At 38.9% G+C, this 144,179-nt stretch overlaps 5 protein-coding genes and 1 pseudogene across 9 annotated transcripts in view; 3 read left to right on the top strand and 3 right to left on the bottom strand.

Annotated features, from left to right (window-relative positions):
- Positions 1–11,402, top strand: part of igfn1.4 (immunoglobulin like and fibronectin type III domain containing 1, tandem duplicate 4) — a 13,252-nt gene extending 1,850 nt beyond the window's left edge. Inside the window, exons 4-21 of the mRNA XM_087800604.1 lie at positions 666–765; positions 854–932; positions 1,012–1,204; positions 1,283–1,396; positions 2,882–3,050; positions 3,136–3,408; positions 3,499–3,725; positions 5,205–5,318; positions 5,658–5,799; positions 5,884–6,177; positions 6,286–6,588; positions 7,811–7,990; positions 8,078–8,206; positions 8,280–8,359; positions 8,535–8,727; positions 9,720–10,016; positions 10,947–11,276; positions 11,351–11,402. Coding sequence (XP_087656730.1) covers positions 666–765; positions 854–932; positions 1,012–1,204; positions 1,283–1,396; positions 2,882–3,050; positions 3,136–3,408; positions 3,499–3,725; positions 5,205–5,318; positions 5,658–5,799; positions 5,884–6,177; positions 6,286–6,588; positions 7,811–7,990; positions 8,078–8,206; positions 8,280–8,359; positions 8,535–8,727; positions 9,720–10,016; positions 10,947–11,276; positions 11,351–11,355 — 3,222 coding nt within the window. The 3' untranslated portion in view covers positions 11,356–11,402. The remainder of the gene's footprint in view (positions 1–665; positions 766–853; positions 933–1,011; positions 1,205–1,282; positions 1,397–2,881; positions 3,051–3,135; positions 3,409–3,498; positions 3,726–5,204; positions 5,319–5,657; positions 5,800–5,883; positions 6,178–6,285; positions 6,589–7,810; positions 7,991–8,077; positions 8,207–8,279; positions 8,360–8,534; positions 8,728–9,719; positions 10,017–10,946; positions 11,277–11,350) is intronic.
- A 1,797-nt stretch (positions 11,403–13,199) lies between these two features.
- On the top strand, positions 13,200–29,997 carry LOC148071271 (immunoglobulin-like and fibronectin type III domain-containing protein 1). Its single transcript, XM_087800603.1, has 24 exons — positions 13,200–13,534; positions 15,851–15,905; positions 19,990–20,112; positions 20,188–20,327; positions 21,581–21,680; positions 21,749–21,775; positions 22,001–22,040; positions 22,107–22,302; positions 22,792–22,905; positions 22,979–23,141; positions 23,213–23,485; positions 23,559–23,879; positions 24,464–24,588; positions 24,677–24,818; positions 24,874–25,167; positions 25,235–25,534; positions 26,239–26,415; positions 26,496–26,624; positions 26,697–27,005; positions 27,093–27,178; positions 27,250–27,442; positions 28,751–29,047; positions 29,100–29,426; positions 29,500–29,997. The coding sequence occupies exons 2-24, from the start codon at positions 15,872–15,874 to the stop codon at positions 29,502–29,504; spliced, it is 3,915 nt and encodes a 1,304-aa protein (XP_087656729.1). The 5' UTR covers positions 13,200–13,534; positions 15,851–15,871; the 3' UTR covers positions 29,505–29,997.
- A 1,676-nt stretch (positions 29,998–31,673) lies between these two features.
- LOC148071270 (protein phosphatase 1 regulatory subunit 12B-like) lies at positions 31,674–36,611 on the top strand. Its single transcript, XM_087800929.1, has 7 exons — positions 31,674–31,912; positions 33,476–33,492; positions 33,554–33,692; positions 34,755–34,856; positions 34,928–34,960; positions 35,025–35,075; positions 36,221–36,611. The coding sequence occupies exons 1-7, from the start codon at positions 31,811–31,813 to the stop codon at positions 36,305–36,307; spliced, it is 531 nt and encodes a 176-aa protein (XP_087657055.1). The 5' UTR covers positions 31,674–31,810; the 3' UTR covers positions 36,308–36,611.
- Positions 36,612–39,782: 3,171 nt separating this feature from the next.
- On the bottom strand, positions 39,783–63,123 carry LOC148071269 (synaptotagmin-2-like). 2 transcript variants are annotated; one of them, XM_087800679.1, is made up of 9 exons: positions 62,991–63,123; positions 57,151–57,376; positions 55,722–55,882; positions 53,339–53,470; positions 45,205–45,372; positions 44,717–44,887; positions 44,539–44,656; positions 44,291–44,424; positions 39,783–42,874 (listed from the first exon to the last, which is right to left on the bottom strand). In XM_087800679.1, the coding sequence occupies exons 2-9, from the start codon at positions 57,350–57,352 to the stop codon at positions 42,659–42,661; spliced, it is 1,302 nt and encodes a 433-aa protein (XP_087656805.1). In that variant the 5' UTR covers positions 57,353–57,376; positions 62,991–63,123; the 3' UTR covers positions 39,783–42,658. The 2 variants fall into 2 exon arrangements, with proteins under 2 accessions (XP_087656805.1, XP_087656806.1); XM_087800680.1 differs by having other exon boundaries at positions 39,784–42,874; positions 44,717–44,884.
- Positions 63,124–85,212: 22,089 nt separating this feature from the next.
- Positions 85,213–94,702, bottom strand: LOC148071268 (myosin-binding protein H-like; annotated as a pseudogene). Its single transcript, XR_015712928.1, has 11 exons — positions 94,444–94,702; positions 93,477–93,563; positions 93,227–93,361; positions 92,032–92,199; positions 89,788–89,876; positions 88,563–88,758; positions 88,350–88,489; positions 87,918–88,290; positions 86,695–86,881; positions 86,572–86,625; positions 85,213–85,505 (listed from the first exon to the last, which is right to left on the bottom strand). The product of XR_015712928.1 is annotated as a myosin-binding protein H-like (transcript).
- A 1,191-nt stretch (positions 94,703–95,893) lies between these two features.
- nav1b (neuron navigator 1b) lies at positions 95,894–143,890 on the bottom strand. Of its 3 annotated transcripts, none has more exons than XM_087801544.1 (30): positions 143,232–143,890; positions 142,931–143,013; positions 129,849–129,951; positions 127,554–127,901; positions 116,375–116,525; positions 114,514–114,814; positions 111,760–112,501; positions 110,699–111,091; positions 109,870–109,911; positions 109,630–109,784; positions 109,033–109,206; positions 107,971–108,020; positions 107,773–107,796; positions 107,342–107,419; positions 106,241–106,348; positions 105,386–105,497; positions 105,103–105,233; positions 104,588–104,763; positions 103,986–104,142; positions 103,687–103,873; positions 103,514–103,611; positions 102,704–102,799; positions 102,399–102,567; positions 101,729–101,964; positions 101,500–101,654; positions 101,356–101,427; positions 100,231–100,427; positions 100,036–100,154; positions 99,225–99,422; positions 95,894–99,162 (listed from the first exon to the last, which is right to left on the bottom strand). In XM_087801544.1, the coding sequence occupies exons 1-30, from the start codon at positions 143,873–143,875 to the stop codon at positions 99,085–99,087; spliced, it is 5,577 nt and encodes a 1,858-aa protein (XP_087657670.1). In that variant the 5' UTR covers positions 143,876–143,890; the 3' UTR covers positions 95,894–99,084. The 3 variants fall into 3 exon arrangements, with proteins under 3 accessions (XP_087657670.1, XP_087657671.1, XP_087657672.1); XM_087801545.1 differs by having other exon boundaries at positions 106,265–106,348; XM_087801546.1 differs by lacking the exons at positions 142,931–143,013; positions 143,232–143,890 and adding an exon at positions 135,156–136,223 and having other exon boundaries at positions 106,265–106,348.
- Positions 143,891–144,179: the final 289 nt, after the last annotated feature.

The following is a 144,179-nucleotide window of genomic DNA, read 5'->3' as shown; positions in this document are numbered from 1 at the left end:
ACAAGATGTTAGAACTATGCCTAAATATTTAGTATGATATTGTACTTATATTTTCCACCAGGTGTTTTCTGTTCTTTGTTTGAACAAGTATGTGCAAACATAATTTAGAAAGTAACAGAAATGAATCACCATATCCACTATGCGCTGTCCTAAGATTCTTCTCCTTAACGCATCGTACAGAAGTTTTGTCGGCAAAAACATTCGTTTTTAATGCGAACTAACAGAACAGCTTCCATATCACATCAGCAGCTGGATGTTCGATTTGCTCCAGTGAACATGTACACATTTTCTCTTTTTCAAAAGATCACAGTTTCATTTCAAACACGAGATTGACACAGTTGTTGGTACTCTAAATGGTAAATGGGTTTTACTTATATAGGGCTTTTCTATGCTTATTCAGCAGCCAAAGGGCTTTAAACTAAGTGACGCATTCACACATTAACATGTGGAACTCAGCTGAGATAGATAGATGTATCTGATAGATAGAAATAAATGATTGAGCGAGAGAAAAGCTATGAAAAGAATTAAACTTATGGGACAGTTGTGTCTTCTGGCTTTGAATGTGTTTCTAGAGAACACTGTCACTAAGTATTTAATGGTGTCCCCATAATTAGCGTTTTCTCATCAACATTACGGATTCATTTTTTTTCCTCTATGCCCTGTAGATGCCAAACGTGCAGCCAGATCAAGCGGATACCTACAAATGCTTTGCTGTGAATGAGTTTGGTCAAGCCATGGTCACCGTCGTTCTCAATGTGATCGAAGGTAAAAACTAATAATTAGCTGTAAAAACAGCGAAGAAGGAAGAATTTCTGTTGTCTGACTACGTCCAATAAAATGAGTTGTGTTCCAGTTGGTTTCAAAAAATCGAAAGCTGATCCCAGGCCTGAAGACTGTGAAGGCAAGATGATATCGCTGCCGAAAAGAAAAAGGTTTGTCTGAATTTATCAGTGACAGAAATAAAATATCCTCATGACCTTTAAATAAGTCTCCCCTCCATCTCGTTTTTAGCAAAATTCGTCCTAAAGCAGAGCCAGTTGAGAGAAAGGAAGGAGAAATCGATCCCAAATTCTGGGAGTTGCTAATAAGTGCAAATAAGAATGACTATGAAGGCATCTGTGCAGAGTTTGGAATCACAGACTTCCGTTGGATGCTGAAGAAGCTAAATGAGATGAAGAAAGAGCGAGAGGAGGAACAAGCCCAGGTTTGTTGTATTTGTATAGAAAGCGAATCGTTTGATTAGAAATAAGTTCACTTGTACATGTTCTTTTGAAAAATACAGTTTGTCAGCAACCTGAGCAATCTGAAGCCCATCAAAGTCAATGCAGATAACACGGCGTCGTTTGAGTTGGATATGGACATGCTCGAGCCCAGCAGCAGAATATTCATCTACAAGGTTAGTAGCAAGGATTTGATCAGAGCACACATGGTATATTTGAGGTCCATAAAACAATTTAAATGTTTTATTATATTAACAAACATCCGATGAAAAGCATCCCTACCACTCATTACAGGAGTAGTTAATCAGACATGAAGAAATAAAAAGTATCACCACAAATAAAACAATACATTTTTTTTCACTTCCTGCAACCATAATTAACATCAACAGAAAATAAATAAAATCTGAGGTATATTACGTCTCAAAATATGCAAAAAAATAAACTGCCAATATTGTTGGTTACCGAAGCATCTCTTTTAAAATCTTTGGGAATAGCTTCTCCAATATATAGGAAGATCAACTGTTCTTCAACAAACATAATAGCATTTCCTCGTTCTGCCTGTTTAATCTGGAATTATCATTTTGTAAAGATATTGTGGATGTAAACAAGAGGGAAATATTACTAATAAAAAATCTTTAAAATCCACTGTCAGGTTATCCTACTTGACACTTACAAAAATAAGATCTGTTTTAAAGTCACATGCTTTAATTGTAAGTAATTATCTTCCCCTACAGGTGCTCCTTTGCTATTTTGGAGACTTTTCAATTCCCATTCACTGGAATTCCATGAATTTAGAATCTCCCTCTGGTGGTGCTCCTTTGCCATTTTACTGTGTGGGTTTGAATGTGCTTATTAAGTCTGAAGGCTGTTAGTTTTGTTGGATCCCTGTCACTCTAGTCGACAAGGGTTCCATGTCCAGTCACTGGCCCCCCCTGAGGTCTTTCAGCACCTTCTCTTTTCCGGCTGTCGATCAGAGATGTTCGGATCTGACTTTAATGACCAAGTTGTCGGGTTAGGAATCTGACTTTTTACTCAAACAAAGAAATAAATAGAAAAGAGATTTGGTTTCAAGTCACATGTTTTCCCTGCAATTAAGAAAGAAGTCACAGAGTTTACATGTCTGTCTGAATTTCGTCTGAAGCAGTGAGATGCATGGATGCCGTTATACCTTATAATTATCTTACTTCAGAGATTACCACCAAACTTGAATGAGTTATTATCGCCCACGGTCAGGTTAGCTGTTCCCTCCTTCAGAGATTATACCTGGCACAAAGTAATCTGTACTTCCCACACAAGCAGTGATGAAAACACCAGCAGTGACAAAATCATAATAAAATAAGTGATTGGTAAGTACTATATAGTTTTAGCTCATCACTTTCCCCGTCATCCACAGTAAAAAGATTTTCCTTGGAAGATTGAAAGAAAGAGTGTTCAAATTGGCCTTTTTGATTAAAGATAGTACAAAACTATTGATTTTAAGATTTTTTTATACATCGTATTCTTTTTGAAGAACATAAGAGTGCCGTTGTATCATTATAACATTGATATTGTTTATTACCCAATTTGACCGTTAATCAACATTGAAGGACGAAGCAGTTCAAGTGTGAGTGTCTCCACTGACTGTAAATAAATGTTGTCATTTTCTCTCATCTTCTCCAAAGGATGGTGAAATGGTTCCATACACGAAGGAACTGGGCGAGAAGATGAGACACAGCTTAGTCCAAGTGGGCAGAAAATACATTTTCAGTTTGAGAGATCTGATGCCAGATGATGCTGGGCTTTACCAAGTGGATGTAGAAGATGTGAACATGTTTTCCACCGAATTTAAAAGTGGGTTCAAAGCATGAATCATGATTATATACTCTCTGTACAAATCCTGTCATCATACGCGTTTGGATTTAATCTTCTCTTTCAGTTCCCGTGGTGGAATTCCTTGTGAAGATTCAGGAAGTGAAAGCTACAGAAAGAGAAGATGCCGTTTTTGAGTGTGTGCTGTCGAACCCTTTTTCTAAGATCAATTGGTTTGGGAAAAATCTCCCTCTGGAGCAAGGGGAAAAATACGAAATTGAGGTTTCAGAGGACAAGCTCATCCACAGGCTGGTGGTGAAAGACTGCATGATCGTGGACAAGGGGATTTACTCGTGTTGTGCTGGGATCAAATCATGCAACGCCTGGCTGTTGGTTGAAGGCAGGTTCCTCAACAGAAATCATTAACACATTACACGTATCTGAATTTACAGGTATCTGAAAAATATTACTTTTCTATTTGTCTTTTTAGCTGAGAAGGGAGCAACAGCTGGAAAGAAGTCCGCCAGGAAGACGACACGGGCAGGAGGCTCTGGGGAGGACCTGATGAAGATCGCCCAGGAGCAGCAGCAGAAATTAGAAAAAAAGAGAGAGGAGGTTCAAGAAAAGATTAAAGTGGCCAAAGAAGCCGCTGCAGCCGAGGCTGCCGCCAATCCTCCAGTGACTAAGACTGGAGGAAAAGCCTCTTCTGGAGGAAAAGCCTCTTCTGAAGGAAAAGCCTCTGATGAAGGTATAAAGATGTCTTAACAACCAATAGAACAGCCTGTTCTTTCCAACATGGCACCATAAAAGCAAAACAATGTTAAATACAATGTTACATTTTCTGTAAAGATGGTTTAATTTAAACTTGTTCCGTGTAGTAGAAATCGCTTGTTGTTTTCATATGAAGTACTCTTTGCAAGTTACCAGTAAGTTGAAACAAGAAACTGACACAAAATATAAGTTCTTATGTAAAAAAATTAAAAAGGCAAGCAGAGAATTGTCGTTACGACTCTAGGGGGGGCCAAAGACTTTTTTAAATCGAATGCCTCTAACAGAGAGGACAGCCCTTTTATTTATATCAGAGACTTTATATGAATATACTTGTTAATTATAAAGTAAACACACAATGTAAGAGTTCATGCCAATGTGGTAAGGACAAAAAACAGTTGCAACAAATTAAGTGATATGTAGTAAACTATTGTTTATCTATAATCCTACTAGAGAAGACAAGCATATTTGATGTGTTCTTTTTTCCTACAGGAAGTGGTAACCAGGTCTCCGATTCAACTGGTGGGGATATTGGTAAGGCTCATGAACACACATTCTGAAAAGAAATGATTAAATAACTTGACAATCTGATCATAATTGAGACATATCAACACCATCTGAAAAGATTCATCTCTTTCGTATTGTTCTACATTCCATTCACTGATTGTCTGACATGTTGCTAGCTTAAATGTTTTTGCTTGTCTTGCGTCTGCTTTCGGCTACACGACCACAGTTAGAGTAGAAAGATGGTTAACTACTATTTATATCAGATTTGTTATCTCAAAAAGTCATCGGGCAAACTAGTTTAAATGAAGGTGAGGTAATAAAGATATGGTAAGATATGAAGATATGATAAGAAATAATTTGCAAGACTTTTTATTACAAATGAAATGGTCAAAAGTTCTAAACCGGTTGGTACATTTAGATAAAGAACATCCATATTTAACATCTAGGGGTGACTGACGAGATAATCGCCATGGAGTTGTTGACACAATTAGTTACATCATTTGTTATTGTTGCTAGGAAGGTCAGCTGACGGAGCTAGCAGTGCCAGTGAGCTAAAACAGACGCTGGCTGTTCCAGGTGGTGGTATGATTTTGTTTTAAATCATATAATTTTTCTATACTAAAAAGTTTTTCCCCCCCATGTATTAATGGTCCCCAACGTAATATGATCAAATATAATGTAGGTTAACCACAATATTCGAGCGTCTTGTTTAAGTCTTGTGCTTCTAACTGTGCTTATTTGTTCATTCATTATTTTGTTTGGTTGTCTAATAAACCATAAAATGTTTGTTTTTTTTAAATATGCTTTACATTAAAGAAAACTGGAGGATGTTTATCAATGGATTCTTCGTTTGTTTTCTTTCAGAGGACGCACACTGAGTGCATTAAAAGCTAATTGGTTGTACTTGTATGTTCCCCAGAGCCAGGAATTGAGAGTGGACTCTCAGATGTATACGCATCTCGTGGGAAATCAACTGAGTTACTTGTGAAAATGAACTTGGACTGTGATGGTGTTTGGTTTAAAGATGAAGAGCAGGTAAAGCCTGAAAACTTTCTATTTACAGAGCTTGTCTGGTTCTGATCTACCTTGTTAAAATGGTATTCTTTCATACTGCTGCAGACAATGACATGTCAACATCAATTAAAATCATCCTCTTTTGGATAAGCTTAGAATTATAAAAGGTAAATTCAAACACTTCTAGTGTAAAATAATATAGTTTGGAGAGATTGTATCACTCAAACCCGTCCAAGGTAAATTATTATGTCATGATAAGATTAACTAAGCTTGTCTCCGATCCTCGAACACTGACAATAGTTGGGATGATCACGCTTGGGCTTTAACCACTTAAAGAACCCTTCATTTCTCGTTTCCTAGATGAAATCTGGTTGTGGCATCAACCTAAGCAAAGATGGAAAATGTCACAAGCTGTTAATCCAAAATGCTCAAGATGACAACAACGGACTCTATCGCTTCGAATCGGGTTCCTGTCGCACACAAGGCAAAATCATAGTTGGAGGTATGACCACATATCACGATCGCGGACAAATATCGTTACCCTTACCTGCCGTGACTGAAACCGAACGTTGAAAATGTGTTACAGATATTCCTGAATTTGACCCCGAAGATCTCCACAAGTTCAGCAGGCCGGTGATCGTGAAAGTCGGCCAGACCGCCACTTTCAAGATGCCCTTCCCTCTCCAGGACTCCATGGTGGTGACGTGGTTTAATAAAGGCTTGGAGCTCAAGGATGGAGGAAGCGTCAAGACTGTGAGAGAGCCCAACCACAGCCGGCTGCTGCTCAAAGACTGTCTGCGTACAGACACGGGGGAAATAAAAATACAACTCAGAAACCCATTTGGGATGGTGGAGGCCGTCACTCAGCTTATTGTGCTCGGTAGGCAAAACCAAAGCAATCAGGGGGAAATTGAGAATCACGGCGAGCTAGAAATGTGAGATAAATGCATTATTGATAATTCTTAAACTGAATTGTTTTCCCACACAGATCGCCCGGGGCCCCCGACGGGTCCGGTGGAGGTCGTTGAAACGACATCATCTTTAATTGAGATTAAATGGAGCCCGCCCACTGACGATGGCGGCACTGCAGTCACTAACTACATTATAGAACGTCAGCAGGCGGGACAGTGTCTGTGGAGCAAGCTCGGGGACATCTTGGCTGAAAAGTTGACCTTCAGAGATAGGAACGTGACTCATGGCAAGAAGTACAACTATCGTATCTATGCAGAAAACTCAGAGGGCCTTAGCAACTGCCTGGAAACTGCTGACAGCATCATGGCTGGAATAATGAGTGAGTAAAAATCCTTAGGCTCGAAGAAGAGGCGGCCAGCAGCTAACTCTTAGATAACACACAAGATATCTAAGCTAATCTTGACGACTCGAGGGTACAACACTTTTTCAACATCCTTGTTAATGGTTTTAGTTTTACTGAATTGAAAAAATCATTTTGCCCGCTAGAAATACCTTTGTCTTTCAGGAAGAGCCTAGAGTACTTATCTTTTGACTGGGCTACTGATGTCACAATCACATTCAGATCACAAAGACTCCCACAAATGAGTCACAATTCACTGATTGTTAAATGATTTGCAGTATGGCTAAAACTATTATTCATGTAACTTTAACAGCAAATAATCTTAATGCCTAAAAAAGAGAAATCATTGAGGGATCTTTTGAACATAAGTTAATTTGTGTAAAAAAAAAAAAAGTAGTTTTATTGTTATTAAATTGATTTGACTCTTTATAAAATATCCATATCTTCCCTGGGCCTTCATCTACTCCGAATATTGAGCGATTAATCGACAAAATAATCAGTGGAATACTAAAATATTTTACTAAAAGTTTGCTGCATCTTCATAATTATTTAGAAATTATGTGGTAGATCTAATATTTGCATGTCTGCAGTAGTGAGTACGACCCAAATGCACCTAAATAGTTATAGATTATGATCGTAATATGTGGAATACACATCAAAAGTTTTGTTTAAAAATCAAAATTATGTTGTGATGTCATCACTAGAACTAACCTGAATTTGATGATACATCTAAAAGATGCTCATCTGGAAAATTAGGATCTAAAACTTCAGTAATAGATTAACTCGTTCCATATTGTTTCACACCTGATGAAAAGGCAATAATATATTCAAGAGAATAGTTCTCCGGGAACTATCAAAACACTAAGGAGTAGGAGATAAAAAGTTTAATATAGGCCACTAAATGTGCCAGTTAATCTGGAAATTATAGTTGACATAATGCTGTTCTTTTTTCTGTTGACCCATAAATCAAACTTCCTCAAATGAAACTTCAATGGGACTTTGTGTAGAGCTGTCTTATAGGTAGTAATCAATAGGTAGGTGACAAATGTAGACCTTTTACCACTACGAATTCGCCCCTTGATATGACCTTTGTAATACGATATGAACCATATTTATGGAAGTTCGTACTGACACGCTGCTGTAGTATAATAATGCATAGATGTTGTCCTGCTGTTAACATGATTCATTATTCATCTTGCAGTCCTCTCAGGACCTCCTGGCACCCCAAAAATTGAAAGTACCTCTAAAACTTGCATCATCCTAACTTGGACCCCACCGGTCGATGACAGAGGCGTGCCGGTCATTGGTTACCAAGTAGAGAAGCGCAAGAAGGACACGAACGAGTGGATTGCCTTGAACGCCATCAATGAACCCATCGAAAGTTTGTGCACTAGAAATCAATGCGGTCCAAACATTGAGGTGGTTATCAACAACTACTGAATCTCACCAATGTGTGTTGTCATCTTAGACGAGAGATACGCAGTTAAAGATGTCACTGAGGGGGCAGAATACCAGTTCAGGGTTTCAGCCATCAACGAGTCCGGTGCAGGAGACGCGAGTCCTCCTAGTGAAATGGCGTGTGCAAAGAATCCCAACAGTAAGTTCTCTGCTTCTAAGCCTAAGTGGAGAGGCTGTGTTTCTAATCTCTGCCACTTCAACTTTCCCATCAGTGAGACCTTGTTTCAAAAACCCAGAGGACTTCATTGTTGTCAGAGCTGGGAATTCCATACGTGTCAAAATGTGCTATGAGGTAGGAAAAACAATCAGACGCTGATGTAATAAATATTTAATCTCTCAACCTGATGACTGCTCAGATGCTCATATTTCATTCAACTTTGCCAGTCGTGTCACATTCTAGAATCATTCACAATACGGCGAGGCAATTGTTCGTGACTAACTTGTTTTTCTGACTCCAATATCTCCAGGCTGAGCCTCCACCCACCATCAGTTGGCTGAAGGATGACGAGCCCATATCCCCCTGGGTACAAGTCATCAATTCAGAAGGATTGTCTCAGTTGGTTATTCCCTCCTCCAAACGCTCCGACTCGGCCGTCTACACCATCGTGGCGAAAAACTCTGTTGGTGAGACTTCCTTCGATGTGGAGGTCAGAGTCACAGGTATGTAAAGATAGACTAGCATCTGCTCAATGACCTGTAAATGACCCGTGATTAGCAACCTGCTAATTTACAAGCAGGACCTTCTGTTCGCATCTAAACTACTTAAGAGATATGCAAATTAGATCATTTTACAGATTAGCTATGAGTCGATCCCTTAGGTAACTCCAATTAACAGTAGAGATAATCGTTTTGCTCGACGAGCTGCTAATGAGGTTAAAACGACACCAAAGAGAAAGACAACATTGTTTCATCTTAGATAACACATATAATAGCAGCATTGCACTAGCAGTATTTACTCACTTGTGTGTCCAAGGATGAAGTTAAACATGGAACACTGTCTGAGCGACTCATAGCCACATTGTAAAGCAAGCAGTAGCAATAGTCTTTTCTTTTTAAATAATGTTGGGAATTATTGCCAATTTTGCCTACTTAGGAAGCGACACCAACGTACTCAGATAAATGTTATTCAACCATTCTTTAAGTCTCACCATGAATGATAACTGTCATCAGAGTTATTCAATTCACTTCATAAATTAATAGATGTAAAACATTTATATTAACCGGTTGGGATTACAAGACAGATTTCAGAGGCTCTAGAGTCCTTGTCGCCCCCAAAAAAATGTTTGTGATGCAGAGCAGTCTGGACTGGACATATATTTTCATGAAAAACTGTATTTTTGTATTCATTTTTTAAATGTATTTAATCAGACAGACCATTTGAGAAACAATGCTCGATTACGCCAAAGCAAATAAATATGCGACTTTATTAATACATTTATTTTGTAATGTCCCTTGTGTTTATATAATGTTAAAGCTCAGAGGGTTCCTGCTTAATGGTCGAAGACCAATTAAATCATTAGACCAGTTAATCTTGCGCACCAAGAAATCCAACATTATCCTATTGTCATCAATGAGCAGTGATCCGAACAATAAGGTGTATTTCCTCTTTTTAAATCCATCCAAAGTTGACTCTCTACCTACTATGTCAACAGACGAGCCCAAAAGCCCAGGACCGGTGGAACTGGAGCAGACGGTGCATGGTAGGGTGGTCATTTCCTGGGCTCCATCTCCAGACCAGGAACTCGACGACAGAATGTATTACTTGGTCTCACAATACGAGTCTAACACAAGAGTGTGGAAGACTGTGGCCGATCGCCTCTTCTGCAACAAGTACACTGCCGTTAACATTCAGGACGGATTGGAGTACCATTTCCGGGTGTATGCCAAGAACGACATGGGGCTGTCAGATCCATCCAAATCGCCCACGTGGGGCTCCAACAGCAACAGAGGTGGGCTACTCGGATTTGCAGTAGAGTCATGTTTAATGAGCCAAAATACCATTCAGTTTAACATCCGCGCAACAGTTTGTAGAGATGGAGGTCAGAATGTAGCTTTTGTTGAAATGCTAAATAGCGATTTGGAAAATAACACGTTTTGTTCTGGCTTCGTAAGTGAATTGTGCAAAAAAAAGTTGTAGATGCATTTGACCCTGCACTTAAGACAGTTGTACTATGAAAATACCCTTCGAGGAAAACGTAGGCGTTACATTCGTCCACCCCGTGTGTGAGGAGATGCATAACAAGGGTGAAAGTTTCTGACTCCAATACAAAAGGTGAAATCCTTCTCAAATAATAAAAAGGTTGCCAGCTCACGAAGATGAGAATATAAATGACAGATTACAGGTCGGAACCCACCACGATATTCAGGTCAGGTTTAATTTTTTTGTAACTGTATAATTGGTGGTATTTGTGTGGGCAATTTGTGTGAGCTACTGTGGTTTGATCAGGTGACCTGCTAGTGTTTAACAGCTTGTTATGAAACTCGACGCGGACAATATCAAATGGGTTTAATATATTTCGGTCACTCAAACACCGCAGATGTTGCCAGTTTTACGGTGCCCGAGAAAGCTCACAAAAAAACACAACAGCTGCAAAGGCCTAAACACAACAAAATTAAGCCACGATGCAACTCCAGAAGCCACAAGGAAGTAGACTTTGAGTTCCGAAACTCAAACTCCTATCGTACCGGGTGGCGAAATAACATTTGAAAATAGAGTAGAAAAATGTAGGATTTATGATGAATTGAAGATTTTAATTAATTGATTAAGGTTGGGTAAAATCCTCCGCTATTTTTGTACAGTTCCATATACACTAGCCATTGTGCGATTTAACCGCAATTGTAGTCATTTGACAAATAGAGTAACAGTTTCCTGCCTTCAGTTCCCCTCATGACAAACGGAATCTGCTCCTCCTCCGACATCCGCTTTGAACGGCCTCCGTCGATTCTGGTCCCGCTGAAGTTCCAGACACCACCAAAAGGTTACCAAGTCTACATGACGTGTGCCGTAAGGGGATGTCCCATACCATCCGTGTACTGGTACCTCGACGGCATCTGCATCAACGACGACAAAAACTATTACTTCACCAACTCGTTCGGTGTGTGCTCCATGTACATACTCAGAGTACGGTCAAAGGACAGCGGCCATTATAAAGTGGTGGCAATCAACTCCTTCGGACAAGCGCAATGCTCAACCGAACTCATTGTAAAAGGTAAGTCTGCTCCTTCAAGGTTTTTAGTATTTTAGCAACTATAGCTCTTGCTAATTCTGATGTGTCTTTTCCAGAATGAACTGCAAATTGCTCCCCCCTACCCCAAAAAAATGGAATAGAAATGAGAATCTTCATACTAATTCTCGCATGCATCTCATCTAAAAAACACATAAGTGTGTAAGGTTCAGATTAATTTTGATGTTTATCTGTGAGTATTTTAATAAAAATTATGTCCTTGCTTAATTCAAAAATCTTTTTTTCGGGGGGGATTTTTCTATTTTTCACACCGACTCCAGCCACAGTGGAAGATCGAATATGTCAAACATGAATTCAGTAGCACATGGTGGTAATTTTGGAGGTCACGACACTTTGTACATCAGATTACTACCTCCCATGAACGTGTATAAACTTTTATGGCCATTCCGTATATATCCATTTAAGCTCCCTATTAAATAGGGCACATGATCCTAAAGGTTACAAATCTTGAATGACATGTTTTTAATGGTAACGATTGAATAACCATGACAGGGGGGAGGCCTTCGGTCGAACCTTAGCATCCAAATACATGCTAGGTCTGGATACAAAAAAAAGTACACAAGTAATTAAAAAGAATCAATTGACTTGTCGCATCAACTGCCCTTTACGAAAACATCTTTCAATGCTAAACAATAGTATTTTGTTTCTTCTGAAAATTTCAAAACAAGAGATTAAGAATAGACAAACAAGTTCATGTGGAAGGTCACACACAGCCACACAGCCTGCCACCTCCTTATCATCATACCCATCAGCCACAGCTCGCTCACACACACCGCTCTGCTCGTCAGTTAACGTGTGCGAGTCGGCCAACAGTCTTGTGTCGGTCACTCTGGAACGTCCAAGCTAATCCGAGTGTTCAAGGGCAGGATAGCTGGAGGGCCATTACCATTTTTTCAATTCTGCATGACTGAGGTAGTGTGTAAGATAGTATCTTTAGAGGTATGGACCAGCACTGGCTGCAAATGTGCTCACAACACAACAGGGTATGATTTACAGAGAGTTTTTAGGGGTTTCTAGGGAAGAAAAGCAACAACGGTGTTTCAATGTAGTCATTATTGTACAGTGATTCGCCCAAATACATTTAAAAAAATTGAAAAATTGGTGAATCTATGGTCGCAATTTGCAGATGGATCAATCATTAAAATGGGTTTTTATGTCTAAACTGTTATTTAAGAAACGTTTTAAATGTCTGACAAGTAGTTCCTTGAGTCAAATAAAAACACCACACAATGAAGCTATTGTGTGGTGTTTTATCTCAACCACACATAACTCATTATTCTGTTCACTCCCTGTACAAACCATAGAGTATTAACACAACTTTAGTCACTGGATAAATGTGACACATCCATTTTATCGTGACTCGTAAATTAATCTTCTGTTGAGATCCTACACATTAGGATTTGCTAAAATAATAAAATAGGACGAAAACAAAAACAGAAGTGAGTCACTCTTTCCGACCCCCGTGTTCTTTCGGGGCTATAATCATCTGAAGTCACTGTTCAGATTAGTCATGGCTGTTTAACGTCTGACAATATTAGCACGGAAAGCCACTCACTTCTCAACACTGGCAATCCCACTTCGAAAGCTTTGCCAAACCTTCCAGTGTGACTAAGCCAACACCCTGGATTATGCTGTAAGGAAAACCAACAGCTAATCGTTACAGAAAGTTCCTCAGTATAATCCAGGTATTATTTTACCAAATAAAATAGATCGTGTTAGTATCCGATGACTAGTAAAATACACAGTAGACCGACCTTGTGACTGGTGCTTCTGCCACTCACAGATGTTTGTGTTTGTTTGACCTTTTTGGATATTTATTCGAAATATAAATGCTGTCCTTGGTTAAAACTAAAGTATAACAACTGAATCCTGTGATGGGGGAGCGAGGGGGGTCTATTGGGAATGACATCCGTCGACCATCCGTTAAGGTGTAAATCCCTTGACCGTGTCCGATACCAGATTGAATGAACAGTCATGATGTATTTCCAGTGGCTCCCGCTAAGTTATCGCTTTCACATGGAAGACATACAAGAAACCCGCCTCCACACACACTTTAGGAAGTGGTGTAATGCCCGTTTTTAACAACCACATTTCAGCCATGTAAGGTTCCGATGCTCTTGGAAATTTTATTAGCCAGGAAAAGGAGGTTCGCAACTTCACAGGATACAGCTGGAGAGATGCGCACGGGTTAACGAAGGATATCTGAACACAGGCTCATAACAGTAAGTCCATTTTCATTATCCGAGTCATTTATTTTAAAAAAGTGTTGATTTTTTTTTTTCCAGTTGAGATAAAAACATATTTATGGTAAACCATCTGGCATAAATGATAAATGATATGGATAAATCATTATTAATCAGGTTGAAAACATCTAAAATTCTAAACTTAATACATGAATTCATACATTTTAATACATTTTTCTCTTAATCACAATTGTAATGTTTAATTCATTGTAAGACGTTGATTTGTTTTGGTTCAATGTAAACATTAACAACATTAATTAGGAATTGTATCAAATTATAACAACCCATATTTCTGTTTTATGACCACAACAGTAGATAGTCGTTTTTTTCCTATACTTGATCACAATTATGAGGCTTTAAAACAGTGCATGAAGGACTTTTATTCATTTATTTTTTTAATGAATTCAAAGTCTATTTATTCTGGTTCACTACAAATCAACATTTGACTTAGATTTTTATCTATATTTTGGAAGGGGACTCAATATCTATTCCATATTTTTGAAGAAATACATTCTTACAAGTTATATATGAATTTATTGTCGTTTTCAATAAGATAATCCAAACAAATCACTTGACAAAAACATCAACACAGAAGGTATTTTCTTGATTTCTTTTCTTTGCCACATAATTTATGACCATTGTTTATCTTTGAGAAGCTATGAGGTTATTTTATTTAAAAATGCTTTTTAAAAGACAACTTAACTGCCCATTAAAAACAACGACAGCATAAATTAGTCAAATCACAAAAGACTTGAGGCTCTAGTGTTTAATTTCTGTTGCATATAAATTGTGTTTTATAGCCGTTCACCTTGTTCTCAAAATATTATTAGCAACTCTTAATGCATCACTGTGAGTCCAAGTTCAACTGTTATCTGACTCAACTAGATTTAGAATCACTCGATCAAAAGGTCATGATAGTGACAGATTAAGAAGGTCAAAATAGTTAATAACTGACCCTTGGAGACCAATAATGAGGAAAAATACATTCATTATTTCGATTTTTTTTTTTAAGCTCCTTACAACGATATAATAAGCTGTTATTTAATAAAGTAAACCCTATTTAGTGTTAATCACTCGTGAATCATCAAGGTGACATATCCATGTTTGAATTCCAGACATTTACATTTAGCATTGAACCTCCAGACGGTTGCCTTCTAAGTTTGGATCTTCAGCAGTTAAACTGCTGGCGCAGCTATTTGACTCCACTAGAACTTGGTCAGTGTCGCCCGGTAGGTGGGATTTCACATTCCTCATTTACTGTGTCCCGGCATGTCTCCCGGCGTCTGCACAGGGTCTTCACGTCACCTCTCTTGACGGGCTGATGTCACATTGCTGTCCAAGCGACACTCGAGCACAGGAGAACCTCCTTTGCTTCTTTTGGCCCATGACCCCATTTTTATTGGTCGGGTCATCACTTCTCCTGACCTTCATGGTAACAGAATCGTGGTATAGTCATGTGACCGTGTCCTTATTGCTTATAATGATGCACAGTGATGTGTCTCTAGTTCTCAAATTTAAAATGAATTCAGGTTTATTCGAACATGTAACTCTCGTCTACAAAACAAGTAAAACAAATAAAAATATTTTAATTTTTTTCTCTCACACTTCCATTTTAAATCTTCTTTGGGTTTTTAATGATCAAGCATTTTCGATCAAGCTTAATTTTTTATAACGTTAACTATTTAATTTTAATGTTTTTAAAGTAATGTTTTATCAGATGTTCTTTTTATGGTCAACTATAGCATACTTTCTGTTATTAAAAACAATTATGTTTTTCCTGAATGATTTAAGATATATGGGGGGAACATTTTTTAAATGTTAATTAACATTTTTTAATACATAACCTTTATGGTAAAGTATATAATACTTGCTGTTAATGTGAAAATTTATATTTTTCCTGCATTATTTTATTTAAGAATATGGTTAAAAAAAACGAATAAAAAAAACGTTAAGTGTTGAGGGGATAAAATGTCAAACAACATTAACAGATAAATTATTTATTATCATTATTTATTTAATCAACATAATGGCACCAGTAGTTACATAAACAGTACACAGACAGAGAAGCAACACACATTTTGGTTCCTTTCTGGAAGCAGATAATAAAAACAATAATCTAACACCAACATTGGTATGAACTAGCATAGCCTCCAGTTAGCATTAAGAACTTTCCAGCATCAAAATTCAATGTTTTACATTAAAATCCTTCCATAAATCACCATACCTCCGCAGAAAGTATTTTGGTACTAATTGATATTAAAAGCGTAACATATGCTTTCATTGGTTTGATTTCAGCTTCAGAACACAAACGCAACCATGGTGCTAGCGCCCGGTGCTAAACAACCTGCAGGTAAGTCACATCTGCTGGACCGGTTATCTTCATCAAGCACATCCCAAGAAATTAAAAAACTAAAACTTTCCTACAAAGATCATTAAAGAAAACTCCTGACTGTTATTTACTACATGAGATGGAGGCAGATTACCATAGTAACATATCATACCATTTTTTTAAAACCCAAATCTAATCAGCTGTCAATTGGTGTCAGAACACAGCAGTGCTTTCATTTGTATTGGCGAGATGGTGAGACCACCAACATCTCAGTTTGATGAATATTTAGTGTCAGGCCTTCAATTAGAACAGACCTGCTGAAAAAACCAGACAGCCACGATCATCTTTTGCCAGCTAAAGTGAGGAAGGGGGGAAATATGTTTCATGAATGTCATTGTACTTCAGAGAGACTCTTCTTGCTTCATCGTTTTTGACAGTTGGTTTTTGTCAGTTGGTTTTTGTCAGTTGGTTTTTGTCAGTTTTTTTTTTTTTTTTTTTTTAATAGTTTTTCACATTTTAATTCATCCACCTGTTCTGTCCTCGTCCTAACCAACATCCTTACATGGAAATATCACCATTCTCACCTCAACACCAGCTTGACTGCATCTGTGAGACCCTCATGAGTGAAACATCACACTGAAATTGTTTAATTCTTGTTTCAAATAAAACATTTTTAATTTCAGTAAAATCTCATTAATTATTTCGAGATATTGAATGACAAAAATGATCTTTAAGAGAGAGTAAAACAAAATCTTCTGACAGTTTCTGAAAAACAAAGCTATGAAGACATTACAAGACATTTTTCGGAGTTAAGTAGAATGTTTTTTTTTACCTCATTGGCAGATGTTTTTTCTTTTTTCAATCTTTAAGGCGTCTTTCTTTTCTTAATATCTCAAAATGTGATTTGCCAAGTTAATGTAGTTCATCATTAAGTCTAATAAGATGGTTATTTTACTTAAAATTAGGGCATAAACAGAAAATTGAATAAAATATATTTTAAATAGAGTTCCATTCAAATACAATATATATAAATTAAATCATAATCATCATAAAAAAAATATATACTGTATATAATTTACTTTTTTTTTTCTTTTTAAGGGTTCTTATTTTTACTCTTTAACTTTATGCCGTCTTTTTTTTGACGGCCCCACAAACCTAGTCTAAGGACTGTATTGAGTTGCTCAACAACCATACATCTCTAAAATATATATACACAAGAACAAACATGTCGCATCATCAGGCGTAGACGAGGTAATGCATTTATTGGAGAGTTTTTCGGGGAGCATCGCTTGACCTCAATTCTCAACAGTCAAAGTAGGCTAAAGTCAACCTTGTTTACATTCTCGACTCAGATGACTCCTCTTCTGAACACTTTTTGTGGATTCTGGCTATGAATGTCTATTTCAAATGGAGGCACCTTTTCTTGCTCCTTTGTTTTGCTCTCCCGCAGGAATACAAACAGAGTTTATCTTCCAGTGAAAACGTGTACTTCTGCAACAAAACCAATCCAAGTCTCTGAAAGTTAACAATACATAACAAATAGGAAATGCTCGGATTAGGAAATGTTACATTTTGAGGCTCAAAGTGAACAAAACTCCAACGACCAGGCCAGGGCCCGGGACCAGTCCAGGCCACACAGGAATAATAAAATAATTTTATTTGTGTCATTTTAAATATTACTGTCTGAAAGGGGTTTTACTTTAAAAACATATTTCTTCCCATTTATCCGAAGGAAAATTTGTCTGTGTCTCTTGATAAATCAAAACACATGAGTCAATAATGTTTACTAAATTAAAAAAAATACAGTAAACTGACAACTTTGTCTGACAAAAGCTCTATATATGAGAACCTTGTTGCAAAGGGAAAAAAATCCCAAAAGCTCCTAATGATTCAGTGTTATAAATTAATTTATTTCTCTTTTTTTAAATTTGGCAATACCATTGTATTTTTGCAGCTTTAATGTCCGTCTATTAAAATGAATAAAGGCATAGGCCATTAAACTTTATCTCTAAGCAGAATATCTTTTTTTAACCAGGTTATGTTGACAGTTGGACAAAGAACAGATCGTTTAATTGTACCTGCCTGACCAACTTTACTTTTCTTTTTCAATGGCTGGTGCAATTCTGGATAACTACTGCCCCCTGCTGTCAAATAATAATAAATCACTGATGAATTTTTTTTTTTTTTTTTTTTAAACTCACCCTCATATCGACCAAGGATTGGGATTATTTTCCTAGTTATCTGTTCCTCATTAGAGTTATAGAAATGAATGTCTATTTTATTGTAGCGACTGATGCTCAGTTGTCTTCGTCTTCATCGTTGTCCAAAAAGACACTTAAAAACATCCAAAAACATCCATACTGTTTGTCTGTAACGTCCATCTTGAATTGAAGCCTTGAGATGAGAAATTGTTCAGGTAAAAATTAAACGAGTCTATATTTTACGCTTGTTAATAGCAAAGGCTTAAAAGCTGACATGCTACAAAGACAAAAAACACTGGTTAAATATTGCCAAAGCGCTCAAAAACGAGTGAAATTTGAATTTTAAGTGAACTTTCCGTTACATGATCAAAAACTATATCTTGGAAAGTGTCTAATTATAAATAAAACAAATTAAAAAGTAACATGTGGATTATTCTGGGTGGAAGAAAGCTGTTGGCTGTAGAAAATAAATAATTCAGTTGATAACTTTAAATCAAACTAGGCAGGATTTGAATTAATCCCTCAAATATAACTTAATAAAAAACTCCTCATGAGGAATAGTAGTGGACATTCAAAGTTAAGTGACAAAGACAGGCTGAGGCCTAAAGGACTTCCCATCAAGGGCACCTTAAGCAGGGAGGAGACTCTTAGGGAACATCCAGGTCTTAAAACTCAAAGTTACAGATGCCAGCAAACCCTTTAAGCAAAGAATTTAACCTCAAACAAGTCTTGACGCTGCACTGTGGGGTCTCTCTCATTGCAACGACTGTCCATTAATTTCATCATTTTGGTCTTGTGTGCTTCAGAAGAGATGTTTCGGCATCACTTTTATTCAAACGATCGCGGCTGTTGAAAGCAGGGAGAGGAAATCTCACTCGCTCCTTTGACATGTGTGTCTCTCTGCTGCGTTGGATGGAAAATGAACCCTTAGAATTCTGGCTTGATCATCTTCGTCTGTCAACGGCAGCACAAGTACACACGCACACTTTTTTTAATTCACTGCTAATCATACCCGGTTGTTGTGAATGAGGCAGTGAGTCATGAAGTTATGTTGGGTTCCTGGAGCAGCTGACGGAAGAGTGACTCATCTCAGTCCAAGTCTTATAAATAAAGTCTGTTTGTCTCTATGTGAACATCAACACAACAGGATCAGTCAAGGGGTTCATCGTTGGAGTCAGATGTTAATATAGGCTGACATTAGACATTTTTTGGTGAGTTTTATGCTGTATTTTTACAGCACTTTACGTCAAATACAAGTAGCTTGACTTTAATTGATAAAACATTTAGACAGAGGAAGAATAATTATAGTAAACACTGCTCCCTACTGTACAATCCATGAACTGCAATTGGATCTTATTCCATAACTGCTGTTCAAGCATTATTGGAGATACTTGTTTGATTTGTTCATTTTTAAGTCTCTTTCACGCTTAAATATGTATATTTAATTATCATATTAAGGACACTTTTGTTCATCCCGTCTTCCTACAGCAGTATGTTATTCCGCCCATTGGGAAATTTGAACTGCCAACACCTGGTCCAATCCTAACAACAAAACATCACTTAACTACACACAGAGGGGTGATACAAGTTTGATTTGTTCTTTCTAATAACCCCATATGTGAAACAAGAGGAAGAAATGCATCAGTCAAATGTCAGTTTTAAGCGATTTATGTGCAAAATTAAAAAAAAATAACTTGAATAGTGATTTAGTAATGTTGTGGATGGACAGCAACATTTCTTAGCATGCTGGTGCGTTCTCTGGGTTTCTAGCGGAGCAGAATATTTCTTATTAAAATCATTTTTCATGAAAGCCACTCTTGTGACAACATTACATTACAAATACGTGTGAGGGCCTCTTAAGCCTCGCCCTGACTGACAGTAATAACTGTTTATGTTTCCACCAGTGGCCATCAAGAAGCGCTCCAGGATTCCTGGGGTTGTAATCACTCAGTATGTTGAGCGACTTCCTCTTGGAAAATCTACTCCCGACTTTACCAGGAAGCCGATGGGCACGACCGTCCAAACGGGTCAGTGAATGAACCGTCAGAAGCATGTCAAGATGATAAATACGCTCAAATGCACTCTTGTGTTTTTTTTCTTAGGTAAAAAAGGGATCTTTAAAGCGGCGGCGAGTGGCGTGCCGGCACCCACCTTGACATGGGAGCGTACCAAAGGAGATATGAAGGACCCAGAGAAGTACGTTACAAGATATGATCAGCGGAACCAGGAGTATATTCTCGAGGTGAGAAAATATTGGAACGTTGCAATAAGTGCACACTTTCCTTTTAATGACCAAAGATAAGCCTTTTTTTAAAAAAAAGATATCACACCTGGAATATAAAACCCTTTTTTAAATTATTTAATTTACCTGAAATTGGACAGATACACTGAGATATAATGAATAAACTGAAAACAGTTTTTCATTTGTTAAAATGCCCTCAATTATTTAATACATTTTCAAATTTGAAACCCTTTATAATTTTTTTTAACCCTTGTGTTATGTCTGGGTCCAAAACATGTTAAATGTGTTGCTTATAACTACTTGTTAAAATCTATACCGGAATTTTAAGATGCTTATGTTAAAGGTGTCAGAAAATTGTGACTGCAATGCTATAAAGCCATTTCACTGCATGGTTAAATCTTTTTTCTTTTTTTTTTAAATAATATAACTATTTTGTGTAGATAAAAATTAAGTTTAAAGTAAGCTGTGCAGGATGGGATCCAAGATAATTCTAGTTCCTCTGGATTTTAAAGAAAGTGCCAATGTGTACGTTGCTTAAAGGAGGAGAGAGAAGAAAAGTTGTGCCCCTGCAACATAACAAATATGGCCACCTGAGTCAGTTTTGTTTACTGTAATTTTCTTAACAGAATATTTATATTTTAATATGATGACGAAGTGGCTCTAATAAAACTATTTGGCCGTTCTGTAATCATAAAGAAATGACAAATTAATTTAGTATATTTGTTTAGTATACAAGTAAATAATATTTCGGCATGTATTTGTGATCAACAGTTTTAGGATGAAATGTCCATTTTTCTTGTCCTTCAAAATAAAATTAGGGGAGATTTTTCTTTGTGGTTGACCGTCCCAAACACGTACAGTATGTGTTGTCAAAAGTGTACAGAGTTGACCCCCACAGTGAGCCTAACCATTTTCACAGCATTCCTGATGGGATTTTCACTCAATATTAAATTGCAGTGCATACTATAGGACAGAGTACTGACTTTGTATGAGCAGGCTGGCACTGGCTAGGAAGTCCTAAACTCACTTGGATTGGCACTCATGCTCTTGTTGGCTAACAGGATGAGATTTAACAGTATTTTTAGCAACAGCATATCCGTCACTGGAAAGGGACTGATGGCTAAGCTATTATCTACGAAAAAAGATCTGGAGGACATCCTAACAACACTTCTCAGCAACTGAAAGTTTCACCAACTGTAATAATCACATTAAACATCAACTATATTATCAATAAAAGAATGTCAATTAAACAGATTCTAAATGTTAAAATGGAAGACGCCGACACCTACAAATGCAACGCAACCAACGACTTTGGAATCGCAGAGAGCACCATGGTTCTGAAGGTCGTAGAAGGTGAGCGACACACGGAAACTATTTGAATGGTAATTCATGTTGACTGGTTCTTCTCCATCTCACTTTAGCTGGTTTCAAGCCAAAGAAACAAGACGGTAGGAGAATTACTTTTATTAATGAACTAAACTAAAATAGCTTAATTATATTGAGATATTGGCTTATTTTTTTAACCCCAAGATCATATTTAGCAGATAAATGTATAATGTCACCAACAACAGATTTAAGAAGTACAATCTAGAATAATTTTGAATTACAACCCTAGAAGTTTAAACACATTTTTATTTCACGTTTTTCTTAATCAAAAAATAAATCCTGTACAGATAATGGAACGCAAGACTTCAGAAAGATGCTCAAGAAAACGTGAGTTCTTCCCAATCATCCGTCCGTATCACGCCTGTGATAAATACATTTTTGTCGATGCTTCAGTGTAGTTGTGACCAGAAAAAAACAACTTCCACCCAAGAAGGAGGGAGAGATCGACCCAAAACTCTGGGAGCTGCTGGTCTGTGCTCGGAAGAAGGACTACGAGAGAATCTGTTTGGACTTCGGGGTCACTGACTTCCGCTGGATGTTGAAAAGGCTGAATCAGATGAAAAAAGAGAAGGAAGAGGAACAGGCGAAGGTTCGTTTGACTCTAGTGAGACTTTCAAGGAGCCTTGGGATGGAACCGATGAGGTATCATGAATCAAACAGCACGGTTCCCGGTTTCATTGAATTATTAGATCAAAAAAGAATATTTAAAAAAAAGCAGAGTGACATCTAGTGGTCTTTCAAAATGCAGACACTGTATCATGATACCTCATCAGCTGTTTCATGAAGCCTAATGAACCCATCACAAGTTGAAATTGACAAGATTAATATAAACCAAATCAAAATGTGTTGCCTTGGCGATCAGATTAAAGTTCTAGTATATATTGCTTAAAACATTGTGATCAAGCTTAATTTTGAAATCAAATTTCAATGAAAGAGATCGGAGAGGGCATGACAAATCGATTAATTAAAAAATATATTGATTTTATTTTGCCAAAAATGGAAAATTAGCCTGCAACAACCATGGCATAAAAATAGTCCCAAAGAAGTAGCATCATGTGTTATCTTTATTTTTTTTCAGGTTGTTGAAAAAGTGGGAAATTTGAAACAAATTGAAATCAAGCCGAATGGAAACGCAGAGTTTAGTTTAGACATGACTCTACGGGATCCCAACAGCGAAATCCGGTTGTATAAGGTAAGTTTCAGTTGAAATTTCAAGCAATTTGGTACAAACCAAAAACCAACCAAAATGTCTTTTTAAAAAAAAGGACGGCAACCTGGTTAACTTTGGTACAGATGCAAATTCAAGGCCACACCTTCAGAAAACTGGGTCAAAGTATCTATTCACCTTCAAAGACCCTCAGCCAGAAGACGTCGGACTTTACCAGCTTGATGTTGACGATGCCAACATCATCACCACGGAACTGACACGTACCACCTCTTTTCTTGTTTAAAACCGTTCTCATTAAAGCAGGTTAACTACACACACTCCCTTCTTTCAGTGCCCAAAGTTGACTTCTCCTCAAAGATAAAGGACGCAACCTCGGTCGAAGGCCAAGACGCTGTGTTTCAGTGCCAGTTGTCGGCACCGCAGAACGGAATTACTTGGGCGACAGAAGAAACGTCACTCGAGGACGGAGAGAAATATCAGATCACCGTCTCCGAGGACAAACTTACTCACACTCTGACTGTGAAAGACTGCGCGAAAACAGACAACGGAAAATATTTTGCCATTGTTGGGGTCACAAGGAGCTCAGCCGCTCTCACAGTAAAAGGTAGGACCTCTTTTCCATGTATGATTAAGGTTGATGGTTTCACAGCTCAGTGGTTTCTAAACACACTTTTCAGCTGACCCCGATGGTCTCAAGCGTAAAGATACCAAAACTGTGAATAAGGAAAAAGCCAAGGAACAAGGAGAACTAGGGGAAGTCGGGAGAGCTGGAGCGGAAAAAGAGCCAGCACTGGGAAGTGAAAAAGATCATGGAAAAGATTATGGAGGAGATCAAGGGAAAGATGGAAGCGATGGTAAAAGTGGGGGGACTGATGGAGAAGAAGGTGATAAAAAGGGAGAGGATATCAGGGAAGGCGATGGTGAAAAAAACAAAAACGATGAAGATAAGAAACAGCAGAGGTCACGAGCAGGAGCAACGGTTCCTGATATCAAGACAGGTAAATCCAGCTTTTTCTTTATAGTGATGAATAATCAAACATATACAACAACTATATTGATATTAGCTCTTTACATTTTTTTGCTCTGTTCCAATTAATCTCACACTGGAAACTTGGGAACAAGTACTTTATTGATGATGGAAATTAAGGCAACTGCCGTCTCAGAATAATTGTTGTAAAGCAGTTTGGGGTTCATGTGGACACTCCTCGTGGGAAGGCTAAGATGTGTGAGTGTGTGTGTGCTGAGTTATTGTTGTGAGTCCCGAGAACAGTACGTTTATGCAACTGTTGCGAATGTGTGTCTCCTTAAAGAAAAACTGCAATTACATTTAACTTGAAATAAACACTCGAGGTCACTTTTGTGAAACCTTTTTGGGGATGTTTTGCATTAAAGTTGGACGGAAAGTGAGAAAGTGGGATCTATGAATTGTTAAATTCCAATCTCCATATTCAAACATGTTGTACGCTCCGCTATTTTTCCCCACTCAGCTCACTGATCATGCAGAAATGTATCCAACATCTCGTATTGAAAAGTTCTCCATGATTGATTTGTTAACCTCATTTTCACACCCTTTATGTCGCAGGACGTGGTGTTCTGTTTGTCAGCGGGCTGTCGGACACGGCGGGTAACGTTGGTGAGCGGGTCGAGCTTTCTTGCAAATTGAGCAATGAGACTTCAGAGGGACGCTGGTATAAAGGCGATAGGCTCGTAAGTTACCACGGAGAAAATCCTGAGGCACTTTGGATTTGATTAGATTTGGAGAAGCAGTTTGTTTTGTCGCTCATGTTTTCTTAAGCTCAAAGAAGAAGACGGCGTGAGAATTATCAAGGATGGAGCCAATCACCGGTTGATCTTCGACAGCTGTAACAAAGACGATTCTGCCGTGTACCGCTTTGAAGCCGATGGCAGGAAATCAGAGGCGACGCTCCGTATTCAAGGTGAGGTTTTTGTTCAAATATAATGTTCTTTCTTCTGAGACTTTTCATCATACAGATCCACCAAAGATTGACGCCGATGTGCTCAAAGAGTTCACCAAGCCAGTCATTGTTAAAGCTGGAGAAATTGCCGAGTGGAAGCTGCCGATGTCGGGCGGAGAGCCAATGAACGTGCACTGGTACAAAGGCGACAATGAGCTTCTGCCTGGCCTCAACGTGAGGATTGAAACATCAGAGTCGAGGAGCAAACTGCGCCTTTCCAGGTGCCAGAGGAGGGATTCCGGCCAGGTCAAAATTAAGATTAAAAATGAATTTGGCACAATTGAAGCATTTTCTGAGCTGATTGTCTTGGGTGAGTCCCGTCGCATTATCTCCACGTCCCTTCACTGGATTAACCAATCAAAACAATCCATGTCTAGATAAACCCACTCCACCACAAGGACCCGTGGACGTCATTGAGAGTGCTCTGACATCAGTCGAGTTCAAATGGAGACCGCCGAAAGACACCGGCGGAAGTCCCGTTACTAGCTATATCATCGAAAGGCAACAAGTGGGCCGCAATAAATGGTCCCCTCTTGGAGAGATTCCAGGCAGCAATACTAGTTACAGGGATTCAGGAGTGGACCCGGGACGGAGGTATACTTATCGGATTAGAGCCAAGAATGCAGAGGGAGTGAGCGAGTTCCTACAGACCGAAGATATACCAGCTGGTGTTTTACGTAAGTTTGAAAACACGTCTGATAATTAGACTACAATTTAACAATTCCTTTTACTAAAAAAAAAGTTCTGGTGTTGTTGTTAGGAATTACATTACCGTATTTTCCGCACTATAAGGCGCATTTTAAGGCCTTTACATTTCTCAATAAACTACAGTGCGTCTTATAATCCGAAGCGCCTTATATATGAACATTACCTGGTGTGTGACTTGTTTACAAACACTTTCATGACTCTGCACAAAATCACTCTGCTGCCGCTCAACCAGTCATACCTGTGCGTTCAACATGTCATACACGCGCGCTCTAGCTGTCATACATGCGCTCAACTTCTCTGCTGCGCACTCAACATTTGTCTGCTCACAACCCCAGTCTCAAGCGCTGCTGCTTGAAGCCTTTAAAACATCATTTGAACATGGTTACCATGGGAGTGAAAAGACTTTTCAGAACGTTTAATAAAGTTTGACTTTATCTGACTGTTTTGTTGACATTCACATAAGCACAGCTTTATCTAGTGGATGCATAATGCAACCCCAGTCAAACGTTTGACTGTATCTTTTATTCAATGCGCCTTATAATCCGGTGCGCCCCATTTATAAAAACAGTTATAAAATAGGCGATTCATTGAAGTTGCGCCTTATAATCCAGTGCGCCTAATGCCTAGTGCCGAAAATACGGTAATTAAAAAACTTACATCCTCTTGCCAACAGGTTATCCAAGTGCACCAGCACCCCCCAAGTTAGCGGGTGCATTTAAGGACTGCATCAACCTCACTTGGTGCGCCCCCTGTGACAACGGGGGAAGCAAAATAGTCGGATACAACCTGGAGAAGAAAAAGAAAGGCACAAACTACTGGAGTCTTGTAAACCAAGGAGGACCGATAGCAGGTGTGTGACTAAATTTAGAGTCTACCGTAGAGAATTTGATGATGATGTGATGCATGCCTTTCTAATTCTTTGAACTTCAGATACTAAGTATGCCGTGAAGGACGTGTTTGAAGGGGCGGCATATGAATTCAGGATTTCTGCCATTAATCTTTCCGGTGCAGGAGATCTCAGTAGTCCCTGTGATACCATTATCGCAAGAAACCCCATGAGTACGCATGTGTGAATAGTTCATAAACCTCTTTGTCAGCCGTCTATTAACAACACATCTTCCTTTGCCAAAGAACCACCGGGCAAAGTCACCGACCTGAAGTTGACCGACTCAACTTACACAACTTTCTCACTGGCCTGGACTAAGCCAAAGGAAATCAAAGGGGTGGAGGATGAAGCTCAAGGGTACTTTGTGGAGATCAGGCCAATAGAAATCCTGGACTGGACCCGTTGTAACACCATCCCAGTTATCAGGACCACCTACAATGTGATTGGCCTAAAGGCAATGGCCACTTACTGGGTGAGGGTGATAGCGAACAATTACGGAGGCGACAGCTTACCTCAGAGCTTTGATAATTACTTCATTGCGATGCCGCCCCCTGGTGAGAACCTCCACAATTAAAACGAAAAATTGTTTTCTAGTTTTGGTGCTTGAATCTAGTATTAAAACAATTTTTTTTTACTTTCAGTAAAGCCAAGGTTTAAGGACCGCAACATGAAATCGTTTGTGGTGGTGAAATCGGGAAACACTGTTCGTCTCGGCGTCAACTTTGAGGTATCGTCCCAGTTGTCGTCACCTTCGTCTGCATTTATCCTCACACATCACTTTAACTTTAACACCGACAGGCGTCTCCTCTGCCGGACGTGATCTGGTTGAAGGACGGACTTCCGCTGCTCAAACATGTGATGATCACAAACTCCGATAAAGGATCTCAGCTCTTCATTGCCACTTCTGAGCGATCTGATAGTGGAATCTACACCATCACTGTGAAGAACCTTGTTGGCCAGGAGAGTTTCAATGTTGAAGTCAGAGTTACAGGTGCCAAGTGAATTTTAACAAGCATTTGAAGTTTCATTAGAGAAACACAGATTTACTTTCTTGAGTCATCTGTACTCCAAATCTTCCTATAGCCACACTGAACTCCATTTCCTGCAGAGTTCATTGAAATCTGTTTATCCAAGTTAACAACTAACTAAACAAATTTAGTTAAAAAAGAAAATGTATAGGCGAGTACATGAAAAGCCTTGGAGCTCTTTAGTTCCAGAATTAATAACTAAAAAATGTGAAAAACTGTGAAGGTCGATATCTATCCCAGTGTTCCCCAACAGTTTTGAGTCACGAAACATGTTTTACATTACAAATAAACACAAGGCACACAACCAAAACAAATAATTTTACAAGTAATGTATATATTGATAAAAATATAATTCTAAATTACAACGAATTAAGATGAAGCCACTAGTTGGTTATTTATTATGCAAGCTGCATTTAGTTCACATTGCTTACCAAAAATTTTAAGCATAACTTAAGTTTTCAATTATCTCTACATCCATTTCCATCTCCCGTTCTTATCCAAAAAGGTTTCACAGTTTGCGGATTCAACGACGACAAAGTGTGATGAAGGAAGTTTAGATCTTTAGACTAGACGAACTAGATCGAAGCTCACGTCTGCTGCAGGGGTTTTGTGTTGTTGACCTGCCCGACAACACAACACAATAGACACTGGTGCTCCACTTCCAATACACAGCGCTTTCTCACTTTGGAAGTCGTTATCAAAAGTTAGCGTGGCATCGACCAAAATGCTTTGGTAGTACGAAATACTACTTTCCATTGCGAATTTCTGTACCAAAGCGTGAAAAGTGTTAATTTTCTCTGGATATAATTGAGTTGATCTTATAAAGTTGGTATCAGAAAAAAATAAGTTTACCACCAGTTTTAAAATGAAGATATAGGTATTAAAACCATTATCAAACATTTTTTGATTAACAGTCATTAAAGTCCTATCTGCAGCACACAGAAAGATATACATACAAAATCGGCGCCATGACAATAGGCTCTTAGTGTCCCAATTGGGGCAAATATAACAATTTTCCAAAGGCACATCAGATTATACCTGGAAACTTGTGTACCGAGGCAAAATATTTGGGAATCACTTATGTATCAAGTTCCTTATTCCATGATTTGATAGAAAAACAGTCTGAGGCTCTTAAAATTAGCCTTAAGCGGCCAGAACAAAAATGTTTTTCTTGAAAAGCAGATTGCAGCCATTACACAACCTAAATTTCTTGAAGTTAAACTTATACTATGTGTAGATTAGGCAGAAAAGTCAACATCTTCTCTGTACAGACGACCCAAAGCCTCCGGGTCCCGTGGAGCTGCATCAGAACACACCGGGCACAGTCACCATCTCCTGGGCTCCATCTCCAGACGAGAAGAGAGACGACAGACTCCACTATATGATCTGCAAAAAAGACTCCTTCAAGCCCACGTGGAGGAAAGAGGCCGACAACTTATTCAACAACAAATACACCATTGTCAACATCGTGCCGGGGCGGGATTACTACTTCAGGGTGTTTTCTAAGAACGACATGGGGCCGTCGGCGCCTGTTGAATCTCCAGCGTTCACGACTCCGAAGGAAAAAGGTGACGGTAAAATACGCTCTCTACCTGCACAAATAACTCTTATTCCTTACAGGAAAGTTTACAGTGACGAGACCCAAGGTAAGGTCCGTAGACTTGACTTCACCTCCATCGTTCATTCTTCCTCTGAGGAAGCGCACGCCGCCTCAAGGCTACGAGTGCTGCATCAGCTGCGCCGTTAAAGGAGATCCGGTGCCACGTGTGACCTGGTACCGCAACAACATCAGCCTCAACACGGACACCAACTACCACGTCACCAACGTGTGCGGGGTCTGTTCCCTGCTCATCCTAAGAGTGGCTCCCAGAGAAGAAGGGGAGTTCAAGGTGGTCCTGGAGAACAGGCTGGGGACGGCAGAGTACTCCATGTACTTGAATGTCAGAGGTACAACCTCTTTTAAATATCTGACATTATGGATCTTGAATGTGTTCAAAATAACTTTTTGCTTTTTTTTCAGAGTGAAGATGGTCGAAAATATGACAGTGAACAATCAATTATAAGTATCAAAACAAGGGAAATATGTTGAATTAAAGCCTCGTCGTGTCGCAGATTGTAATGAAATGTGCAAGAACTACCTGAATTAATAAAGATGTGTTGATACAAGTGAGTTTGACTCCAAAATTAACAGAACAGCACAGCTTGGTGGCGAAACAGCGCATTACAACAAGATCATTCAAAGAATACATAAACGCCTCAACTATTTATGTGAGACTCAATATTCCATATTTAAAGCATATGTGAAATGTCAACATCTCGTAAACGTCCCAGAAATAACTCTTGTGCAATATATACTGAAGTGACGTCACAAACCTGATGCAACACATTTTCGGAGCCATTAACGACAATTTTGTATATTATAAATGTGACTTACCATTGAAGTCAACTCGTCGTCTGAATTTCATTTATTTGAAAAAAAAAACTTCCAATCAATAAATTATTATTAAAAAAAACTCTGATTCATATCTGATTGTGAAGAGGTCAGTTGCAGGTTTTCTCCAGACGGTGGCGCTTGATCCCTGCTACCATCAATAAAAGAGCCACAGAGGGCCTTGTGTGTGAATGATTAAGGTAAATTAAAACAGCCCTGCCTGGCTCCAGAGGACTTTGAGTAGAAAAGATAGATCCTGGTCTGATTCATGCTCCTGGCGTGAATTATGGTCTGTAATGTGCCAACGGCTCTGAAAATCACAGCGATTGCTTTGATGATTGTTGCTGTTTTGCAACAGAAACATGTGTTTTTGTTCTTCAACATCTGTGTCAAGCGTTTTGGAGTGAAATGTCGAGATGACTTTATCTTTAAAGGTCATTAAAGAAAAGGTTATCGATCTATAAAATACTGCGTCAATCAGAGTTGTTCACATGGTGGAGAGTCGCCCCTACATTAAGGTTACCTCAAAAAAAAGTTATATATTGTAAAAACTAAAAATAGGTTTCTATAATGACTCTCTTTTCTTCAAAAAAACAACATTTTTCTTTTGACTTTGAGCCTCCAAAGAAGGTCATCATCTGTGTTTATCTGTCCGTCTGTTGGAAAAGTAATAAGTAATAAATAAATAAACAGATGAATCTACTTGATTACAATTTTTTTTGCAATGTTGACAAAAAAGTCAATACCAGTTCAATGCACTGCACAACACATTTCTCCTCACGTTAACAATGTACTATTGGATGTTGCAGGGGTGACTGTCGGAACAATACTGCCACCTGCTGTCAAATTTAACAGATAGCAATCAATACAATTGTAATGCTCGCAAAGGTTAATCGCAATAATATCTTTAAAAACAATGAATGAAACTGATATTCAGTTGTAAAAAAAAAATTATTAAAAACACACCTTTTTGACTGAGCTGCTTTGCAGATGTCTGAGTGTTTTTTTTATGTAACAACAAGGTTTATCCACAATTATTTTAAAAGAATATATATATATGTATATTGACATTCATTTTATAAAACTAAAATTACAATACAAATAAAGTGTATTTTTTTATTATTATGTTTTTATTTGTTTGTTTTTTTGTTTTTAGTCTTACTTATAATGTTAAGTGTCTTCTGATAACTTTGTTATGATAAGACACTTAACATAAAATTGAATTGAATTGAATTCCCTTTGGTCTCTATAATAAAGTATACATTTTAAAAAGTATATAATATTATTATTATTATATTTCAAAAATAATTTGAATATATCCCTACATTATCTCGAAGTTTTTTTTCGCTAATATTTTACTATTTACATTATCATTATGACCACAAACAACACGAAGTTTAAAAGTTTAAAATCTCTTACTTAGGCTTTTCCTTGATTTTCTGGAACTCCTGTTGTGTTATCAGTTTTATCTTGCCCTTTAAAGTATATACTTTATTGAGTATTGTTTTGATTGTTTAAGCGCTTTGTGACCCTGGTCTGGAAACGCACTATACAAATAAAAATTACTTACTTACTTCACAAACTCATATCAGTTTTTAGCATGATTGGTCGAAGCTGTACGACTGTGTAACTCTTGAGAACCTACAAACAATACTGCTGTCAGCTCCTTCTGTCCACACACACACACACACACACACACGCACACACACACACACACACTAGAGCCCGCCCACTCCCATGTCTCTCTTCTCCAGCAGACCCACTTGCTGCTCCCCCCTCATCAACATCTTCATGTGAAAAAACTCTGAAACTCTCACTTCCCGTTCATGTAGCCAGTTTTTTTGTTTTGTTTTCCGAGCGAGGCGTCAGTGCAGCTGCATGTCTCCAGAAGTTCACGGAGATGTCATCTCAACTCTCTCTCAAGGATCTCCCGCGCATCAGAAAGTCTCAGTCGGACTCTTCGTCTCCATCGTCCACCGTCGCCGCCTCCAGAAGCCTGAGGGTAAGAGCTGCCTTGTGTCTGCCTGATGGGGGTTCTGTTCCGAGGGAGGAGGTTCAGGTCATGATGGACCGTCACGAGTCACACAACTTGAAGACAATATGTTTTTAAAAAATTAGCTCAATTTTGGGGGTAAACAGAAGTCAAAGATCCAGACAAAACAACATTTTAATTCAATGTTTTTGGTCACTCTTCTCACGCATTAGTGTGGACACCGTTACAGGCGGTGTTGACTGATGTTCATTTTCAGTTGCTTATCATGACCTTCTCCCGAAACTAGTGGTTTTTAAAGGTTGAAGTCGGCTTAAAAAATGAACTCAACATAACTATAACTATAAAACTTGCTAGTGATGGACTGATGAAGCTTCATGAATCATCTGAAAAGGTGTCGTGATCCAGTGGCTTTACTTGGAAAGACCACTCGATGTTCTCAGTTTGATTGTAAAGGTGACTAAGAAGAGAGCGACATCTAGTGGTCGTTGAAAATATAGACACTGTTTCATGAAGCCTCATCAACTCATCTCTCACAATCGGTCGGACCTCTCGGTTTGGTTCCATCCAGAGTTTTTTTGGGGGGCAATTTTCCGACATGACTGTGACGAAGTACAAGACAAGTATTTAAGGTCAGAGAAACTACCATTTAAAAAAACAAGTTTCATAATCTACAGCCTTAAACATCACATGACTTTGGCTCGTTTTAAGATCATCGTGAGCTCAGTCGCTTGTCAGAGACTCGCAGAAGAGCATCTGTTTCTCGTGCCGCTTTGTGTACTTTTATGAGGCCGTTGTGTACTTGATAATTGGAATCATAATATTATAATCGGCATCAAACGACATGTTGTCGTCAGATGTGAAAGACAGAAAGCATCAGTTTTCAAGAGAAAAAGGTTCTGATTGAGAGATGATGGAGGGCAGAAGAGGAGGAGTCTGGAACACCGGCCTGTGGGAACTTCGTCACAGTATTTATGGATGTTTATCTGCGCTCCCCTGGGGGAGACGACTTTTTCCACTGGGGAGAGGCTGGTCAGCGGCCGGAGGACGAGCTGCAGCATCTGTTTATCCCCTCATTGGAACCAGAAGAATCATCGCTCGACCAATCACGTCGCAGAGAGAGTTTGTTTATTCCAGACACCAGGCAGCTGCTCATTGTCTCTGTTAAAAAAAAACACAACTGTATTTATATAAGTCCATGCAGCACTGCAACAGTGGCAGCTCTGGAGTGACAGAAGTTTTCTTTGAATCCCCCCTCTCTTTACACTCTCCTGATGAGTCGCCATGGTAACTGTCCGACCTTTTCCAAGTCCAGCAGACAATGCTGATGAATTGGTGCAGACTGCTGCCAGACTCATTACCTTTTTTGGATGTGTTTAGTTATCTGCGCTGCTCCGGTTTATTTGAGGGATCATTTCCTCTCCTCGGACCGGCCGAGGTATTTCAGAGCCGCCGAGAAGCCTTTCATGGAAAACTGGGAAAACTGCATCAGATACTTTCATGTCAACAGAGACTCACGTCTGCATTTCTTTGATTCAAAGCCTTTATTAATAATTCTGTTTCTGTCTGTTTCAGCAAGAGCGTTTGTCCAGGTGAGGATTTCATAGAATTTTCACAACTTAATGTCTTGATCTAATGGTTTTTGATCGGCAGGTTGAATTCTTCCAGCTCGTCCGACGTCACCAGAGACTCGCCGACCAATCACGCGGAGTCTTACTTCCTAAGACGAGAGAACCGACTCTCTGCCAGGAAGAAGGCAGAGGAAGAATCAACAAACAACGACTACAAGAAGGCAAATCATTGAAACTGTGGAATGATTTTGGATTAAACAAAACAAAGTTTAAGAAATTAAATTTAAATATAGGAAATAAGATAACATTAAAACAAACAACAAACTGTAAATTGAAGAAAATATCATAGATACAGTATTTTATTTCATAAATATCAAATTTTAATTCATAATAATTACCAAAAGAATACTTTACAATGGTAACAATAATAATTATTAACTAAAGTATCTTTACTTTCAGTTTACACGTTATAAAAAAAGGAACAGTAGTAGTTAAAAGTTAAAATGAAGTAATAATTCAGAATAATAGAAAATAGATGTATGAATAAAATGCTAGATTTAAGAAAATAATTATAATAAAAGTAATCATAATCATTCAGATAGTAATTATTATTACTATACATATGCACAGAAAACATTTTAATTGATGTGTATTCTTGTAAATTAAGATTTAAATTCACATAAAAACACAATCATATTAAAAGAATAAACAAATTGGAAAAAACATGAAGGATAAATTAGGATTAATTAGTTATAATTAAGTAATAATAATTAAGCAATCATAATTAATATACATATGGACCATCAAACCTTATAATGTATGTGCACTGTTCATCAGGTGTTGAAAAAGTAAGTTTAAATAAAAAATTGCAACTAAATTAAAAAAGAAAAGCTTAAAAACAACGGTAGTACTGAACGTTAATACAAATAAATTAATGTTTTAATAAAATGCGAAATTGAAAGAAATAATAATAACGATGATATCAAAAAATGAAACTTAAATGAATAGAATAAAACAATAGAATAAAATACTTCAAAATAAAAATGGAATAATAGAAATATATCAGTAAAAAAAAGGATGAAATTGATTTATTTAATAAACATAAATCCCTTGTTAATTATAGGTTTGTTCTTAATATTTATATAATGATTCAAAAATAAGTCAATATATAAATATTAAGAACAAACTTATAATTAACAATTATGTTTATTAATACATTTTAGAATATTATGTTCAATTCTTTCAAGCTGCAGTGTTCTTGACTTGAACCTTCTGTACTGCAGATGTATGAAAAAGCTCTCTCCACCAATCAGAGGCTGAAGTCTCGACTAGAAACCAGTCAGCAGGAACTGGCTGTGGTTCAGGAGCAGCTGCAGAGAGCTCAGGTACTTTGGCCGGAGACCGTCTGGTAAAAACATGAGGATATTATCTCGTAACAAAACCTTCGTCTCTGCAGGACAAATGTGGCTCCAGTGAGAGCGAGAAACAGGTGAAGATGCCGACACGATGAATGTTTAATGTTCTGGTCTAAAAGCTTCTGGTGGTCTCTGCAGGACAGCTGGGATCTTAAGAAGAAGGTGTCAGAGATGGAGGAGCAAGTGAAGGTCAGCTCGTGGCTTCATTGTCTATCTTGTGTATGAGGGAGATGGCTGCAGTGGTTTTTGCTGACATCAGCATTTTTCGCTGCTGCGCGGCTCAACCGTCACGTGCACAAAACATCTGTTCATCGTGGTGACACAACGACAACCTTGTGTAGTCAGTGAACACACGTGATGAACACAACTCTTGTGTGAGTCAACAAGACACACTTTGTTCAGATGTGAGCTCCACAGTTGACAAACATAATTTATGAATTCAATGTAACGTCATTTTATTCATATCATAATCTTAAAATTGATGACATAACCACTTCCTGTTCATTCAAAAAATAAAAGCCACACAATCAAAATTAATTCTTAAGAATACTATAAATAATGGCTTAAACAATTCAGAAATATGTTTTTCTTATTTCCAGTAGAAACATGATTAATATGCTTCAAATTGTACATTATTTTTCATTTTTGTTCTATAAAATATCCAGTAGTTATAATCTACTAAAACAAATACATTTATCTCTGTCTGCTTGAAAATGAATTAAAAAAAATTACTGTATTTTTGTCCAAATGTAACACGGAGTTATTTTGTTCTTGAGTTTATTTGTCAATGAATGTACTCTATTTCACGAAAGTACAATAAATAAATATATGGTAAAAATAACTCACTCACACACTTTTGTTTTGTAACTTAATTTGGAGTGTACACATAACATAAAAAACAAGAAGAAGAAGACTAGTAGTAAACTTTAAAAATAAAGGAATAATTAAGAATAATATAAAAATTAATGCAAAATACTAGATGAATTAAAAGCAATTACAATGATTTAGAATATTAATTATTATCAATATACATATGCAAAGGCAAACCTTACCAAACAAATAAAACGAATAAAAAGAATACTAAATAAATTAATGTTTTAATAAAATGGTAGATTTAAAAAAAACAATAACGTTTCATTGAAATTCAAATTAATATGATGATAATAATATAAAACAACTCTCTCACTCACAAACACACTTTTATTTGTCCTATATTTAACTTTTCTGCATTCATTATTTAGAGTGTTTCGATTTTAGTTTATATTATATTTTTTACAATATTTATATTTGATATCTACTTTTTTTTTAAATCCTGGACGTCCTTCTCTGCGCAGGTGAAAGCAGAGCTGAAGACGGAGAACCAGAGACTGAAGGATGAGAACGGGGCGTTGATCCGGGTCATAACCAAACTGTCCAAGTGAGACGAGGAGGTCACGTGATCCAGGACCTGAGCCTCCCAGCATCCTTCACGCTGTCTTCAGTTGATAAAGCATCTTTGACTTGAAAAACAACGTCTTCACTCGTTTTGATTCCGTGTCAATAACAGCATCGACTCTCAGTGAGACAGGAATGGCCGGAGAAAAAGCATCACCATGGCAACAGCAGCACTTCCGGCTCATCTGTCAGGAGTCCGAGAGTGATGGATGAGCGACACCTCTCGTTATCTGATAGTGATCCAGAGTCACGTCACACACTCACCTGGACACGTGGATGAGGTGATCAAACACACCTGACGTAAATGTCAGCACATCTATGTATAGTTAAAATTTATTTTAACACATTAATACTGTGAAAGTTTAAATATACGTAAGGAATAATACAGTAATACATATTATTTAAAAATAATGTATATTGTTTTAAAATAAGTGGCGCAGTAAGTGCGTTGAAATTCATTCCTAAACTGTGACGTATTTGTAAATCTGCAGCTCACTAATACGTCCACAAGAGGTCAGTATTGTAGAGTTGTTGTTTTTTTCATCGTCTTCAAGAATAACGCAGGTAATGCAAGTATAATGATGTAATTATAAAGCATTATCAGTGGAGGTAGAACAGAACGCTTTTTAAAAATGAGCGCAGTGAACAATTGAGTATTAACAATTTTGAACCAGGAATTTAACAAAGGTAATTCTTAATACGTGTTATTACTAAATGTTCTTAATGATTGTCTTAAAATAAAAATAAAAGTATTCAATTGGTTCATCTGAGTAGTAAAGTAAAGTAAAAATTCCTCCACCCATCATTATCCTCCCTGGTAACTACTGGTGTAAGAAAAAAAAATCAGTACACCGATATATATAAATATATATATATATCGTTTTATTTTAATTTTATTTTTAGCTTGCAAATCATATGTTATGTGTTACCTTAGTTCATTTATTGTTTATTGTAGAATGAAGTGAGAGTGAAATAAAATGATTTCGGTTTTTTTTATTTGCAATTAACATGTAAATGTTAAAATCCTGCGATGACTGAGGACGAGAGGATACAGTCCAATCCAGCAGCTTTAAATCTGATGTTTGGACATTTTTGGTTCCTAACAAAAGAAAGCAGTTACGACTTTGTCAGGAGTCATGTGGTCTGGTAATACTACAACACCAGAGTCATGTACTCGACAATACTAAAAAAATTGTAGTGATTATAGCCCTTATAAAAAGGTTTACTTTCAGAACATCTCATTTATGGTCAATTTAACTTTAAAATGGCCTCTAGGTAAGAGTACCTGAAGTTGGAGCACCACATTTGAGTCTTGGTCCAAATGAAACTATTACATTTACGAGGATAATAGTTAATTAATTGGCCTTATTAATAAATTATGAAAAACTAGTTTGAATCAATCTCACTAACTGAAGTCACTAATGGTTGCCATGATTCTTTACTGAAAAAGAGGCTCTTAAATTGATTTTTTCAAAAATCTGAAGGCAACTGACGTACTTTTTATAGGATTTATTGAAAGAAACAAAGAGAAAAGGGAGAACAGTAAAGAACAATGGAATGGAATGATGATGCTTGCTTTGATATCATGGAAAGAACGATATTATTTAGGCGGTTGAGGGGAGGAGGATGAGGAGGATGAGGAAGAGGTGAGCAGCAGCAGGCACACAAAGCCGTGACTAGGCAGGGACCCCGCTGAAGACATTTGGTGGAGGGAAGAGCTAACATCGGGGTCTAATGCTAACTTATTATAACTTTCCCAGCTCTTTCCAAGGATCAGAATGATATCAAACATGACATGTTATGAAAACACAATATTGAGATGTATGTTCAAATAGCATATAGAAATCAAAACACTTTTATGTTTGGTTCTATAGTTGATGTGACTTTCTTCTTTGGCTTCTCTTTACCTGAAAATATTTTATTGAACAAGAAAATAACATTTAATACTCTGAAAGTCAACTGGTGATTCGGTTCTCCTGTGATCCTTCTGGTTCTCCGGCCATGTGTGGAGAATGGCCGGCTGCTGGATGCCAGAAGATTGATGGGGGAGGGTCTGCATTCCAAAGTCGTCAAACGAGGACTTTAGTGTTTCAGTGGAAGCAAATGTATCATAATCCATAGTGTCATTGCGCCTTTTTCGTGATGCGTATCGTATCGTTTTAATATCGTATCGATTCTTGCCAATACACATCCCGAGTACCTATTCTCAATCCTTTCCTTTTTCTCATTCATTTGATCTGATTCTACTCTCTCTTTATTCCCCACCTCGTCCTGACTCTCTCAACACATCCCTATATCATCATTAAAAACCACGGTCAATGGAGATGCAACTCTTAGCTTACCCATCAGTCTTTGCACCACAATATGGCGCTCCATCTACGGTCCTCCATGAAGAAGCAATAAATGTGAGGTGCTAGTTTTGAGTCTGAAGCGTCAATGTTTAATCATTAATGTCAGCCCTGCAGAGTTCCAGTGGGCTGAGCCGGTTATGACCCTGGAAGGCTGGGATTTTGTTGCATTGCAGATACACGATTCCGCCATAACAGTAAAACCCTTCGCCAGTCAGTGACGCAAGACTCTGGAGAATAAAACCAGGCCGGGCGGATTTTTATGATCTGAGTTTACTATGAACATGCGTCCTACACAGTCGGTTCTGCTTGATAAATATTTACTCGTCAGGAGAAGTGACTAAATGACAAGAGACGGATGAAGAAGATAGAAAATCTTAGAATTTAAAATGTCACTCATCGTCAATATTCCAACCTGACAGCTGCTGCTTAATCGTCTATTCACGGTCTATCAATTACATGACATTTTGGACCTAATTATTATTGTTTACTTCATTTGAACAAACCAAGGAGATTGATAATATTTAAATAAATAACAATAGATTAAAATAGAGAGATTGAAATGTTAAAATGCTCTGAAAAAGTTAATAATAATGTTATAATCTCCTGTCACATTTTAATGGATGGTAATTTAAATAATAAAAATGAAACGTTGAAGCACAAAAAAAAAAGTTGGGAAAAAACTTTTGACTTTTAAAATTAAACAACAACATCTGAAAATCAATTAAAGATTACTTAAAATACATAAACCAGAAGTAGAATCACACAGTATAGTAAAGAAAAAAGACACAATGCAAAGTAATACAGTGAATTGTATAAAATATCTGAGTGAAATTTACTTTTAAGCAATATTTCTTTGAATAACAATAAACAAAAGTATAATGTGCCCAAACATGTTAGCGCATGTAATCATACATGTGTTTTAAATAACTAGTTATGAATTCCTCATTAATTCTAATGTCAACTTTAAAAAAAAAAATAGAATCAATTCATCATGTTTACTTGTCTTCTCCCTTTATTTAATTTGGTTGAACTACTCATCTCACTAGCATTAGCATGAGCTAGCGCTCGCTCAATAGCTGATCATGATGCTGAAAAGATGCTACTTCCTGTCGAGAACAAGGTGTTTGACAAGAACACAGAATAATAGTTACAGATAGACCGACTGAGAAGTCACACTTATTTTTTTTACTGTATTTTTGTAAGTTTTATTATCAAAAAGACACGGAACACAAACACACACACACACTCACACACAATAGAATTACAGGTTCTCTCTTGAAAACATGCAATATTTACATCGTCTTGTAAACTCATGCTGGAGCTGATGGACACGTTTTTTTGCGCAGACTCATCGAAAGCGAGGACGAAGCGTTGAGAATGGATCTCGACAAAATAGTACTTATTCGCTGACCGGTTCATTCACTTCATATATACTATGAATCCCAACTGATTATTATTAATAGTAAAAATAAATAATTTTTAACAAGTTTACATTATTTTAAATCATTCATTTAATTATAACGCATGAATAAAATCACAATTAATGAGACGTTTCAAAACAAATATTTCACCTCTTACAACAAAAAATATTTTTAAAACATCTTTTTCACCTTTCAAACAATGATGTTTTTCTTCTGTGGTAACAAAGCCCATTTTGTTGTTCAATCTTAGGGCTGTTTCCCCCTGTATCGCCCCCTGCAGGCACAAGTATAACATCGCCACATGTTTAAAAATGAAAAAACAAATTGATAAAAGCATCATTATTTGTAAAGTTTGTTCACTGACCGGGAGACATGAATCATGCTTTGCTATATTTGGTTCAAGCGATTGGACCTTGATATGTTTCTGGGATGTTCCGTCAAAAAAGCAGCAACTTTAGAACGAAAACACTTGACGGGTCACCAACACAACACTATGTCTGTCCCTGCACTGGATTCCACTAAACTTTGGTGAAGCAGCAGCGATTTACAGAGTCATGACGGACACGGACACCGGAAGGAAGAAGACGCTCGACTATGACAAGAACTGAACTACTTTGAGCCTGAGGTTGTAGGTGAAATACTTCTAAGAGGCGAGAAGAAACTTCTGTTTGGTCGAAATCTGCAGGTATTATTCACTCCTGGTGGCCTTTTCTGATCCATCAATATCCTACCTTAAATTTCAGTTCTCAAACAAATAGTTAAGATGTTAAGAAACATTTTTCAACCGTCCCTGTCCCTGAAGAGTGAAACACACACTTCTCATTGACTTTAAAGATAGTTTCTATATTTTTTTCTGCAGAGTTTCAATCATCGTGTCAGCTCACTCAGGCCACACAAGTGCAGAGAGGAAGTGAGAAAGACAAGTCTTGTGGATCCAGTTAAGAATCTGTCTTTGAGAAATGCTTTTAAAGTGACATAGAGATAAACAGATCAGTATATTAACAGGTTCTCCCAAAAATACAATTTTCTACCTTATTATTTTATATTTTCTTTCATAAATAGACATTAAGTCAAACAAAAAAGCGTGTATTGAAGTTGACCAGTCTTCACTACTGTGATATTTTCTTATGTTTCTCAATCCGAGACAGCGCCGCTGCCTCAGTGATTTGCTCGGTTTTTCCACTTCACCAAAAAGTGTTTTTGTTTTATATGTAATAAACAAGCCCTATTTTTCTTTTAATGCTCAAAGTAATCTTTTGAAGTCTACATTTTTTCATCATCCAATGTGGACATCTCCGTTTCGTATTTATTTGAGAGGACTCTGTATTTAAATGAATAATAAAAAACATGGGGTAATTAGATACAACCAGAGAAGATGAGTGTAAAGGTGGACGTCTGTCTATCACAAGTTGTTACAGTAGCAAGATAGAGGAAGGATGGATCTCTAGAGATACGACAAACGGTTCCTATTCAACGCTTCTAATCACGTTAGCATTAATGCTCGCTAACAGCGTAGCTAAGTTTCCAGTTTCTTCACTGGTTTACAGCAGTTTTGTTATCTTGTTTGCAACGTTTGTTTTTATTCCTGTTGAGCCTTATCATCCATTCATTTTTGTTTGTCATCAAAACAATTGTATCCATGCGTCTATATTATCTATAAAAAACTGTGATATTTACAGCTGACTACAGAGAACTGCATGACGAACTTGCAAAACTACATCGTACTGTTTTCTTTAATCTTAATAGGAGAAAGGTTTTAGGTTTTAACAGCAAGTCAGGGTTTTTTTCATACTCATAACATCATCTCCCAAATAACGACGACACAGCATTCCCAACACAGAACTATGATTTTAGGCCGGATTAAGCATTCTTTGTTGCGTAGTTATGACCAAATATGCAGCCCTGGCACTTTGTTTTTTCTTCTTTTACATCCAAGTGGTCGCAAGAGTTTGAAGATGGCACATTCTCAAAATCCCTGACGACTTTGATTCGCTACCGCAACGGTGAAAGCAAAAAAATAAACAGTTGTCCCATCAGGAAAAAGGCACCGTTTGTTTTCCTCTCTGTCGGGACCTAAATGCATAGTAGCGTTGTCATGACGACGTGAAACAGGCAACTTAAATCAGGCGATTGACACGTGTGATATATTTATGGTTCTGGATTCTGTTATCATGTACTCAAGACACGTTTCCACTCTCTGTCAAATCACATTCTGTAGAAAAGCAACCGGACGCTGCAGTCTGAAGCGAGCTATAGCACATTGAGCAGCAGAGACTACACCGTGATAAATGTGGCGCGTAAGTAAGTGAACGCAGCATGCTGTACAAACTAATGCTTGAATTAACCAGCACCCAAATATCAGTTTATGCTCGAATGAAAGACTCATAAGTCCATCATTCAAGACTCACTCACACGACAACTTTTCCCAGCATACCATGATTAGCTTTTTTTTTCCTTTTTTTTTTTTTTGCTGAAGGGTTTTTTATGACTAGACGCACGTCTGGTCTCATGCAAAGACAGTGGGCTGGGATTTTTCTGAGAGAGTGTGTTGGCTGCTCCGTGGTTTCTACTTCTTGGCGTTCAAAGACGCCAGCTGACCGTCAATGTCCTCCTCCGGCTGCAGGGGGTGCCACTGGGCGATGGGGCGGCGCGGGTTCGCCAACATGTCAGACCAGTGCTTCAGTCCCAAACCGGTGGCTTTGCTGCCCACGAAGATCTTCCCAATCGCGTCGTTTTTGCCGATCTTGTCGTAATCAAACACCGTCACAGCAACCAGGATTTTCTGAGTCAGACAAAAATATATATTTTTAAATAATTGTCATGTCTTGTCTCTGCTTGTTTCTGGACTTTTATCATGACCACCTGTTGCAGTGCCCTTAACTACCGAATTTTCCGCACTATAAGGCGCACTTAAAAGCCTTTAATTTTCTCAAAAAACGACAGTGCACCTCATAATCCGGAGCGCCTTATATACTGTATGAACATTACCTGGTGGGTGACTTGTTTATAAAAACTTTCATGACTCTGCGCTGACTGAGTGAGTTACGCCATTGCGTCATCACAGGGTGGGATTTATGATGCACGTCACATCATGGCGGACGTCTATGGAGTAAGATTACTGCCTTCAACATGTCATACACGTGCCCTCTAGCTGTCATACACGCGCTCAACCTCATTGCTGCGCGATCAACATTTGTCTGCTCACAACACCAGTCTCACGCGCTGCTGCTTGAAGCCTTTTAAACATCATTTGAACATCGTTACAGTTTTCACAACGCTTAATAAAGTTTGACTTTATCTGACGGATTTGTTGACATTCCCTTTAGCACAGCTTTATCTAGTTGATGCATAACGCAAACGTTTGACTGTATCTTTTATAATCCGGTACGCCCTATTTATAAAAACAGTTGTTTTAAGGTGCGCCTTATAATCCGGTGCGCCTAATAGTGCCGAAAATACGGTAATTAACTTAACAACTGCGGCGCTTAAAGCAACCTCTTTCCCAGCAACAGGCGCCAGATTGTAACCTTCCACGTTCAGTACACCATGCTTGAATTTGTCTCCCGTTTTATTGTGTATTACATTTTTGTAGTTCTTCGCGTGTAGCACACTTATTGCTTTGCTTGCTAGTGTGTTTTTTGACACACCTCTTTGTTCTCTACCCATTTCCTGATGCGTTTATGTTTCCTTTTTGGACTGTGATATGGACACTGGGAATCTTGGACACATTTTCGTTGAACGTTTTTGTGAATATTATGTATACACTTGTGTAGTCTAGTGATCACATTATTACTCTGCTTTTATTTTTGTTTGTCTATTTAAGTTGAAACTAATGTGTTGATTTAAGTGTGTCTTACATAGGTCTTGGACCTCTATTGTATCATCGGTATGTGTCTGTTTGTACAAAACTCTCTTTTCATTGAAATATTTACATTAAATGTGCTTAAAACCCCATTGTAAAAATGAGTTTGCAGTCAGGATTTAGCCCCTGGCTCATTCATTGAACACATTTAATCTAAAAAGAAAAAAATCACTGAAACAGAATGGTAATTTGAGGTACTAATGCAGGTGGAACAGGACGAGCCAACTGTCAAGATAATATGAGAAGCAACATGCCGTTAAAAGTCCAGCTGAATTTAACCCTGAAGTTTCTCATTGGTAGAGTGTCTAATGAGGTCACGAGGGAGTGATGACGTACCTGCATCTGCTCCAGTGGGATTTCAAAGCTGAAGGACTCGTTATAGTAGGGGTTCAGCGTGTTCTTCTTCACTGTGGTTTTCTTCTTCTTCAGCCGCTTGCCTCCCTGCAGCAGCTGGATCTTCACGTAGGGATCTGGAACGCACATCAGGATTTGACTCTGAACATGATGTGTAAGTGAGTGTTGTGGATGAGACTAGCATGAAGCGTATGTTATGACAATAGAAAGTTAAACATTGTTTGTCGTACCAGACAATCCGCACGCGTCCATCTTCTTCAGGTTCTTTGCCTCCAGGATGCAAACTGTAAGTTTTCCGGCGGTGGGAACGTAGCGGAGGGAGATACAGATGTCTCCGAGCTTCTCTGGCTGGAGTCGGTCACAGGAGGAGACGTCAGGTCATCGAACTACCACACGCTTTCGACTCACCTCCTCCTGGTCGGCACTATCCAGGTCCCGCCACTCCTCGATGGGCCGGCCGAGGTCGATGGTGTTCATGGGGATCTTCACCTCTCCGATGACGTCGTGTTTGGAAAAGCGATCGTAGTCGTAGACGGACATCATCAGTGTCTTCCCGCCCAGCTCCTCGTAGGGAAGCTGCTCGTTCGGAAACGAAATACTTTGAAATACACTTCTATGGCCTTTGATGATCCAGAGTCCCTTTGACTCGAATCATCTCCCACAGCAGATATCATGATAGTGTTTTGAAAAGGACACTGATGTCGCTCTTCGATTGATGATGCCAGGTTACATTGAATTAGTAGATCCCAGTCAAACTCATGAAGATTTCAAAATGAAGACACTGCATCATGAAACCTCATCGTGTGTTTCATGATACCTCGCCAACACATCACTACCATCTTCATATCTGACGTGTGGACGACGTGACTTGTGCCGCTAACTATCAGTGGAAGTACCTTGAAGACAAACGTCTCGTTAAAGACCGGGTTAAGGGTTTTCTTGTGGACTTTGGTGTCATACTTCTTCTTTTTGTCAGGGAGGAGCTGGACTTTGACGTACGGGTCAGAAGTGCCGCCTGAATCCATGGAGATGAGGTCAGCAGCCTGGAGGATTCCGACTGTGAGCTGTAATAGAGAAGTAAATATGAGATTCATTTTATTTAAACTGCACCAATTTAACATGAAACACAACTCAATGCAGTCAATAACACTGCGGCAAAGTACGACAAAACCTGATTAAAGGAATCAATCTCTTCATGCTTTTTGTCCTAAAGTAAAATCAATAAATGTACTTTTGCCTTTTGATTTGAATAGTGATTCAGATTTTTATGTCATTATGGTCACTAGAGCAATACATTATAACTATCTAATTAAGAAATACCTGTATATATATTTTTTTTACTTTTCAGTCAACTAGTTCTAACAATAAACTACTTTGGATTTCACTGTTTAGTCAACTGCTGAACTATAATGTGGTCATGCTGAAATTGAGTTCTGATGCAATGGTTTAAATTCAAACTGTAGATTTTAACTATCGATGGGCTGATGAGGCTTCATGAAACAGCTGATGAGGAATCATGATACAGTGTCTTCATTTTGAAAGACCACTGACAATATGTGACTCCGATCTACCAGTTCAATTAAACCTAGCATCATATTCAAACTTTGAGTGCCATATAATAATAATTGGATTACTTAATACAGCTTAGTACAGAAAATCCCTCCCAAAATTTGAAGAGACGGTCCTCCTCCTGAGCCTGGAAAAACTGCCTTCTGCTTGACAGCCCTGCTCATTTTGTATTAATTATTTATGAATGGTTTATTTAATATATTTATTTTATTAAACTATTTCTTTCTTGCGTTAGTTTAATCTTGGTTCACAACATATTAGCGCTGCTTGAAGCTTTTCCTTTCGCATATTCTGTTTGATCGTCTGAGAAGTGCCTTGAACTTTTATTTTTATTTTATTATATACAATAGTCATTTCAAAGTAACATTTTCTTTTATGATCTGGCACACCACCCAATTATCATCTGTATAACGCACTCTATCCTCAACATGATAAGAATAAAAAAATAAATATGTTTCTATTTCGTCCCTACTGACCGCCAGAGGCGGTGCTTCAAGCACTGAATGTATCCATCTCGCGCATGCGCAGTTCGAGTTTAATACCAACAAAGTCACCTGTGACCCCTGATGACCCCGGAAGGGGTATAACTTCCGGTGACATCAGAGGATCTGTTCCTTTTCATCTTCTCGCTGTGCAAGTAGCATGTCACCGAGCTAGCTCAAGGACTAGCTCTTTCGTTGCCGGTAGTCACGCGACTTCTGTCGGAGCTGCGAAACTTTCGCCCTCCAGAGACTGCAACGAACTTTCGACCCGGAGAAGTTGTAGCGGTTCGCCGTGGAAACGTCCGGAGATCGTCTTCGTTTGGCTGAGTACCAATTTTCTTTTCATTGAATATCATTACAACCTGTTGTGCTCGCCATTGGTTGTATTTTGATTTATTTCGGTGACGAAGTGGGTTCGCTCCCTCTCCCGACTTGTACTCTTTATTATATATCTTGAATATCAGTACAACTTGCTGTACTCGCCATTGGTTGTATTTGATTTATTTCGGTGACGAAGTGGGTTCGCTCCCTCTCCCGACTTTGTACTCTTCATTATATATCTTTGAATATCAGTACAACCTGCTGTACTCGCCATTGGTTGTATTTGATTTATTTCGGTGACGAAGTGGGTTCGCTCCCTCTCCCGACTTGTACTCTTTATTATATATCTTGAATATCAGTACAACTTGCTGTACTCGCCATTGGTTGTATTTGATTTATTTCGGTGACGAAGTGGGTTCGCTCCCTCTCCCGACTTTGTACTCTTCATTATATATCTTTGAATATCAGTACAACCTGCTGTACTCGCCATTGGTTGTAGTTGATTTCTTTCGGTGACGAAGTGTGTTCGCTCCCTCTCCCGGCTTTGTATTCTTTGTTTATATATCAGTACAAACTGCCCTTGAGTGCCGGTGCAACTTTTTCAGTCTTGGTTCCTTACATTTGTTGGTCACGACAGTGTTTTCTCTCCAACATTTGTACTGCTGCCTTTCAGCTACCGAAGTGGATTCCTCATATTTGTTGGGGACGACTGCGTATTCGCTTCCTATCCCAGCATTTGTGCTACTTCATCCCACATGTGTAAACACTCGTTGGTGAAGGCTGTGTTTTCGCACCCGCTCCCAGCGTTTGTAATACTTCTCACATACATGTAAACACTCGTTGGTGAAGGCTGTGTTTTCGCACCCGCTCCCAGCGTTTGTATACTCCTCTCATATATGTAAACACTCGTTGGTGAAGGCTGCGCTTTCGCCCCCGCTCCCAGCGTTTGTTGTTTTTCTCTGTGTGGCCTTCGCCTGTTGCTAACATGCCTGGCGGCCACTCCTGCTCAGTCTGTATGGCTTCTCTGCAGCCCGAAGACGGCCACGATATGTGCCCCTCATGCCTTGGTCTCGAGCATCTGAGGGAAGGTCTTTCAGAAGATCCCTGCATGAACTGCAGCTTCATGCCCCGGGGAATAAGGGCTGCCAGACTTGCTGAGGTAGAGCAACTGTTGGGCCTCGTTTCGTTGCCCGAGCAGTTAACCTCAGCCCAGCGGCAGACTCCAGCTCAATCCCGCCGATCTAAACGGCGGGCTGCTGAGACTAGAGGCCCCACTTCTAGGAAGAAGGTTAGAGAGTCCGGACTTGCTTCCAAGGTGGACCAATTAACGGAGGAAGTTGATCAAATGAGATCCTTCTTCCTGGCCTTCAAGTCTGGGACTGGTGAAAGAGAGTTGGGTGATCTTGCTCCTCCTCCAGCCATCTTGGAACCGGAGGAAGATATAATCTCCATGGCAGCTTCAGCCACTGAGTTCGCCGAATATGGAGAGGAGGTGGTACCACAGCGTGTAGCCTCCCACGCCTCTGCGGCGGCCTCCCGTTCTTCAGCCCACAGCTCTACTGTCGGTTCTGGAGACGGCTCTATGGGGGCCATCATTCGTACGGCCCTGGCTCGCCTGCAGTTGGATATCCCGCAGGCTCAGCCAGCTTCGGCCAGTGCCTTTTTCAGACGCGGATCAGCTCCCGTCAACTTTACTGTGCCTCCATCTAACGAATATTTGAGAGAGTTGCATGCATGCTGGAGGGACACTAGAGCCCTCTCTCGTGCAAACTCAGACGCCCGGACCCTGGCAGCCATGCAGGATGCACCCAAGTTTGGGTTGGGCCGCATACCAGCCGTCGAGCCGGCAATAGCTGCGTTAATTGTCTCACCAGATGAGGCGCTGAGACCGGATGTGAGGTGTCCTCGTTCCCAGTGTCGGGTAACAGATGACCTGCTCTCCAAAACCTATGACGCAGCGGCACGCATGGGACGCATAGGTAATTCTATGTCCCACCTGATGCTTGCTTTATCAGCATCTATACAGGAGACCCCACTGGATGCTTCCGTCCATAATTTCAGCGACGCTTCCCTGCAGGCATTCGCGCTGATGTCTAGAGAGCTGGGGCGGTTGATGTCTACTCTTGTCCAGGCTCGCCGCCAGGTCTGGCTGGCACAATCACCTCTGACAGAGGCATGCAGGAGAACCCTCCGCAGTGTTCCAGTGGAACCGGGGGAACTGTTTGGACCTGCAGCGCTAGAGGCACTTGAACGAACTGTCCAAGCCAGACAGACTCAACAGCAGCTGTCCGGGCTTCGCAGGAGTCGGCCTCCTCCGGGCAGACCTAGGGGATCTTCAGCTCCCCCCCAGCGCCGTTCTCAGCCACAGGCTTACCCCAGAGGCTACCTCAGGTCTCAGCGCCCAAGCCCACAGCCTGCTCAGCAGGCGGCACAGACCTTTCGAGCCCCTGAGCGGCTGCCCTCTAGGCAACCTCAGGCCCCACATACTGTCCGTCGTACCCCCAGAGCCTTTCGAGGCCGGGGGACCCAGCGCTGAGGCATTGGGGTCGGCCGTCGGCTGTTTTTCCCAACAGCAGCTCAGCTATTGGGCTGCTTCCACCCGGGACCCTTGGGTGCTCTCCACCTTGACCAACGGGTACAAGCTTCAGTTCCGACGCCGGCCCCCAACCATTGGCCGGGTCAAGATGACCATCATATGCGACCCGGCAAAAGCCCAAACCCTCACCCAGGAGTTGTCCGTCCTCCTGGACAAGGGTGCAATCGAGCAGATAGATCCCCTGTTACAACCAGGAGGGGTCTACTCGACTTATTTTCTGGTTACAAAGAGAGATGGCGGACTCCGCCCTATCCTCGACCTAAGGGGAGTCAACAAGTTCCTGAAAGTCTTGAGATTCCACATGCTCAGCCCTGCAGAGGTTCTGCGCACTGTCTCCAGGCAGGAGTGGTATACTTCAATAGACCTGAAGGATGCTTACTTTCATGTGCCCATAGCACAACACCACAGACGGTTCCTGAGGTTCGCCTTTCAGGGACGTCATTTTCAGTTCAGGGTGCTCCCGTTCGGCCTCTCCCTTTCGCCACGGGTATTTACCAGGGTTGTAATGGCAGCCCTTTCGCCCCTGCAGTCGCAGGGCATGAAGATCCTGCCCTACCTAGACGATTGGCTCATCTGTGCTTCGTCCCGGTCTCGGGCGACCCTGGACACCACAAGCCTCCTTTCCCATGTGTCTTGACTAGGTCTCAGGGTGAACTCTACAAAGAGTTGCCTAGTTCCCTCACAGAGGACAATTTTTCTCGGGATAACTCTCGATACAGTTTCAATGAAGGCCTGGCCTTCACCACAGCGGGTGGACGACATCCTCCGCCTCCTTCCCCTCTTTCGCAGGGGCACGTGGTTGCATTACGTGGAGTTCCTACGACTCCTAGGCAAACTGACGGCTGCCGCCACCGTGGTCCCTTTGGGGCTGTTGTCGCTACGCCCCCTTCAGAGGTGGCTGAACGACTTTCATTTGGATGTCAGGTGGCACCGGCACAGGAGACTCAAGGTCTCACACCGTTGCCTTCTTGCTCTGGCTCCATGGAGAGAGAGAGGTTTTCTCCTCCAGGGCGTGCAGATGGGTTTGGTTGCATTCCGCCGAGAGGCCATCACAACAGACGCCTCCCTCTCAGGGTGGGGCGCAGTGTGGCAAAACCGTACAGCCCAGGGGCTGTGGTCTGCTCGAGACTGCTCGGTGCACATCAATGTTCTAGAGCTACGAGCTGTGTATATGGCCCTGCAATACTTTCTCCCCTTCCTGAGAGGGCGACATGTGCTTGTGCGGTCAGACAATGTGTCGACCGTATCGCATATAAACCACCAGGGGGGCACCCGGTCTGCACAGCTGTTGCAAGCATCCCGGGACCTCTTGCTGTGGGCGGCTCCACGCCTGGCCAGCCTAAGAGCAATGTATTTGCCCGGGGACCGGAATCAGGTCGCAGACCTGCTCTCTCGGGGCAAGCCCCCATCGGGGGAATGGCGGCTTCACCCAGAGGTGGTGCTCAATATCTGGGACACATTCGGCAGAGCAGAGGTAGATCTGTTTGCCACAAGGGAGTCGACCCATTGTCCCCTCTGGTTCTCCCTGAAGGAGGAAAGCAGTCCTCTGGGCCAGGATGCTCTTGCGCACGACTGGCCAGAAGGTCTCCTCTACGCTTTTCCCCCAATACCTCTGATATTCTCAACACTGCAGAGGGTCCTCCAGCAGGGTCACAGGCTGCTGTTGGTAGCCCCCTTCTGGCCAGGGAGAACATGGTTTCCACTGCTGCGCAGGCTCTGCCGCAGCTCACCATGGCGCCTCCCCAACAGGAACGATCTCCTGTCTCAGCTAGAGGGCCAGATTTGGCATCCCAACCCTCTTCGCCTGCAACTATGGGTCTGGCCGCTGCAGGGCCCAACCCGCTTCTGACGCAGTGTTCAGATGCTGTCTGCGACACTATACTAAATGCCAGGGCGCCTTCTACACGGCTGCAGTATGCAAATAGGTGGCAACTGTTTACTGCATGGTGTTCAGACAGGGGTGAGGACCCTGTGCACTGTTCAGTCCCAAAGATTCTGGAGTTCCTCCAGTCACTATTGGACAGTGGCCGGTCTCCTGCCACACTGAGGGTATACGCAGCAGCCATTTCCTCTCAACATGCTCGGGTAGATGATAACACAGTGGGGTCCCACAGGCTGGTGTCCCTCTTTCTAAAGGGCGCGTGGCGATTACGCCCCCCACGCACACAGCGCGCCCCAGCATGGGATTTGCACCTGGTGCTCGACGCTTTGTGTCTGCCTCCCTTTGAACCCCTGGCTCAGACAGAGCTGAAGTGGGTTTCTGCTAAGACTGCTTTTCTCCTTGCCATCGCTTCAGCGAAGCGTGTTGGGGAACTACATGCCCTGTCTGTGAGTGAGTCATGTCTGCGGTGGAGCTCAGACGGCTCAGGGGTTACCCTCTGGCCAAATATGGCTTTTCTCCCAAAGGTTCTGTCACTATCGAGCCTCAACCGTCCCATTCAAGTGGCACAATTTATTCCCCCGGAAGGGGAAGACAGGTTGGGACTGCTGTGCCCTGTGCGGGCTCTAAGAACCTATATAGCTGCAACCGCAAGTATAAGACGGTCGGACCAGCTCTTCATTTGCTATGGTGGCCCTAGGAAAGGCTCTGCTCTTTCCAAACAGCGACTGTCTCACTGGATCGTGGATGTGATTACCCACGCATATAAAGGAAGTGGTCACCCCACGCCATTCGGGGTGAGGTGCCACTCTACCAGAGCGATGTCTACGTCATGGGCAGCCCTACGCGGGGTACCCCTGGAGGACATCTGTGAGGCAGCATCTTGGGCCTCACCAAGCACTTTTTTCAGGTTCTATCGGGTGAACGTCACCACTCCTCATCCATTAGGTGTGGTCCTGTTGCCCGACTCTGTTGCTTCCCCTCAATGAGGTACGTACTGTGATTCTTTGTGACCTTGTTGTTATGGGTCATCCAGTGCTTGAAGCACCGCCTCTGGCGGTCAGTAGGGACGAAATAGAACGAAAGTTACGTATGTAACTACGGTTCTATGAGTCCCGGATGACCGCCAGAGCGTTCTGTCACTCAGAATCCTTGTGTTTTCGCGAGAAGATTCTGCAGGAACAGATCCTCTGATGTCACCGGAAGTTATACCCCTTCCGGGGTCATCAGGGGTCACAGGTGACTTTGTTGGTATTAAACTCGAACTGCGCATGCGCGAGATGGATACATTCAGTGCTTGAAGCACCGCCTCTGGCGGTCATCCGGGACTCATAGAACCGTAGTTACACACGTAACTTTCGTTTTAATTCCTGGCTACAAGGCTATAAGACGGGTTGTAGTTTTTACAACTTTATTTGATAACTGATGCACATACTTGGTTCAGTATATACTATAAAAAAGTAGGAAAAACATTGTTACAGATTAGGGTGGGGAGGCAGAGTGATCAGAGGAGCTGTAATATATTTTAGAATTTAATGTCAAACGCTGAAGGTTTTGAGTGTATTAACTGATAGTGTGAAAATGTTGAACATTTTACCAGATTGATAAAGGTTTATAAAACGCACATTGAAGGATTTGGTTAATTGTGGGGGGACTACTGTATATCTCAAAAATAAATTAGATCTGAAAGAGATTTATTTAATAGCCACAACAAAGACTGAGGTCACGCCACTTGAGACTTCCAACCAAAATGACCTCGATGACAGCATTAGTTTAGACCTTTTTTCTCTGTGGGATATACATCATTGACCTTGAAGCACTCAAGGCGACCCTCAGCTCACTCGTAAGAGTCCTCACCGTCCTGGAGTAGCTGTGTAACTCTAATCTCTCTGCAGACAGAGGTTAATCTGTCCTGGGGGTCCTTCTGAGAAATGACAGACTTGGCATGTTTTCAGTGGCCTCACTGTCTCCGATGGAAAACGCTGCCAACATCGTATCAGTTTTAGTCTTAGAAGCTGGCACCAGAAACCAGCTGACTCACAGGCGAGTCAATCAAAGATGTATAAATATGGAAATATTTCATGACAAACATTGAAAACGCTGTACGTTTTGGATCATTAACTTTGAATTCCGGCAAATTAGAAGTTAAAATATTCATGACTAAACTCATCACTTCTACACACCTTCGTGTTCTCAAAGTCGTAGTCGATGGAATACTGCAACTTTCCCAGTTTCTCCTGCTCTTTTTCCTCTTCCTCCTTTTCTTCCTCCGTCAGTCCGGTCTCCCCCTCGTCGTCGTCGTCATCCTGATGTTTCTGTGTAGGAACAAGAACGCTGTGTTGGCTTTTTTTTTCTAAGGAATTCTGAAAACTTGGGAAGCATGCGACGAACACAGTTGCTCCAGGACTAGTTTCATGGGAGGTACATGGTTCGGCTTACCTGCACCTGATGATAACAACTCGAGATGACATTCATATGCTGCGTTGCAATTATGCACATTACTGAATAATTTATAATATAATATTTAACTGCCATTTTTGGTATTTTCAAAGAAAGGTTTTAATGAAAATAGACCAAAAATCTTTATAAGAAAATTAAGGTTGGCCCCTATATAGAGGTAAGAACTCTAAAATGTCACAAATAAGATAATACAATTTGAATTATTTTTCCACATTTCCCATAACAAACTTTCAATCACGGCTTTCTATAATTGCCTTTCATTCTCTTGTGAAGTGCAAGTCTCAGTTTTCTAGAACTGAGGAGCCTTAGTGTCCTCCTCAACCTTGCTTGAGTGTTATAGCATGTTGCGTACAATATTGATCAGATAACGCTTTACGCTTAACGCTCTTTCCCGTTTCTGCTTCCAGGGAATAATTTTTACTCTTTAAAATACATAGATTAATCAGTAATTATCGCAGTGAGAACCCGAGTAAGCTCTGGACTGTTTTGGTGGTGCTGCTGTAGAAGTACTAGAGGCGAAAAGTGCAAAGACCTAGTTCCTTGACAAAATGGTGTTTGAACTTTAATCCTCAAGTAATATTGCCAAAAAAGGGTTAAAAGTATGTCCAGTAATTTAAAGTGCATTTGCCAGCCACCTATCTAAATCTTAGTTGCGGGTTGACGAGGCGTCATGAAACAGCTGATGATGTATCATGATACAGTATCTTCATTTTGAAAGACCACTAGTTGAAACTCTCTGCTTAATAATGTTTGTCTCTGATCCACTCATTCAATGAAACCCACTGTCATTTTCAATCTGAGAGTGCCATCTAGTGGCTTTTCAAAATAAAGTGTCATCATCAACTGTTTCAGGAAACCTCATCAACTCATCACTAATGAATAGACAATTGTTTGTGTGTTTATAGGTTGATATTCTTGACAAGACAAACGCCCTGGTGTAGTGGCTTTCAAAATAAAATACATATTTTGAGTGTTCCATGCAGTTTTATCATCACAGTTTCCATGTCTCCCGAACAACCAACCATGCCCTTTCTGACATGCATCGACCATTAGTGAAGAGACCGTCTTGAACAGAGATGAATTCAGGCCACCGATTGGTTGGGAGTCTCCGCTCATATCAGTTACTCACCACTTGCCTATATCAATGATCGTCAGGGTAAAATCTTTTTCTTTATTTTTTTACTTTCAGTAAAGATTTAGCTGATCAATGGCCAAAATTCACCTCACGTCAGTGCTTGAAGTCGTACAAAGGTGTGGGTAACACTGACATTGTCCTGAGAACAATGATGGTTAGACTCTCCTCTCTGGGCTTCATGGATCATAGCTTTCCATTTCAAACATTCTCAAGCTGTCAACATAAATACACGGTTCAGGGGAGGGAATAAGGGGAAGGTTTCAAATAAAACTTTTTCAAAGCAAGGAAAGCTACGACATCCATCCATCAAGCCCCCCCACACCCTGCCCTCCCCCATCCAGTCCGGAGCGCGTCAGCCACTAAGATCCACCTACCGTAGAGTGGGAGTCCACCACAGTCAGGGCACACACAAGACAGACACAGAGCAGGAAAGAGGGAGGAGAGAGGCAAAGATTGAGCTCACGAGACAGCAAACACAGAGGAGAGACTGTCACCAACACCAAACACCGTCATGATGAGAAATGACGCACTCGTTTTTTCATCTGATCATAATTGATCGCTTTCATTAACAGCGAAGAATGATCGCCGGCGATTTCACTGGATTGGACCATAAATGAACATCTATCCTGAATCCGATGTCTGTCTGGGGAACCTCATCCTTTGTCTCCGTGATACTAAAAAAGAGCTTTCTGAGCTTAGTAACCAGTCAGGGTGGCAATTACTTTATGTCAGGGTTTAACAAAAGTGCGCCGTTTTTCATCTCAGGCCACAATGGAATACACATTAAAAGGATGACGACACGTAGTAAAAGCAGGGGAAGAGAGCTCTCCTTGTGTCCTCTTCAGCCCGGGCTATAAGAACTGCTGGTGAAAGATCAAACTTTGTTATACAAGGTAGAATACCATGATCATGTTGGAAAGGGGTGGGGGGGACCACATCGGGGACTGTGTTTAAAGAGCAAAGCGTCGTACCTCACCACCCTCCATGTTCTTCATGTTGAAGCCATCTTTACCCTTCTTCCCTTTCTTGTTCTTCTTTTTCTTACAGCAGCACTTTTTGATGATGCAGAAGCAGCAGGTGAGGACGAGGAGGGCCGCCACCACGGCGATGGCAATCAGAGCCCAGGGAGGCACTGTCAGGTCCAACACAGTGAGCAGACAATTACCCATAATGATACGAGATAGTTCTTTGTTAGCAGAAACACTGCCATGTCAGTCAAAACATTCTCGGGCTTCCAGTGTAGACGCGATATTTACTCAGAGTACTTCCTGTCTGAATTGCTTGTTATTCTTTAAACAAAGCTTTAAAATTACTTGTTTTAGTTTTTTCCGGAAGAATTCTTCTCATACAGACGAGCGGTATGGATGTCGTTAAGTCTTATTGGACAACGATGAAAACTATGACTATAAATAAAAAATAAATGGATTCCTCTTAAAAAAAACGGTCGACATGAGGGTGAGTAGAAATGTAATGATTTTTGAGTGATCATTGTTAGTATTTAATAAAAACACTAATCCCCAGAATTTATTTTAAAATTAAATTTAACATAAAGGGTTTGCAATGACGCACTGAGTGCACAAGAAATGTCTGTAAACATGAGAAATGTTGGGAAGAAAAGGCAATAAAAATGGCACCAAAATAATAGTGTCGCACTAGAAGCCCTGGGATATTTTTACTAAAATATTTAATATTATGATAAAATGATAGTTCAGGCCAAGACACAATGAAATATTAAATGTTGGAAAACAAAAAAAATCAAAGTTGAAAAATGTGAAAAAATAAATAAAATAACAGTTTTTTCTGTGCAATGACAATTAAAGAAAGTCTAAAGTCTAAAAACTCAGAAAAAATTCCACAGAATAAAAACATCCACCCAAATACAGTTTTAATGTAATGTAAAGTAAACTAAAACAACCCTCGAATCTTAAAAATGTCAAAATACGACAATGGTTGGAAAGGTTTAAAAAAAAAAAATGCTAAAATCAAATAAATGAAAAAAAAGGCTGTAAAACAAATAATAGAATTATAAACAAGTGGCGAGTTAACTGGTAATTTACAGCAAGGGAAAGTCTAATGATTTGATTTTTAAACAAACTTTAATAGAACTTGAAAGACTAAGAACAATAAATAAAAACAAATATTTTCACTATTATGTAAATATAATTGTGTTTTGACATGTGTAAATATGTACAGTTCTATGGCGCAGTTTTCTATGCTGTGTTACCTGAATTAAATTCGATGAAGTCATTAAAAAAAGGTATAGCGGCAATTACAATTCCTTTAGGAAGTTTAATCTAATCCATGATTTTGTTCAACATGATTTTTTTCCCCCTAAAAGTGTAGATTTTTGAGGCTTTGTTAGGTGGTCATGATGTTCAGGCTAACTCGGGGACTACTAACATGGGATTTTGTCGATCTCATTGAGGAATTTGCTCTTGATTTCTTCGAACATGTCGTTCTTGTTGATCTCCGTGTTATTGGAGCCTGAGGTGTCCACGGTGGTGGAGATAACGGCCGACGTCGGCGCCATGGTGACGTTGGTGGCGCCCTTGGGCTCGGCGACCGTGACGGGCTGAGGTCTTCTGAACAAGTTGAACTTCATTGTCAGAGATTAAAGGTGGCGTTCCTGCGGAGAAGAAACAGACGTGTTGAGAAGAATACAGTGGGGAGATGCTTGAAGAACATCGACAGCAGATGAAACTGATTAAAGTCAATTTGTAGTCGACACACGTTTTTTGGACGACACGTTGAATAATTCTCCAGAAGTTGAAACCCGGTAGCAAACATTTCATGGCAGCAATAATAGCTTTATGCTAATGCTTGGCTAGATATGGTTATATGACAATGAAAAATGTTCCAGATTAAAAAAGCATTTGTAGGAAAGTGAGATACACAACGAATCTAACAAGGTGTACAATTTTAATACCTTTCAATTATTTTATCAAAAGTATCCTGATGTAAAAACAGGAACGTTTATGTTAAAAATAAACCATCTGACTGACCAAAACCTTGTCATTTTTATTCATTGAAACTTTCCAAGCTAAAAATCCCCTGCATCAAGCTGACTAACGCGAATACTTCATAAGAAAAGCTAATTGATCGGTTATGCCAGCGATGTGACAAATAGATGTGAGAGAAATGAAAGACCAGCGGAGATGGCCATCCCTCTTTCCTCTCTGTAAGTAACCAGATCAAAGTGATGTATGAGACGTTGAGGACGTGAATCAAAGAAAGACGATTCAGCACATTTCCATAGCCAACTTTTGTTTTGGTTCTATATGAAACAATTGGATTACAAAATGACCTTCTGTTGTTTGCACCAAGTTTCATTTATAGTGTAAATACGTAATATGTGTATGTTTGAAGTGTACAAACGTAAGTGGTTATTATAAAGAAAACCGTTGAAGAATTATGGTTAAATTCTTGATTTAAACTTTAGTTTATTTTTTATTATCGTTATATTTATCCAGCAAATCAAACTTCAAGTTGGACCAGACAAGAGAAGATAACGAAGGGGTCTTATCATTTTCTCTCATGACTGTATATTTTCAATAAAAAGAAAATGAAAAGGTGGGACCAACAACCCCTCAGACCAACAATTAATACCTGCCTTTCATTGATGCATCACTGGCTCAACTCGGCCACAACCATTGGTTAAAAACATTGTGTGATGTTAGATTCTTAGACATGATTTTATTTTCAATTTAACTCATCCATTGCTTTTATTGGTTGCTATGTATTTGTTGGACTTGTTATAGCGAAGTTACAATACTTTTTGTGGATTGTGGTGATTCTATATACTCGATCTTTTGTTCAAAGCATTTGACTTTTTTGACTTTTAAACGTTTTATTGAACCTGAAAACTGATTGTGTATAAACAACAGATGTTAAGCAATGTTATCTTTAATATAAATTACTAGTTCAACTGTAACTAAAATATTCTTCCAAATTTCCTTTGGACATAATTTTCCCCTTTTTTAAGGTTAATAATATACAATTAATCAAGTTTGGCCCATTTTTATAATGGCATTTTCACTAAGTATTTCCCATCATATAGAAGACTATCTTTCTTTTTTCTTTCTTTTTTTGGGTTTGACAGCCCCTTACTGCAGTCACAGCATATAAAGTAGACCTTGAGGAAATTTAATTGGCCACTCCTGCATTGGACAGTAATTTGCTGGAGCACAGTTAAGAGGTTTGTTTAACTGTGTAAATGGCCTGAATAGTCCAGGCCTCCACATCTGGTGGTCTTTGTCGAGGAGGTTTGGGAAGCTGTTGAAGCCCACAAGCAGATAAATAGATCACCTGTTAAGGGGCTAAAAAGTGTTTAAAGGAAAACAACTCTTCATTTATGTGTCCCTCCGTAAACAGATGCTGGATGTTGTATTACATAAACATCTGTTCTTGACAGTTACAAAAAGGTAATTCACACAAGCTGTAAAGAGAAGCCTCTTAAATTATATACTGAAAATGTATCCATCGGTACGACTGTCACCGAACCATGATTGTCACAAGCTATTGTCGCCGCAATCCCGGGCAATTAAAGTGTCTCTTCGCTATTCACCAGCTGTCTAATCTGCTGAAATTCAATTCGCCACAAACAGTCCACAAAATCAATTTATCTCTTTGGCTCACAAGAGCTCCGTATTGCTGACCCCCCTCCACACCCCCACACACCCCTGCCTCTTTACATGACACCAATACACTATTCAGGGATATTACTGCTGACTCAGCACTGGAGGTAACGTTCCAATTCATGGCGAACATTTGGAGCAATTATATAAGTGTTAATTAAAGAGGAAACGGTCTTTAGTTCTGTGGAATAATAATAGAGATGTAAACAGTTGTAGGCTAATACTTAACAACATGATATGCATATGTGTTTAGTGTTAGTTTGGCCTGTTCTAATACAAGGATGGACTATTAATGGAAACGCTACTGCAGTGATGCTCAAGAGACTCATGAGATCCTGCTGAAGGCCACCTGCCTCAGCCACGTCAGCAGCTTTGACACTTTTCTGATGTGGAGCTACAAGGAATAAACAGCCATGAGGAGGGAAAAAAGTGATAGTCAGTCGTGATTGAAATGCACCAAAACACAAAGAGTGTATTCCAGTTTGCTGCAAACGTGTCAATGCAGAGCGACCGACGACCTTATCTTTGAGCAGCAAACATGTTTTCATGTTCAGGAGAGATTTCTTGAAGGACTGGTATTCACCTCTGCAGGCAAGCATCATAAGAGTCTCATCACAGACAAGTTGTATCAATGATACATTTAATCACCGTCTCACATCTGCGCTAGATAACCCACCTATCAGTGTCATCAGCAACTTTGAGATTAGAACGAGAACACACATTTCGACGACAGCTCGACTGTTCTGATTTTATAATGACAATCCTGAGAATTTTGTTACAAATTTAGCTTGATTAACTTTATGTTTGGACTCCCTTCCAGGTGAGTGTGTTACCAAACCATTAGATATTTCCAAAGTACCCAGTTTCAGGTACAACCACCAACACAAGAACAAAATCCCTGCTTGAATTCATATGATCATTACTGTTTACTTTACATGATTTATTAGGCTTGTTTATCCCCTTTCATCCAAGTCTGTACCTGTAGTTATCAATAAAAAAGGGTTTCCCCAAGTATCTCATTTAAGCTGAATGTGCATGAACTGTATGTGTGGGCTTGCCAAGATACAAAAGAGAAGTGGACGTCATCTTAAAAAAAAAGGGAAAAAAGATTGGTTTTCAATTTTCAATGCCAATTCTTTTTTAGAGAATCACCTCTAAACATACACATTAGCAGCTAGTTATCAGGGGCTGGTAAAAAAAAAAAAGCTGATGCTGACTTAGATATATGTATATAATATACATTATATAATACATTATACATTATAATACATTATACATTATACATTATACATTATATAATATATAATACATAAATATAGAGATATACATATAGAGATGAAGCGATACATAAAGATAGAGATATAGAAGAATAAAGATGGAGATACAGATACATACATATAGAGATACAGATATACTGTACATAGATATATAGAGATAAAGAGATAGAGATAAAGAGAAAGATAGAGAGATACATAGAGACAAGAGATAGTCAGATACATGAAGATACTGAGATACATCGAGATAGAAAGATAGATAGAGATAGAGATAGTGATATACATAGATGTATAGAGATAAAGGGATAGAGCTAAAGAGATTGCTAGACTTAGAGATAGAGAGTTACATCAAGATAGAGATAGTGAAATACATAGATGTATAGAGACAAAGCTAAAGAGATTGATAGACTTAGAGATAGAGAGATACATCGAGATAGAGATAGTGATATACGTAGATGTATAGAGATAAAGAGATGGAGCTAAAGAGATTGATAGACTTAGAGATAGCGAGATACATCGAGATCGAGATAGTGAAATACATAGATGTATAGAGATAAAGAGATGGAGCTAAAGAGATTGATAGACTTAGAGATAGAGAGATACATCGAGATAGAGATAGTGATATACATAGATGTATAGAGATAAAGAGAAAGATAGAGAAGTAGAGAGATACATAGAGACAGAGATAGTCAGATACATAAAGATACTGAGATACATCAAGATAGAAAGATAGATAGAGATAGTGATATACATAGATGTATAGAGATAAAGAGATAGAGCTAAAGAGATTGCTAGACTTAGAGATAGAGAGTTACATCAAGATAGAGATAGTGATATACATAGATGTATAGAGATAAAGAGATGGATAGACTTAGAGATAGACAGATACATCGAGACAGAGATAGACAGATACATAAAGATACAGAGATACATCGAGATAGAAAGATTGATAGAGATAGAGATAGTGATATACATAGATGTATAGAGATAAAGAGATAAAGCTAAAGAGATTGATAGACTTAGAGATAGAGCGTTACATCAAGATAGAGATAGTGATATACATAGATGTATAGAGATAAAGAGATGGATAGACTTAGAGATAGAGAGATACACCGAGACAGAGATGGACAGATACATAAAGATACAGAGATACATCAAGATAGAGACATACATAGATGTATAGAGATAAAGAGATATAAATAAAGAGATAGATAGACATAGAGATAGAGAGATACACAGAGACAGAGATAGACAGATACATAAAAATACAGAGATACATCGAGATAGAGACTTACATAGAAGTATAGAGATAAAGAGATAGAGATAAAGAGATAGATAGACATAGAGATAGAGAGATACCTAGAGACAGAGATAGATAGATACATAGAGATAAATAGATGCATAGAGATAAAGATACCTCGGAATAAAGAGATACATAGATATATAGGGATGGAGAGGTGGATCGAAAGATACATAACATAAAAGGTTGAAAATGTTCCTTGGATAAAACATTAAAAGTGCAAAATGGAATAACAAGTGGAAGTAACCAACAGAAATTCTAAAAAACTTCAAAAAACCTTTGAGATACAGTGAAATAATGAGGTTTAGAAAATAATCTCCTTTTGGTGAAGAGAGGCTGATAGCTCAGTTTCACTCCTACACACACACACACACACCTACACACACTAACTAAAGTTCATGTGTCAAATTAAATCAACTGTAGATCCACCGTTTCCAAAACAAGATCAAGGTGCAAACAAGCCTCTAACGCGCGAGTTAATTTCATCTACATCTGATCAATGGGCTTCACACGCCAGTGTCTTGTTACAGATGTTAAAGACACGCAAATCAAAAGACGCAACTCCAGCGGAGCTCCGCGAGCTACAGGGGCCAGACCGTCATTGTTGCTAAGCAATAGCTGATATTGTCGATCAGCTATCGAGAAATACCCCCACAAGCCGCATATTACAGGAGTGACCGTCCAATCAAATTACCAGCTGGCTGGGAGCCAGCGTAAAGTCATCACCGGAGCTCGCCTGCATGACGTCAAATTGCATCAAGATATTTTCCTGCTTCGTATTGAATCTGCTTGGATCCATTCGCGTCGATTGTTCGACTCTCTTGACAAGAAAGAATTCCTTTATAAGTTCAAAACTTGGATTTAAAATTGGATAAAGCCGGTGATCACTAGTCTTGATGTCTGATGGTATAAAACTGATCCCGGCTGCTTCGTTGACAAAGAAAGAAACCATCAATACATCACTTTGCTCAGTCTTTGTGCCATCGCGACCATATTGCACCTCGAGCTTTCACTAATGGAATCGGAACTTACCGGTCAGATGTGTTCCTCCCTCTCGTGAGGTTGCCCATCCAATCAGCGGCGGTTTGGATAGCAGTGGATGCGCTCCGCTAACATAGTCTGATCTCTAGCACATAAGCAGAGACTGCAGTCTCCTCTCACTTCTTTCCACTGCAGCACTACACACCCCCCATCGCACCCCCCGCCCTCCTCCTTTTCCAATGCACAGCACCCCCCCACCCACCCCTGTTTTCCACCTCCCTGCTTCCTCTCAGTCTCTCCTCTCCATGTGTACACAGTCTTTTTTACCTCCTCCAATCCGTCGCTCCCTCTCTTTGGCCGACCTCATTGGTGATGCTGCTCACACAGCTGATTGCAGCACGCCGCTCCTTCGCTCCACTAGTTGTAGCAGATCAATAAGCAAAAGGCCAGGGGAGGGGAGTCAGAGTTTAACCGTCACAGTTTGCGGCCATCAAAGACGGCCAGCAATTAAAAGGCAGGTGGAGGTAATGCTTCGGCAAGTTTTGAGTCACGAAAGGACTTAAGAAGAAGAATATTGGATGAAAACGAGCAAAGATTGGATCCGAGAGATGGACCCAGGGTGTCTGTAACAACTCTCTTGAGGGAGGTTTTGCTTGTTATTCATTCGAGGAAAGACAAACATGAGACGAAGGGTGATTGGGGGAAGAACATTTTTCTTGCTGGGAAATCATTTGTTCAGATGGAAATATACACAAGAGACAAACATTTGTGTCACCTGGAACAAACAAATCAAATGTTAATCAAATGTTTTGGCTTGAAGAGCACCACGTACCAAAATAGGTACAAAGATAAATAAAATTAGACATTTTCTTAACTCTCTTAAAAAAGGGAACCCTTTAAAGAAAAATATAAGTTTCCAATTATGATTCTGAAGAACGAGTGTCAGTGTAATAGGATTTCTTTGTGGTGGCAGTACAGACGGCTCAAAATGAGGAATTTCATTTTAAGCCAACCATCTATTAGGTCACAAAAATGACTCTACAGGCCAGATTTGGGACCAAACACATGATGGAGGTAAATAACGTAACAATAAGTTGGACATGGAGTATAGAGTTGATATCTGAAACTTAATACGTTAAATCTTTAAGTACAATGACCAAATATTGATAGTAGTATTAGAAAAAGTCAAAACTTCAGTATTTGAAAAAACATTGGGTAAAAACTGCAAAAACACACATCAACAGATCAACCAACAACCATGTCAACCAACACAGCAGGCAATTGAAATGTTAACTTTTGGAATTACTTAGTATTATGTATGTCAAACGAGTATTGGTCTTCAATTTATGAATCAGCATAACTTCAAAGTGCCAAAATAAAATATAGTTTCTCACTTACCAATGTTTGACTAACTTTATGATAACAAAATCATTTTTGTGAGTTTTAGAAGTTCAGCAAGATAGTTGTGTCATGGTTTGGTATCTTATTTATGCAGCTTGTATCATATTTATACCTTTAAAAAATGTTGTCGTCAACTGAGAATGAATCATACATTGAATAAGTCATCGATGTAACTGTGTAACAAGTAGGAGTATTTAAATAGTTGAAAAAACAGCACCTAAGATTGATTCTTGGGTATCTTTTTGATCTTTTACTTTCCTTACAATTAGATTCAATTGAAGTTAAAAACAACAATTGTGTCTTACAATTTAAAAAGAAAATCAAATTAAAATATTGTGACAGAAAACGTTTTTTTTGCAAATTGATCAAACAGATTTTATGAGCTTGACAGTGAATTTAAGATTCAGTCGGTGGATATTACTCAGACAACCTTTTGTACAAAACCATTCATCATTGCCAAGGTCCTCTGCCTTCAGTTTACTGCATTTATTCAAAGACTCCCGATTAAAGTCAAAACCTTTTCTCTTTCATCAAGTTATTTTTCAAAAACAGCTCGGTATAGATTTTTGGATGGACGATGGAAGAGTGGGTAAACTAGTGAAACAAAAGAAAGGTTTTTAAATGGACGCCTCTTTGAGGAGGAAGATGAATCAGGGCCCTGGAATGTGAAAGAAAGATCATGTTTGGCCTTGAATGAAGTGCATCTGAAACCTTGTGGAAATGTCAGCGACTCACTGACGCTCGGTGCTTTAATATTCAACATCAAGCAACTAAGCCAAAAGCTATGAAGAAAAAAAGATATATATCGCCACTAGAATTCCATTCCTGGATCACAAACATTAAAACATACCTGCTCATAGCCCGAACACTACTACTATTTAAGTAATAAATAGTTTGTGCAAGCAATTCTATTAAGGCTGAAGTGTCAATCTCAAACTATTCTGGGGAAGAAACTATAGAGAATAACGTCAATTACTGCTGAATGTGTATCTACATGTTATTACCATTATTTCTAAGGATGTTATTCCTTGGCAGGTGTTGTGTCCGGTCAGAGTTAAAGGAAGAAATGTTTGTTCATTTTAATGTAGCGACTGGTGTCTTTGTCTTCAACTTCTTCCAAAAACACTCACTAAAAACATTCAAATACCTCTTAACTGCTCGTCTGTAAAGTCCATCTTGTATGGAAGCATCATAAGGAATTGTTCTGGAAAAACTTGAACAAGTCCACAGTATTTTTTAAGCTTGATTGAGAAGCTTAGAGGCTAACATGCTACGCAGACAGGAAGTACACGCAAGTGCTTCCAGTCTACTTTTCTACACTGCAAGCGATCGCAATATTTCCTGAGAGCACTTTCTGTCTACGTTTTTCGAAACAATTCCTGATGTCGAGTCTTCAATACAAGATGGACATTACAGACGAGCAGTATGGAGTAATTTATATTTTTTTAAGTGTCTTTTTGGACAAAGATGAAGACAAGTGCGCATAAGTCGCTATAAACATTTTTGCCTATAACTAAAAAGGATAAGGCTATCCTGAAAATAATCCCAGGGAAGAGTAGAATGGAATCTATTATGTTATTTAATAATATATATGTTTTTAACCATTTGCCCCAAGCATACAACACAGAAACTGCCTTGATCTTCGGATTCTCCCGTTTCCGATTGTACCAAAACACAGCCCCTTTGACGATGTCTCAATCCGAGTCATCCTGGCTGATAGCACCAGTTGCTTACGTAGCTTGTAGCGAGCAAGTAAGCGGGAAATTGGGAGATTTCTGATATTGAAAAAGACCAAAGGACAAAGAGTCCTGTTGTGGAAGAATCTGCCGCTTTTTTCCCCTGAAAAAAATTGTCTAAAATAAAAACATTCAGCATGCATTTAGAATGAATTATTAATTAATTTGTATAATAAGTTTATTTTAGTGAGTTAGTTTTTTACAAGTGCCACATAATATACTAGGTGAACTTAACTAGAACAAAGAATATTACTATGGAAACAAGTCTTAAATCAAGGTTTAACCAGCAGCATTGATTCAAAAGTAACCTAAAGCCACTTAGATCAGATAAAACCTCTGCCTATAAAACAAAAGTTTTTTTGGGGGGGGTAATTTCAGGGTCAAGACATCAAGCAAAACCTGATCTCGTGCATACCTAGGCAAGAGAGGGATTGACGGTACCTCTGGGGTCACCAGTTAGTGTTTATGTTAAAGATAATCAAGTTAATTGAGAATCAGGAAGAAACTAACGTTAACAAGTTATCCACAGGAAACGGTCTGCGTCTCCAGTGCCCGTCTAAGAGGTGCCGTGGAGTACAACTACTTAGTTCCCAGAGTGAGAGAGACCTGCCTGCTTAAAAGCCCAGAAGCCAACATCAAAAATGCATCTTCAAACTTAACTATCAATTTATTACTGGAGACTCGCATGTTCCGAACATCAGAGCCGACAATGGTGGTGGTAGATTGTCGTGAAGAACACATTTGTAGCGACTTTTGCACATCACGGAGCAGGCAAGAGTCGTGCCGATGAAGGATTTTCTTAATGACACCAATTAATCTTCCTCTTTTAACAGATTGTTGGAGCCAAGAGAATAAAAAAAATACACAAATGGTGCCGCATTCGACACGTCGGCTTCTTCAAGCACAGATATGCGTTTTTACAATCCACCCTAAAATGCTTCACATTGCAATGATCTTTTGTCCCTTGTCTGGATTTTTAATGAGCCCTTTCGATTGGAAAGAGAGAAGGAGGGTGGGGTGAGGGAGGTAAGGGGGACACTTGCCTTAATTAACCAAGAATCCAAGATTAAATCTCATTCAAAATGGTGGACCAAATGAAAATATAGACAGTCAGCATTGAAGGCTCCAGTAATTCACTTGGTTACTGATGGAAAAAGAGATTCATAAAACCAAATAAATTACTATAAACATCAGCTTCAGTTTAATTTTGGTACAAGAAACAACAATTCAGGCAAAGTAAGGATTAGATTTAAGTTAAAGTAGAAGAAAGAAGTCAGAACAAGAAACATTTATTGATGCAGACTTCAAGTGCAAATACAGTGACTAACGTTGCATCTTTGTATATCTCTTAATATTTCACAAGAGGTGGACAAGAAATAGAATCTTGAATAAAATGGTGGTTATTTGTTTACTTTAGGATTTTAAATATAAAGTATGGTGTTAAATGTATAGTTTTAATATATATATATATATACATAAATGTCTAATTATTTAAGGAGTATCTTGTCATAAGCCTGTCATAAACACCACACCAGTTATTCATTCTCTTACACATTCCCTGAAACATGGGTTTCACCTGAGGTGACTTCCGTATCAATCAGAGTTAGAAAACTGTTATTGAATCTCCTCTGATGGAGTATCTGCACCTGGTGCGTGATGCTTCAACTTAAGTTGATTAAAGCTATTGAGATAGAGCAGACTGGATACACAAAATAAATGTTAAATTTATACAGGATTCAAGTGAGCAGACTGCCCTGGACTAGCTTCATGATACTACAGGAGGAAGGTGAGATAACACCAGGATTTAAAAGTTCAATTTAAACTGCTTCATACATGGCTTTCTATTCCATGTATCCTCTTTCGTCTGCTAGAATGAAATGATCAAGAGATACATTTACCCTTGAACTTTCTTAATTACTTTTTAATAAAATCACTTGCTATGACCAAGACAGAAGTATGGCAGTGTATTGGCAAAAATCTAGCGATACAATACGTATCACGATACAGGAAAAGGACACGATATATTGCAAACCTGTAGGAAAAAAGGATTTATAGCATTTTCTGAGAACTTAACTCTGAACTCTGAATTTACAGACTAAACATGATGTCAAAACATCAACTTTAAAAGCTGCTGGGGTCGACTGTATCCTCTCATCCTCAGTCATCGCTGGGATCTCATAGGATGTCATTGATCCGTTAGCAACGGAGGACATAATGACTGCTGCCAAACAAAAGGGTTTTTCAAATGTATTGTTTAAAAAAAAAAAGATTGATACAGTGCTGTGGAATACTGATATAGAATCATGGGAAAAATAAAAAAAATTGAAAATCGCCAAATATCCCGATAAATTGCTATATCAATATTTTTGATTAACCCTACAATAACTAGAAACTAGAAAAGCAATGAGAGAGTGTATTCATATACCAAAGAGCTCATTCCAACGACATTTATATTTATATAAACACACCGCAGTTATCAAATAAGAAAAAACAACAACTTCCATGATCCAAGAATGGTTTTAGTTTTTAGCAAAATATTGTATGTTGAACCTGTGCTTCAGTATGAATGGTCTAAACTACGCATCTCATATTATGTGGCATGCCAGATGGTATGTTCAAAAGAGACTAATGTTAACTTCGTTATGTTTTTTAAGATGAGATAAGGAACAATGTCTACAATTATGAAGAGACCTTTAAGAAACGCTTCGAAGAAATTTGTTTGCAAATGGAAAACAAACAAGAAGATCATTTAGATAAATCAATCCTCCAAAAAGGAACTACAACAACGTGATCTTTCCTTTTACAGTTTCATAAAGATATATAGTTTGTTCGTCCTGCGACCTACATTGTTAAAACATTTTGGCCCCTTGTGTGACTGAGTTTTACACCACTGGTCTAGACTATGAGGTTATCTTGGCAGAATTCATTGGATTGTTGAAACATCGCAGAACAGAAAAATAATATAGTTCCATTCATCACTAATTATTAGAATGGATTCTTCTTAGATTCTACTGATGCTGAGAGGAGGTTTGAATCCAAATAAAACCTTCATGAAGGATTTGTTTTATTGCAGGTTTTAAGTGGATAATAATGGAGAACAATGGAGACGTCACGGGGCAGATGTTATCAGATTCAATGTTTACCCTCACGGATCCTGCATCCTGAAGCTAGCAAAACACTGACCAGTGTTTGTTTGTGGCTTTTAATTGGACAGAAACTGGAATAGTTTACCCGTTGAGTGCACAGTCAGTACGAGTATGGAAAAAAACAGGAATAAAGGGGAAGATAAATTAAGAACTTTGAATAAACTGCCTCCTAGCTCTGTATTTCTGTGGTGCACCCCTGCATTGCAGCACTCCCTGCAGGAGTGAAGAGGTGCAGCCTATTCCACATCCTCTCTGCTCCCCTCACTGGAGACGAATCCCTCAAAACAAGATGTCCTGACTCCGACTCCGCGAAGGTTCACACTTAAGATTCTCTGGTTGTTAACTTGGGATTTGAAAATAACCATTTTGGCTCACTTAAAGATGCATAGAAAAAATCCGGAGGAATGGGGGGGGGGGGGGGGGGTATCCCACAATGCACGGGAAGATGGAGTGAACGGGATCTAATGCACGTCCTGCAGCTGTGTCGTGACCGCTCTCGCTTAACTTTGGGGCGACATCAAAAGTGCTGAGTCAACAAAGTCAGCCGTTATTTATCGAGTCTGGTGGAGAACATTAACTGATTAAATCTACTGGGCACTTAAGAGAAATTGATGTCCCAAACTCTAACTTCTCTTCCAGCACTGGAGACACAACAGCAAACGCTTTATTACGTTAAAACTGCTTCAAAAACAGTCTTTATGTAACCTACAACAAATACATACGTATAATACATGACCGGTTTACTATTGAAGTAAGTTCAGTTCCCTCATTTCTAATGTTCTTGTTAAAAGGTTGGATATTAAATTTTAGAATTATTTATAGAATAGTTTAATATCTAAACTTGGTATTTTAGATTTGGTTGGACTACAACCAGGGATATCCTTGTATGTTCTGGTAGTAACTGCAATAGATTCCCCGGGTTTCCTTGAGGGTTTAAAACCTTGTCATTTCTATATGGGTCAAACAATGAGTGTCTACGACACTCCCATGGATCTCTGTCATCATAATGGATTATTCTTCATATTGATTCATGATCTTAGCTCGCCACCGTTTGTGCTGACTGGGCAAAAACTCCTGGTCTCACAAACAAATCCAGATTTCTATATGGATCCAGCTTGTTGCAATGGACAGAAGACGGAACCACTAGTGAATCTAGAAACATGTGATTTATTCTGACCGGTGTATCGTTTGAGTTTTGTGGGTAGAAAGAGTTATTTAGACATTATTTCAAAGAATACGTCAATTTAATCAGTCAAACATTTGAGTGATGTTCAAGATATTTTTTAGAATTTGTTTTTTGGAGGATGTTCTAGCTCTAAAAAAAACAAAGAACAACAAGAACCACATCACTTGAAGATTACAAGGTCGTTTTAGTGGCAAGGAGAGACATAATGTATTGGTTGCTTGTATCAGGAAAAGATCAAATGAATGTTTTAAAATGGTTGAAACATTTTTTATTTACTAAACAAAATTACATGATTTTTTAAATGGTCGCCACATTTAGCTCGATCTCATCCTTGATTTTAAGGTTGCATAAAAAAAAAATCCGAAATTATTGAACCAAATCAACTCTTTAGAGACAAAACTTTGATTCATGGTAATCATTAAAGAACTCAAATTACTGTCATTTCCGGACTATATATACACCTTTTCCACACGCTTTGAACTGCGTCCTAAACAAAATTACGGCTAATCTATGGATTTTTACAGCATCAAGGAGGCGCTCTGGTGTGAGAGATCATATGCCGATGGAGACAATAAAAATGTGTAATCAGTGATTCACCAAAAACTAAATGTCACTTACCTTTAAACAAGGAGACAATATATTTACTCAATTTGAGCATAACGCACCAACACTCACGATGGACAACACACAAAGCAATGCGTATGATGAAAGATAGAAATGATCAATTTGGCTGTTCAATAACCAAAAAGAAAGGCTGCACACAAACACAGCATTAATGAATTGCCGGTGAGACTATGGAGACGGCAGCGCAAAGAACTTAATGAGAAACGCTTCAAGTGAAGTGCTAGAATCTTCTTAGGAGCGCTCTTAAGAAACCTCTGAAAGAACGATGCGTTTCCTTAAGAAGATCTTTTACAAAAAAGGAAATTGAGCCGTGTCAGGGACATTTATATCCTTCACTTTTCTAGATAATAAAACAACGCTTAATAAAGAGAAAATTACTTTATTGAATTACCCATTCAAGTTTAAGTCACATCTGAATATTTGATTTTATAGGACTACTACGACTAAACTGTTACACAGAGAGGCTCCAGTTTATAAAGGCGTTGTCAAAGCCAATGAAGAGCTTCTTAGAAAGCGTCTTAGGCTTGATCTTAAATACTGAGCAGTCGCAAAAAGGGTCTTGGATTCACCCGTATCTTAGCCAAACCTTCTTAATCCTATCTATCAAATCTAGGAAACCCGGCCAAAGACTGTTCTGGTATGCAGGTACACTTTTTTTATTTTGCTGTTTTATTGTTAAAACCACTGTTCTAAGATAGCATGTCCTATACAAAGCTTTTGTATGTTGTGTAGTGTTGCATGACACATCACACATCATTATGAGGAGGACAGTTCATTACTTTACTTCATGATATAGATCTGAGATATTCAATATATCTTCAACGGCTATGAGTAAGTAATGCAGAGAAAATGCAAAATATCTGTAAAAATAAATAATTTTCCAAATCAAAAGACGCCACATGTATGAATCTGGAAAAACAAAAGCAATGCATAGGGGGAACCCTATAAGGGAAATTTCCCTAACCTACAATGGAAAATACTTTGTTGATCCGAAACCTTAAGCAACCTGAGCAACATATACACACTTTGTTCTGTTTATTTTCTCCATTGAAGTGTTTCGCGAACATTGATGCGGACAAAAGTTATAGGCTGCAGTATAGGAACCCATTTCATGAACCATCAAGCAGGAAAAGCGCCTCAGGCTTGGACACCTTTACTCAGGAGACACAGCAGTGTAGGAACTCAGGAGGCACTGAAGTGGAGAGTGAAGACCGCTGCTTTCAACAATATACAAAAATATTACAATTCAGAGACGTGCCAGGAGATTGTAGAAATGGAAAGAATTGGGCGTCTCAATGACATTTCTATTCCAGCTGGAGCACTGCTGTAGTATCAGTCTTGTGTACGAGGACCCTAAATACTTGTCGGTAGAAACCTAACATTAGAATTTTTTTTTTTCAAAAGCTAACTGTACTTTTACCTCTTGAGATAAAGGCGAGTACTAGACTTTAGACTCCATTTCTGTGCAATATTTGAAAATTGTTAGAACTCTTTTGGTTGTCTTTTAAAAGCCTATGTCTATCAGATTCTGCTTGAGAATGGGGGACATAGTGTAAAGGCTGCTTTGGATGCTGAAAATATAAGCAACAGCCATTATGCTATTTATATACTACTACATTTGAATATATAAAAAAATATTCCTTCTTATTAGAGTCTCGCTGTCGTCTGTACTTTTTGATTGATTTTTTACCTATTGGCCTCTGCCCTAGGATGGTCATCCATGCATTAACAAAAGTTCAAGGGTCACTCGCTGAAGCCTGTGAATGTGAACATTTAAAATGAGTTCAGGTTTTCCTTGACTATACCAAGACTCCCTCACATAAGGAATCACTGGAGGTTGAACTCCACTTAACAGATGAAGATGAAAATTTGATCACATTTATTTAGGAACACATAAAACTATTCTTTGACACTTATTCTTTTTCTGGAATTTCCATCTGAATAATTTGGGACACCCTGAAAGCATACCTGAGAAGGCAAATCATCTCTTTCTTGGCCAATGTGAAAAAGAGGTCACAAAAAGAGCGACTAGAGCTAACCTCTAAAATAAAGGTAGTCCATCAACAGTACTTGCAAGTAAAAAAAATCCTAAACTATATAAAACGTGTGGAATACCAAACAAACTATGACCTGCTCTTAACCCATGAAGTCGAGAGGCAGCTTCTGAAAAACAGTAGTATGTTTTATATACATGGCGACAGACCTGAAAAGTTATTTGCAAGTCAGATAAGAGGGTTCAGTGCGAGGCAACATATTTCCAAAATTAAAACAGGTATGGATGCCACCTCAAATCCAACTGAAATCAATGAGGAGAAAATTCTATGCTTAGTTAAACACATCTAAATATCCAAGTGATGACAACTCAATGAATGATTTCCTTAACAATATCAATATCCCAACCATATCACATGAAGACAAAACCATGTTAGAGAAACCAATTGCTGAAAACTAAATTATAGTAGCCATCTCATCTTTACAAACAGGGAAAACTCCAGGACCAGACGTCTTCCCTGTAGAATTCTATAAAATATTCTCTTCACTTCTTACACCCCAACTAAGTTTGGTCCTATCTGACTCTTTTAAAGGACAATAAATTACCGGCCTCTTATTATGAAGCATATATCACTCATCCTGAAAAAAGACAAAGTTTAGACCAATGAAATTTTAATGCGAAAAATATTGGCACACACTTTGGCACAAAGATTAGAAATCATCCTCCCCACCATCATTATTGAAGATCATACTAGGTTTTTCAAAAACAGACACGTTTACTTCAACACACGCTAGCTATTCAATGTACATTACTCTTCCCCTGGATGCAGAAAAGGCGTTGTGTGGAATGGCAGTATTTATTTACAATTTTGGATAAGTTTAGGTTTGGTCCAATTATTATATAATGGACAAAATTACTTTATACAAGTCTCACAGCCTCGATTCTTACAAACACTCAGCGATCAAAACCCTTTGGTCGCAAACAAGGAATCGGTATCTTGCACAAGGTTTCACTTTACACAGATTACCTTTTGGTCTACATATCAGACCTGAACGCTACCATACCCTATGTGTCATCACTATTGACTCAGTTTGGCCACTTTTCAGGTTACAAAGTTAACTTGCACAAAAGGTAATGACTCCCAACAACAGCGAATAGGCAAAGTCCACCTTCAGAAATGTAAACACAATGGGGGCATGGGATTACCCAACTTCCGTTTCTACTATTGGGCTGCTAATTTACGTTGTTCACATATTTTTCAAATTTAAATAACAAAACAAACTGCCTTACACAATTTTTCCTAATCTGGGCCAATGGTAAATAACCATAACTTTCAACCCTCTGTCTTTAATTAGTCTTTTCAGGAATGGCATAGAAAGGGACTACATAATTAAATAATCCTTTTATTGACAACGTTTTCAGCAGTCTTGAACAACTCTCTAGGAAGTATAGCCTGGCCAAGTCACACCTCTCTAGATACCTGCAAATTAGACACTTTCTGCAATCGCAAACTTACCCTGAAAACCTGAACTTAATTTGATGGACGAAATCTTGGATTTACAACCGTCTACGAAACATCTTACATCGCTGATTTATAATAAACTGTCAGCCATGAGATGAGCTCCACTCGAAATTCCTTAAAATCTCTCTAAATACCTCATAATCTCCATACATCTCTTTTTTTACTCTTCACACATCAACCAACCTATGGACACGGGTGCATTACTTTAATTTTTTTTTTTCTTTTCTCTACATTTCTTAGACATTTCTGTATAGCAATTGTGTTATGAAGCCCGACCAGCTCCTGATGCGACATGTATAAGAGCTTCATTGATGTGATGACTGTATTGCAGTAGTGTATAGACTGTTGGTTTGTGGGGGTGGGTAATGAGGGTTTTGTGAAAGGGATATTATTTTCTTACTGTTGTTTTATTTATTATTATTACTATTATTATTATATTTTGATTTTACTTTACTTTACTTATCATCAAAGCTGCATCTGGTTGAACATGTTAAACATGAGTTGTATGTGTGATATTGCTTTGTATGTTTACTGCTGTTAAAATGAATAAAAATACAAAAAAACAAATTATATCATTGGCGAAACCAGAGACGTGCGATCAGGGTAGGCAGGTGAGGCAGTGCCTCTCAATGCACAATCCACCACAAACTGCGTTGATACATGCAATTGACGCTCCGGTTGCCGCATCTCTACGTTTATTTGTCTTGATTGGTATCAGGATATTTAACTCTCTACTTTAAATATCCTGATGCTAATCCGTAGTGTGTTTTTCTTCTCATGTGTTTTTTATTTTTATTTTTATTTTTTTTCCCGTTTTTATTTCTATTTTATTTTATTTTATTCTATTTTATTTTGTTAATAGTGTTAAATTTCTAATTTTTGTAAATAATTGTATATTCTTAAGATCGTTTTTATTTTATTTTGTATTATCTCTTTTATTATTTCTTTTTCCTTGCACTTTATTTTTTTAAGCTGCGCTGTTGTGAAAGTGTGTTTCCCCTCTGGGGATGAATAAAGCTTTTCTATTTTCTATTCTATTCTATTTTCCACAGTCAGGCTGATGTCTTTACAGTTTAATGTTTGTAAGAGTCTTATTTATTTTCGCTGATCGGAGATACAACTGCTGTGAAAAGGCAAATCTCCTTTTGAGTCGCAGAGACTAAGAAAAATACAATAGAATATTTAAAAGCTACATTTTGGCCTCAAATAAAATATTTTTTTGTTTTTGTCATGCTTATATTGAGCTGTTTAATACTCAATATTTATCTTTTCATGATAATAAACTTTTGTCCTTTTTGTATAAATCTAGCCATTCACAGAAGGTCTGTCTTTTCATTACTGATTGAGTCATCGTAACTTAACATTTTAAAACAAATACAGCGCTGACATGATAATGCTGTCAAGCTTACTATCACTTGGGATTCTTCACTCTTAAGGCCAAATTTAAATCTGGAGAGTTCTCGCTAAACCTTAAGGTAACTTCCCCTCATTAACAGGAAATAAATGTTCGGCTTTCAAATTGAGAGCATTTAATGAGCTGCGTCTTCATTACAATCCTTATCATGGTCGTACTCTATACTGTTTAAAATCCACGTTCGCTAATCCTTTTCAAAATTATTTATTAGTTCATTCATTTTCTATATCTATTGATTGTTTAAGTCACATTTAGATTTAGAATTTCAGTAAATATCACAACAATTCATTATAGACTTTTGGAGAAATTATTAAGAAAATCATTTTTTATTTAAGGTAAGGTAAAACTTTATGAAAACAATGAAATTGTTTTTTTCCAATAGCCAATACATACAGCAATTTTTAATAAAAAATAAATCAAAATAAAATAAGAACAAGAACATAAAGAGAAAGAACAAGATGACACCGTCTAAGTCTAAAGATAAAGAACATACATCAAAGAAAAACAACAAAGACAAAGGATACAAAGACTAACATAGAACAGAACATCCAGATACTTTTACTCCACTCCTGCCCCCGAACTCAGAATTGTACAATTTAATAGCCTGAGGAATGAACAAGTCCTTGAGTCTATTTGTTCTGCAGCTGGGAAGGAGCATTTGTGCACTCATTTTGCTCCTCTGCTAACTGATGACAGTGCTAAACCATCTTAGTCATATGACATTGTCAAAGATGACAGGTACTGTATGTGCTATAACCGGCATGGAGGACATCAGTCTAATAACATCATAGAAATCGTCTTCCCCCAAGACCATGTGTGTGCATGTGTGTGTGAAGAATGCTGGTGAGATATGAAGAAAACAGTTGAATAAGCTTCCCTTTGTGTTTACATACTGCACGTCACAGGGCGAAACAGTTACTAAAAGGGTCCACATATGTCAGAAAAGATTCTCAAATTTATGGGAAACCTAAAATAGAAACATAATTGACAAGGATAGAAATGATGTTGTTCACTCAGAACAAGCTCTGGGTCACATACATTTAGTCATAGGGCATCATTTGGCCCCTGACCCACACTTTGCTGAATTTATTTTTCGTGCTACCGTTTCATTGTCCCTCATGTACAATTAAGAATCTATTATGACCATTTTCAACCGTGACCCTCGCACAGGGAGTAGAAAACCTGTGCTCACTAACTAAGTTGATGATTCTGCTTCAGGCAACAACAAAATGCTGGTTTGATATCTGGTGAGAGATAAGTAACCATGGCGACAAACGAAACCATAAGGAATACCGCCAGATCAGCTCTGCATCATTAATACAATGAATCAATAAACCATAAACTGTTAAGACTTGATACACAGAAGCATCTATTTCTGTAACTTACCTGTAGATAGTGTTTCGTCCAGTGTGTGTTTTTGTGGTTTTAGGTTTTGTGTGTATTTTGAAAGTGTGTCCTAAATGTCAAATTTCTCATTTGTGTCTTTTACATATTTATATGGATTATTATGTTGTGCTCATATTAGTGTGAATTTATTTCAAATATTGTGTGTTTAATGTTGTAAAGAGCGGAATTCTATTGACCTCTGTGTTGCTTACCAAACGCAAGTGCCCTCATTGCACCACACATTGCCCACACACACATGTCAATCTTTTCGCAGTTGACTCTCAACTCTGACCCTCCATGACTTTTAACTCCCAAATAGAAATGTAGTTTTATTAAAATGCTTTTATACTAAAAGCCTGAATTTAATCTTAGATCTTCTTATTACACTTTTTTTTATTTTTGTCCTGAATCATTTACACCAGCTCTTTTTGTGAATGTGCTGATTTACCCACCAACAGAAAAAAACAGATTTATTACAACACACTCAACTCTGCAGACTTTCGTGGGCCCTTCCATCCTGCAAGCTCAGCAGATTCCACTCCCCCTTAAGTGTGTACCATCCTTTCAACGACAATAAACTGAGCATCAACAACAACACAAGCTTATAAAGGAGGCGGATTGACCACGTTCTTAAACAACTCCCTCACTGTGAGAGACTTGAAGACTTCAGGGGAAAAGTTGCACCAATATTGATGTATGTAGAAATCGTCCCGATTCATTGGCAACATTCACATATAAATCAAGAAAGCTGCGTACCTGATGTGAAGAGGAGATCAGCTCTTAAGTGGAGAAGCACTTCTGGTTAATCCCACTCCTTGAAAAGATGCTGCAAAATCCAGCGACAGCAGGTCCAGGGTGCTCCGGTCCTAAAGACAATCAGACTTTTTGTTAATGTACATCTGGCAGAGCGGAGACAAAACACTCACACAAATGAACATTATTCCAACACACTGACAAGTCACCGGAGCGTCAGGGGCACTGCTGTATTTCCCGGCACTGCTCGCTCATTGGCTCAAAGGCTGCTTGATAAAAAAAATAAAAAGAAAACCTTCCTTGACACCAATTGGGTCCAAAAGGGAAAAGGTGGTGGTGTGTGTGGGAGGGGTGGGGGGGGGGGGCTCTGTGGCGCACTAACAACTACCCTCCTCCTCTTTTCTTTCTTGCTCAATCACTTTTTTCTCTCCTCCGGTGAGTGCTGAGGCGAGAGAATAAGATGCAGCAGGAACAGAAGGAGGTTAGAAAAGCCAGAGAATCGATGAGAAGATGGAGATAGTGACCAGCAGCCTGCAGAGCTCAGGACCACGTCCGCCAGTTTTTTTTTCTTCTGCAGGGACCAGTGAGGCGCGAGGAGGCAGGGGGGGGGGGGGGTGTGGTGGTGGTGCTGGGGTTCTGGACTGCTCAGGTTGGCTTTTGCTGCAGTGTGCAAGCAAACACATACACTCAGACGATGTTGCCAGGAGCTGCAACCTGAAGAAGAAAAAAAAAAATCCTTGTTTCCATGTTACTGGTGAATAATTGAAGAGGACGAGCTGCAGCACTGACACACATCACTGTAGCTGCCTCATCAGGGAGGACCCGGTTAATTGAGGCGTCTAATTAAGCCGGGGAAAAAAAAAAAAAGCCAGGATGTGGAAGCTGAGATCCGACATGACTCCCGACGCACTCTTACACGCACTTGCATTGTGTCAACACAAAGACGCCGTGCAAAAGTGTGCATTGCTGCACAGCAGTAGGAAACACACACACAGGAAGTCATTTCTTGAACTCACAACAGACCCATAGATGGAAGGAATTCAACAGACTACTCAATAGATCTGAGGCTGAATCCTCATAGACACACAAGAAACAAATGTTTTCATTTGACTTTACTTTGCTTAATTAAATTGTGATGTAAAAACACAATAATGACGTGATATGTACATGACAAATTGTTGATTTTGGAGTTTTAAAGAGTACTTTAATAAAATATTGTACCAGAATAAATGCAATTTTGCATTTATAGTAAATTACCAACAGATTTTATTGCCTGAACTATTATTCTTTTATACTTAAAAAATAAATTGATATTGTTGATTTTATACAAAAATATTCAAATAAGGATACATTTTTAATATGGAAAGCTATGAAAAACATACTTCAGATTTACAGCCAAATAGCAGAAGTAGCAATTTAATTGTTGTCAGTGGCTGAAGAACTTTGAAGAACCGTACTAGTGAATTCTGTGTTATGTTTTCTACTCTGTACACTTGATGCACAGAGAAGGAATGAATATTGTTCATTTAATGTAATGGAACATGTAATCTAATGGAACCTGTAAACAAAATTAGGTCAAAACATGAAAAAAAGCAACAAACTTAAGCAATAAAGGGTATAAACAGGTAAAAATAGAAAAGGTCCAAGCAAGAATATCATAAGAGAACAATAACAATACCACGTAGACTTCTGGAATACAGGTCTTGATAGTAGAGGAGCTCCAGCTGTGTGCCTCCAGTCAACACAGGGAAGTGGGAGAAAGAAGAGAACAGGGAGTGAGAGCACAAAATATAAGTGAAATATACAATCATGTTTCCATTGTTCATTGAATATAATAAACTTGTGGATAAACACATTTTTCAAAAGCAGGTAAACTAATTAAAATATTATTATTAATTAAACTCTGAAGTTGTATTTGTCCGTACACCCAACACACAGCAGAATGGTTTTCCTTATAAAGAACCATATATTTAACATGTTCTTCCCGTGAAAACAAAAAGTACGATTTTACATAACCTTTAACAGTTTTACATCGTGAATTAAATGCATTTCATTTTAATGTTAAGTTTTTCCATCTAAAGAAACTTTTTTGACTATCATGCTTTCACATTGTGCATCATAGAATGATAGAAATGTAATATACATCACATGATTACACCCAGAGAACATAACAACAAAATGCTATCATGCATCATTTTCAGTAGATTTGCTTACACACTAATTTCAATAAAATAACTCTCTTTGAATTATAAAAAGGCTTTTTGTTTTATAATAGAAAGAAACTGATATTCATTCATTTTTTACCCAACTGTATTTCTCTATATTTAGAACAAGATTTATTTTTTAGTATTTCAAATATCTTAGATAAAAATAAAGAAACAAACTACAACTGGAAGCCAACACTGCATCTTCTACTGCACCACAAACATAGTTAAACAATATAATACCCAAATTTCAACTTGTAACAGACTAAAAAATAAAGAAACATTTTCCAGCCCGACATTTCTCATCAGCTAGATTGGGTGAAAAGCTAACCTGGCAACACAGCTCCGACTCAGCTACATTTATACGTTTGTTACCAAACAAAACAAAACGACTTCCTCCTTCATTTGGTCTTTTCATGCTGGTTTGTAACTGGTTAAGTCACGTGCATGTGTTTGCAGTGCTACAGCGATCCATCTGGTCCCTGTGTGGAGTACTCAGTCATGTCTCTTCTCTCTCGCTCTCTTCAATTTTAATTAAATTGACTTGATGATGTCTCATCTCGCCATCTGAAATCAATACATGAGTCGACTTCCTTCAGCGAGGAGCTGCATCACGCCAGCACTGCAGCCTTCTCGGGGGAAATCCTTCACCGCTGCCACAAGAGCTGAGGAAATACTGCTAAAATTTAAACCACATTGTTAACAAAGCAGACGCCGCATCTCTACGTTTATTTGTCTTGATTTTCCACAGTCAGGCTGATGTCTTTACAGTTTTTACAGAGTCTTATTTAGTTTCGCTGATCGGAGATACACCTGCTGTGAAAAGGCACATCTCCTTTTGAGGCGCAGAGACTAAGAAAAATACAATAGAATATTTAAAAACTAAATTTTGACCTCAAATAAAATATTTTTTGTTTTTGTCATGCTTATATTGAGCCGTTTAATACTCAATATTTATCTTTTCATGATAATAGACTTTTGTCCTTTTTGTATAAATCTAGCCAGTCACATAAGGTCTGTCTTTTCATTACTGATTGAGTCATCGTAACTTAACATTTTAAAACAAATACAGCGCTGACATGCTGTCAAGCTTACTATCACTTGGGATTCTTCACTCTTAAGGCCAAATTTAAATCTGGAGAGTTCTCGCTAAACCTTACGGTAACTTCCCCTCATTAGCAGGAAATAAATGTTCGGCTTTTAAATTGAGAGCATTTAATGAGCTGCGTCTTCATTACAATCCTTATCATGGTCCTACTCTATACTGTTTAAAATCCACGTTTGCTAATCCTTTTCAAAATTATTAATTAGTTCATTCATCTTTTTCTATATCTATTGATTGTTTAAGTCACATTTAGATTTACAATTTCAGTAAATATCACAACAATTCATTATAGACTTTTGGAGAAATGATTAAGAAAATCTTTTTTTATTTAAACCATCTTAGTCATATGACATTGTCAAAGATGACAGGTACTGTATATGCTATAACCGGCATGGAGGACATCAGTCTAATAAAATCATAGAAATCGTCTTCCCCCAAGACCATGCGTGTGCATGTGTGTGTGAAGAATGCTGGTGAGATATGAAGAAAACAGTTGAATAAGCTTCCCTTTGTGTTTACATACTGAACAGTACATACGTGCAACCATCCTTTCTACGACAATAAACTGAGCATCAACAACAACACAAGCTTAACACATTGTTAACAAAGCAGAGGCGTTGTCCACAAACCGATCTTCTAAAAGATGAACTTCCCATGAAACCAACACGTTTACCTTCACATATTTTTTCAAATAAAGCACAAATGAAACAAAAGACAGCTGTATATTCCATTAACAGTGGAATAAATATTTGCAAAATGACGTAAAACTGGAAGATAAATAACAGTTCTCCACTGGGCAGATTTCGCAGGGTCAAACCTTTTGGCGATGGAACAGCAACAGAACAGGCTTTCCAGTGCCAGCTTCACCATTACGTTTATTAAAAGTGCCGGGACATTTGCCAAAACCCTCTGCTGCAAATGTGAAAAGAAGCTCCTGACGACCCGACTAGAAGGAGGAACCACTTCAGTGTCGGAGGGGTGGGGGGGTCTCCATGGCATTTTAAACCGCTGAGATCTGCTGCTATCTGATTCAATGAGGATAATGAAGTGATACATTTGGAAGTAATAATGAGTGATAAATCAGTGAGACCTCATGAAACAGCTGACGAGGTATGACATCTAGTGGTCTTTCAAAATGAAGACACTGTATCGTGATACCTCGTCAGCTGTTTCATGAAGCTTCATCAAACCATCACTTGCATTTATGTTCATGTTAATTTCCATAGATACTCTTGGCAATACAATTTCTCAAAAAAAGATAAAAACAAGCCTCAAACTGCTGCATCAAACCAGCAACCCTTCTGCTCCCTGTGTATACCATTAGAAGTATATACACAATATATATATATATATATATATATATATATATATATATATATATATATATATATATATATACAGAAAGGATCTGTATATATATATATATATATATATATATATATATATATTTATATATATATTTATATATATATATATATATACATCTTTTCTGTGTCTGTCTTTCCTGAAGATAGAGAAGATAATAATATTTATATTCATTTATGGAGACTATCCCAGCTAGTTAGGGTGAGAGGCAGGGTAAACCCTAAACAGGTTCCCAGCCTGTCTCAGGACGTCAAAAAACATTAACTGTTCTGTATCTAAAGCTACACTCCGCACAGAGAGAAGGTTGACTATTATTCCTCGTGTCATTCCTGGCATATCTACTGGCCAGCTGTCAATCAAGTAATACATTCTAAATTCACAGTGACGGTTCTTTTATTCATCCAATAAATATTTATTCTTTTAATAATACAAATGACAAATTATACTTTACTTTCATATCACTGTATTATATATTTTAACTGAAATGTCACAGTGACGCATTTATCAGAATGAAAGATGTTCACTTTTTTAATTAGAAAGGGATTAAATATAAAGAATTCAGTATTGTACTGAATTCGAAACACAAGAATAGATATTATATATACACATACTTGCTTTAAAAAACACACCTCTTTTAAACTGGCTTATTCACTCTTGTTTTATAGTTTCCATGGTTTGTAGTCTCCTTTTGCAGGACTTTTGTGACTTTCTTAACTTTTTCTTCTATTGTCACTTTTTTAAAAATATAGTACCAGTGTATGGTTTCCTTATGTGTCATGAAAAGCACCTTATAATTAAAATTAATTATTATATTAAATCATTACTTATGATTCCAATATAATCATTTTGCTATTAAAATACAACTGGAAATAATCCTAAAAAGGAATATTGTCTTTAATGTCCAAGAGATCTAAATCTGGTATATTCGTGACAAAAAAAAAACAAGTATATATTGTTCAACATATATGGCACAACAAAAATAATGGCACTGGTTTCTCTGGTGCTCTACTTGGGCTGCTCCCGGGTGCTGACACGCCGCAATCAGGTCAAAGAGAAGCAACTTCTAAATCAGGTCCTGAACTGTAACACTTAGATCTCACAGGGTTGCCCAACAATAACCCTTTTTTTATATTTAAAGAACTAACTTGTCATTATAATTGGTGTGTGAACACCAGAGGGCGCTAAGTATACACATCAACCTATTACTTGCTCCCAAGTGAAATAAAAAGTCCTATGAGGTTACAAGCTCCTCAGTGAGACTCTCCAGAGAAGCACTGAAAGCAGAAGTAAAACCTCTTATTCTGTCGACACCTGGATGAACCTCTTGCTCTGTAACCTTGGAGACACCTGGCAGCTCCTTCCTGTATCACTATGCCATCACCCCACGGCCAAATACTTACAAGGCGGGGTATTATGGGCTGGTGTTATTATCACGGGGGTCCTGGAATATCGCTGCATGTTCTCTCTGGGGTCCCAGGAGCCAAATGAGCTGAGCTGCTGTTCACGGATTCTCTTACGTTTGGCGGCTGAAAGAAACTGTCACGCGTCCAAACAACGTCAATCTTCAGCCCGAGAGTGTTTTCATGAAGTGGCGACACATCACTGAAGATCCTTTCAACTCTGAAGAATATCTAACTTTCTTAAAGAGAGGATGACACCAGACAGCCATGAAACTAGCTTAGCACCGCTAACTACTCTGTTTTCTTTTGCCATTTCAATATTCAAGTCACAGAATAAACATTGAAACTATGAGAAAATGGCTAATGTAAGTTCAAGTCAGAAGAAATGTATTACTTTATATGATTTTTTCCCACGAAATGTAATCTAAAGTTCACCTTTGTGGAAGAGTTATTTCTTCCATGACAACACACATTTGAGGCGTTTCTTCTTAGCTTGTAGCATTAGCAGTAAAGTTAGCACTACTCTTAAATGCTAATTTAGCTTGTAGCTTTAGCCACCAGCCTATTTATTTTTGAAAACTGTCAAAGCAGTAAAATGTGCTTGTATTTAACCATCATTTCATAGATATTTACTACCAAAACTAGCTGTTTATTACACAGGATTTGGACATGATTAATGTGGAAGAGGTTGAGATGAGATTATTTTGATTGAAACTGTTTTTGTCTATTTTGTCAAATATTTAAGGAATTTAAAAAAAAACAGTTTGAAAATAAAACGTGGCTGTAACAATAGAATTGACATATTGTATTCACATATTTATGTACATTATTCTAACGAATATTGTGCATTTTTAAAATATACACATTTAGGTAAAATCTTCTTGCTCTGAAATTATTCCAAAAACACTAAATGAAGATGAAATGCTGCAAAAGACATAAGTAAAATCAGAAAACAGAGCATATATAAAGGTACTGATTCACATTTATTTGCCTTGCCTGAGGATTTAAATGTCCAAAGCATTGTTCAAATAACAAAACCAGAAATTAAATTATTTATTGACAAAAACACAGATGTTACATGTGAAGTCATGCTGTAAAATTCTTGGTGTTCCTCCAGCGTGTGATCATTTTGGAACCATAGACAGTCGTGGGGAGGATGAGGAGGAGAATGAAAAGCTGATGGTGGACATGGATTTGGACATTAAAGGCATCAAACGACGACGGCGGCAGCTGTCCATCACGACGCTCAGCAAGAAGTCACAGGCAACAACTATGAGCCAGCAGGATCACCAGCCGTATGTACATGTTCAGCCCAGGAATCGAGCACAGTCCTGCGGGCGAGAGCAGCACAGGTCGTAAAAAACATGGAAATATATTCAGGAAGACTTTTGTGTTCATGCGGAGGCAGCTCGGATTTCGACCTGTTCCACACACCTTCAGCTGTGAAGGCCTCGTTCCTTCTGCTCCTAAATTTGGATTGAACACATAGGCAAACAACAACAGCTGTTAGGAAGACTCGTGAACCGAGTAGTACTTAAAGAAAGTACAACATATATATATCCACATTCAAAAGTTTCATTATTAAGTATTTTCTTTACATTCTTAAAATGTAATAGAAATTGTCTAAATTAAACCAGATAAAACAGAAACGTCCAGTTCCTTTTTCTTGTTTGCTGACATTACTCAGCACAAGTTCAAACTAACACAAAAGACAAAAGACTCCAGAAGACAAAGAGTAAAATAATAACAATATGTTGGCTTCAACATAAGGGATCTCTTTGTCTGCAGGACTGCATTAAGTGTTCTGCACAATCTCTGAGAGCAGTCTGTGACTCACGAGGCTGCTAATAAACATTTAAGAGCAAATAAATCCACCCAGAAAAGATAAAAATGCTGCATCTTAGTCTTCTAAAGGAGGCTGCCGTTTCTGCCGAGTCATGGTAATGCGATGAACCCATAAGAAGCCGTCAGAGACATTTAATTTATGGGTCGTCCCTCTTGGAGAGCGGCGGGAGACGTCTTGTCCAAGTTTAGGTCCCTCCATGTATGGAAGGAGAGTCAGGGAGGCAGCTGAGGCCACTCGAGACTCTAATAGATCAGTTATTTCTGAGGTCTTGCAGATGCAGGTTTTTTTTTTTTATTATTTGGGCTGAAATGTGTTTCACCAAATGATAAAATAGTTTTGACACAACAAAGGAGTTGGTGTTGTTTATTTTCTGTAAAATGTGTCTTTTTTAGATACATATTGATAACTATTAAAAACAAATTATCTGTGATTATTCAAGTAAATAGTTTAAATAAATTGTAATTAATGAATATTTCTATCCAAATTACATTAAAAATAAGTTGCATCATAAATCTCAGTAATATCATTAGAGCTGAAAGTGTGTTTCTGACCTGTGTGAGTGTGAACGACAACTTATTTCTTGTCTGCCTCGGCAACGACCGGCTCTGTTGGGGGAAAAACACATTTTAGCCACAAATGAAAGGTTGGTGCTCAGGACAAGGCTCGCGACTTACGTTTGACCTCCAGCTTGCAGCTGACGGTGGTCTCTCCGTGGTCGTTCTTGGCTTTGCAGGTGTACGTGCCGCCGTCAAAGTTACAGGGCTTACGGATCTCCAGGGAGCAGATGCCCTGGACCGTAATCTGCCTAAACTTGGCGTCTTCTCCGATGATCATCTGGTTCTTCATCCATTGGATCTTTGGCTGTTGAAACATGGCAGCAAAGATGAAGAAAAAGTTTGTATTTTTGTCTCATTTTAAGTGGACCCAGCAGGTCTGAGGGTTTATTGCCTCTGAAATGTTGAGCACCTCTCTGGGCCTTAGGAGGAATGTCACACATCTGACCCTGCGTCCATCTGATCTCTGACCCTTCATGCTCCTGCCGTGAAAGGAATACAGTCACCTAATCTATCCCTGGACGCCGCTCATGCCTAAACGGGAGCTGAAAGCGGGGGGACGACTCTGTGGTGGGGGTGAAAATCCTCCTCATTGTCAGCCAGCACTTGATGAGTGCAGCGGCGAGAGGCGCTAAGCTTGTCTGCTACCTGAGTATTATCTTCAGCAGCGACAAGAATCACAAGCAATTAGTTTGTCGACAAACGAGGGGATGTCAGTGAGGCCGTTTCTAAAAATACCTTGGTTCATGGCACGATCACGCAAAACATTCACCAACATTGGCCAAGTTGTTAATGTGAGACCATGAATCTGTCAATGTCTGCATGTGATTTTTTACACATCTTTTGATATTTTGTGTACCAAACATCTTCAGGTTTATTAATATTTTCTTTTTTAATGTCTTCAGGGTAAAGTAATTATTAAATTATTAACAACAACTTTTGTAACAAAGAACCAATACATGTACTTTTCAATCAATTCAAATAATTTAATGAAATATGTTCTTAATTTAACAAAATATTGGATGTTAGCTACACTTAATGTTTCAGTTTCTTTCTTTGTTGTACGTTACAAATTTGAAATAAATGCTCCACCTATCTAATAGTAAACACAACTTTGCAGAGACACTTCTCAACTTGAGATCCGCAGACATAATTCACACAAACACAACACAAATATCAACAGAACCTTGAAATATAAGCTCATTTTGTACAAAAAACTGCAGGATAACAAGAGCTACATTACTCCTCTATAATATGCAAGCTACATTTACCACCAGACAGTTGAGATTGAAACCCCTGATCCAAAGCATCCGATTGTGGGGGACGGAGGAATAAAGGATTACCTTGGGGGTTCCCCTGACGGAGCAGAGCAGCTTGGTGCTGTAGCCGACGGTGGTGGATCTGTCACTCAGGGAGGTGGTGAACTTGGGAGCCTCGTTGAAGTCGTGCTCCTTGAATTCGAGGGGTTTGTATTCGATTCCTGAACGAGACAAGAGTATATCCAGAGTCTGCACCGGAGGAGGACGTTTGATGGTTTGTGTGGAACGGTGCTGGACCTGTCTTCAGGATCGTAGCTTCACCCTTCGTCAAGGCGGCCTCCTCGCTGATTCCACACTTGTTCTCGGAGAACACCCTGAACGTGTAGGTGTTGCCCATGATGAGGTCAGAGATGGTGGCGTTGAGTCTGTGGTAGTGCTCCAACACGGTGAACCAGTCCTGGAAACAACACAGAGAGTTAGCCGCTCACTAATTCACGCTGAACCACCAAAACTCACTCCAGTTTTTTTGTCAGCCTTCTGGATGGTGTAGCCGGTGATGTCTGTGTTTCCGTTGTCAGCGGGTGGGGTCCACTCCAGGGCTACGTTGAAGCCCCAGGTGTCAGCGATCTTGGCGCTGGCGGGAGGACCAGGCAGCTCTGTGCATAGAGGTCAAACACACACATTAGTTATGACCAATAAAAAAAAAGAAACGCTAACACGGATACTCACCAACAATCTGCAGGGTGAGGGATGCCTTGTCCTCGAAGTCCTCCACCTTCACGCACATCTCGTACACGCCGGAGTCGTCTCTCTCGGACGTACGGATGAACAGGATGCTGTCTCTGTCAGAGCTGCGGATGTTCACCCTCTTGGTGTCCAGAGGAGCTCCGTTCTTCAGCCAGCTGACCACAGGTTTGGGTTTACCCTGAAGAAGAGAGAAGCGTTTTTAAAGGTAGCTTTGTTACTCCATGATAAGGTGGAGTGAATGGCTTTAATAATTTCACCTAACTATCGAACTTAAAGCGATTCTATGCGATTTGAAGTCGAGCGACACCAGTGGACTAAAGTGGTAGTGTTTAGCCCGACGGGAGACCACATTTACCATGAGCACTCGCTAAACGTTGCAAAAGTTGCCATGTCCCAGTTTACAGCAGTTGAAAGAATTTTCTCTTTCCAGACTTCCATTGATGAATGAAGGATGGATGAGGTAATGAATCAGATTGTGGATAATGAAATATGATGTGACGGCTTTGTAAATAACATAACTTTAACTTTTGTCTTTAAAAAGATTAAAAATTTGATAGAATGTCGTTTGTACTTCACTCGATGTACTTTTTGTTGCAAGTTACCATGTTATCTAACAAACGCAGTGATGTTTATGCCAGATTTAACCTCCAAAAAATTGAATGTCATAACTGGACTCCTGAGAAGAGTTTCAATTCAAGAGGGTTCCGAAGATCGAATATGTGTACCGTTTATTTTGTAGCAAAAATTACAGATAAAAGGATTTCAATACAATTGCAGGAAATATTAATAATGGCATAAGTCATAGAAGATTGATTTTTGATGAAGTTACGAATAACCATCTGACCCAAGCAAACTTTGAAGGTTAGTCACTCTTGTGCCTCATATGTTGTACAAGTGACTTCCTGTATACTACTGATGTTCCACATGATAAAAAGGATATTTAATCATATAAATAATTGTGTATGAATGTCAATGACATTGAATGCGCTCTCTTGAATGAATTTCTGTCATTGAAAGTTGTGATGATGTTTAGATTTAGCGGCCAACGCTAAACTAATGTCTGCTATTCATTTATGACTTGAATGTATGATGATAAGACGTCTGTTATGTTTGTGTGATGTGATATTGTGGGAGTATTAGTCCCACTATGTGGAGACATGTAATACTGTGTTAATCTTTCATCTTGACAGTAGGTTCTGACACTCACGGTGAAGGGGATGGTGAGGTTGATCTTGTCGCCGACATAGGCAACATATCTCTGCCTGAGGAAGCGAGGCAGACGAACCTTTGGACGATCTGGGAGGGAATGAAGCAAATTATTCACGATTTAAAAAAATGCCACTGGAAATACAAAAGTTGATAAATTGCTGCTTTTATTGTTTTAATCATCACAAATCGCTTTTGTACGATCAGTGTGGAAAGGGGCAGCATCTGTTTTTATTAGAGTTTTGTTTTGTTATAATGACAAAAAATGTATGGTTAATGACCCGAATAAGCGCAGAAAAAGAAGATAAATATGACAAAGTTAAGGAACTTTTCTTGTGACTTATTAAATCTAACTTTGTAGAAATAAGTAATATTCAAAAAGTAAATTCACTTTTTAGAAGCACTCACATTTATTTGGTTTTACCAATTCCCTAAATCATATTCCACCATTTGTGTCACGGTGAGGAATACTTGAATTTGTGGGTCTAAACGGTTTATTTAACCTTCTAACTAAGATTTTCATCAAGTGTTTTACTTCACAAAATAGACAGCAAATAAAAAAGAAATCAAAATGGACGACGTTAAAACCGTATTTTTAAAATAATCAAACGTATACGTTTAATGTATTTTAAAGCATTAAGCCAAATGAAGCATTTCAGAAATAGATCGCAGCTGGACTCGCCACCTGCTGAGCGCCGCACGGCAACATTTGTCAGGAAGCTAAATAAAGATGGCAGATCTTCCAGTGACGCGTGATTGACGCCACAGCTCAGGTTCTTATGAAAGCACACTTCAAAAACATCTAAACACATTCTTTAAAAACTCACTGTTGAGTTAAACCATTTGGACGTGGTGTTTCAATGTCAAGACTCTTAAGCCCAAACATCCTGTAAAGTCCGTGGCACGGTTTTAAATAAACATTCAATCTCAGGAGATTTGGCCGTCACCTAAGACGTTGGAACTAGGACTGCCCTGCCAGGACATGCTGGAATTCACCCCTTACGCCCCCGCCCATCCTGCTGTGAAGCCCCCCCACCTGCTTGCGGTCATATCATTTGTCACCATCGATCTTGCAAAGACGAGGCTGACATTTCCTCTTGGTTTAGCCGCTGCCAGTGATCGCTACACCATGCTGAGAACGCAGCTTTTCTTTCAGGAATACTGGAAATTCTCTGCAGTATTTTATCGTCCGGCAAATACTATGCTACTACTAGGAATACTGAGCTCCCGCCACATTGCTGGAGTCAACTTCCCGCCCTCTTTAACACCCTAAAGTGACTTTACACTTAACTTCAACATCCTCTTTAAAGCCTTTAGGGAACAATCATCATCTTGAAAATCATACAGTGTCTGTGATTACCACCGTGAGGTGCGTGGCATTTGTAAAACTCTCCTCTTAACAAGTGTGGATCATGGTAGGAATGGAGGAACGCAGGTCAGCAGCAACAGGAGAACATTTCTCAGATGACTTGACTCCTGTACAGCGAAACGCTCTCATCATAAACAGCTTTGTAAATGTCACTCTTGTGTACTTTTTATAGCTTTTAAAACACAAACAGGACACAAGTGTTTGTACATTTCTAGTCTGGTTCATAAAACCACTTTATTAAAGGCTCCCTCAGCTAATTACTTCTACAACACAGTGATGTTTGCTCATAGACTGATCCACTGCTTGTTTTTAACCTTAAACCTGAATGGTTGCTAAGTTTTTAATTATACAATAATAACAATAATAATATTCTGATAAAGACTTTCAGGCCATCGACTTTTTGGTGCAATAAAAATCAATGTTTGCTTGTTTAATAAACTTTTTCTTTTTTACGATTTTCTTTCTAAATTCAGTATAATTTGGATGTGGTTTACATTTTATGACCAGTAAAAAAATTGACATCAAGATTTTGGATTATTCTCTAGTTATTATTTGGTGAATTAACTTACAACTTACTTTTACAGTAGTAACTCAAAATAATGTTTCTCACAGAACAAGATAAAACCTTTTAGTTTGCTGTCCAGTGTGGCATTAAACGATGTATTTGACGCTAAAAAAAAGTATTAAGAAAGAAGTATTTTTATTAAGTGGAGGAAGAACTGCTGACGATTATTTAGAGATTACTGCAACCGCTCAAACTTTCATTCATAACATATAATTTGACATGAAATAATACAGATTTTATGTCAAAATTGTAGCATCTCTCCGTACACCCTAATTCAATAAACATCTCAGATGGTTTAACCATCCACTTACCTGCGACTTCCTTCACCAGGACGGCCTCGGGGAGGGCGACGGGGGGGCTGCGGCCGCCAGCATTGACAGCCACCACGCGGATCATCAGGCGGTCACCGGTGGTCTGGTTCTTGATGACATAGCGACAGGACTTCTGCAGATCCTCATTCACCGCTTTCCAGTCCTCGGCTGGAGAGAAAGACAAGAGATTTGGAAACAGAATATGACCCAGAAAAAAAATCAAAGTTAAGTAAAGAACAGAAAGGCTTCGATGCTTTTTTTATTATATTTTTAACTAATTAAATTAACTATTGGTTGTCAGCTGGTTGTCTTTTTCTTCAAATCTTTTTTAGAAATAAATGGAAAAAAAGTAACTCATCAGTCATAGATGAGACATTGTCATAGATTTACAATTTTGAAATGTAGACTTCATTCCCCTTTTTCAAATTTTAGGGGGCAACTGTGTCATGTGACATATGTTATTTTTAACATTTTTCCCTGCCAATGTCCAAAAAAGTAGAATTCTTCCCACATTAAAGTGAATTTCTTCCCATAATATTTCATAATTAACGTTCCCTTCATGCCGTTGATGAGAAACACTAGTCATACAAATCAAAAATGACACGACATGGGGAGTTCTATCTGAAAATCAAAGGTAGTAAACTGTAGATGAAAATCTAAAGCAGGGGCCGTGGTATGACATCACACTTGCATCTTCTTTTTTGTGTGTACATTAAATCCACTGCTTTATTATTTTTAACAAACACAGAATTATATTGATCATATTTTCCTTGTATTATGATTCGGGAAAATGCAGTGAAGGTGTCTCTCCTGCAAACCTGGTCTAATTTCACGGCGGCTGATATTAGCTTTAAGTCTAAAAGCAGGACCCCCAACAGCTCCGGAGGTGCCTCATTCCATGTAGGGCCAGGTTCTCAAGCTCATGATATAACTCTGCCGGTGACAGCTGCAGCTGCTCACCCACTTTTCAGCCGAAATCACCCCAGAATTTAACCCCTCAAAATAACCACAAAACACATCATAAATTATCATTAATATTCATTTCAAAGTGTCTTTAACGAAAGAGCGGACCGGAGAAGAAGAAGAATTCCGACGACTCCTGAAGGTAAGCCGACACTTACTGTGCCAATGTATTAATACTTCCATCTGACCTCCGTGTCAGAGAACACCTGACCAAAACCAGAGCGGGACTCACTTCCTTCCTTGCACACTTCAATGGTGTAGCCATCCAGACCCGTCACTCCGACGACCTCGGGCTGGCTCCAGATGATGGACACGGAGGTGTCGTTCTTGTCCTCCACAAACAGGTCGACTGGAGCGCTGGTAGGCTCTAAGACACCACCCCACGGAAAAAAAATGAAAGTTAAAAACAGATAAAACTGATTCAAGATGCTGGGTAGTTAAGAGAGGACGCTCCGTGTTGATGGTCCTGACCGGACTGTTACCTTTAGGAGGAGGAGGAGGAGGTGAGGGCGCTTTAGGCTCTTCTGGCTCGGCCGGCTCAGCAGCAGCAGCAGCATCAGCAGCATCAGCTGATGTTAAATATGCATTTTCATTATTCAAAGAGCAGCATGTGGAGCGCGGCAGCAGAACTTATCCAGCAAATAATGGTTATAAACGATGTTTGTTCAGCACGAGCAGGTGCCTCGGAGACAGCAGCTGTTCATATCAGTTATTAATAGTTAAAGAGATTACAGCAGACGAGGGATGCTGCGTTTCGAAGGAGAGATGTTAGTTTGGGGTTTGACAGCAGGGCAGCTGATGTTAGAGCTGAGCTGAGGGCAGAGGATCGATAAAGTCACAATAGTAAGGAAGTCATTTGTATTTATATAGCGGTTTTCCAGACCTGGGTCACAAAGCGCTTTAACAGTCAAAACAATAATCAAAATATATACTTTAAACGTCAAGATAATACTGAGAACAACACAGGAGTTCCAGAAAATCAAGGAAAAGCCTGTACAAATAAAAATAGTAAATAGTAATGTAGTCGCAGCAATGCTATAGTAAATAGAAATGAAACGAAGCTTCATCAGAAAAAGTTGAACATATTTTTTGTTATTGAATTAAACATTAACACTCACTAGAAACATTAAATGTGGCATTTTAAAAATACTGTATATTCTGCTTCCACACTTTCGTTTAGTTATCAATACGTTACGATATGTTGACCTTACCGTACATGTTACGTAGTTTAGCTAACAGGCCATATATTTATACAACTAAATTTGAATTAAAAACTCTGAAATTAATACTTAAATGTTTAAATATTGACACTGAGAAGTTTAAAAAATATGTAGTTTAATTCGTTAAATATTTAATAAAAATAACAGTATGCAGTGAAAAACGAGCTAGTTCGATAAAGTTGACTCTGACCTCCATTTTAAAAGTTATCTCTCTATTAAGTATCTTTACCGTCCGCGGGAGGAGGCGTCGGGGCTTTGGGCTCCTCGGCCGCCGGGGCGGCGTCTCCCTCGGCGGGGGCGGCCTCAGCAGGTGCAGCCTCCGCCTCGGCGGGTGCGGGAGCAGCCTCGGCGGGAGCCGGTTCCGGTACGGGGACGGGTTCGGGTTCCGGCTCCGGAGCTTTCTCCTCCTTCTTGGCTGGTTCCTTCTTGGCCGCCTTCTTGATGGGGGCAGGCTTGGACGGCATGTCTGCGGCTGCTTCCCGAGTCAGTTAAGTCCGTGAAAGTGGATCCAATGCCATCGTCCTGCTGGAGGGAGGCAGGTTTATATGAGGCCCCGCAGGACCAGGACACTCCCCCGGGTGATGGTGAAAGGGACACCCGAGCAGGGCGCCATCTTGTTTTCACTTATAAGGACTAACGCAGAAGAAGATAATAGTGGGAACTTCAATTTACTCAGGGGCCACAATTCATACTGTTTAAAAAAGAAAAGGAGCAAAACGCCTATAATGATGGAAACAAGGAAAACAAACCAAAAAAAAATCTATTTTATATACATTAAAAAAACATTTATTCTGACGTAAAAGCATTTTACTTTATTATTATTTACATGCAGTAAATACTTGAAGCCTGAAGTGGTATTTAGAGTTGAATTAATAGAAATAAATACAACTTAAAAGTGTTAGTTTCTACATTCTGTATCTGACTATTGTACTTTTGACCTCATGAGGGCCACATAAATATTCTGTAATAAGTGTAATAAGTGCAATAAGTGTAGGCCGCGTCTGCAATTCCCCCGGTTCTGCCCAAGAACACAAGAGTTATGAGCAGGTAAATTAAATTGCTGAACATTTGCTGGTTCGATTCCAGGCCGAGCCAACCTTTCTGTGTGAAGTTTGTATGTTCTCCCCGTGTTGCGTGGGTTTACTCCGGGCACTCAGGTTTCCTCCCACAGTCCAAAAACATACAGAAGTTAATTGAGAACTTTGGGAAATTGTCCATAGGTATGAGAGCGTGTGTGAATGGTTGTCTGTCTTTGTGTGCCCTGCGACAGACTGGCGTCCTGTCCAGGGTGTCCACTGTCCCTCGCCCTATGATACTGGGATAGGCTCCAGTATCCCCGCGACCCTGGTAAGGGATAAAGCTGTAGAAAATTAATGAATGAATAAATGACAGGGTAGTTTAATTTCTTATTATATTTGATTATTATTATTCAGTTTGCTTGTTATTAATAAGTGCCATGTCAACGTGTTTCAGCTCCAGTAGGACTTGAAACAGTTCCAGAACTAATCATACAATTGAAATTGTACAGTACAATGTTTTGAATATCAATGTTGTTAAACAATAGTAGCTTAGTAAATTAAGTAAACTCACCTTTTTTTTTATAAACTTATTTTTAAAATCCACTTCTTTCAGTCGAGCTCCCTGTCAGTGAACCCACCAAACCAACGAAATTCAAACTTAATATAACATGTATTTTATTGACTTAGACAAACAATGACTGGTGGATGAAAAACCTTCCGAAACATTCGCTGTCCGACTCCAGACCCCTCTGCAGAAATATACCGACTCCCCACTCGTGATTGTGGCCGCACCTGTGAGAATGTCGTCCCTTATTTACACTCTTTACAATGACGTCCTGTACAAAATAGACAAATTAAGCTTTACAAAGGATTCTTCAGTAAAAAAAAGAAAATACAAATATCATAAAAAGTAAATACTTTTTTTTTAAGGATGGATTAGCTAAACATGAAACATTTGTTTTCCATCTCACAGCGAGTTTTACATGCATTTACGACACAGAGACCCCTCGACATTTGTTCATCAGTGGCAGCCCAGGGGCCACACACGTGTAGCCCATCACAAGAAAGAAAAACAGCTTTTTAGTTTCACTCCAGCCAAAAATATAGGAGAATTTCATCCATTTATTTTAAATATTTATACTAAAAATGTATATTTACTTTGAAAAACCTGAGACAGTTTTAAGGTACTATTCTCATAAAACACGTTTTAAATGAAGGAACATCAATAACCAATTTGTGAAGTCAAATGTCCTAAAAGGAAATCTGTCCCAAAATTTGTAATCAATCAAATAAAAAAATGACACAATGACATAAACTTGTTTTTATAACATGTCATAAACCATCTTTATTAAAAATGATTGTAATAAATACCATTTTATAATAGGTTTTAATTAAATAACTAAAATAACCTACTTAATTAACAAATATTCATACCTTCATTTCAGTAAAAATAAATATAAATAGAATGTGTTTGTAACAGAACTTAAATGTAAGTCATTATTGACAAATAGTTTTAAATGTATTTCTTTACTTTGATTTATTTAAAGACAGATCATTTCTTAAATTAAATTGACCTTTTTTGTTAAATTAGCATAAGATAAATAGATTTATTTTAATCATTTATAGTGTAATTGAAGGTAAATCATTTTTCTCTCCTCAAGGCTGAAACTAGAACTAAAGAGCTGTTTCGCACTGAAGTGAACGCGATACATATTCTCTATTTTAACTACTGCATAACATTTTTTTTCCAATCATCCGCTGAGTCCCCAGTAAGCTTTGCAGGAATGAGACTATCCAGCAACAGACTCTGGCTGCTTCAATCTCATCAGTTTTTGGCGCGCAGTAAATAACAATCCAAAGCCCACGTTAGGACGTGCAACTGCATTTTTTTTTTACGTTTAGCAGCAAAGTTTGTCCAGATCAAGAGTCCGAGGAGGAAAAGTCCACTTTGCTTACCGCACTTTCCTCCGACGTTAGCAGAAGTTGCTGCATAGTCCCGAGACATAAACACGAATCACAGCCACCACACAGCGACAGCCACAACAACCAGAGAATGAGAATGAGAAGCTACATCCGATGATTCTTGATCACCCGCCATAAGTCATGTTCAGCAACTCTGGCGGAGACGTGAAGCAACGAGCAGCTCGGAATTAAAAAAAACCTACATATCAAATCGTCCTTAAAGTGGTTCCACATTCATTTACAGGTTGTTTTTCTTTCTCTTTCTTTCATGTCCTAGCACCGAAATCACGACAGCTTGAGATGACACTTGTGCAATCCTCCATATTTTCCTTTTACAAACTCTGACCACTTTTTTTTTTAAGCTCAAAACACAATACTTCACAACGTGTCACATGATGTCATCATCGGGAGATAAAAATCGATTTCACATTTTCATCACACACACTTCTGCCGTGACGGCCGAAGCCAGAGTCGTGAAAAAAAAGCACCCCTACACGTCGACGTTTACTTACAAAAAAAAGGGTTTCGTTTATATCCGATAAGTGCAAAATCTTAAATTAGGTAGCTTTAATGTCACTCGTGTTTCCTTTCTAGTGACATGACTGGTGCTGTGGAAAGGTTGACCCTCATTTTCAAAGCTCATCGTTTCATTACATTTTGTTCCAGAGACGATAATTCGAGCTTTAGTTTTCAACTTGACTCCCCAAAAAAACAAGAATTGTAAGAGTGAGGGGAATGTGTGCAGGTAAATATTGTTGTACTTTGTTGTACTAAAGTTTTCAGCAGCATCTTAACTTAAATGTGTAAATAACAGAGATTGTTTGTGTTAAGAGGAAAAACAAATTCTTATGTGTAGAATTAAGGTCGTGCACAGACATTTGAAAGTAGAAACAGCAGGAGTCGCATTTTCTTTCATTCTTAACGATTACGCTACTTATTTCCGCCTGTTTAAGTTTTTACCGTGACTTTAACTGTTTAAAAGCTATTGTAGATTATGGAACATGGCTTTACCACTCAATTTAAGAACATACTGGTTATATTAAGACAATAATGATACATTTCTAGATGGAAAATATTGAGTCTTCAGTGTCTAAATCAAATGTATTCAGCTCTAAACTTCTTCCAGCTTCACTTTAAGTACTTGCAAATCTGTTTTCTCAACCCCGCGAAACTAAATAAATGAGTTTAGCTCAAAATTACATGTTTTGCTTGAAGGAGAAGTAGAAGGTAGTGACTTTAAAATAGTGTAAAAGCCACAAATGATTGTATTAAAAGCCTTAATTTAAAGATAAACTTATCATTTCATTTTACCTAAGCAGATGTAAAACTCGATATTTGGCAGAAAGTCAATAAAAACAAACTTTTTGAAGCCATTTCTTTCATAAAATCTTTCACAAATGTATCTGCCTATGAGCACAAACCTTAATTCTGCACATTCAAGATCAACTTACTCTCTTTCATTTGGACTCAGAAAAGCATGACAGCAGTGATCTCTCTCGTCCATGTGCACCAGTAGAATAGAAGTAACCTGAATTGTCGTCATGTATTGGATGTGATCACTGCAGAGATGTGGGTGGAAGCACCAGCTGACGTCGTGTTTAAGGCATTTGTCACGTGCTCCAGTTCGACCCTCCTGGATTGCATATGTACATTATTTGGCCTTAAAAGACTTTAACAGCAGATATGTGATGGAAAGAACATGCTGTCATGCTCTTGAGAGACAAGGTGACCCGTCATGCACCGCAGGGGTGAGTACCTGAAGTCAGAGGCAATGAGTGTTAGCACTGACTGAGTTAGGGCGGCGACCCCCAGGTGACCCGGGTCCGTGTGAGCAAAAGAAACCTTTCAGATAAAAAAGACGACTGGCTTTAGATGTAGTAACTAGAACTTCAGAGCTTGGGCAGGTCTTCCTTGTCGGGGGACTCGATGTAGTTTGCAGCCTCCTGGAGCTTCAGAAGCATCGCCATCTACCACAGGAGAGACCATGGTCAAGAACAGTCGGACAATTCAAGGAGAATCAACTTCTCACCAGTGGATCCGACTCCATGGAGCTCGGGGTCGTCTCCTTGTGAGCTCGCTCCTCCAGGAGCTGACCCGGGCTGCTGGACCCCATAGTCGGGGGAGGAAGGTGGAACAGCTTGGCTTGGTCCTGCTGGGCAGACGGCCAAGGCAGCGTGCCCCGAACCCAGTCCACGGGGTCCTCCCAGACCGCCTTCTGACCGTGGACCTGCACAGCAGACCGATGGTGAATATTCAAATACATTTTATGTGAAATAAAATTATTCCTTTTTCTTTTAATTAAAACAAAAATATTCACAGCTTTTGTTAATTTTTGTGTTGCAATAAAACGTCCAGCCACTAGATGGCAGCAGTCATCATGTCCTCTGCAGCTTAACAAACAATGATGTCCCGGCTTTGTCTGAGGACAAGAGGATACAGTCGACTCCAGCAGATAAAAGGTGTTGTTTGGACATATTCTGCTTTCTAAAAGCAGTTACACCAGAGTCAAGAACTATGACAATACTACAAATACATCCTTGTTCCTAGAGTCTCCTTGAGAATCTCAATACATCACAACATGTAGTCTTGTTGCCCCTGTATCTTAATACAAATTGACAACCCTATTTTTTTGGAACCAGATTTTTAATCATTAAGGTTAACTAAACAGGACAACATTGGTGAAAGAAAAACTTCTTGGACAAACAATGTAAGATTTGATTCCTTAATAGTGGATGACTCACTCAAGTCAAGGACCCGGTCAATACTATGAATACATCCTCGTTCCTACAGTCGCTCAATATATTGTTGCTCTTGTATCATGATTTGTATTTCTTACTCACCTTAATTCCATCTTTGGCGCCCTCTTGTAAGTAGGGGATGATGGAGTGGTTCCAAAGGTCGATGAACCACGATCGAAACTCGTCCACTTTGACCGGACAGGACAGGAAGAAGCAGGGACCTGAGGAGGCAACAGCCGTGGAAACAAACATTGAGCACGGTTCTTTCCCCGGGTCACTCAGCGGATCATTACAAACCGATCAGAAAGTCAGACGTGCTGTGCTTCTCCAGGAACGTGTGCAAGTGGTACCACAGTTTTGGAACCCAGTCCAAAACCCTGATCAAGTCTTCGTTGGTCAGACTCCGCTCGTCTTCGGACTCCATCATCTTCCTGTGCAGGTAGCGGACAAGGAAGCCGTTGGCGGGTTCTACGTTGTTGGAGAACGTCACCATCCTGGAGCGGGACAGAAAAAAATAAAATCAAACCTGTGAGAGGGAATTTGTTCTGGTCTGAGTCTAAAATGCCAGAGCTGTTAGCATCCGTACACATTAACATATATGAAAACAAATACATACTGTTTTAATACTCAGAAACCTGATGTATAGATTTATGTGTCGGCTTCGTGCCCCGAAAAACCATATCATTAACCTCTTGATCCACAATAACTGTAGTTCTACCAGAACAGTTCTAGTAAAGTCGTTTTTAACTTCATAGTAATATCTTTTTGTTATTGACTATGTTAATCCCTATTTTATGTGTCTTTTTTTTTTTAATCTCTAGTCTCACAGAGTGTTTGTCTTGCCCTGAGTCCTGAATCTGAAAATAAAGATGAACATAATAATGATAATAATTATTACTTATTAAATGTTAGATTAATATGACATAACTTTTATGACATACAATATATTTCTTTCATAACTATGTTATCTAATAGTTTATTAAAAATACATATATATATTTCATTCAGGGTTTTTCTTAACATTTACAAACATTTATTTAAAGATCAAAATATAATAAAAATGTACACACAATTATTGAAGATTTATATGACTAATGACTAATTATTCGTTTAATCAGTTCACTTTACAAGACAAGACATTGGTGAAACAAACCAGTCCTTTAACCAATAATGTTAGACTTAATGTATTAATTTCAACATTACAAATGTTTACGGTTTGTCTTTCCACAGTTTCTGCTCTCGTAAACCACATTTCATGTAGTCATTCGTCTGGTTCCTGTCAGAAAAAATTGCTATTGACAAGTCATTGATGCAAGTTATATATACATATATATGAATCTTCCAGCAGATTATTGACTTGTTTTCATCGAGCACCAACATGATACTCGTCCATGAAGCGACCCCTCGGGATGTGAAACAAACCTGAAGCTGAGATGCAGGCTGTGGTTTGCCGTCATCTTCACCGGCTGATTGCTGGTCCCGATGATGTAGGGGCTGAAACGAGGACGACCACAGATTAGTCGTCAAAAACAGTTGAGATTGTAGCGCGGCTCAGACAGGAGTTACCATTTGTGATATTTGCAGGTGAGCGCTCCGTTGACCAGCTCGCTGAGAACAGCCGTGTCGTGGATGTCGTCAAGAATCACCACCAGAGGGATCTCCGAGGAGTTTGTCTCTCTGTCGATCTGATTGGCCAAGTTGGAAAGATAAAGCTGCAGATCCTGGTCAGAGAAAAAACACAACAAGTTGTAATCAACAATAAATGGATAAAAAACAAGTGGTGAGCTAGCGTCACCTTGCACGACTGGCGATGCATGTTGAACGTGACCACGATGCCCTCGGAGACCTCACGGGCGCTTCGGTCCACCAGATACTCAGCCAGACGGGAAACCAGGTAGGTCTTCCCGGTCCCGCTGGGCCCGGAGAGGATGATTCTGCGATGTTTGAGGAGCAGACTGATGTAGTGTTGCATCATGGGTTTTGGGATGAGAGTCTCAAACACCAGGCTATCCACACACTTCTCCTTCAGACCTGTGGAGTCAGACACAGATCAATGCCATCGATTGAAACTAATATTTTTGCTATTTAAAGATCAATTAAACAGCAGAACATTATCCAAAACGAAAACCTGTAATTTTTGGGAGAATTTGGCATTTGTAAGTTAGTCTTAAAGTGTCATTTGCTACATATCATCCAGGAAAAGATAATAGATACTGAGTTGTTTGTTATAGTAAAAAAAATCATCATGTAATTACGCTAGTTTTGAATGCTTTACTATTTATTCTCAATGGTCAATAATAAAGAAACAAAAAAATAAATATATTGTCAAACAAAACAAAAAATCACATTACACTTGTAATTACGCTTTTTTTGAATGCTTTAATATTTATTCTTAATGGTCAATAATACAGAAACAAAAAAATAAATATATTGTCAAACATCAAAACATAGACTTTCTGACTCACCTTTGAGAGCCACTGTGATGGAACTGGGCCCGCGGGACATGCAGCGAGACGGCTGCGTCTCTGGAGCGACTCCTCCCAAAACTCTTTTGATGTGGCCCATACTGTAGCTGTAGATGGAGTCAGCAGACAGACCCAGACTGGAGGTGGTGTCCACCTTCGCGATGTAGACCTGGAGTACCACAGAGAGAATCATGTTCTAATACTCAGTATCCCAGCCACACAGGGCAGACAATCCAATAAATCGGATCGGTAACTTTATATTCAATAACATCTTCAGGTCACATATCCGTGCAAAGCCTCTTCACCTTGAAGGCCTGACTGACGGCTGAGTCCAGCATGGACCAGTCCATCCTGCCGTTCACTCTCACGGTGCCGATGAAGAAATCCTGCGGTTTGACCTCCTGTTGGCCCAGAGCACCATGTTTATTAGAAATCTATTGCTTTAGAGGATTCATTCATAAACGTTGCCTCTAAACCCTTACAAAGATTCGCAGAAAATGCAAAAAAGAGAATTATTTTCTAGCTATAAAATAAGCTGATGTTTGCCTCAAGCTACACAGGGCAAGAGGCAAGGGAAAACTTGGAACGGTATGCATAACATGGCACATACTGCATGTATAGACAGACGACTGCTTATGTACACAAACACCTACAGACACTTAAACTGTAATTATTTTGGACATGAAATGTTGAGTACTAAAAATATGAAATAAAAAAAAGGAACTTCTTAATTCATTTAATTTTGAAGTCACACATTCGTCAACACTAGGGATTCATGATACAAGTGTCGTTCAAAAGGACAGAAGGTGGCGCTCTTTCATCATTTTTGCAGCTGATCAATGGTTTCAAAGACAATCGAGCAGAGAGCCCCGTCTAAAGGCCTTTGAAAATGATAAAATTGTATCATGAAACCCTGATCAGTACTGATGGGTTGATGAGGTCTCATGATACAGTTTCATGAGGTCTCATTGACTCATCACAACTGTTCTATAGCTGTTAAAAACAAATGATGAAATCAAGCTAATGTTCCAGTAATCCTGAGTTACTATGAGATGATCAGTCTTTCTTAGCTTTAAAACAACAACGGCAGTGAGGGTGCAGAAATCGGTACTTACTTCTTTAAAGACGTGCAAGTCAGCCACACACACAACCACCCGAACGCGGTGATCATCACGGTGCGAAGAGAAGCTGAACGAGTCTGTGGAGAGGACGTCTGCGAGAGAGAGAGAATAAATCATCGTTGGAAAAAGCGAAATCATTTTAAAAAACTAAAATGTAATAAGTGTACCTGAGCTTTCGCTCATCCCCCTGCTGTAGCTTTTAGGCAAGTGCACGGCAACAGACTGGCGCGGCGATGAGCCTCCTAAAGCAGCAAGACCTGACGACTGCGAGGCCGAGCTGGAGGGACCTGGAGACGGACACGGAGTGCCGGTCCTCAGATGGTCGTTCTCCGTCTTCAGGTTCTCCACTGTCCTCTGTGGATAAATGTGTCACTTTTTTGTCAAACTAAAATCTTGTGATGCGTTGATGATGATGTATAATGAGACCAATCATGTACTAGTTTTGAACAAGCTTCATGTGACTGACCTGCATGTTGATCATGGTCTCCTGCAGCTGCTCCAGCTGATGAGCAGAGGTCAGAGCTTCCAGACGAATGTCCGTCAGTTTACGCTCTTTCTCCCAAAGTTCTGATCGCAGGGTTGTCACCACCTTGTCATCGCCTGGGTCGCCGCCCTCACATAGTCTGCAGACAAACGGCCGGCACAACTTTAATTAGAAAAAACATTATAATGGCATTTAATATTTTTTGTTCATCTAACTTTGAAATTGTACTGTTTTTTGTAAATATATTGCAATATTTTTTCCACGATATTCTACTGCACACTATCAATTTCTTTTTTTTGGCTTGACATTATATCTTTTATCATAGTTATTTCATGGTTTATATTTTAATATATAAATATATATATATATTACATTTTACTTATTAACAAGTAAAATGGAACTATTTGCAGTGTATTTCATTTTGGTGTTGCAATTAAACTTCCGGTTGCTAGATGGGAGCAGCTAAAGCAACAATGAAATCCTGTGAGACTCTGGCTACGACTGAGGACGAGAGGATACAGTGGATTCCTGCTGAGATTCTGAGATTCTTGTATGTTTAAACGAGGGAGGTTAAGTGTTGTTACCCTGATGACGTCACAGAGGCAGAGGATTTCATCAAAGAAGGGTTTTCACCGTCATGGTGAACCTTGGGTGACGATGGTGCCGAGGACTCCGGGGTGGAGATCTCTTCAATATCTGCGTACGGTCCGGTCCCTTTGGAGCCTTTTTTGCTGAAGGCCTTATTGAAGGAGCTGCGCAGCTGTAGGAGGAAGGCATAACCACTAAGACATGTTTCGTGTTGTTTAAAAACTGCGTTACATGCCCAGGACCGTGTCTGTCAACACGTTATTAAACACGATACAAGCCAGACATGCCGTGACACGGCTTGTCCAAAAAGACGGATGAGTCATGATGAGACAAAGGATCAAGTGAGGAGAGTGACATGGACAGAAGCAACACTCACCTCAAACACCTAAAATAAGAAGCAGGTCAGCATGAGGGAGAGACCCAAGTTTAATATGGATTTGGGATCAAAGGAAAGTGGTCTCAAACAAGTCCATTACAGAAATATTTTTGGAGTTTAAAAACGTGTCCTCACCCAGCTCTTCTTTTTCTTCTTCTTGGCCTCCTGCTCTTTAAAGCTGCCCATGCTGGAGTGACTGGTGTGGCTGGTGGTGCTGGTGAGGCTGGACAAGCTCTCGGAGGAGTTCTGACGGTTGATCAGCAATTCTGGTAAAAAAAAAAGAAAAAGCACAAAATGTAGTTTCCAGACCACAGAAGCTGCTTAGTCCGTGGCCAAGATGCATCCAAACCACCACGGAAATTGACTGAAAGAACTCAGGGATGGAAAGTACACGATCTGTCAAGATGAAAGTTTGTACCTTTAGGTGTGATGTCAGGGTTGCTCAGAGCTCCCTGGATGATCTCCTGCGCCTCTGTGTTCTTGGCCCTCAGGTTCTCGATGGTTTCCTTCAGCTCAGTCAGCTCAGAATCCTGGAGAGAGAAAACAAAGTTCAGAAATGCTTCACATGTTGTTGAAATAAACCATCAATCAGCCAATTATATTAACACAATTCTAGACATTCTAGATAAGACATTTTAAAAAAATACGTACTCGTAATATATGGATATAAAAATGACATAAAGGAGAAAGAGTATATCAGTAGTAGTAGTAATATATTAGTATATATTAGTATCTTTCTTTTTTTTAAAGTTAAAACATTTACCATGCGTGTTAAAATAATGAATAAAGTTAACTGTAAAATCTTTAATAAGCAGTTCAAATGAAGCTTGATTATATACAAATAATTCATTATATTTGGTACTAAAAAATAAAATAGGATGATTATAAAAGACCATTTTTTTTCTTTATCTTATTTATAATCTAAAACCTACTGTTTCACTAAATGACTGTAGCTTACAGTATATTTGAATATACACAGCAAAATAATTAAACAATATAGAGACAAATAATAATTAAACTTTTATTCACTTTAAATTTGTAAAAAAAATAAATAAAAAAACACTTTTAATAAACGAAACAAAGTTAGGAGATTAATAGATAAAAAATAACATAATTTAATCAAATATAAAAATTTAAAGAGTATATGAAAAAAGGTTAATGTTTAAACAATTTTAAAAAAAAAAGTATATTTTTTATAAAAATGTTGACAAATGCTAAACACAACAACAGAACATGGGTGTAGGTGGGCGTGTGTGTGTTAGATTGTAATTACAGGTGAGACACGGCCTGCCGTCACCTTCTGTTCCGAGGAGACCGACAGGGTCTGCAGACGGGCCGTCATCAGCGCCAGACTCTGCTCGAAAGCTGCCACCAGATTTGCCTTTAGACAGACAGAGAGACAGGAGAGACAGCAGGTGAGATATCAGACGACCGTCACTCGCTCTAAACAGCAGACGTCGACCGTGCAACACCAAACAGCTGATGGAGGATGAAGGGAAAGGAAGCGCTCGCATGGAGACTGGCAACTGTGCGAGGCATGTTTGAGCTTCAGGCTTAGATGTCTCACGCCATGACTTTAAGAGTTGAAGTAGTTTTTTAATAACTCCGGAGACGATGATGTGCTCAGGGACTTCTAATGGCCTCATGACTCAGATGAACGTCATGGATGGAGTAAATGTTTTACACTCACGACATCTAGTTTTAAAATAAAGTTAGTTTCATTTGTTTAGACTTAGATCATCTGCTATTGTTAGTGTGACTCAAAAGATTAACATGAAACGATGAAAGGATGAGTCAGCACAGTCACAGATATCAAGACATGGACGAGGGACACCAGGGAATATTGCTGGACAGACAACCCCTGCAGGGCAACAGACCTGGCCTAGCTGCTTTGCCCAGCATCCAGAGGTGCGGGCCAGCGGGAGCCAGCAGGGGGCAGCATAGATTCCAGCGTAAAGAAAGGGAAAAGCTGTATTAGGTGTTGGACTTAAAAGTGTTGATTCACACAGCGGAAGACAAGATTCAGACTAAACACAGAGTCATCTAAATATTTAGAAACTGTAGATAAAGGAGGGGGAAAATTAAGAGTTTGTTTATTTAGGCTGAGTACATCGAAGTGGGGAACATTTTAAAAAACTGTTGTGCCCTAAAAATAAATTGAATTAAAAAAAAATGATCAAAAAAATGTGAATTAAAAAGAATAAAATATATGTTTTTGTTAAGTATCTATTGGTGAAAGAGTGTATTTATTTTTGCTTTTATGTAACAACATCTGATCATTTTTTAAACTTCAGATTTGTGAACAGCAGAAAATTATTACAAGTTTTAATCAATGGAAAAATAAAAATATATTTTTTAAAAAACAACAACATACGTTTGCGGAGAGTTGCATTGTTAGATTGGCCACTTTCTCCTGTGAAGATTCCAGCTCTCGTCTCAACTTGCGAATTTGCTACAGAAATGAAGAAAATAGGGGGAAACTGAATTTAAAACGCCAATAAATACTGAGTGTAAAACCACAAAAGACTACTAAAAACATGAAACAACACATAAAAGCATGACAAAGTCAGTGACGGATGATAGTGAGGTGAAGATGTCAACTTTGATGAGTATTTTACCAACATTTCATGGACTGTCAGTGAAAGACAATGGATGGATCAAAACACAAAAAGTTACGGGCTGTCCTAATAAGTGTCCAGATGTTAGCAAGAAGCTTCTGGTGTGTGAGTTGGCTCCAACAGGAAATGGCTGACAGATGATTTAAGGGAAACACAGTCTCGGTTTACACCCACAGCCGACTCTTACCTCTCCTTGTATCCTCTCCTCATTCTGAAAGCGGTTTAATGGCAACACAGAGCAGAACACAATCTTTAGAAGAAGATACTAACATTTGACATTTTTCTAAAATTATATATTTTTTTGGGGGCTGAATCTCGAATGATTTATTTACAAGTGTATGGTACAAGTACACAACAATGTAACAATCTCAAATGATATACTAACCGAATAGTTAGACGAAGCATTAGAAGCCAGAGAGAGCACCGAGCCATGAACTGAAATTATACAAATGAATGTTACACGTATTAAACAAACAAAAATCAAATCATCCTTCACAAAAAAATATTAATTTCATCCTTTGATACATTTTTAAATTAAAAAGGTAAAAAAAAGGTTAGTGAATTTTACTTCTGTTGTTTGGCCTTCATCATAGATTATGAAGTCAGTTAAACTGTGTTCTGTCTTTAGTCTTGTACCATTTTGCCTTTCTGTAGTAAAGTTTGTTCAAGAATATTAAGGAGAAATAAAGGTTTTCATTCATAACGAATATCATTTTGGAGACAAATTGGAAATAAAAACGTTATTTATTACATAAAATTGATAAAATTGTATTAATTTCATACAGTATTATCTTTTTCTTTTAATGTCTGCATTATATTCACGGACCGACCTTCAAATACCAGTTAAATGAATCATGTAGAGTATGTGTTTCACTCATTTTTACTAGTTTAAAGACAACAAACTTCATGGAAAATATTGTGTTGATGTGTCACTTGTTACTTAAAAAAAGAAACACATTTCAGGCAATAATAAACAATAGAAAATAAATGATGTCAATTATTTTCTACTTTTGTTACAAAACTCCTCATAGACCGGTCCTTGGACCGGGGACCACTGATCTAGGTCATTCCTGGTCAAAGCAAGGCCTGAGGGCAGGATGCGGCCCCATGTCCGTGTTTATCTGGTGGCCCTGGCATACTTCAATAAACCTTTTCTTTTTTCTGTAAATTATTAAACTATTCTTAACCAAAAAAGTTAAAAAAAATATGATGAACATGCTGTTCAATTGCATGTTGCATTTTTATCTCTTATACCCTTTTTTTTAAGCGCAACTGTAACATTTTCCAACCGCTTAAAACTCATTTTTACTGGCCATCCGTGATTATTCCCTAATAGCAAGTATACTTGCTATCATGTGATGTGGTCGAGTAGTTAAACGATTTAGTTAAACAATGACTCATAAGTTGTGAGTTCATTTAGAACTTAAGAGTGGTTTAACTGTCTCACCATCCTCCCCTGGTTCCCGGAAAGACCCGGACCGCATCATACTTTTTGGCCGATCTGCCAGCGACATGCTGCTGCCCAGAGGGGAGGATCCGTATAGATCGCAGGCCGAGTCACTGGGGGGCCCGATGCTGTTGGAGCGCGATATTCGGGGACTGCCAGTGGAAATCGGGGCGACTACAACAATTCAGAGCACATTTGGAGAGTTAAGAAGTGGAACACATCGAACCTTGAACACTAACACACACAGTTCAGCGTGTTCTGTCGAGTCAGTGAAAGACAACCCTGCGGTTCCACAACAGTTAAGAGATAAATATAGACTGACTTGAACCCTAAGTGGTTCAACTCCTGCATGTTTCTGCCTAAATTTCAGTCGAATAGAAGTTTCACTTCAAACCCGATATTTTAGAACCAAATCTGTACTCGCCGTGCTAATGCAGAGCATGATAATCTGTCTAAACACTCCTGGAGTGTCAGAGCTTAAACAAGAATTCTCACTCTGGATCAAATCTCAGGGCTCAGCAACAAGACAAACAGCTTTTTCAACAACTTATTCATTACAGAGCTGGATTGGATTTAGAACTTGGCAGTGGCGCTCACCGACGTTGGTGAGCGTGATCTTGGCGGAGGACAGGTGGAGGGGCCGGGTGGGTGACGGCAACTGAGGCGGGCTGTCACTCTCCGTCGTGATGTTGTGGGAGTGACGCCTCCCCGGCTTGACTTCTTCGCCCTCCGACAGGCCAGAGCTGTAGCGTCTGACAGAGGACACACGTTCACACGTTAAAAACTGCTCTGGTCTGTCAAACAAGTGACAAGTTTAAAAAAAAAACTGAAACATACTCTAAACTTTTCTTCGGCAAAGTGTTTCTGTCAGTCTGAAGGCTGGAGGGAATAATCATTCACAAAATTTCGTTAAACATACAAGAATCTCATCTTTTAGCAAAACAAGCTTTGCTCAAATAATGAGATTCTCCTGCGACAAAAGTGGCAGTTTTTTATAATGATAATTACTTGTGGTTTTATTGAAATCAAACCTTTAGCAAGAACACAATGATGAAAAAAGAAAACTTGGTTATTAGTGGTGTAAGAAATTACACATACAGAGATATATGGTGATATTTATTACATGATACTGTATCGATATTCAATAGCAATTTAATTTTGTTGGCTTTAAATTCATATATATTCCATTTTATTTTTGTCATAGTCATTTCATTGTTCATATTTCAATAAAGTATGTTAAATAAAAATAAAAAATATATACTTTTTGTGTTGCAATTAAAAGATGGGTTGCAATTCAGACTCTAGATGGCAGTTTTTATGTCCTCTACAGCCAAAGGAACAATTCAAACCTGTGTAGAGTACTGAGGACAAGAGGATACTGTCGACTCAGGCAGTTTTCAAAATTAATGTTTGGACATAATTTGGTTTCAAAACCAATGGATGAGTCATGCGGTCTGAAAATTCAATAACGTCAGAGTCAAGTACTCAGTCGCCACTAAAAATATATCCTTGTTCCTACAGTATCGCTTCATGTCACAACATACTGTATCATGATACTTAATGTATCGTCCTGAATTTAAATAAAGTCATGATCTAAATTCTTATTCCAATTATTCAAAAGTTGAATCATAATGATTTTTTAAAAGTGGAAAAAATGGGGTCTCACCTATCAGATAGAGTAAGGGATGTCCTGGTCCCGGCCCCCCACGTTCCCGTGCTCCTGTCCTTGTCCTGCATCTCGGAGCACACAAACCTGGAGGGCACGCTCATCTGCAGCTGTAGAGACTCCATGCTGCGGTGAATCCCCCCAAGTTTGGGGTAAAGTAAAGGTGACCCGCTCAGGCTCTCGCTGGTGTACGAGTCGATGTGGAGCACGGGTGCCGGACTGGGGGTGAGACGAGACGTGGTGTGGGAGCCGGCCAGGTCCTGAAGTTTGGAATACGGTGGCACTTTGGGAGGCAGGTCCTGAATGATCATGCAGGAGTCCAGGCTGTTGGAGTTGACCTTGTCTAGGTGAGCCAGACTGGGGGGACGACCCAGAGATTTTGTGTTCAGCATCCTAGAATTACAGCAAGAATTCAAATGTTAGTGTTGAACTTAATCACACAATAAAAGTGGTGTCAACTGTGATTCCTATTATTTCTACTATTATTGCTATTATTGATGATTGACCTACTTTCTCTATCAAAACATGTGTTGCTGCCAACACTTATCTCAAGATTATGGCTCTTTTATTATCTCTACTATAGTCGCTAGCAGTTATTTTTATAACCACAACCTTGGGAAATAAAACAATGTTATAAATTAATTTTTTATCATTAACCTGCACATCAATTGAAGGTTCTGTGGAGTCCAGAGCTGCAGGTATTGTAAAAATGTATAATCTTTCAAAAATGCATTTTGAAGGATCAAAAATGATCATTAAAGTGCATGTTAAAATGTCACTGTAATTAAAAATCTTGAAAAAAGTTATAAAAATATACAGAAATTATCACTAATATATTTCATTTTAATGTGTAATCTTTAATACAAAAAGAATACATTGTATGATTTCCTTTTATTTTTTAATTTATTTCCCTTAAAATGATTCCTTCATTGTTGTTATGTAACTTGACTTGCTAGGAAAAATATTATCAAGCTTGGATACGGCCTGTTTGGGCTCTCAACAATAATCAGGCAGTATTACAGCATTTTTGAGTGGAAATGAGTGGGACTGTGTTCAGACACCTTGGTGACGTGGGTGAGGACAGCTCAGGGTATTTGCTGCTGCTGGTCCTTCTGAGTCCATGCTGCTTGACAGCTGACTCTCTGATGGACTCAGACTGAGACTCTTCTCCTTTCAGAGAGTCCATGTCAGTGCAGCTGGCCTTGGCTTTGGCCCGCTCCTTCTCCTTCTCCCGGTCAGTCTGGTTGACTGGACCGGGTGCCGATCGACTGGACAGTTTAATGTTGCAACTGCTTAGTTCTTTCACTCTGGGTCCGGCGGAGGCCACTGGCTTCAGACTCAGCAGACTGGGATCGATGGTGCCACTGACTGGCCGGGATCGCCCGATCACGCTGAGCGTGCTGGACTTGGCGGGGCGAGGCAGGCTGCGGTACTGAATACTATTCCGTGTGCTTGGACCCAGGAAGCTCTGCTCACTCCCGGCGTCGAAGCTGTTCTTGCGACCCGTGGGCGGTCCTCCCACCATGGGCTTCACAGGGATGCCTGAGGCTTTGGGGGATTTCCCCAATGTGGACGAGCCGGTAGAGATGGTGGCCCCACCTGCTGTCAGGACGGTGGCGGTACCAGTGACCGCTGCAGGTTTCTTGTAGCCGAAGGAAGCTCCCGCGGTGGGCTTGACTAAACCTGAGGGGGGCTTACGGTGTTCTGAGATGTGATCTCTGCCGGCATCGGAACGAGACCTTTGGAGACCAGAGGTTTTGATGGAGATCCTGGATTTATCCTGGGGCTTCTCACTTTTGGGAGCTGGGAAGACAGAGAGTAAGTTAAATGATCAATTGTGTATATTGAGGAAATTATTTCAGTTAAATTTGGAATATAGCTGATATTTGGTGCAGCTAGTTTTGGCATAGGAGAAGTGCGGCCCTTTTACCGTATTTATGTGGCCCTCATGAGGTGAGAGTAGAACAAGATAATGTATTAATGATTTATTTCTTTGTTCATTTTGTGAATATCTCCAGCCCCTTAAAATAATTCAAGTTTGTATTGAGTTCATATTGAGGTTAAGTTTATAAATATTTTATTTGCATATAAATGTTTATTTTTATGTCATCTTTTTATAATTTTATTTCGTTTCCTTCAAGTTTTCCATTGGTTTTTGTCTCCTCACTCCTCTCTTTTTGGTTTGATTCATTCAATACAAGAATTGGGTGTATCCTGTTTTTTGCTACATTTCAAATGTTGAAACTTTGAATGCCTTTATCAAAATGTTTTTTTAAGGATTTAATTATGTATTTGTTTTATAATTGAATTAAATAGGTTCTATATTAAAAGATTGGAAAAATTGAATACAAAAAGAATATTCTCAAAATGATTTAGTATTTTTTACCACACATAAAAATATCTATGTATCTCTATTCGAATCATTCAAAAATAAATTCCCTTAATTCTGTATTCTTTAATTTGTATCCTTTTAAATTCAATATAGAAATGTATTATAGTGCCACCATGATACTCTTTTGGCCTTGTCTGATGGCACTATGATACCAGAATTAAAATTTAAAAGGCTACAAATTAAGAATATTGTAATTTTTGTGTTTTTTGAGATTGTAATAAATAAACTAAACCCTGATTTTCTTGTGAAGGAGATTTTAAGAAATAAAATAAAAAATGTTTCATGATAATGATTTGATCTGACATTTGGGAAATCAGAAGAAAAAACTATAATCCTCTTTTCTTAAGAAATAAATACTATATCAAAAACCAAGTCTCTTAATCCGTGTCTAATCCAAGTGAGTTTATGATGATGCCCAGAGCTATGAGACTAGTACACTCATCATTTGAAGCAGCATTACTCAAACCTCACTGTTTGTATGAGGAGAGATTAGAGGCCAGAGGGAAATGATGTTGAATCATGGGAGCAAATGTTTAACACATTTGACAGTTTATTGGGCTTTCTAAGGACTGCTTTCACAGAAAATGTGGTTTGAGTTTTCATGACTGCGCTGATAGCTCCTCATTTAAACTAATCATCTTAGAAAAAAAACAGACTAGACCGGGGTTCTCAAACTCACCATGCCGGGGCCACCAGAGGACTGGGCCCGAGAATGGAAGGTTTTCTACTTCTTCTTGTCAATTATAGTCTGATTTCACTGAATTTGGGCTATTTTATTCCGTTGTATTTTTCGGCCAGGATCTGTAGAATTACTCAACGAGACTCTGTAAAATTAATCTACAAGGCTCTGGAGTATCATTTGTGACAGGCTGTAGTATTAGTCCATCAGGCTCTGTAGTATTACTTTGCCAGGCTAGGTAGTATTACTCCTTAAGGCTCTGAAGTATTACTCTGCCGGGCTCCTGTATCATTACTCTACAACGCTCCTTAGTATTACTCTATGAGGCTCCATGGTATTACTCTACGAGGCTCTGTAGTATTACCCTTAGAGACTCCGTAGTATAACTCTACGTGGCTCCATAGAATAACTATATGTGGCCTCTTAGTATTACTCTACAAGGCTCTGTAGTATTACTCTAAATGGCTCTGTAGTATTACTCTACATGGCTCTGTAGTATTACTCTAAATGGCTCCGTAGTATTACTCTACATGGCTCCAAAGTATTTCTCTACATGGTTCCGTTTTATTACTTCTGAGGGGCTCCGTAATATTAGTAGTTATTAGAGAATCAAAGGATATTTTTTCCTTATTCATCTGCAAGTGTACTCTCATCTGACTCACTCTAAAATGGAGGGATGCAGAATATCATCTCATGGGCTGCATATATAAGCGTGAGAGTAACAATATGATAGTAAATTCTTACCTGCGACCTTCAGCATGCTCTGAGAAGTGTGTGTGATGGGAGAGGTGACCCCCACAGGAGGATTGCGTGTCTTCCTGAAACTCCCCGGCTGACCCAAACTCTGCGGCTTCTTCATATCCGCTCTGAAGGCGGACTCTTCGCTCAGGCTCGGCGGCTTCTTCCTCCACTTGCTCGGCGCTTCGGTCTTCAGACTCCCTGTGTCGTAGACGGAGCGATCCAGCTTGCTGCTGCACTTGCTCTCCTCGCTGTACCAGGACAGTCCACTCTCGACAAGAGAACGCTTCTCTGCATCTGTGCGCAGCTGTGCAGAGGAAAGAAAAGAAGCACCAGCATCCTCTGTTATCTCAACACTGACTGCGATCTTTGTTCGATCCAAGACAGATTCTGCAGTCAAACACTGTGATATAAGAGAGATGCTGCGAGCACATTCAAGAAGCCCACTGAGGAAAACAGCGGAAGTAGAAACCTAAAACAACGGATGACTCAATAATCCCAACAGTCACATCTTGGCTCTCAAAATTAGAAATATGAAGGAAAGGAAAACAAGCACAATGTAATATGGTTGTAAGACAATATAGATACACTTTATTTTCTTCACAATACATTTTTGTATATCCAACAGCCCTGTATTCATTTGTACGTGTGTATATATATACAGTATATATATATATATATATATATATATATATATATATATTTTAAGGTGTCAATGTCTTCACATCTTTTGCATCTTTTGATGGCCACGACCCACCAGTTTTTATGAACGATTTTTAAAAGATACTACAGCTAAAACAATTGCATTCATAAATACAGTAAGTGTTAATTGTACTTATACTGTACATGCTTTAAAACACATTGTTCTTGGTATTACTCATTACGCCTCGCAGAATAATGTAACGTTCACTAAAGGTGAAGCTTTTTAGCTTCACTGTCGATATGTTTTACAAAGTTAAAAGATTTTGAGCGCGCCCTATAGCAAAAAAAAAAGCTGTGAATACTTGTTTGTATGTTTTTAATTATCCTTTTGCTTTCCAATCACATTTTACTAAAGCTAGATTACTTACAATTAACATGCAAATATTCACGCTATTCATTTTTGTGTTGCAATTGAACATCCTTCACAGAAAATATGGACATATTTTGGTTTCAAAACAAATGAAAGCAGTTACGACTTCGTCAAGAGTCATGTGGTCTGTAAATTCTGCAACATTAGAGTCAAGTTTTCGACAGTACTACAAATATTATATAACAAGTTGCCCTTCTATTGCGACAGATTCCTTCCAAACCCCTACAATTCAACGTCTTTTAGCAATACATATGAACACCTTAAATCACATTTTAAGTACTTATAACTTAAAACTCAGACTATTAAGCAGATATGGATGATTTATTAAGGTCAATGATAGCTTGCAATTCATATTTTTTCTTCTTATATGAGTGAAATGCATCACTGTGGCCTCGACAGTTAATTGTAGGAGGGAGAAGTGTCTTGTGGTGAATAGAGGAGATGGTTCTAAGGACTAAACTGGTCATGCTGAGTCTCTGGCACAATGTTAATGTGATACAGAGAGACAGATGGCTCATTCAGGAGCATCAGTGTTCGTTTTCTCTCGCTGAGCATTTGGCATTGTGGTATCAATTACTAAATTTACCAAGAAAGGGAGAAAATACTTCACACTCCCGTCTTAAAAAATTGAAGACTAAAAGGATCTGTTTATTGTCTTTATGTAACCATGCTGAGGTCGGCGGTGCGACCGCAAGATGATTAAAACACAAAGTATCGGAAATGTTTGAGGTCTGGGCTACAAAACTGCAGCCTTGCTTTTGAAATCATACACGAGAGAAGGAAAAACGTTCTCACCATGATGGAGGAGCTGCGCCTGGATCCGAGCGGCGTGCTGGGCAGAGAGTTGAGCGACGAGCTGGGGTTGAACTCCTCCGAGCTGATGTTCTCCGAACCCTCGCCGTCTCCATCACTCAGGCCGCTGCTGATGGAGCTGCTTTCATCCCACCTGAGCAGGGAAGGAAAGGAAAGGAAACGTTGACGCAACAGTGATCAAGTGAGAGAGGTGGGGAACAGGAGGGTCCATCTGGTTCTTGACCCTCCTGCGGCCACCACACGCTCAAGCGAGCAGGTGATTCAAAGATCGTGGCATCTGCTTCACGCTTTAATGGATCCAGAGAAGCGTGATGTGGTGAAAACAATTCATATTAGGGGTCTAGGAAAATAACATTACACCTGAATGTCGTGATAAAGGATCAACATTCAACACATGTATTTGCTTTCAAATCATTTTGTTTTGATCATAGTACTTTTATGGTCTATATTTCAATAGAGTGTGTTTAAAATACAATAATTCAATTTTTTTTCTTCTATGATTACAATTAACATTAAACTTTCACTCCCCCCGTTCATTTTTGTGTCGCAGTTAAACTTCCAGCCACTAGATGGCAGAAGTCATATTTTCCTTTGCAGCTGAACGAACAATGCAGATACTGTGCATTCCTAAAAAATGACAAGAGGATGCAGTGGAATCCACCAGCTTTTAATGCCGATGTTTGGTTTCAAAACAAATGAAAACACTTACGACGTCAAGAGTCATTAGGTCTGTAAATTCTGCAACACCAGAGTCAAGTACTCTAAAAATACTACAAACACATAGCAATAAATCATTCATCATTATACTGTCTCACCACATTCGTGGAAATACACACCCTTTCTTAATATACACTTTCCTTATTAAAATTTAAGACTTTATAAAAACCTAAATAGGTCAAGGCCACGTTTTAGGGGAGCGGGTCTTTAATTATTGACTGTATGCTACAGTGTTGATAAATCACGCAGATTAAAGGAGACAACCACTGACAGGCCTGGTGTGAGTTAAGTCTGGTATGCTTCCAGGAAGGAGTGTGAAGGGAACTTCTGAGTGTCCGACGCCTAAAACCCTTCACAGACCCCATCTAGAATAGCAAGGCTCAGTTCTGTGTCACTCAGAAGATGACGCGGACACAGAGGAGAAGGTTCCCCTTCATTGTCCTCCCACCGAGCTATATCCATCTGTAGGTCAGCCTCTTATCTAAAGAGAAGTATGCAGCCATAAGTACGGCGTCGTATCAGATGAGAAGTTATGGAAGGCTTTTTTTTTTAAAAGCTGGAAAGAGAAATTGCAAACGCAGCCTTATCTCTGCAACTCTTGAGGGGAAAAAAAGCAAGCGAAAGAATGTTTTGATTCTTTTTCTTGGCCATCGTTTCAGTCACGCAAACTTAATATGTGTAGAGCTGAAGAGTGTTTGAAGAACATATGTGTTAGCAACTGCTTGCTTAGCAAGTATTAGAGCAAAATTATATAAAGCTGTTAGTGGGCCCTCTTAACTTTGGTTGCTACCCCCATGAGCCAAACCTGTATAATGTACTGTTATTTATGCTATCACTCAATCTGTATTTTAAGAATAACAGGGTTTTGAATTGCATTTTGAAGCAGTGGTGGACCATATGACGATATTGTAGGTACAATAGAAAATGTCTATTGTGTCATCTCTCTTTTCTTCTCTCTAGTTTTCATTTACATTTTAACAATTCAAGTGAATTTCCACAGTGTAGTTTCAAATAAAGGGAGAGAAAAAGTAGTTTGTTTGATGGTACGTTTTCAAAATACATTGATGTATATCGTGGTATATCTTCATCCTGATATAAAATGGTCAATATTGTGACAAAATATTTTTCTCATAACGGCCACCGCTATATCTCACACTGAGCCAAAAAAAATAAATTCAAGTGGGTTCACGTAGGTTTCGTAAGCACCAACTCCTCTCTTTTGTCTCGCTAGCTAAGCTGGAAGTGCCTTTTTTGTGGGTCAAAACCTGCAATTAACAAAAGCCTGGAACATTTAAATGCAAAGAAAACTACAGGGCGCTAAAACGCCCCGTGCTCATTCAGAATTCAACTTGGCTATAGTTATGCCTGGACTTTATTATAGTCAAGAGCAGCATAAAATAAAATAAAAAAAACACTTCAATCAAAGTGCTATGCTAAAGATGAAGATGATTTGCAGAGTACAGATGATTTCTGTACTATTGAACAATACCACCTCTGTCAGGGGCCACGGAGGGGTCGTGAAAAACCCTCGAGGGATCCCTCTTAAGAAGAGACAGAAGTGCCTGTGGACTGTTGTGTTGGTCGCCGAGCTTTCTGAGGAGAATTCCAGACGCAGGGAGGGAGTGCACCAGAAGCATACTTCATCCATGGAGTGGTAATTAACGTCGCTGTTTTCTGTGGCATGGCCCCAAGTTAAAAAAAATGATTTGTGTGTCCCTTCTATTACTTGAGCAGGCAAATTAAAAAAAGGGAAATATACCAGGAAAATTGGGCAACCAATGATCCAAGCATGAAATGTTAATATAGGGGCATCAATAAATCCCACATGTGCACACGTCCACCGGTTCAAGACTAATGAGAGTTGCTGTTCTACTGTACGGTACAAGTGGCAATAATCCAAATCCATTAATAGAAAAATGAACTTGGCACAACACAGGAATGACAAATCACCTCCTACCACTGCTTTCTGTGATTTCATGCATTAAAGGGGCAGCTCTGGGGGAAAGCATGGCATTGCAGAAGCACTGCAGTGTCCTCTAGTTAGATGTTGAAAGTGAATGTACTCAACAATGAAAAGTTAAAGTGGGTCACCATCATTTATTATTATCAAGATTACTTCTCTAGAGCTTCTTTTTTGTGGAGAATATAAATATGCTTAAAGCTGGTCTGCTAGAATCTATTTTGAAAGTTAAATTCCGATGATTAAATGGATTAAAAGTTCAGTTTAATAAATAGTAATTATGCGTATTGCATGTGAATCCATCTGCTCTAAAAGGTTTCCCGTCGCTCTTGTTCCAGGATTCATTCGCTAAGACATTTTTTTTGTTTAAAATGCGCATGCAGAACAAATTCAAAATTGTAAGTAACGTTTAAGGAAACATGGTTTACCTTGTTGGCAGGAATAAAGTCCGTTTGGCCGGAGGTGCTGACCGCACTGACGCCGCTCTCCTGGTCAATACTCGCCCGCTCATCGCACTTTTTCACCGGGGTTTGTAAAGATATACTTGTGTTCAAGAGAGAGAATTAAACCCCACTTTCTTCAAACCCCTTTCGCCCATTCTTTGGAGAAGTAAACGCTCCGCTGGTTGGTAACTCCCCCTTTGCTCCGGGGGGACGATGACGAGCGCGGAGGGAGAACCAGAGACGCGCCGACTCTCTCGAGTTGATCGATGCCCGCCTGCTGTCATGCATCTCCGGCTATAGCTTCTGCGAGCTCCCGCTCCATTTTAACTGAAGTTAATTTAGCTCAATTTCTTTTTTTTGCAGCCTCTGATATAATACGTCAATCATGTCAAAACGAATGACTCAAAATGTTGTATTTGAAATGTATTTAAAAAAAACTGTGCAACTGACAAGCTAGTTAGCATGTCCATTAGCCGTTAGTTTTAACAATAACTTTATTGCTATCGCTTTTTAGACAGACGTTATTCGGGCTTAAAAAAAAATACAGCAAGTTTAAAAATAAAATAAAAAAACAACAACAATGAATCCTCACATTCAGTATTAAAATAATACAAATGTTTGTGTTTGTTGTGCTTTTCTATTTTATTAAAATATCAATTTATAATTTTATTTATTAATTTATTTTATTTCTGATGAACAAAGCCGTGGCTGTTACATGGACAAACACCTGAGATGGGATCAAAGTTGATTTTTCTGTCTTTGTACAGTAGGAAATGTATGGTATTTGTATGACTGTATGAGAAGGAAAATGCAAAGGGATGTAGTTGAAGTTGTCATTTGTCTATCTGGTGGAAAGACAGAAGGTTTGATGTATTGTTTGCCAAGTTGGAATTAATGTTGTAAAATTGTGGTTTAAGACAAAACAAAGTTTTGTGGTTTACACTATTGTAAAGATTTGACGCAGATTTGACTGTAGAAGATTATTTTTTTTCAAACTAGCCAGCTTTTGGATTAAGAAGTTATGGGATCTTAACAATATCCTGTTGTGTCCTGATATTAAGTGCTTTGTGACCCTGGTCTAGAAAGGCGCTTTACAAATAACCTTTACTTACTTATCTGGTGGAATCGTGGGGGCAGCAGCCGTGTTATAAGAAGTCCAGATTTGTTTTATCAGTTGGTCCACAAGAGAACAAATTGCTCTTTGCCCCATCACTAATAAACGAAAAAACGTAGGTTATGTAGGTAAATAGATATATACTTAACCTTTGCCTTTTTGACAATCCTATTTTTCAGCATATGTCTTTTCTTTATATTGTGAGGAGTTTACTGCTTAATTTGGAGTTCAGTCGTTTGAGAAAAAAATGTGAGTTTATTTTATTTATAACTGTAATGTACCAAGAGAGTTTATTCCCCAGTAGCATTTTATCATTAAATAAGTAAGTAAGTAAGTAATGGTTATATATATATATATATAGCTCCTTTCTAGACCAGGGTCCCACTTTCACTTACATAATTCTATGCATCTTAAATAGTTGCGTGGGTTGTGTTGTGCTCTTGCTTTCTCACAGTGTGAGGAATGATGAAGATAAAGAATAATAATAATTTCTAGGTTTCTAAGTGTGAATGTGTTCTCTTCTTGAGTGTCATAAAAACTGAAAGCTGAAAAATAATTTTGTTGTCAATTGCAGTTCCTAGTTATTTTTATTAAGAAAAGTAAACCTCAATCTTGGAGCTATATTAGAAGAGTAGAAACAGAAGTTTTACAATCAAGGGATGATTATGGGATAATGTACTTTAAAAGTCAGTTCCTTCCTTGTTAAAGCTTTTACAGTATTTCTGGAAAAAGAGCTCCAAGGTAAGGCTGGATTTAGCCTGACCACAACTCCAGTGGTGATTCAAAGACCTCCAGTCAGGCCTGTGGAAAAGATGCCTCCTATGTCATTAAAGCAACAGCCCCCGGGTGATGATCTCACCAGACGTCTGCAAAACGACCAGTCCAGGAGGCGAAGGCTTGCACGGTCAGCCAGGTTTCACACAGGGATGTCAAAACAACAGCCTTCGAGGAGACATTCCTGAATATATCTTTGATGTAATCAGCTGATGGCGCACGGCTTGTTGTGTCTGCCTCCACGTTTCTGGATGTCAAAACCAGGATCCAGAGCAACCAAAGATAGGCATATATGCATCTCTGTTTATCTCTCCCCAAACAAGTTTGTTATTTAACCAACCTTTGCTTGGGAATGATGCTCAAGTAAATAGCTCCTCTTTCCTGTAGTTTTTCTTTAATTCTGAGTTGCTAAAAAACAACAACTGTCCTATTAAATCTGGTGGAGGGTTGCAAATACTGTATCTTTCAGAAAAAAAATCAATGTTTGCTTTACATTTAAAAAAAAAAACGGAAATCTAAGGTTCCATATATGTCTTTTAACATGAATTTAACACAATGTGGATATTGTTGACTATTTATGGAACACTTTTGTTTATTCATGTCAGGCCTAAATAATTTGAGTTGGAAAGAATAATAAATGGTGAAGGTATTGTAACATATTATGAAATGTATATATAAAAAAACACATATACTGTATTACAGAAGTGTACTTTAATTACTTGAAGTAATTTGTCTTTGATGATTTTCTTTCTGAGAATAGAGAAAGATGCAAACAGAATGTATAGGTTGTAATAACGTTGTATTACCAGTAGGAGGAGTGGTAGGTTAAGGCTTATAATAGCTCGAGTTTAAGGTGTTCGTGGGGGCATCACTTAAGTAGACGGGGACATAAAAACCAGTTGACATTTAGACAAGACAAGGACTCTTTTCTCAATGAATTAAATTAATGGATGTGTGTTTAATGATGGGCGACAAATGCTTTTTCTTTTGCTACAGCTCCTCCACCCAGTGAGTTTCTCATCTGAGATGCCCTTCATCACAGAGTAGTGCTTCTTGACTTAATGGATGTACGTTGCATCACTGGATCTGGATTAGCAGACGTCCCATTTATGCAGAGACGTCGATGAAAGAAAAAAAAAAAAGTGCCGTCGACTCATTATTGGCCTGGAAAATGAAAACGCTGTCTCCATAAAACCCGACACATCAAACTTCCTGGCGCAGACGTTTACCCACAACTTATCTGATGTGGACCTCAGTCTACCAGTCTCTGACTTTCTGACTTGAGAGCAATGATGGAGTAATTGGAGCCGACTTGAAACTAATTGCTCCTGCTAGAGGATAATCTGGTTATATTGCTTTTTTTAAAGGGCAAACATGAAACATTCGAGGCAGGGAGTGTGTAAAACGAGTTTTATATATACTGTATATATATATATATATGTACAACATTTACGACTGAGCAGTGTGAGGACCTCACACTGAGAGTCAGAGTTCTGAGATGATTCATTCTCCCCGGGGTCCTGGAGTAATGGTCCATTATTCATGCGACACTGGCTTGTGGTCGAAGACAGCCATTTAGCCACGTGGAGAATTATGTAATCTTATGTATTATTATTTTATTAGTGCTTTCATAAACAGTGCAGAACAGTGCATATAAAAACCCTAACCTTTAAAATATTTTATTGATATTAAAGAATTAACAATTATTTATATTAATGCTATTGCTAACACTAAAATAACACTTAAATACAACTAGCAACATTTTGTCTAAGCCACACATGTCCAAACTGCGGCCAGGGACCCATTTTTACAAAAAGGGTATTTAAAATACACACTATTGAAAAAAATAAAGCACATTTAACACCACACAAGCTTTTTATGACAAGATCCCAAAAGTTAAAAATAAAAACACATCAGAGTGAATCTTTCATTTTCAATTACTAAATACCTAAAACATTTTTTTATCCTTGAAGAAGCTCTGAAGTTTGTGGTTAACTAGTTGAAGACATGCGAGGTTATATTTAGAAGTTTTGACTAAGATATCTCTTGGTTTCAGGTCAAAAATTAGCTCTAACTAAAACTAGCATGGCTAATAAGATGTGGCTATTAATCTTGTGATTTGTAAAAGTCTGTAGTGAAGTTGGATAATTAACTTGGATAAATGAATATACAAGTCAGTCAAAATAAAATCAGACAAAAAGATGAGAGCAATATTAATCTTATTAGACTTTTCTCTCCACTTGCCACAGTGATAGTATTATGCTAAGTAACTCATTCCTTGTCGGGGTACGGTTCAATCTTCATTTTCTTACTAAAGAGATGTCCAAACTTTTTTAGGAAGACCAAACAGTGGCATTATACTCAGATTTATTTAATTCAAAAGCTTAAAGTATAAAGCGTCTATACCTTCATCCAGTCCAACAAAAAAAAGTCAATGGATTTAGAATTAGCATTAGCATTAGCAACATTTGGCAGCTTTACCTGTTTTCAATTGATTTGTGATTCTTGTCTTTTAAAAGGCTATTGTTTAGAAATATAAAAATCAAGTATTTTTAAATGATCTCGTTGAGAAATTCAGTTAATAATGGAGACGATGTGCTGAATTAAATCTGCTCAAATAGCCCCTGACAACCAGGACAAGACAACTAGAGCAAGGTGTTCAGTGTCCTGGCTGCCTATTGGTTCATCAAAGTAGCATGTAACTCCATCAGTTGTCAACATATGATGGTTGCTTCAAGAAAAGCATTGCACTGACAATGCATTAAATGCCCCAATACACTTGAATTCAATCGACAACACGTCTTAAACAAAGACTTCAATTAAAGCCAGATGTTGAGGAAGCGCTATCTTCACTTACTGCACCACAACATCAATTAGTGACAAAGCAATTAAGTTTGTCATTCCTCCTCCATCACTCCGTCTCTATCTTCTTTCCCCCATACATTCATTCAGCAGCTATCACACTGACACACTAACGCAGCATCACTGGGTCACTGGAGGATGGTTGCCATGGCAGCACATCCTCAGCCATGTTGCCGCATGATCAGGAGGTGTGATCCCGCTGCTGCTGCCGTTCAACCAATCGCTCGCTCTGCCTCTGTCGGTGTCTCAGGAAACCATCTACCGTTGAAAAAATGATGCTGAAACATCTTAAGTTTCCCCCAAAAAACCTTGATTATCTTACATTAAACAGTCTAGAGGACGACCGATGTCAGTTGTGGAGGGTGATGAGAAGCAAACGCTCTCACTTACATTCACTGTCTGCAGAGCATCAACCACAAGTGAGTGGAAAAAGACTTAAATAAAGGTTAAAAATGTCAATCTTAGAAATGGAAAATCCAAACCAGCAGCATTATGAGATTACCTTTTGAGTCATAAACAATATTCTGGCCAGCGCCGGAGTGATATCATATGATTAAGGAACTCGGGTGTGAAGACTGTAACCACAGGAAACTCTTCCACAGTAATTCTAGCTTCGCTTTTAGAAACCCAGACTGAAATAATCGCAAGGTGGCAAATTCTGTCGGTATAATATTTGTACTACTTGTTATTACAGACTACAGCAGACTGTAATGTTGACCTAGAAGAGAGCAAATATATATAATTCTGGAAACATACGACTGATTTTTATTTAAAGTAAATGTGATTTAAAGCGTCATCCTCCACACAGAGAGAAGTAAAGTCGGCTCGTCTGTGATGGAAACTGCGTGTGTGGTATCAGGTTATTGACACACCAGCGGTGATTACTGGACATGTTTACACATTTGGCTACTGTGTGGGAATCAATATCCATTACACATGTCGGCCCGTGCAAAAGCTGACATGTTCCTCCATCTTAGATTAAACAGGCAACGAAAAGAAAAGTCGCTCGTTCACCCATTAACGTCTTCGGAGACAATGCAAGGAGAACCAGCGACAGGGTTCTCGGAGCCGATTCGGTTGCCATGGTTACGCAGGAAGAGGCTGATCTATTTCCAAGAGCTGGTAGTTAATGGCTCACGGTCTAGCTGTGAGTGTGTGACAGAAGATGTACAGTTAGAACGTGTAAATGTGGCTCGCGAGAGGTTGGAACTCCTTCATCATTCAATGGTTTATTGAACAGAGATTGTTTATGTCGAACAATCAATTTTATTCATCAAAATAATACTAATATTTGCTTGTTTTGATCTTTTAGTTTGTTAATAAATCTTTTTTACTCAAAGGCTATGTAGAAATTTTTAGTTTAGTTTTATTATTATAATTATATTTAAATGTAATTTACATTTGATTTATAATATTAATACTAAGTCAAATGAACTTCTTACTGCTTTTAATAGTTATATAAATAATCATTACATGTATATATAAAAAAAGGTATTTATGGAAGCTATAATGCATTATTTATATCAATAGTAAACAATTTATGCAACATTTTAAATTATTATTATAATAACTATATTTATTTTTCGACTTCTTTATTTTACAAAGGACTTTTTGAGAATGTCTACTTTATTATAACTTTTGTTATAAATATTAATATTAAATATGTGTTAATGGTTTATTATAGTAGAGATTGTATTTAAGAATTGGTAAAATATTAAATAAAGTATATCATAATTTTAATGTTTGAACCAGAATCATTTAAACACAACAATTCCTCATCATCTCTAAAATTGATTCAATTCTTTAACTTGACCTAAAAAAAAGTGTGTATTGTGAGCGTGAGCGCAGCAGCAACATTATGTGTTAGAGTGAGAGTGATAAAGCTGCTCAAGCTCACTGGAGAACTGTCCCTGATTCTTCTTCCTCTGCCTCCAACCCTGGCTGTCAGCTGTCGCCTTCGTGGAGAGAATCAGGCGACGACTCACATCGATGTGATCGGAGAGAGCGAACGTTAAAAGAATAGCACCGTTCCCGCTCTCTCTCTCTCTTTGTCATGTTGTGCAGATCTGCATTAGATTGTTATTTTGTGTCATTATATTCACCAGATACTTTTGTTTAAAATTACTTAAAATATCCCAGAATGGGGGATCAAACCGTGATAAAAAATATGCAGGAAACACACAAGTGAATATTAGTTTTCGGACTGGGAGGGAAGCGGAATATCCTCAAGTCAGCCACGCACACGTCAAGATAAAATCAAAGCAGCTCGGATAAACGGAAAGAACGAAAACAAAAAAAAAATTACAAGACTGTCAAATTGTATTTGGGTGCAGGAAGTAGAAGGTGATAACAGCTCAGCACAGAAACAGCGTGTTCACCTCACTCTCTGTTGACACAGCTAAATACAAACTGAGTCACAAAGAGAGAGAAAAACCCTTTAAAAGTGTTTCAAGGCGCTCAGATGACACGATGAAAGAACCCAAATAGCATCAGAGAGCTGAAACATGTGTTGTTTTCATTCATAGAGAACAAGATTTTCTGATACAGAACTTGCTGTGATTCATGTTTTCATCCCGACTACTGCTGTGAAAGTACAACTCTAGTTTTGTTTTAGAACAAAAGGTTTGGGACACGTATTTCATTAGACAGTAAAGTATTAGGAAGCATTTTTATAGATGCAAGCATTCAAATATTTTATCTGTTAAGTCTGTAGAAGTATAATTTTATATTGTCTTTTAATTATTTGAGGATAGATTTATGATTTTGACACATGTTTTTTATGACATAATGTATCAATTTATTTCACATAAAACATGTTTGTCTCCAATTCAAATTGGATGTGGTTTTGTCATAGTCAGAGAATTTATATTGTAATTCTAAAACTGATTACAGAACAAAACACATTTAGAATTTCAACTCAGAACCATTTTATATATATATATTTTTTAAATGGTGTCATTTTAATAATAATTACATGTTGTTTTAAAATCACATCTTTTCAATCCATTTATCAGGTTCCATTTCTGTTCAAACTATCTTTGACAATTCATGAAATTGATAGAAAATGCATTGTTTCCTATAAGGGATCAATACCAGTTCTATCTATTCTCTATATTAATACCATGTAATTGTATTAACCTCGTGCTGCAAATTTTATTATTAAACTATACTGTCTATTTTTCTTATGCGGGGATCAGATATCTTTTATTTTAAAGCACAATTTGCTTTCAAATCTACAACCTATGTGACAAACATATCGAGGCAGCTTAGGACAGTTTAAAGGTCACGTACCCGTTTGCCAGGTCGGCCTCGTCATCCGGCAGACTCTTCCCCAGGTCGGTGTCGCTCAGGTATCCGGACTTGAGATCTCCGTCCGCGTCCAGGCCTTCTATGAGCTCGATACGAGAAGTGCTGCCGAGGCGGCTGGAGCAGCGGGCCGGCATGGTGTGGGCGGCGTACTGGGAGCTGCTCTTGGATTCCTGGTACCCCCCGGCGGAGGACGGGGCGTCGCCGGCCTGGAGACGTGGGCTGGACTGACCGTGGCGCCAGGAGAGAGGAGACGAGCGGTTGGACAGACTGGAGATGCTGCGAGCGTTCGTCTCGTCGCTGTCGTAGCCCACGTTGCTGCTCTCCAGGCAGCTAGGAGGAAAGGTTACATTTATTAGAATTAAAAACCACTTCAGCTCTTTCCCGTCAAAGAAAATGCAAGTTCGCCATGACAGGAATATCAAGAGGGGAAGTGGCTCTTAAACTGGAGCACTCAACAGAAATAGTAGCAGAAGAATCCACAGCGGTGTTGACACAGTCTCAGACTTCACAGATTCAACCAACAGAAACTAGAAACAGATTTTATCATGTTGAAAATTAGCATTCATTCTAAGCAAAAAACAGCATGTATGACAACTGTATCGCTTTCTTCCTGAGACAACAGAGGTGGAAGTGGGTCAGGGTCAGGACTCTCCAGTGGCTCGAAGCAACTTCAGCCTGAAGATGACATAAGTCCATCTTCCTGCCCGCCTTGATAAATATTGCACAGCCAAGGTCAGTGTTGTTCTTCCCTCCTGATGGATAATTCAGCAGCTACGAGCAAAGATGTAGCGACTGTTTTCTAAAAAAAATGTGTGTTTTTTTGCCATAAAATTATTTTTGTGACTTTAAAACTCCCCGAGTTACTCAGCAACGTCAGATCCTTTATTAAGGGATAGATGTCGCGCTTAGTTTGCAGCTTTTTGGCAGATCTGTTGGTGCCTACCAAATAATACCTCATGAGGAAAAAGTCTAACCATCAACCAAGACTATTTATCCCTAAGCTAATTGAGCCCTGCAGAATGGCTGCATTGGTGCTTGGTTCTCTTTTTCTATTGTTTTTCTTTTGTGTGTGTAATCTTATTTCACTCTTTTATTCTGTACTGACACCACAAAAAGATCATATATTCAATAATAAAACAAAGAAAAATACAATGACTATAATCTTGGAAGCTCAATTAAAAATATATATATATATAACTTGTGAATGAATGATGACGCAATCAAAAGGAATTAAAATTTAATTTACGACAATTAAACTATACCAGAAAATGATTTTTGGCATTTTTAAAAGAAAAAAAGTAATAAAAGAAAGTATGTTGCAATTATATAGGAAAGTGTTAATGACTTTATTAATTATTAATAATTAGTAATTAATTAGAGTGGCTTCTTGGTATAAAATATAATAAGATGTAAAAAAAAAAAAACATTCTTAATATTATAAGATCTTCTAATCTTATAAAATAATTAATTTAATCTAAATTTGCCACCAATATTACCAAAGATTTTTACTCTATTAAAAATATATATATATGGCTAATAAGTTCTAATAATATGAAAATAAGATTCATGTAACAATCACACAACAATTTGTTTTTAATATGTATTATTAGCAAATAATGAAAGAGAAAATAGAAGCAAATACTACAGATTTGTTTTCAAAAAGTAGAAAAGTGACAGAAAAAGTCAGTAATATACAATCACTGAATTATTTACACCTCAACAAACAATAAGACATGTGAATGATGTTCTGGGTTGTTGACATGCACAATTGGGGCTAAAAACCTTTGACTTATTTAGCTCTGTCAGAACTGTAGCTACAGATTTTACTAACACTTCCTCCTCCATTTTATCCTGAATCTATTTAACCTACTTATTGGGTGAAAACGAACATTAAGTTCTTCAGATTCTTCAGCTCAGCGGATTACTGTCTCAGTACAAAGTGAAGAGTTAAAAAAGAAAAAAGCTTATTTCTGAACGAGCCAAAATGTTCGCAGGAGTTTGGATCAGTCGTGGTTGTTACAACAAATACATTTCCTCCTCTGATTCCTGGAACGACATCACGGCCGTGAGGCGATTTAAGAAACATCAAAGCCAGATGTTCGCCAGGTGGGAACTCCTGCCGCGGCCAAAGAAAACTGTTCGCACGTGATCGGAGCGACGGATCCTTCCCAAAAAAACACTATCTGTTTCTTCTCAACACGAGTTTCATTTCATGACTTCATCCACGAAGCACTCAAAAACCCGAGGGGGGAAATAAGCACGTGAAAATGCACCCACCTATGGCTGAGCTGCGAGCCCCGCAGACTCGACATCGTATCCTCCAAATTCTGGCGAAGGTCAAGGACGTTCTGCACGGTTCGTTTCCTCTGCGACTCAGGGTCTGCGGGTCAGTCATTAGTTAGTAAACGTGCTCAAAGCCAGTCACAGGAGACTAAAAACATTTTTTTATTTATTTTGTTCGGATGATTGCAATCTGATGTGAATTACGAGACAGATGTGACGGGTGTTTTCTGGAGGGGAGGTTCACACCATTAGACATATTTCACCTGAGGGGATTTGGGACCACACCCCCCTCCTCACTGGTCGGCGTGATGACAACAATTTGTACTATTCCGCTGACATCATACACCAGAGTGGATATGGGGGGGGGGGGCATGAATTTCCCAAAGGGTACACACTGTTAACACCCCCTCAATGCTGGCAGCTTAACTAGTTTTTTTAAACATAAAATGAAGAAAAGCAATATTGTGAAAAAAAAAAGAAGAAAATAATCACTTTAACTTGACACTTATTCCCAGAGCTCCCAGAGAAGTGAATTAAAATGTTGCTGCAACACATTTACACAAAGAGTAACATCAGCATTAATGTTGCGTTCCCTGTAGGAATGTGTAGAACTTACCGATTCTTCATTTATCTGACAGAGACGTTTGTATTTCAGGCTGCTGAGCCACAAGTTTAGCGAGTAAGAGCGCTGCCTAACTTGAAAGCGTGTGTGTGGATTGCACTTGTGAAGTTTCTCCGAGTTCACTTTGGTTCAGCTGCAGGAGACGCATTGCAGAGAACATCAATTACTCCCGACCAACGACTGCTAGATGTCGTGTAATGTGTTCGGCGACCGACGATCGGGGAATCAACTTTTAAAGAAGCCATTAGTGAGCAGGACAATTAACATTAATTAATTAATCATTAATATATTTAAATACATGCTGCGGTGGTAACTGGTAACAAGTCCCTTGTGGCCTAGTGTGAATGATGCCATCGATAAAATCTACTGACCTTTACAATATGAACTTGCTTTTTTATGACTTTTCCTTTTTTATATTCAAGTTCCCTTTTTCTTTTTTTACCACAATGAGGGAAAATAACCATTTTCCACTTGTAGGTTTCACAAACAAAGCACCATCCAAAAAAAAAAAAAAAAAAAAATCCTCGATCCAAATGCACAAGATACGTAAGTTGTTTAAGGCCATTTTATTTCAGTAAATACATTTAAAAATTAAAAATATGAAATGAAACCAAGAGTGCTGACAAATTCAGGTAAAATATGACTAAAAATGAGGGCACTACTGACTGCTGGAAAATGTACAGCAAGGTAAAAACTCAAGAAGTGACATGGAAAAAGTGTGGACACAGAAATCAACAACATACTTCCACCAGACAAAGAGAGAGTGGAACTCAAATAAAGAAGGGATCAGGATCAGGTGCTAACATTGGAAGGCAATCAGACTGGTCAGGTAAAAAGATGGTGAAGTCACACAGGAAAGACAACCTCCGTCAAAATAAAACAGGAACTGAAAAACTAAACATGGGAAAAAAGTTTTGAATTCATTTTGAACATTTTTGAATACTTACTGTATATATTTAAATATCTTTACAATCAATGTATCTTCCTCAGAGTTTTTACATTTTTATTTATGCCCTCAAGGAATCAAACAGAAATACTCGAAGGTCTTTCTAGACAAATGTAAGTAAACATTTGCAGCGAGGAGTCACAAGCGACTCTCATCTCCGCTGTTGTATAATCCGACCGATGAATGAGGCTTTGATGAATCGGCATAAAATTACTTCATCTGTGTGACTCATTCATAAATAACAACAGCAAATTGTGGCTTCAGAAGCTCCTGCAGGACAACAAAACTCAATGTTTATCACAGCTTCATTACGGCTACAACAACCAATACAACTGGGATCAAATAGTGGTTAAACGGAAAGTGTCAAAACTTCGCACTCCAGTATCATTGCAAATAGAATGTTTGTTTTATCTATTTTCAAAGTCCAAAAATAGTGTTCCAACCAACGTATACAAAATAGGTCCAACATACTCATTAAACCACCTTAGTAAGTTAGTAGAAAACATGAAATGTTAGTGGATATCATAGCTATTGATGTGAGAACTTCAGTGATTTAGGTTATTATCAATAAAACAATCGAAAAGGACTAGATATGGTCTTTTAGATTCAACTCTCGTGAGCCAATTTTCCTTTTTTATTATTTTTGCATGTTTAGTTTTACCAGCCAATAAACAGAGAAGAAAAATAGTCTCATATAGTCTTTGTTTTTCCATAGCTACAGATGTTGTTTTTTTTAAACTTGAGATATCTTGATAAAACTGTCATATTTGATTTATTGTGAGTAAGTAAATCACTGGTAAAACAAGAGTCCGACACATGTCAGGAAGACATTCCAAAGTCAACTGCAAGTGCTTTGGCTTAACACCCAAATGGAAAAATCCTGCCAGAATACTCAAGCAGCTCTGAATCTTTAATCGAAGCCATAGAGACGGTGTCCCACATCCAACAGTGTATGAAAGCGGATTTACAATGAGTTTTTTATACAATATATAGATATGATAATGTATAAATAATATCATAACGTAGGTCACACATCTAATGTGTTGCAAGACGTGCAGTTGTTTAAAAGATAGTATTTGTGTGTCCTCTAGAGATCTCCCTGGTGCAAAGAACAAGTAGTTCCTTCGTGAATTTTTAAGATACAAGCACATTTGTTCGTATATCTTTTTCAACTCACAGGACCGGCAGACACCCTGAAGTTAATAACAATCAGGACTTTAGAACTGGTCGAGACCATCAAGCTACAACAACTATGTAGTTGTTCTGTTGTCTTTTTAAGATGATGTATATAAGTGTATTTTAAACGCCTAAATACATAACATGCATTTGTTTGTATATTTGACAAAGCATAACACCTGTACGCTCTCTTACACAGGATCCTCTACAGATGTTGCTCCCAGGCGTTTCCCCTGACAACGGTTCGCCCTGTTTTTGTCTCCCTTATTCCTTTGGCTGCCCTGAGCGACTGTGACATTTGCGGGGATCTTGCATGACCGATCACTTGTCGTTAAGATGAAAGGAACATTGGCCTGTTGTCTTAAGGTCGGGTTGCTCTCCCATGCTTCTGTCTGCTGCCACAATCTGCCACGTTAAAAACTCTAAACCATAGACTGAATCACATCTAGAATCAAAATGTGGTGAGAAGAGGAACAACATGCATTTGTAAACATCCCAAAGGAGACACCTCATTTGTGGCGGTCAGTCATGTGACAAGTGCTAATGGAATAAAACAGCAACAGACACAACACGGCTGATAAATGAGCCAATTTAACAACAACGGTGGAGCGAACGGGTCACAACAGTGCTCGTGCAGGATTGTAGGGAGGAGCCGCATGACATCCCAGAATAATGCATGAATTTACCAACTTACTCAATCCCAATTTATGAACACAAATCATTAATTGTACTCAGCCTTCCTTTTTTACTTGAAGAATCGATGGCAAATCACTCGATGCTAGATCTTCAGGCTGGTTTCTTCAGTCTTTTATGTCAATCAGAGCTCAAAGCACTTGACCTTTTGACAGTTGGCTGAATTGGATTTTCATCTCGCATGACCCTGAATAATTCATTAGACTCCCTTTTTGGGGTGTAATGACTCTAGATTTATCTTCATCGTCATTCTAGCACGGTGAGATATTCACTCCTGCACTTTATTATAGTATTATTTATAGTGTACGCTCTCAGGTCTCCATGAATAAATACTTTAGGGTTGCAATATTTACTGTTTAACGTTCAAGTTCAATGGCCTGAGCTAAACGTGCTGTCGTTCATTCGTATGTGGCCCACAAAATATTAAGATAAAGTTGATGATGAAATATATTTCTTAAAGTTAAATTACATCAAAAGCTATGGCACCTTCATTTATGGTAACATAATTCGAAAAGATGAACGTGTACTATTAATGTGGAAGCCTTAAAAAAAACCTCCTACATTAAAGGGAATTCAACATGAAGAAAACTAGAATGTTTTTCATCCCACAACTTGGTCTGTGTGTGACATGTTAGCCCCTCGTGTGATTAGGTTTAACACGCCTTATCTAGAGGTTATAATCAACGGTTCCACCAGTAAGTCCAAGTTCCATAAACTGCCAAAGCAAACTTGGATTTAACGAGAATCCCTGTTGCTCTAAGCTAACACCCAACCGTCATCTCACCCAACAAATTGATGAGAAAATATTCAGTGTTTTTAAAAGATTTGAAGCTGTTAACCTTCTACGGAATACCCTGTTGACAACCCTGACCAGAAAAAAATCATCAAATGGCTTTGATGAATCCAAGAAGCTGATTTCATATACCCTTATAAAAACACAACATAAAATAAAATTATAACAACAACTAGCAAACTAGTGCAAACTGTGTGTTATAAACTCAATTTCCCAATTCAGTACATGGGCAGCAGCGATTAGAAGTCAATTTAATGTTAAAAACTTTCAAATCCTTCATGAATCCAGATGCAACTTCAGAAAATATATTCACTCCAACTTGGATATTTGTCACCATTTTAACAATATCTTGAAAAGAGTATTGTTGTTTGCAAACAAACACACTAAAGCCAGCAAAAACATAATCCCTCCACGTTTTAGTTATAATACAAGTAAGTAACAAACCAACGAGTACAAATATATCAAAAGCACTGATCTACTTATTCAGAATCACAATCTTATTAATCAACCTGGCCTGGACTGGTTTAGAGAAACACCACGAAGAATAGAGCAGAGACTGGACTTGAGGTTTTGCTCGGTGAGAAAAATATTTCCCCCCCTCCCACGTGATATATTTTGGGAGTAGGCCTGTGAGGAGCCTTTGGTTGTACCGGCACATGTTGCAGCGAACTGGAGTATTAGAAATGAGATCCGGTGCGCTGGTATTCATGCTCAGGCCCTCAGGCTTCTATCACGCAACGAGCCGGTAATGTTGTGATAGGAGGGTTCATTAGCCAGTGTAGTACTACGCTCAAGACACCTGCACGAGAACAATGGAATACAACCACGTCATTTACCTTCCACTTACATTTAGCTAAAAAAAAAAAGCATCAAGCTGGTGATGCAAAAGAGGTATAAAAACATCATAATTCAAATATCTGATGTATGGAGAGAACGTGGGGGAGCCAGGATTGTCGACTGCTGGCTGCATTAAAGGGGGCGTGCTGCTGGTTTTAGGAAGGTATTGTACGAGGGGGCGTTGGTTTTGAAAGGATGTGATGCTTGGAATTGAACGTGCTGCGTTCCACTCACCCAAAATCTGACTGAACAGCAGCTGCTCTAGGTCACCTAGCACCGTCACCACCAACTCTGGATCCACCTTTAGGAAGGCTTTGTCCCCTTCCTTTCCCTGGCCTTTGGTCCCCGATTCCCCACCGGCCCCGGTCCCTTGTTTCTTGGCCTTGGCCTTGCTGGAGAGTATCTCGTCGTCCGACTTCCCATCCTCAGGTGCCTTGCTAAGAGGCTTCACCTCGGCAAACGGCGCACGAGGGATGCGGCTCTGCTTGCCAAGAGCCGAGGGGGCAGCCAGAGGGCTGAAGGGCTTAGGCTTGCCCTGGAACAGCGAATGCTCCGACTTGGAAAGGTTTCTGGAAAGTGGGGCAGCCCCTACGGCACCGCTGCCACCCCCCGCAGCCTTCGGCTTGCCCGTCCGGTTGGGACCGGCTCCAGGTTTGGCCATGTCGTCGCACCACTTGGGCTCGTAAAGGTGCAACTTCTTCTCCGCGTCGGTGAGCACCGCCAGGTTGGTCATGGACCTCTGCTTGCGAAGGTTGGACGACACCGGTATCCTTCCCTCGGAACTTCCCGCCCGGTACACCTTCAGCTCTCCCCTGTGGGTGCTCTGGGGCACACCGGACTTGGGTCTCTTGGCGGCCATGCCGACCCCTTTGCCGTCCCCTTGGCCGTACGCCTTTGTGCTGTCTGTCCTTTCCATCTTTAGATCTCCTTCTCCGCCTTTCACGCGACTGGTAAGCATGCCGGCTGCATGAGGGCACGTAGGAAAATCATCGGCGAGAAGAAAAAAAAAAAAGGAGACTTCCTTACTCAGTCCTTCCCTCTTTGTGCAAAAAAAAGCAAGCCAGGAAAATGACACTTCACCGCAGCAGCCTCCTCGTCCTTCTCCTCTCCCGACCAGCCGCTGCAGCTGTTGCAGTCTTCTTTCTCTCCTGTCCTCCTTTTCCTTCGTTTTTCCACACTCCTCCCTTCAAGCCAGCAATCTGCCTCTGAACGGCGCAGCAGCAGCAGAATGACAGCGGTGGCAGACTTCCCTCCTCCCCCTGCTCTCTGCTGCCTCTCCCTCGCCTCAGACTTCCCTCCTATCATCCACCCACCTAGCCAACCCCCCCTCCTCTCTTTTTCCAGCGTTTTAGGATGCTTTGCCCTCTCAGAAGAAAACAGGAATAATCACTGCTGACTATGAAAATGAAGCATCATTCTCGGCTATCGAACCCGTTTTTTCTTCCCCACCGGCTCCACCGATTCCTTTGTTCTCCCCTCCCCCTGCCTCACCTTCAGTGCTCCCCGTTGGTTACACTCGACGTCGTCAGTACCGGCGACGGTGGAAACATTGATATTAATGTGTAACCTGTTACTGATTTAAAGAAATTGCATTTAAATAGGATATATGACCCATAATGTCCAAATCATTCAATCCAATAACAGGAACAAAAAAACATACAATCATGTAAGAGCTTTCTTCCCATATTTATTATTTACATAAAAACATTTTTTTTATTGTACCTACATTTTCAAGACTAGAAACTGCTTTTGAATATTCGAGAGCATATATTGTTGCTGGTAAAATGACACTGAGACAAAAAATAAAAAATATAATATAAAGCCAACAGTATAACACATTTTTAAGTTCCAATTTGATCATTATATAAAGGAGAACATGTATCCCAGTGATGATGTGTGTAAATAACCAATCATTTAGTAAATGTACTGGCAGTTGAAGAGCCAGAAGGTATAACCACACATATGTGTTTTACTGAAAAGAAGTAAGAAGAAGTAAGTTTGAAGAACAGAGTCTCAAAAAATCAAGGAAAAGCCTGCATGAAATCAAATGTCTTAAGATGTTTCTTGAAGGAGTCAGTAGACTCCAGTTATTCCATTGGATGTTAAAAAACTCAACATTTAGTTTCTCAAATAACCATAAAAAAAATTACGCTGGTGTGTCAAAGCCAAATTTTGTTTATTAAGTTTTAGCCATTTATTTTTAATTAATCTCCGTTCTCAAAATACAGATGCAAAAGCAAATTTATACATTGCTTGAATTATACATATATTTTAAGTTGTCTTGGTTAATTCTACAGTCTATGGTTGACAACTTTTAGACAGAGGCTAAAGTAAAGCCTTTATGAAACTTTTAACATAACAGGCTAAAGATCACAACTAGACCCTTTTCATTTGGGTTTAATTGTGTAACTTTCAGTGCTTCCCGTTACAATTTTCACTTTTGTATAAACTTCACTTCTTACTTATACTTTTTAAATTCTTATTTATACTTTTGGTGATTGAAATTGCAATTTCCCAACATTCCCAAGGAACAAATAAAGTGTAATATATCTATTTAGTTATGGTTAAATATGATCAAAAGTTCGATGCAACAGTAAATCTCTAAATAGCATGAAAACAAAAGCAGCATCTGTAAATGTCAAAACTTTCGCTTTTCAAAAAAAAAAGCTTTACTTTTAAGTCCAAAAACGATTTTAGCCAAATTGTTGACTTCACTCAAACGTACTGAGTAAGCAGCGAGATGTGCCAAAGCGAGGAGGAAACACACCCAAAACCACATTTTGAAAATATCTCTGTGACAGTGTGAGACAGTCTCTCTCGCCTTCAAACACACACATACACACACACACATACACACATCATGACATTAAGCTAAAAATCCAGCCACGCAGATTTTTATTTTTGCTGACATGTGACAGTGATTATTTACACCAGTTGTCCCAAAGGAGGTTCGGGGGGGTTTGTGTGAGGTGCTGTGGAAACCACCTCCTACAGCCTGCCTGTCATGTGAGCACGAAAAAACCTTCTCTTGTATTAACTTTTTTCTCACTCCTTTTTAAAAAACAAACAGTCCTTATTGTCACATTTCATGGTGGACACGCGATATTACCATGAGCTGACTTGAGCATATGTTAGTCGTTGCTACAGCTTAAGAAAACAAAAGGTTTGTGTTACAGGAAAGAAGAGACTGACGACAGATTTGTCTTCTCAAGTAAAAGAGTCAAACGTGTCCCTAGTGGGAGTATGTTTGGATCCTACTGATGGTTTCCATGGACCGGGTATCAAAGCTCCGTCCCTGTGAGGTTAGTTCGTGATACAGTGAGTTAAAATTACTGCTTTTCTAGATGATGTCAGGAATTGCGTATGAATGGGAAACGGCAACTCTGGTTCTTTTGATGAAGATGAAATGAAAATATATATTATAAAGTTTGTCTTTTTGTCAAGATTTTTCCACGTCACATTCATATAATGCGTTGAACTGTGTTTATCCATTTCAGTTACAATCCAATCTATTAGCGTTTGTAAAGTATGCACTAGTATTGTATGTTTTAATAAGTATGTTTTAGATTAAAACTTTATGACAAATGTTGTATCAGCTTTTAAACAGCATTTCTTTTTAAATCAGGCTTCGTTTGGAAATAAGCTTAAACTAAAAAAGTTTTTCAGGTATTTTTGGAAGTTGTCATTTAAATTACAATATATATTCTCATCATCAGTTCTTTTAAAATGCCAGTTTTAGAAGCATATGTAAGTAAAAGCATAAAAAATGTATTCACATTAAACAAACGACCAAGCAAGAATGTAAGAACAATCTCCAAACAACAAAAGTAGTAAATACAACAGTCCATTCTAACGACACAAATAAATTAAAAATGAATATAAAACCAACATATCATAACCCTTGTGTTGTCTCTGGGTCAAGGTGACCCTGAGACAACACAAGGGTTAAGGCTGCGCCTGTTGGAAACTCCAGAGTAATTAGTTTTGTCTCAAGTTGTTGACAAAGTCACGACTCTAGATCAAAACGTTGTCTGTAAAATAAGCCGTTAAAAACCTGCAGTTTAACAACATGTTTTACTATTTCCTCACATGACGATTTTTGTAACTCTGCGGAAAAGTCCGCTCAGTTCATCCCGGGAGAGCAGTGCATCGTTTATTTGGTTACTTCCCCATCTGGAGCGAATACTGGGTCGCTGCGACCATCTGATCGGGCGTGTTTCACTGAGTGATGTGACGGAGACGCAGCTGCTTGTTATTCCTGTCTCAGGACGCTCAGCTGCTCTCGTCTGGTTTTCAAAGATGACACCAGCGATTCAGAAACATCAAGAGCTCCAGATGTGGAGACCTGTTGGATGTGTTTAAACACAGAACAAAAAGCTTTTACATCAAAATATAATACAATCATGATGTTTGTTGGATCAGCTTCGAGAGGAAAAAAAACTTCATTTTCAGCCACAAATGGGTTCTTTTTTTAAGTTAAGAGATTAAGAACGAGCAATACGACTGCAACTTTCAAAGACTTTATAAGGATGTTTTTCTCAGCATTGCTGATGTTGCTCTAAAACCACACTAAGCGCGATCTCATATTTCCATCCTGAGCTTCGTCATCATTAAATCCAGACGACGGCCTTCAAAGAAAAGCGAACTGAATCATCCCATTTGTCCCATCCTGCCCCGGACGAGCGAGCGAGCCAGACAGGACATGAAAGCCGATCCTCTCGACGAGGCACTCACACCCTCAGACCCTCATCACGGAACCACTCGCCTGCTGGTTCACTCCTCGGAGCCGGGAAGACTCTTTGCTGAGAAGTCATTACGATAATTAAGAAGCCACTTAGTCAGTTTTAAAATAGCAGCAGCATGAATGGCATTAGCAGTGACATCATGTGATTCCATGATTAGGATGTTGTTTCTTAGTGTGGAGGCAAAATGCATTCACTCCAAAAAGAAAAAAAATCCTGTTTTTCAATGATTTTTTGTGTGAATATTATGTCTGTTTTTTTGAGGTATGGGTATTTTGCATGCATTTTTTTTATATAATTATCTTAATTTTCATCAGACTAATATTATTTCTCAATTATCAAGATACTTCGAAATCTCACAAGAATATACAACATGCAAAATGCTTGAAAGAAAGGGAAGTAATAATTTGGTCCGAAAAAACAGAAGAATAATGGCACAAAGAAAAAATATATATATTTTGTCAATGATGCACTCAACCTGAAGTCAATTTTTACTTTCACTCCGAGGCCAAAATACAATATTTAACCCCTTTATAAATTTTTTCTTTAGTAAAAATCCAAAATAATATTTGAGGTCAATTATAAGTACAGAACAACTTTCCAACCTCCACTATGGTAGATGGCGCTGAAGAGCTACTGCACTGAATTTTCACCAGTCAGATAGCAGACAAATAGAGAGAATATTGCAGATTAAAGTGGAAGAAACTGAAACTTTTTATATACACTGTATATAAGACTGTAATTGAGTAGAATTCAGATTATTAAAAAAAAAAAAAAAACAGAAAATGAAAAAGTAGTTTTGAATCACAAAACGTTTTACTAATTTTCTTAAAAATAAGTTAAACTGAGTAAAAAGTATAACCTTGTATAAAATCCGAATACATCCCAACATTTTCGTGATACTACTATATCGTATCATGATGAATATCGTATAGTATTGCTAAAACTCACCCGAGTGAAAAATAGTTTAAGGCAGAGTTAACTTTTCTGACTTTGTTTACTGTGTTTTCTAGCAGAACAAATTCACAACATAATAAAACAAAATCATATTTAAGTGATGTTGGATTAAATTTAATGGTACATGTGAGGTTTAATAAAAAAAGATATTGCAAACATAAATTGAGAAGCTTCTGCAGCCAAGAATTTAGGGGTTTTTCCTGAAGGCTCTTGCTGAGAGTTGAATGGACATAACAGGTGGAACGTATAAATTCAACATTGTTTTGCAGTTTTGGCAGACGTGCTGGTGAGAGCAACTGCACGATGAAGTCCAGTGTCAACATGAACATCACAGGTTTCTCGCTTAATATGGGAAAATTGTGCACAATCGGCAGCTTGGAGAGAAGAGAAGGGAAATCTGAGCGTTTGCTGTGATTTTATAACCAGTTTATAACGGTTGTGAATAATTTGGACACTGAAAATATTTTCTTGTAAATTGTAAATAATATATTGAATTACTTATTTAACACCCTCTGTATTGAAATATAAACCATAAAATAACTTTTTTGAGAATAAAAATTAATCCGGCCTGTTCAATATCGATAAAATAGATTCTGGACGTCAGTAGCAGATTCTTCAAAAACCATACATTTCATTCGGCTGGATTAGAGACATATGGACCAGTTATTGTGGTTTGTTGTAAACTAATAGACAAGTTAACATGGCAGATAAATAGTTTTTTGGTTAGGACAACATATCAATCACATCATTACAAATATCTCCGGGAAAATATTTTCTCTACATATATGTTTGTTAATAATATATAAATAATGTTCAATATTATAAATGACAGGCGCACAGGGGGGGGCAGTTGTTGAAGGTTGCTGGTTTGCTTCCAGGCCGAGCCAACTTGTGACCTTTCTATGTGGAATTTGTATGTTCTCTCCGTGTTGCGTGGGTTTACTCAGGGCACTCCTGTTTCCTCCCACAGTCCAAAAACATACAGAGGTTGATTGAGAACTTTTGGAAATTGTCCATAGGTGTGTGTGTGAATGGTTGTCTGTCTTGGTGTGCCCTGCCCCAGACTGGCCTCCTGTCCAAGGTGTCCCCTGCCTCTCACCCAATGAAACCGGGATAGGCTCCAGTCTCCACGCGACCCCCATAAGGGATACAGCGGTAGAAATGAATGAATGAATGAATTATAAATGACAACCAATATATATGGAAGTATAAGGAACCTTAAAGAAAAAAAATTAACAGTAATAGAAAAGACTGAACAAAAAGAAGGTAATAAGCAATAAAACAAAAGAAAATAACACTGACCTCATGAGGTCCAGGTAAATTCAGACAGTTAGCCACAATTTGCCCTTTTGAAAGTTAAGGTTTAGTTGCAGTTGGAACATTTCTTACTCATACCAGACAACAAAGTCAAACAGAGTCTGTCAAACACAAGTTATACATAAAGATAGAGCAAAACAAAGTTGCGGCGTGTGGGCCATTTGCGGCCTGTGAGATGAAATGTCCCTCCATTTATTGTCTATGTATTTATTAGTGTGGGTCGAGCCAGGGACTACATCTCTGTACAATGTCAGATGGTAAAGGAATGAAGATCACAAAAAATAGCCCAACATTGCAGAGAAAAAATTGACAAATATAATCTACACTGACCTACAAAATGTGAATCAAATTGAGATTGAAGACGTGCAAAAGCCTCAGACTGTGAACAAGAATCCTGAAATGAATTATAGAGTCAGATTGTAAAGGGACACAAATGTGAAATACCCAAGTCTTCCTCTCCAAGATGCAGTAAGTCTCTCATCATGACCATGTTTTAAACGTATTACTTTATTAAGTTTATTAAGTCGGAAATCTAAGCGAACGAGAGGTTACGAGAGGGAAGTCCATTATGACCTAATGAAATCTTCACTCCTCCTCCAGCCAGCTGTAATCACGCCCCGCTTTGTTTATAAAACGAGGCCCTTGGAGTCGGAGACTTCCATAATTGATGGCGCGCGGTGACAAACCTTGATGCTTGACTAATCATAGCAGGTGTGGTTATGGTAAACAAGATTTAATCTACAGAAAAAAAGTGTTTTCAGTGGACGGAGCTTAAGCACATTTTCTAATGTAAAAATTTCAATGAAAAGAGTTTTGTACAAACAGACACATGCTGATATGTGGTTGAACATCTATTTAGTATGTGTTCATGTGTTGTAATTTGAGTTTTCTTCATACAAAGAAAAAATGGTTTACACCTCAAATCTTTCTATAATGACTTTTAACATGACTTTTAACACATGTATGTATTGTCCCTTAAAACAAATGACTCACCCAGATCCTCACAGCAGACCTCCATCGAGTCGGACGAGCAGTCGCTCACGTCATCCGTGGCGGCGTCTGGTTCCTCCTGAAACCTGAAGATCAGCCGTTAGGAACAAAAATATCTTGATACTTGATTTTGTTTTATACATTTACTACCTTACGTTTTAGTCAGTAGGCTCTAATAAACTATATTTGAACCTGCAACCTCTGAGATGGTTTCATCACTAACAACTACTCCACGTTTAAACTCATTTATGGGTGTTTGTGTCGAAGCGTGACTTGAGAAAAGTGAGGAAGAACCAGTCCTCACCTGAACCTGAAGGGAGCGACAGCCACCATGTTTGCTGCGTCTGGCTCGCTGGCTCTGCGCGGCATGTTAAACATTTGATACTTTGACTTCGCTCTGGCGCTGGACGCTTCTGAAATCCCCTGATTCGAGACGCTTCTCATCTCCTTCTGGAAGCTCCTTATCGCTCCAGACGCTTCATTCCCGTTTGCACTTTTGGAGAGGAGTCGTCCTCTCCCGCACAAGGCTTCTCTGGCGTCTGCATTGTCAACATTCCTGGTGCGATACTTCCCAAAAGTCCAGTTCTTGTTGGTGTTCCTCCGCAGCTGGAGATCCCGCAAGGCCTTCTGGGTAAGAGCAGGGGAGTGAAGGTCCAGGGTGTCTTTGGAACGGACGGTGTCTCTCTTGGGAACGCGAGGGCTGCTGTAGGCCGAGCAGGTGCCGTCGGTTCTGGCCGTGGCTCTGGGACTATGATGCGAGTATATCCCGGTGTTGTGCTGCAGCAGGTTCTTGAAAGCAGAACTTTGGAGAAGTTCTGAAGGATTTGAGGAGGCGGAGGAGGAGGTGGAGAAGGAGAGATGGCGTTTTGTCCCCTGCTGGAGCTGCAGACCGGGACAGCTGTAGGACTGTTTGGGATCCATCTTGGTGTTTCGGGGTAAACTGCTCATGGCTTGGATGGTTCATTTGAGAAGTTCCTGCACAGAGAAACATTTCAAACTTTCAGGATCATCCTTGAACCTGGCAGTGTCTTATAAACACGCAAATCATTCAGTTATTAAAAGTTGATGAACATAGTTTCTCAGATACAAAGCTTACAACAAACTCTTTAATAAACAAAAAATTATATAAGCTCAAATGTATATTAAATTATATATCTTGTTCATAAATTATATTTATTTTATTCACAAAGTTGTATTCAAATATTTCAGAACACAACAAGAAAATAATATAAAGCGAAAATGAAAACGTTTA

This window comes from Callionymus lyra, chromosome 10 (genome assembly GCF_982586985.1).
Source record: "Callionymus lyra chromosome 10, fCalLyr1.hap1.1, whole genome shotgun sequence".
NCBI lineage: Eukaryota > Metazoa > Chordata > Actinopteri > Syngnathiformes > Callionymidae > Callionymus > Callionymus lyra.
This window is presented reverse-complemented; position numbering and strand designations above follow the sequence as displayed.

Coding starts and splice junctions, on each gene's coding strand:
- LOC148071271 (XM_087800603.1), top strand. CDS start 15,872: ATGGTGCTAGCGCCCGGTGCTAAACAACCTGCAG. Junction 20,113..20,187: donor GGGCACGACCGTCCAAACGG/GTCAGTGAATGA, acceptor TTTTTTTCTTAG/GTAAAAAAGGGATCTTTAAA. Junction 27,006..27,092: donor CATTGCGATGCCGCCCCCTG/GTGAGAACCTCC, acceptor TTTTACTTTCAG/TAAAGCCAAGGTTTAAGGAC.
- LOC148071270 (XM_087800929.1), top strand. CDS start 31,811: ATGTCATCTCAACTCTCTCTCAAGGATCTCCCGCGCATCAGAAAGTCT. Junction 33,693..34,754: donor CAAACAACGACTACAAGAAG/GCAAATCATTGA, acceptor TCTGTACTGCAG/ATGTATGAAAAAGCTCTCTC. Junction 35,076..36,220: donor AGATGGAGGAGCAAGTGAAG/GTCAGCTCGTGG, acceptor TTCTCTGCGCAG/GTGAAAGCAGAGCTGAAGAC.
- LOC148071269 (XM_087800679.1), bottom strand. CDS start 57,352: ATGAAGTTCAACTTGTTCAGAAGACCTCAGCCCGTCACGGTCGCCGAG. Junction 53,471..55,721: donor AGAACATGGAGGGTGGTGAG/GTACGACGCTTT, acceptor GTTCCTACACAG/AAACATCAGGATGACGACGA. Junction 45,373..53,338: donor ACGACTTTGAGAACACGAAG/GTGTGTAGAAGT, acceptor TCTCTATTACAG/CTCACAGTCGGAATCCTCCA.
- nav1b (XM_087801544.1), bottom strand. CDS start 143,875: ATGAGCAGTTTACCCCGAAACACCAAGATGGATCCCAAACAGTCCTAC. Junction 143,014..143,231: donor GTCGCTCCCTTCAGGTTCAG/GTGAGGACTGGT, acceptor GCTGATCTTCAG/GTTTCAGGAGGAACCAGACG. Junction 100,155..100,230: donor CACGTCTGACTTTCTGATCG/GTTTGTAATGAT, acceptor TTGCCTCCTCAG/GTCCCTGCTTCTTCCTGTCC.